The sequence below is a fragment of the Orcinus orca genome, chromosome 10 (genome assembly GCF_937001465.1).
Source record: "Orcinus orca chromosome 10, mOrcOrc1.1, whole genome shotgun sequence".
NCBI lineage: Eukaryota > Metazoa > Chordata > Mammalia > Artiodactyla > Delphinidae > Orcinus > Orcinus orca.
Genome location: NC_064568.1, coordinates 3,400,224 through 3,540,866, shown reverse-complemented (window position 1 = coordinate 3,540,866; position 140,643 = coordinate 3,400,224). Strand labels below are relative to the sequence as shown.

Here is a 140,643-nt window from a genome sequence, read left to right as displayed (position 1 = left end):
GGAGAAAGACAGTCTATTCAGCAAGTGGTACTGGGAAAGTCGGACAGCTGCATGTAAATCGATCGATCAATGACATTAGAACACTCCCTTATGCCATGCACAAAAATAAACTCAGATTGGCTTAAATATGAGACACGACACTACGGAACTCCTAGAAGAGAACATAGGCAAAATATTGTCTGACATACAACATAACAATGTTTTCATAGGCCAGTCTCCCAAAGCAATAGAAATAAAAGGAGGAGCAAAGAAATAGGACCTAAACAAAACTTGAAAGCATTTGTGCAGCAAAGGAAAACATACACAAAACGAAAAGACAACCTGAGATGGGGAGAAAATATTTGGAAGTGATCTCATGACAAAGGCTTAATTTCCAAAATACACAAACAGCTTATAAAAAACAACAACAACCAAAAAAACCAATAAAAAATAGGAAGAATAAACATTTCATAAAGAACACGTACAGATGGTCCACAGACACGAGAAAAGATGCTCAACATCACTAGTTATTAGAGAAATGCAAGTCAAAACTACAAGGAACTACCACTTCACTGCAGTCACAATGGCCATCATCAAAGAGTCCACAAATACTAAATGCTGCAGACGGTGTGGAGAAATAAGAATCCTCCTAAACTGTTCGTGGGGATGTACATTGGTAACAGCCACTATAAAGGGCAGTATCGAAATTACTATAAAACTAAAAAGAGAGCTACCCTACGTTCCAGCAGTCCCACATGGGGGTGTATTTCTGGAGAAATCCATGATTGAAGAAGACACATGTACCCCACTGTTGATTGCAGCACTATTTACAATAGCCCAGACACAAAAACAGCCAAAATACCCACATATAGATGAATGGATAAAGAAGATATGGTACCTGTGTACAATGGACTCTTAGCCATAAACAAGAACTAAATAATGCCAAAGGAAGAAACATGGATGGAACAAGGATGATCATAGACTAAGTGAAGTCAGTCAGAGAAAGACAAATAGCATATGATATCACTTATAGCTGGAACCTAAAAAAATGATACAAATGAACTTATTTACACAACAGATTCACAGATTTAGAAAACAAACTTAGGATTCCCAAACAGGAAAGCTCGGGCAGAAATAAATAAGGACATTTAGATTAATATATACACAATAATATACAAAAAATAATGAACAAGGACTTACTGTACAGCAAAAGGAAGTCTACTCAACGTTCTGCAAAAACCTATATGGAAAACAAAACAAAAAAGGATATAACTATACATATAAATGAATCAGGTTACTGTACACCTACAACAAACACCACATTGTAAATCAACTGTATACCAATATACCATAAATATTAAATTAAAAAAGAAAAGAAAAGAAATGCCTACTACATTCCCCTCCGGCCAGGGTGATCTAGGCTGGTATCATATACCCTAAGCATGAGGAGCCTTCGGACCCAAAGCTGGACTGAAGTGGAGGTGGGAGAGCAGGAGAGGATGTGCCCACAAAGGAGAATCCCAAAGAGCTGTACTTCCTGTCACTTCTCCATGGAACCACAATCACCAGCTGCAGGTGGGCCCTCCGACAGGTAAACGAAGCTGAGTGAAGCCAAACCATGGGGGACCGTCGGGGATGCAGGAGCTTCAAAAAGTGACCGAGCCTCCACGGCTGCTGGTGGTGGGGTTCCCACATCCAGCCTCCTTGCCAGGAGTCACCCCACCTACACACCGCAGCACCCGCAGCAGGGTGGTTTAGCCAGGGTTCGGAATTTTCGGGGGCGTGAAGCTTAACGGAGAAGAGGTAGAGACACACAAGTCCTTGGGTGTTGCCTCTGGCACCTTCCCCTCTAATTCATAGCCCAGTAAGATGACTCTTCCTAAAGCTTTTGGTTGCCAACGAACTAGAGTTGGCCACGAAGAAATGCTGCCACCTTGTGGACGATTCCCGGAACAACAACTTTACAACCTGTGCTTCAGGGCACCTCATATTCACGAAGCCTATGAGGCTTTTAATGACGCGTGTCCTCAAAAATGACCTGGGGTAGGTAACCGAAAAAGGATTCGAAACACACAGACTTTCACGAACCCAAATTTCAAGAGGGAAACTTTACACACACTTAAAAAAAATACACACCACAACAATATGCAGAACATCGCTCATTATTGGAGAAATAAAAATCCAAAGTGTAACGACGCATCGCCTCCCAGCAGGCAAAATTGCCAGTATCAAAAAGTCTACAATCGATGGGGCTGTGAGTGTGGAGAAGAGGGAACCTTCCCACTCGGTGAGTGGAAATGTACATTGGTAACCGCCACTAGAAAGCACTGTATCCCAGTGGCTAGAAAACTACGGAGAATGAAACCCTATATTTCTCCTGTCCCACTCCTGTGTTACCCGAGAAAATCCATAATTCAACAAGACACATGCATCCCAACGTTCATTGCGCCACTATTTACAATCGCCAAGACATAAAAACAAACAAATAGTCCAGCGAGTAATGAATACATAAAGAGGTGCTACGTGTATACAAGGGACTGCTACTCAGTCAGGAAAAAGAATGAAATAATGCCATTAGAAGAAACATGGGTGGACCTGCGATGCCCAAACACTGAGTGAAGTCAGCCAGATAGAGGAGGACCCATAGTATATAATATCACTTATAGTAGGAATGGAAACATACATACAACTGAACTAGTTTACAAAACAGAAACAGACTCACTGACTATCAAAATAAACCTAGGGTTACCAAAAAGTAAGTGGGGTAGGAGATAGAAGTTAGGCAGTTCACATGAACACATACACAGTAAAATACCTATAAACATAAATATAAAACACGCACTCGACAAGGACTACTGTACAACACCAGGACCTCTACTCAATGTTCTGCAATAACCTATAAAGAAAAAGGAATCCGAAAAACAGTAGCTATGTTACATGTGTAACTGAATCAGCTTGCTGTACACCTACACCAAACCCCACACTGTAAATTACGCCTAATGCAACATACCATAAGAATTAAACTGAAAATGAACGCAAAAGGACAGAAATGGGTACACTTTTCGACTCCTGCCTCGGTGATATGCGCTGGTGACACATCCCCGCAGCCTGAGCAGCCTGGGGTCCCAAGGGTGCACTGAGGTGGAGCGGAGAGACCTGAGGACGATGTGCCTGCAAATGCAGCTCCTTAAAGCTGTCGTGTCTCTTCCTTTCTGGGTGGAACCAAAACTTCAGAATCTAGGTGGGCCTTCCCAGAACTAAAAGGAAGCCAAGTGCACCCCAACCATGAGGGACCATCTAGGCTGCAGGAGATTCAAAAAGTGACCAAGCCTCCACGGCTGCTGGTTGGTGGGGTCCCCACATCCAGCCTCCTTGCCAGCAGTCACCCCACCTACACACCCCAGCACCACCAGCAGGTTGGTTTGGCAAGGGTTCGGAATATTCGGGGGCCTGAATCTGAACGGGGGAAGAAGTAGTGATACTCAAGCCCTTGGGTGTTGCCTCTGGCACCTTGCCCTCTAATTCACAGCCCAGGAAGATGACTCTTTCTAAAGCTTTTGTTTGCCTAGGAACCAGAGATGGGCACGAAGAACTGCTGCCGCCTTGTGGACTCTTCCAGTAACAACAACCTTACAACCGGTGCTGCAGGCCACCTAATATTCACAAAGCCTGTGCGGCTTTTAAAAACAGGTGTCCCCAGAAATGACCTGGGTTAGGTAACCGAAAAAAAATTCGGAACACTCAGACATTCAAGAAGTCAAATTTCAAAAGGGAAAGCTTACTCACACTGTTTAAAAAAAAAAAACCCGACCACGACAGGAAGCAGAAAATCCCTGATTATTCTAGAAATGCAAATCAAAAGTATAAAGACGCATCACCCCGCAGCAGACAGTATGGCCAGCATCAGAAAGTCTACAAACAATCTATGGGGAATGAGTGTGGATAAACGGGAACTTTCCCACTCTGTGAGTGGAACTGTACGTTGGTAACCGCCACTAGAAAAGAGCACTGTATCACAGTTCATGGAAAACTAAAGAGAGAGTGAACCTATACTTCGGCAGTCCCACATCTAGGCGTGATTCGGAAAAATCCATAATATAAAAAGACACAAGCACCCAACGTTCATTGCTGCACTATTTACAATCGCCAAGAAACAAAATAAATAGTCCAGCAAGTGATGAATACATAAAGAGGAGGTTCTATGCGTATAGAAGGGACTGTTCCTCAGCCAGGAAAAAGAATGAAATTATGCCATTAGAAGCAACATGGATGGACCTGGGATGCTCAAACACTGAGTGAAGTCAGTCAGAGGAGGACCCATAACATATAATATCACTTACAGGAGGAATGGAAACATACACACAACTGAACAAGTTTACAAAACAGAAAGTGACTCACCGAATTTCAAAATAAACCTAGGGTTCCCGAAACGTAAGTGGAGTAGGATATATATGTTAGGCGGTTCACATGAACACATACACAGTAAAATACCTATAAACATATATATAAAACACGCACTCGACAAGGACTACTGTACAACACCAGGACCTCTACTCAACGTTCTGCAATAACCTATATGGAAAAGGAATCCGAAAAACACTAGATACATTATATGTGTAATTGAATCAGCTTGCTGTACACCTACACCAAACCCCACTTTGGAAATAACTCTAGTGCAACATACCATCAGAATTAAGCTGAAAAAGAAAGTAAAAGGAAAGAAATGGGTTTGCTTTTCACCTCCGGCCTCGGTGATATGTGCTGGTGTCCCATCCCTGCAGCCTCAGCAGCCTGGCGTCCCAAGGGTGCACTGAGGTGGAGCAGAGAGACCTGAGGACGATGTGCCTACAAATGCAGCCCCTTAAAGCTGTAGTGTCGCTTCCTTTCTGGGTGGAACCAAAATTTTAGAATCTAGGTGGGCCTTCCTAGAGCTAAAAGGAAGCCAAGGGCAACCAAACCACGGGGGATCATCTGGGCTGCAGGAGATTCAAAAAGTGACCGAGCCTCCACGGCTGCTGGTGGTGAGGTTCCCACATCCAGCCTCCTTGCCAGGAGTCACTCCACCTACACACCGCAGCACCCGCAGCAGGGTGGTTTAGCCAGGATTCGGAATTTTCCGGGCGGGGTGAGAAGCTTAACGGGGGAAGACGTACTGACACACAAGCCCTTGGGTGTTCCCTCTGGCACCTTCCCCTCTAATTCACACCCAGTAAGATGACTCTACCTAAAGCTTTTGTTTGCAGAGGAGAAAGAGTTGGGCACCAAGAAATGCTGCCGCCTTGTGGACGTTTTCCGTAACAACAACTTTACACCCGGTGCTTCAGGGCACCTCATATTCACAACGCCTGTGGGGCTTTTAATGACACGTGTTCTCAAAAGTGATCTGACGTAGGTAACAGAAAAATAATTCCAAAAATACAGACTATCAAGAAGCCAAATTTCAAGAGGGAAAGTTTACTAACACTGTTTAAAAGAAAAATTCACACCACGGCACGATGCAGAACATCGCTCAATATTGGAGAAATGCAACCCCGACGTATAGCGAGGCATAGCCTCGCGGCATGCAAAATGGCCAGCACGAAAAAGTCTCCAAGCAATCGATGCGGGAGTGAGTGTGGAGAAGAGGGTACCTTCCCATTCGGTGAGTGGAAATGTACATTGATAACCGCCACTAGAAAGCACTGTATCCAAGTTCCTAGAAAACTAAAGAGACAGTGAACCTATACTTCTGCAGTCCTACTTCCGGGCGTTATTCGGCAAAATCCATAATTCAACAAGACACATGCACCCCAACGTTCATTGCTGAAAATGTACACTCGCCAAGACAGAGAAACCAATAGTCCAGCAACTGATGAATACATAAAGAGGAGGTTCTACGTGTATAGAAGGGACTGTTACTCAGCCAGGAAAGGAATGAAACAATGCCATTAGAAGCAACATGGATGGACCTGGGATGCCCAGACACTGAGCAAAGTCAGTCAGACAGAGGAGGACCCATAGCATATACTATCACTTACAGGAGAAATGCAAGCATACATACAACTGAACTAGTTTACAAAAGAGAAACAGACTCACCGACTTTCAAAATAAACCTAGAGTTACCAAAAAATAAGTGGGGTAGGAGATATAAGTTAGGCGGTTCACATGAACACATACACAGTAAAATACCTATAAACATATATATAAAACACGCACTCGACAAGAACTAGTGTAAAACACGAGGACCTCTAGTCAACGTTCTGCAATAATCTATATGGAAAAGGAATCCAAAAAACAGTAGCTATGTTACATGTGTAACTGAATCAGCTTGCTGTTCACCTACACCAAACCCCACACTGTAAATTACCCCTAATGCAACATACCATAAGAATTAAACTAAAAATGAACGCAAAAGGACAGAAATGGGTACACTTTTCGCGTATTGCCTCGGTGATATGCACTGGTGTCACATCCCCGCAGCCTGAGCAGCCTAGGGTCCCAAGGGTGCACTGAGGTGGAGCAGAGAGACCTGAGGAGGATGTGCCTGCAAATGCAGCCCCTTAAAGCTGTCGTGTCCCTTCCTTTCTGGGTGTAACCAAAATTTCAGAATCTAGGTGCGCCTTCATACAGATAAAAAGAAGACAAGTGCACCAAAACCATGGGGGATCATCTGCGCTTCAGGAGATTCAAAAAGTGACCGAGCCTCCACGGCTGCTGGTGGTGAGGTTCCCACATCCAGCCTCCTTGCCAGGAGTCACTCCACCTACACACCACAGCACCCCCAGCAGGGTTGTTTAGCCAGGGTTCGGAATTTTCCGGGGCGAGAATCTTAACGGGGAAGGGGTAGTGACACACACGCCCTTGGCTGTTCCCTCTGGCACCTTCCCCTCTAATTCACACCCAGTGAGATGACTCTACCTAAAGCTTTTGGTTGCCCAGGAAAAAGAGTTGGGCACGAGGAAATGCTGCCGCCTTGTGGACGTTTTCCGTAACAACAACTTTACACCCGGTGCTTCAGGGCACCTCATATTCACAAAGCCTGTGGGGATTTTAATGACACGTGTTCTCAAAAGTGAGCTGAGTTAGGTAACCGAAAAAAAATTCCAACAACACAGACTTTCAAGAAACCAAATTTCAAAAGGGAAAGCTTACTCACGGTGTTAAAAAAAAAAAAAAACCCGACCACGACAGGAAGCGGAAAATCGCTGATTATTCTAGAAATGCATATCAAAAGTATAAAGCGGCATCATCTCGCAGCAGGTAGTATGGCCAGCATCAAAAAGTCTTCCAACAATCGATAGGGACTGATTGTGGAGAAAAGGTAACCTTCCCAATCGGTGAGTGGAACTGTACATTGGTAACTGCACTGGAATAAAGCACTGTATCCCAATTCCTGAAAAACTAAATAGAGAGTGAACCTATACTTCTGCAGTCCCCCTTCCGGGCGTTATTTGGGAAAATCCATAATTCAAAAACACACAAGCACCCCAACGTAAATTGCTGCACTATTTACAATCGCCAAGACAGAAAAACAAATATTCCAGCAAGTGATGAATACATAAAGAGAAGGTCCTACGTGTATAGAAGGGACTATTTCTCAGCCAGGAAAAAGAATGAAATAATGCCATTAGAAGCAAAATGGATGGACCTGGGATGCCCAAATACTGAGTGAAGTCAGTCAGACAGAGGAGGACCCATAGCATGTGATATCACATATAGGAGGAATGCAAGCATACATACAACTGAACTAGTTTACAAAACAGAAACAGACCCACCGACTTTCAAAATAAACCTAGGGTTACTAAAAAACATAGGTGGCGAGGAGGTATAAGTTAGCCGGTTCACATGAACACATACACAATAAAATACCTATAAACATATATACAAAACACGCACTCGACAAGGAGTACTGTACAGTACCAGAACCTCTACTGAACGTTCTGCAATAACCTATATGGAAAAGGAATCCAAAAAACAGTAGCTATATTACATGTGTAAGTGAATCAGCTTGCTGTACACCTGCACCAAACTGCACTTTGGAAATCAACTCTAGGGCAACATACCATCAGAATTAAGCTGAAAAAGAAAGTAAAAGGAAAGAAACGGGTACGCTTTTCGCCTCCAGCCTCGGTGATATGCGCTGGTGTCACATCCCTGCAGCCCGAGCAGCCTGGGGTCCCAAGGGTGCACTGAGGTGGAGCAGAGAGACTTGAGGAGGATGTGCCTGCAAATGCACCCTCTTAAAGCTGTAGTGTCTCTTCCTTTATGGGTGGAACCAGAACTTCAGAACCTACGTGGGCCTTCCTAGAGCTAAAGGGAAGCCAAGTGCAACCAAACCACGGGGATCATCTGGGCTGCAGGAGATTGAAAAAGTAACCGAGCCTGCACGACTGCTGGTGGTGAGGTTCCCGCATCCAGCCTCCTTGCCAGGAGTCACCCCACCTACACACCGCAGCACCCCCAGCAGAGTGGTTTAGCCAGGGTTCGGAATTTTCCGGGGCGTGAAGCTTAACAGGGAAGAGGTAGTGACACACACGCCCTTGGGTGTTCCCTCTGGCACCTTCCCCTCTAATTCACAGCCCAGTAAGATGACTCTTCCTAAAGCTTTTGGTTGCCGGGGAACCAGTTTTGGGCACGAAGAAATGCTGCCGCCTTGTGGACTTGTCCCGTAACAACAACCTTACAACCGGTGCTGCAGGCCACCTAATATTCACAAAGCCTGTGGGGCTTTTAAAAACACGTGTCCGGGCTTCCCTGGTGGCGCAGTGGTTGAGAGTCCGCCTGTCGATGCAGGGCACACGGGTTCGGGCCTTGGTCCGAGAGGATCCCACATGCCGCGGAGCGGCTGGGCCCGTGAGCCATGGCTGCTGAGCCTGTGCTCCACAACGGGAGAGGCCCATGTACGCAAAAAGGAAAAAAAAAAAAAAAAAAAACACGTGTCCTCAGAAATGACCTGGGTTAGGTAACCGAAAAAAAATTCGGAACACTCAGACATTCAAAAAGCCAACTTTCAAAAGGGAAAGTTTACTCACACTGGTTAAAAAAAAATCCCCGACAACGACTGGAAGTTGAAAATCGCTGATTATTCTAGAAATACAAATCACAAGTATAAAGAGGCATCACTCCGCAGCAGACAGTATGGCCAGCATCAAATCGTGTACAAACAATCGATGGGGAATGAGTGTGGAGTAAAAGGCACCTTCCCACCCAATTTTGGTTGCCCAGGAAAGAGTTGGGCACGAAGAAATGCTGCCGCCTTGTGGACGTTTTCCGTAACAACAACTTCACACCCGGTGCTTCAGGGCACCTCATATTCACAAAGCCTGTGGGGCTTTTAAAGACACGTGTTCTCAAAAGTGATCCGAGATAGGTAACCGAAAAATAATTCCAAAAACACAGACTATCAAGAAGCCAAATTGCAAGAGGGAAAGTTTACTAACACTGTTAAAAAAAAAAATTCACACCACGACACGATGCAGAACATCGCTCCATATTGGAGAAATGCAAACCCAACGTATAGCGCGGCATCGCCTCACGGCATGCAAAATGGCCAGCACGAAAAAGTCTCCAAACAATCGATGGAGGAGTGAGTCTGGAGAAAAGGGAACCTTCCCACTCGTTGAGTGGAAATGTACATTGTTAACCGCCCCTAGAAAGCACTGTATCCGAGTTCCTAGAAAACTAAAGAGAGAGTGAACCTATCCTTCTGCAGTCTCAATTCCGGGCGTTACTCGGGAAAATCCATAATTCTAAAAGACACAAGCACCCCAACTTTCATTGCGGCACTATTTACAATCGCCAAGACACAAAAACAAAGAGTCCAGCGAGTGATGAATAGAGAAGGAGGAGGTCCTACGTGTATACAAGGGACTGTTACTCAGCCAGGAAAAAGAAAGAAATAATGCCACTGGAAAGAACATGGATGGGCCTGGGATTCCAAAACACTGAGTGAACACAGTCAGACAGAGGAGGCCCCATAGCATATATATCACTTATAGGAGGAATGGAAACATACATACAACTGAACTAGTTTACAAAACAGAAACAGACTCACCGACTTTCAAAATAAACCTAGGGTTACTAAAAAACATAGGTGGCGAGGAGATATGTTAGGCGTTTCCCATGAACACATACACAGTAAAATACCTATAAACATATATATACAACACACACTCGACAAGGACTACTGTACAACACCAGGACCTCTACTCAACGTTCTGCAATAACCTATATGGAAAAGGAATCCAAAAAACCCTAGATACATTATATGTTTAAATGAATCAGATTGCGGTACACATACACCAATCACCACACTGTAAATTACCCCTAATCAACATAGCATAAGAATTAAACTAAAAATGAATACAAAAGGCCAGAAATGGGTACACTTTTCACCTCCGGCCTCGGTGATATGCGCTGGTGTCACATCCCCGCAGCCTCAGCAGCCTGGGGTCCCAAGGGTGCACTGAGGTGGAGCGGAGACGCCTGAGGAGGATGTGCCTACAAATGCAGCCCCTTAAAGCTGTCGTGTCCCTTCCTTTCTAGGTGCAACGAAAATTTCAGAATCTAGGTGGGCCTTCCTAAAGCTAAAAGGAAGCCACGTGCTCCCAAACCCTGGTGGCCTGTCTGGGCCGCAAGAGGTTCAAAAAGTGACCGAGACTCCACGGCTGCTGGTGATGGGATTCCCATATCCATCCTCCTTGCCAGGAGTCACCCCACCTATGCACCGCAGCACCCCCAGCAGGGTGGTTTAGCCAGGGTTCGGAATTTTCCGGGGCGTGAAGCTTAACAGGGAAGAGGTTGTGACACACACGCCCTTGGGTGTTCCCTCTGGCACCTTCCCCTCTAATTCACAGCCCAGTAAGATGACTCTTCCTAAAGCGTTTGGTTGCCGAGGAACCAGTTGTGGGCACGAAGAAATGCTGCCGCCTTGTGGACTTGTCCCGTAACAACAACCTTACAACCGGTGCTGCAGGCCACCTAATATTCACAAAGCCTGTGGGGCTTTTAATGACACGTGTCCTCAGAAATGACCTGGGTTAGGTAACCGAAAAAAAATTCGGAACACTCAGACATTCAAAAAGCCAAATTTCAAAAGGGAAAGTTTACTCACACTGTTTAAAAAAAAAACCCCGACAACGACTGGAAGTGGAAAATCGCTGATTATTCTAGAAATACAAATCAGAAGTATAAAGAGGCATCACCCCGCAGCAGACAGTATGGCCAGCATCAAAACGTGTACAAACATTCGATGGGGAATGAGTGTGGAGTAAAAGGCACCTTCCCACTCGGTGAGTCGAAATGTACATTGGTAACCACCACTAGAAAGCACTGTATCCCAGTTCCTAGAAAACTAAGGAGAGAGCGACCCTATACTACTGCAGGCCCACTCCTGGGCATTACTCGGGAAAATCCATAATTCAAAAAGACACAAGCACCCCAGCTTTCATTTGTGGCACTATTTAGAATCGCCAAGACACAAAAACAAATAGTCCAGCGAGTGATGAATAGAGAAAGAGGAGGCCCTATGTGTATAGAAGGGGCTGTTACTCAGCCAGGAAAAAGAATGAAATAATGCCATTGGAAACAACATGGATGGACCTGGGATGCCCAAACACTGAGTGAACACAGTCAGACAGAGGAGGACCCATAGCATATAATATCACTTATAGGAGGAATGGAAACATACATACAACTGAACTAGTTTACAAAACAGAAACAGAATCACCGACTTTCAAAATAAGCCTAGGGTTACTAAAACACATAGGTGGCGAGGAGATATAAGTTAGGCGGTTCACATGAACACATACACAGTAAAATACCTATAAACATATGCATAAAACTCGCACTCGACAAGGACTACTATACAACACCAGGACCTCTAGTCAACGTTCTGCAATAACCTATATGGAAAAGGAATCCGAGAAACCCTAGATATATTATATGTTTAAATGAATCAGATTGCAGTACACCTACACCAATACCACACTGTAAATTACCCCTAATGCAACATAGCATAAGAATTAAAGTAAAAATGAATACAAAAGGCCAGAAATGGGTACACTTTTCACCTCCGGCCTCGGTGATATGCGCTGGTGTCACATCCCTGCAGCCCGAGCAGCCTGGGGTCCCAAGGGTGCACCGAGGTGGAGCAGAGAGACCTGAGAACCATGTGCCTGCAAATGCAGCCCCTTAGAGCTGTCGTGTCTCTTCCTTTATGGGTGGAACCAAAACTTCAGAAGCTGGGTGGCCCTTCCTAGACCTAAAAGGAAGCCAAGTGCACCCGAACCATGGGGGATCATCTGGGCTGCAGGAGATTCAAAAAGTGACCGAGCCTCCAAGGCTGCTGGTGGTGGGGTTCCCACATCCAGCCTCCTTGCCAGGAGTCACCCCACCTACACAGCGCAGCAGCCCCAGCAGGGTGCTATAGCCAGGCTTCGGAATTTTCCGGGGCGTGAAGCTCAACGGGGGAAGAGGTAGTGACACACACGTCCTTGGGTGTTCCCTCTGGCACCTTCCCCTCTAATTCACACCCAGGAAGTTTACTCTACCTGAAGCTGTTGGTTGCCGAGGAAAGAGTTGGGCACGAGGAAATGCTGCCGCCTTGTGGACGTTTTCCGTAACAACAACTTTACAACCGGTGCTTCAGGGCACCTCATATTCACAAAGCCTGTGGGGCTTTTAATGACACGTGTTCTCAAAAGTGAGCTGATTTAGGTAACCGAAAAATAATTCCAAAAACACAGACTTTCAGGAAGCCAAATTTCAAGAGGGAAAGTTTACTCACACTGTTTAAAAAAATAATTCACACCACGACACGATGCAGAACATCGCTCAATATTGAAGAAATGCAAACCCACCGTATAGCGAGGCATCGCCTCGCGGCATGCAAAATGACCAGCACGAAAAAGTCTCCAAACAAGCGATGGGGGAGTGAGTGTGGAGAAAAGGGAACCTTCCCACTCGTTGAGTGGAAATGTACATTGATAACCGCCACTAGAAAGCACTGTATACCAGTTGCTAGAAAACAAAGGAGAATACAACCATATATTTCTGCTGTCCCACTCTTGTGCGTTACCCGGGAAAATCCTGAATTCAACAAGACACATGCACCCCAACGTTCATTGCCGCAGTATTTGCAATCGCAAAGGCACAAAAACTACAAAATAGTCCAGCGAGTGATGAATACATAAACAGGAGGTCCTACGTGTATACAAGGGACTGTTACTCAGCCAGGAAAAAGAATGAAATAATGCCATTAGAAGGGACATGGGTTGACCTGGGATGCCCAAACACTGAGTGAAGCCAGCCAGATAGAGGAGGACCCATAGTATATACTATCACTCATAGGAGGAATGGAAACGTACATACAACTGAACTAGTTTACAAAAGAGAAACAGACTCACTGACTTTCAAAATAAACCTAGGGTTACCAAAAAGAAAGTGGGGTAGGAGATATAAGTTAGGCGGTTCACATGAACACATACACAGTAAAATTCCTATAAACATATATATAAAACACGCACTCGACAAGGACTACTGTACAACACCAGGACCTCTACTCAACGTTCTGCAATAACCTATATGGAAAAGGAATCCGGAAAAGAGCAGCTATATTACATGTGTAACTGAATCAGCTTGCTGTACACCTACACCAAACACCACACTGTAATTTACCCCTAACGCAACATACCATAAGAATTAAACTAAAAATGAACGCCGAAGGACAGAAGTGAGTACACTTTTCGCCTCCTGCCTCGGTGATATGCGCTGGTGTCACATCCCCGCAGCCTCAGCAGCCTGGGGTCCCAAGGGTGCACTGAGGTGGAGCGGAGACACCTGAGGAGGGTGTGCCTGCAAATGCAGCCCCTTAAAGCTGTCGTGTCCCTTCCTTTCTGGGTGGAACTAAAATTTCAGAATCTAGGTGGGCCTTCATACAGCTAAAAGGAAGCCAAGGGCACCCAAACCCTGGTGGACCGTCTGGGCTGCAGGAGCTTCAAAAAGTGACCGAGCCTCCACGGCTGCTGGTTGGTGGGGTCCCCACATCCAGCCTCCTTGCCAGCAGTCACCCCACCTACACACCCCAGCACCACCAGCAGGTTGGTTTGGCAAGGGTTCGGAATATTCGGGGGCCTGAATCTGAACGGGGGAAGAGGTAGTGACACACAAGCCCTTGGGTGTTGCCCCTGGCACCTTGCCCTCTAATTCACAGCCCAGTAAGATGACTCTTCCTAAAGCTTTTAGTTGCCCAGGAAGCAGAGTTGGGCACGAAGAAATGCTGCCGCCTTGTGGACGTTTAACGTAACAACAACTTTACAACTTTACAACCGGTGCTTCAGGGCACCTAATATTCACAAAGCCTGTGGGGATTTTAATGACACGTGTCCTCAGAAATGACCTGGGATAGGTAACCGAAAAAAAAATCGAAACACACAGAGTTTCAAGAAGCCAAATTTCAAAAGGGAAAGTTTACTCACACTGTAATAATACAAACGTATATGAAATGCTGCTCAATATTAGTAATTATTACAGAAATGCAAATGAAAACTACATTGAGATAACTTTGCACTCGTCAGAATGTGTATCATCAAAATGAGTACAAAGTATAAATTTTGGAGAGGATATGGATAAAGTGGGAACCTCTTCGGCCGCTGGTTGTAATGCACACTGGGAACAGCCAGTATGGAGAAAAGTATGTAGGATTTTTAAAAATCCAAAACATGCGCTACCTAGGGATCCAGAAATCTTAGTCCTGGGCATGTATCTGGAGAAAACCATAGTTCGAAAAGACACATGCACCCCAGCGTTCATAGGAACGCTATTTAAAATAGCCAGGACATGGAAGCAACCTAAGTGTCTAGTGAGAGACAAATTGCACAGAAGATGTGGCATGTGTGTGTATATATATACACATACACACAAAATAGAATACTCAACCATCAAAAAGAATAAAATAATGCCATTTTTGGCAAGATGGATAGACCTAGTGATATTCATACTAAGTGAAAGACGTCAGAGAAAAGAAATATTTATAATATCACCTACATGTGGAATTTAGAAGAATGATACTCATGAACTTATTTACAAAACAGAAATAGACAAGAAACTTACGGTTACCAAAGGAGACATGTGTGGGGGAAGGATAAATAGGAGGTTGGGTTTAAGGGATCCAGACTGCTATACACATAATGCATAATCAACAGTGTCCTAGTATACACACCGGGAATTAGATTCAATATCTTCTAATTACCTATAATGGAAACGAATCTGAAAAAGAATATATATTTAAATTTAGTTTATTTTTAATTTTTTAAATTTTTTAAAATTTGTCTATTTATTTTTGGCTGCGTTGGGTCTTCGTTGCTGCGTGCGGGCTTTCTCTAGTTGCGGCGAGCGGGGGCTAGTCTTCGTTGTGGTGCACGGGCTTCTCATTGCAGTGGCTTCTCTTGCTGCGGAGCACAGGCTGTAGGCGCACGGGCTTCAGTAGTTGTGGCTCACGGGGTCTAGAGTGCAGGCTCAGCAGTTGTAGCTCCTGGGCTTAGTTGCTCCACGGCATGTGGGATCTTCTGGGACCAGGGCTCAAACCCGTGTCCCCTGCACTGGCAGGTGCATTCTTAACCACTGTGCCACCAAGGAAGCCCTATATTTAAATTTATATATACATATATATCTGAATCACTCCGGGGTATTTCAGAACCTAACAGTATTTTAAATGAACTATTCGTCAATTTAAAATAAAGAAGAAAATCAGAGGTTGGCAAGAGTCATCTTTCTTCTGGATCTTGTCACATCTCACCTGCTTTTGATTAATGCATTAATTCAAAAAGCACTAATATAGTATGCATCATTCTACCGCCTTGGCAAACTTCATGAACAAGACAGATGAGGACCTGTCTGCATACAGGAGTGCTATATTCTTGTGCAAGACAGTGAAACAGTGAGTGAGTCATAAGGAATTATTCTAAGAGGTAGACAGTGCAGCGGAGAGAACCAGAGAGTCATGGGACAGAGTGACCGGGGGCTTTAGTTCAGGGGTCGGGGTGACATTTGTGCTGATATCTAGAGGTAGAGTGTCCCAGGCAGAGGGCACAGCAAGTGCAAGGGCCCTGAGGTGGAATGAGGTTGGTGGGCTCAGGAAGAGAAAGGAGGCCAGGAAGGGGTGTGGGGCTCGAGGTTGCAGGGCCCAGGCGTGAGGCTTGAGTGGGGACTACGGATTTTGTTCTGTGTGCAGGGGAAGCCACTGAGGCAGGTGAGAGCTGGGTCTGCTGTATGGAGTCCCTTTAGCTTGGGTCGGGGCCCAGCGATGACGCTGAGTCTCCAAATGGGCTCCAGGGCAGGATGAGCCCAGAGCGCAGGGCTGGGTCTGGCTGGAAGAACCACAGCTCTGTGAGCAGAGGAAGAGCCTCTCGCCATCAGTTATGCAGGAGGGAGTGAGCACCTTGTCTTGGAGGGTGTGCAGGCAGGCTCCAGGTCACACCGGGTGCATTTATGTGGCTGGGCCAGAGTCGCTGGGGGCCAGAGCTGTGCACAGGGCACTGCTGCTCTCCCTAGCGCTGGGAGGGGGACAGGCTTGGGGCTCTTCTGCAACAGGACGGAGGTGTGGGCCAGGCCAGGCAAGACAGAGAGGCGGCACTGGTCCTACAGCCTGGCTGCAGGCCAAGCACTGTTCTGAGTGCTTTGCAAGAATTCCCTGTAACAAACAGAAAGATATACTGTGTTCTTGGATTGGAAGACTCAATACTGTTAAGATGACCATACTGTTCAATGCAATCTACAGATTTAATGCAATCCCTCTCAAGTTACCAATGGCATTTTTCAGAGCACTAGAACAAAATTTTTAAAAATCTGTATGGAAACACAAAAGACTCCAAATAGCCAAAACTATCTTGAGAGAGAACAGTGCTGGAGGAATCAGGCTCCCTGACTTCAGACTATACTACAAAGCTACATAGTGGGCTTCCCTGGTGGCAAATTGGTTAAGAATCCCCCTGCCAATGCAGGGGACATGGGTTCAATCACTGGTCCAGGAAGATCTCACATGCCACAGAGCAACTAAGCCTGTGCGCCACAACTACTGAGTCTGCGCTCTAGAGCCCGCGAGCCACAACTACTGAAGCCCACGCTCCACAACAGGAGAAGCCACCGCGATGAGAAGCCTGTGCACCGCAACGAAGAGGAGCCTCTGCTCGTTGCAACTAGAGAAAGCCCGCATGCAGCAACGAAGACCCAATGCAGCCAAAAATAAATTTATTAAAAACAATATGGTACTGGCACAGAAAACAGACATAATGATCAATGGAACAGGATAGAAAGCCCAGAAATAAACCCACACACTTATGATCAATTAATCTATGACAAAGGAGGCAAGGATATACAATGGAGAAAAGACAGTCTGTTCAATAAGTGGTGCTGGGAAAACTGGACAGCTCCATGTAAAAGAATGAAATTAGAACACGCCCTAACACCATACACAAAAATAAACTCAAAATGGATTAGAGACCTAAATGTAAGACCAGATACTATAAAGCTCCTAGAGGAAAACATCGGCAGAACACTCTTTGACATGAATCGCAGCAATATTTTTTTGGGTCTGTCTCCTAGAGTAGTGGAAATAAAAAGAAAAATAAACAAATGGGACCTAATTAAACTTAAAAGCTTTTGCACAGCAAAGGAAACAATAAACAAACAAACAAAAGACAACCTACGGATTGGGAGAAAATATTTGCAAACGATGTGACTGACAAAGAATTAATTTCTAAAATATACAAACGGCTCATACAGCTTAATATTGAAAAACAATCCAATCACAAAATGGGCAGAAGACCTAAATAGTCATTTCTCCAAAGAAGATATACAGATGGCCAACAGGCACATGAAAAGATGCTCAACATTGCTAATTACTAGAGAAATGAAAATCAAAACTACAATGAGGTATCACCTCACACCAGTCAGAATGGCCATCATCAAAAAATCTACAAACAATAAATGCTGGAGAGGGTGTGGAGAAAAGGGAACCCTCCTACACTGTTGGTGGGAATGTAAATTGATGCAACCACTTTGGAGAACAGTATGGAGGTTCCTTAAAAAACTAAAAACAGAGTTACCATATGATCCAGCAATCCCACTCCTGGGCATATATCCAGAGAAAACCATAATTCAAAAAGACACATGCACCCCAATGTTCACAGCATTACCATTTACAATAGCCAAGACATGGAAGCAACCTAAGTGTCCACTGACAGATGAATGGATAAAGAAGATGTGGTACATATATTTAATGGACTATTACTCAGCTTTAGAAAGAATAAAATAAAGCAGTTGGCAGCAACATGGATGGACCTAGAGATTACCATACTAAGCGAAGTAAATCAGGGAACGACAAATACCATATGACACCACTTATTTGTGGAGTATAGAAAAATGATACAAATGAACTTATTTACAAAACAGAAATCAACCCACAGACATAGAAAACAAACTTATAATTACAAAAAGGGATGGAGGGGATAAATTAGCAGTTTGGGATTAACATACACACTACGTAAAATAGATAAACAACAAGGACCTACTGTATAGCAGAGGGAACTCTACTCAATATCTTATAATAACCTATAATGGAAAATAATCTGAAAAAGTATATATGTGTGTACAACTGAATCACATTGCTGTACACTTGAAACTAACACAACTTTGCAAATTAACTATACTTCAATAAAAAAAGCAATCCCCTTATAGATCCTCCCCAACAGCCTCGGAGGGAGCTGTATTATGATCTCAACATCAGAGAGGAGTGAAGGAGGCAAGAGGTTAAGTACTTTACACAGGTAGTCAGGGATGGAACCAGGATGTGAACACAGGCCAGGTGACCAAGACACTCAGGGAAGAAGGGAGGGAGGGAGACAGACAGAAAGAGTGGGGAGGGAGATTTCACTCTAGCATTGTCTATGTAGAATGAGTTACCGAGAAAGGTTTTTTGGTCTGGGGATTTGGGGAAAAGACCCTGCAAATCCCCCTGACCTCGCACACTCACAAAGGTGGCTGGGCCAGCGGGCCCAAAGGCTGCCTCAAACGTGGACCTGCTCTGTGAACCCAGGCAAGCCAGGCCCCTCTCCCAGCCTCCGTTTCCCCATTTGTAACAGCGGGCTGGGCTCATGACTCCCAAGGCCAACCACGTCTGTGCCAACCACTGACCTCTGGGGTCCTGACTGCCCTCGCTTCTGAGGTCCCAGTGTCCGCGGCACCATCCTCCAGGGCTGGTCACTTACCAGCCCCCCAGCAGCCTGCGCTCTCCTGGCCGGAAGGTCAGAGCCCTGGTTTGGGTGTAAGTGATACCACCTGGTGCTGGTGCGTGGTGAGCACCGCCTCCAATCAGCATGAAGGGGGCGGTGCTTCACTCCAGATGACAGCCGCGGGCTCAGGTGATGAGACCTCCCAGTCGCAGGACATCAGTAGAAGCAGCTGGAGCGGAGCCGGAATCTGGGGAGATTCCCCACTCTTTCAGGGACTCATGCGCCCTGAGGCAAACTGTCCCCTCCTGAACCTCTACCTCAATGTCTCCAACCTCAGAGAATAACACCCCGCTCTGAGGAATGTCCCGGGGCAGAAATGAAAGCCCTTTGTAAACAGTAAAGTGCTTGCCAAATGTAAAGAGAAACAGCTGTATCAGAACAGAACCCACACGTTTTGGATTTTAAAAAGGAAATGTTTATTTTCATGTTATAAGGTGATTACAAACTCCTCTAAAAAAAAAAAAAGCAAAGATGAATTTAAAATATAGGTATACATATTTATCTAAAAAGCCAAAGAAGAAAAGAAAACCCCTGCAAAATACAGGAATTCATATCAGAAAACATTTATACATAAAAGCTTGTATACTGCAAGACTGAGTTACACACCAAGGATTTTATTCAAATACAAATGCTCCTCCTCAGAAGAGTCTCTTGTTGGTTGATTTTTTTTTTTTTTTACAAAAGTTTAAAATATCTTAAAAATATTTTGAAGTTTCAAAAAAAGTTCTGGTGAGCCAGACATATTTCTGGAAGGAAGCAAGACCCACATTCTCGGCATTCTCTTGTGCTAAATACAGTCACAGTTGCTAGGGATTCGAAAATTAATTGGGTTTAAAAAAAAAAAGTTAAGCCAACATCTCGATTTGAAGCCAAGTATATAACAAGATGCTCCAATCCCTCAGGGAACACGGCGGAATAGCCTGTAGTGACACCCGTAAGAGAACAATGAAACCCAGCTTCCGAGCTGCAGTCTGAAAGCCTGGCACTGAGAGGGGGCACAGAGGAGGGGGGAATGCTATTTCCTGGCCTCTGGGTACCTACACCCCTCTCCAAGTTTTGATGTCTGAGCTTTGTTGTTCTGTGGGTTTGTGCTTGCTGGAGTTTTGCACAGTGATATTCATAGCATCCACGTGGACAGCCTTGCCTGGCCCACCTGACCTTGGGTTTGAGGGCTGGATGGGACCTCTAGCCCCCTTGAGGGGGTTTCTCTTGGGTCCTTTCCCAGACTGTGTCTGAGGCTTGGTGTGGAAGGGAGGCACGCCTGCCAGAGCACTGGCTGCCCCAGCTGGAGGGGTAGTGCTGGGAGACGTTGGCTGGGGCCCTGACCGCCGTGTGCTGGCACCTGGGGACACAAGAACACTCTGGGCTAGGCTGAGGGGGGCTCCCTCTCCCCTCTGTCTCCCCACTGTCTTGGGGTGTGCTGGGGATCTGGGGTGAGAATGTGGCACTGGAGCTACAGAGAGGAAGCTGTGTATGGCCCAGAAATCATCCAAGGCCACTTCCGGCCACCTGGGAATTTCCCACGTGACCTCAGGCTAAATCCTGTCTGAGGGGCTCTGTCTGGACCCCTCAGTTTCCTGTGGTGCAACAGACGTCTCAGTGCCTCACTTCCAGACGGCTGCTGAGGGGAGGGTGCCGGGTGGACCAGCTCCCATCCCACTAAGCCATAGCTTGGGATCCAGCTGGCCCATGAACATGGTCACAGGGTGGGTTGCAGTTCACCGCGTCCCTGAACTCTGGGGACGGAGCATGTCCTTTTTCATAAAGGCTGGTCTTTGGTCTTCAGGGAGAACATGCCCCTTTGACAACGAGGGTGCTGACCGGGGGGCCCAGGAAGCCTCTCTATCAGTGACCGTACGGTTCCACCATAGGGACTAACCGGGCCCAGGCCCAGCTGGACAGAGCATCTCCCCAGGTGAGATTATCCTGGGGCCATTACCCATTTGTGCATGCTAAAAACATCCTTTAAACCTCTCTCTTGCATCCCTTCCAGATCTGGCTGCAAGTATCAGAATTTCCAACCCATCCCAGGCAGAGCATGGATGGCGGACTGCCCAGAGACAGGCGGACCAGAGTCGTGAGCTCCAATGACAAGTTTCCTTTATGTGGAGACATAGAAGTCACACACCATTACACATTGTACTCACAGAGCAGAGTTCTGCTGATACACAAGAGCTAGGGTATCAGACAGGAGGGTCACAAGTGGAGACAGGTGCTCGGGAGATGGGCGAGGGTCAGGCTTGGGAAAGTGGCTGACCTTCCTTCCAGGCAGGGCCTGGGGACTTGGTCTGCATGTGTCTTTGGTCTAGAATTTGGTCTGAGAATCTTATAAGAAGAGGCCTTTTTCGGGCTATTTCCAGAATGTTGCAATTTGCCTACGAACCCGAAACACTGTGGCCCTCCTCGCCCCCGCACGTAACCTGTCCCCAGTCATCGACAGTGGTTAGTTTACTAATGTTCCATAAGACAAAGGAGAACAGGTCACATTCCTACTTGATAAAATCAGGAAAAAACCCCAAAACAATACAATCAATCAGATACAGTAGCAACCATAAATGCATCGTAAAACAGGCACACAGACTTGCTGACGGTTTGGAATAGGATTGGGTGCTGTTTAGCAGGGTGTATGTTTTGGAGACAGCGGACTGTGAATGCTTGCTAAAGACGAGAGGTTCAGAATCGTCTCTGCCCCTTGGGAGGGGGACACCCGAGACTCCTCCCCTGCCCGGATTTGGGGAGGGGGTCCCAGGATTCAGAGAGCCCCTGCTCTGAACGCCAGAGCCGGATCCTGCTCTCCACACCCCCGAGGCAGTCACTGCCGTTTCCGCGTGACAACGTTTCCGTTTACTTTACACCCTGAACTTGGAAGTTTCTGTTTAAATGGCACAGTTTAGATCCAAATGCGGGCTGGGTGGAGGGGTGTCCGTACTTGGGATTTTAAAGGTGGAGTGCCTTCCGTCCTGGTTCAGGGAGGAATGCCAGTTCTGGGGTGCCTGCCCCCGAACAACCCTGACTCACCTCCTGACCTCGATCCCCACATAGTGCGTACCCGACCCCAGCTTTTGCGGTGAAGGGGGAATAAAGAGTTTCCTTATCTCCCAGGTTACCAGCGTGGGTTGTACTTGTGCCTGAATTTGCAGGAAAGTTTGGGGATCACCTCACCCCAATGAAAGCTCGCTCCTGGCACTCCCTGCTAGGCGCCAGGGCGGCCCCGGGCTGGGGTCTTCAACAAGAGCCTCTGAGATGAATACAGAGCTGAGGGTGGAGAGCTGAGGGTGGAGAGCTGAGGAAAGAAGAGCACCGCCCCCTCCCCGGGGTCCCGGGCGCCTGGGGCCACGTCCTTTGGTCCACTTGCTCACCCCTCGCCCCTCACCAAATACGTACACCACGCTTCCCCTACAAGCAGCTGCGAGAGATGTCGGCTGGGGGAACAACCAGAAGCTGATCGGAATCCCCATCCAGGCCACAGCCCCATCTGCGTGAGGTCTGCAGCCCTGAGACCCCCGCTCCTGCTGGGTAGCCTCCACTCCCTCCCTGGGACGTGCCAGGAAGGACGCCGCTCCCTCGCACACGGATGGTTCTGACAGCCCTTCTGACTATCCCCGCCTCAGTCTCGAAATAAAAGGGACTCTGCTCTTGATGCAATGGTTCCCAGTGCTCTCAGCATCACACTTTTCCTGTTGGGCCTCATCTGTGGGCTTTGAGTCCCTTTATATTTGAGAGGTTGGTTCATTATTTTGGCATCTCTCTTGTTGGCTAAGACAAGTGTCGTGAGGCGTCTCCCAACAGCCTTCCTTTCTCCAGCCCCTCGGGGTCTGGCCCGATAGCTGTTTGCTTCACTTGAACAAGGCTGGTAAGGTACTACACCTTTAAAATGGGTCTGCTGTCCCAGGAAAATTCTACCCTGCGTTTTGGGGGCAGAACTTTCTGCCAGCTACACAGCACCGAAGAATTGCTTTTGAAAACAAGATCTATTGCTGGCAAGATCAATTCAAGTGGTAAAAGTGTAGGACAATCTCTACGTGTATACACAGTTATATGTTAAAAAAAAATACAAAGAAAAATTGACCAAGTTCCCATAAAATACATCTAATTCCATACGAAAGCTCTGCCTCAGCCCGGGCAGCTGCCCGTGGGTATTCTTTTTGTACAAAATATCCCCAAATCAAAACAAAATACACATACACACAACACCACACACACACACACACACACACACACACACACGCACACGCACACGCACACACAAACATTTTCTGTGACAATTAAAAAAAAATCCTAGTGCAAATATAAAGCTCTGTAAACCTGGTCCTATAAGAATCTAATGTTAGTAAACAGCAGGAAAGCAGCCCGTCGACTGGGAGAGAGCTCACATCATGGTCTCCACTATGATGTGGGTTGGTTTCCTGAGCGTGCTGTTAACGGACATGCGGGAGCTGTAGGGCATCGCCCCCTCTCGCTCCACGGCCCAACGGTTGGGTTCCCTCGGTGTCAGCAGGTACTTGAGTCTCTGGAGGAAGAAGGGGACAGGCACGGGGAGGCAGGTCAGCGGGCCCGGTTTCCCTCTTCACCTCGGGTCCTGCCAGTGTGCTCTGTGGCCTTTGCCAAACTAGTACCCTCTCTGGACCACCCATTTCATCCACTGGCAAATAGAGGACTTGAACTAAGGTCCCTCCAGGCCCTGAATGAGGGCAGAGTGCCCGCCGGTAGTTTCCTTGGCCAAGCCCTGCTTACACACCTCAGGGACAGGAGACTCACACCTCCAAACTCTTTCCCCCTTCTCTGTCCCATGGAGCTGAAATACAGCTCCTTGTGATTCTCGTTCCCCTATTTCTCTGACTTGCAAAGCAGCTGAGTTCCTGCAATTTGTATGCCCGAGGTTGGGTAACTGTCTTGAGCCTCCCATGGCTCCCACTTTCCCCGAGGAGAACCTCCGTCTCCCACAAGCTGCATGTCCTGCCTTCTCCATTTCCCCACTGAGGGTCTGGAGACCACTGCCTGGGTCTGTGCTGCCCCTCCCAACAGAGGGGACAGAGGCTGGACCACTGCCAGGCACACAGCAGTTTGTCCTCCCCAGGTTGCCAGATGATAGGATCAGTAAGGGAAGGAGCCCTCCCCAGGGCACCCAGAAAAGCAACAGCAGAGCTGGGACTTGAACTCAGAGCTCCCGCCTCCCAGCCCACCTCCCGCCAAGCGTCCACTCAGCGGCTTAAGTAGGAAGCAGGTGCTAACAAGAAACCCTCTATCTCGGCATTTACGTTCAATTTAGGTATAGAACAATTTTCAAAAGCTGCTTGTTAAAAGCTACGATATTTCATGTGAAAATCCAGACTTCCATCTACTCTTTAAAAACCACAGGTCTGGCCACCCCAGGCCCACATCTCCTTGAAAACGGGAGCCAGAGCTGAGAGCATCACTGCATCCTGCGATGGTTCTCGACTTCCCGAGCCCCAGCTCCCCAGTCCCCCTCCCCACCTGGGTTGGCTGCCTGGGCCCTGGAGGAAACAGACCAGAGGCCCCAGGTACAGGGCGAAGGTGGAACCCAGCAGGAGGGGAGGGCCCTGCCCCCCCTTCATCGCTTTGCCTCTCCTGACATCTGTACAATGGGTGTGCGCCCCGAACTGGGGACATGAGGCAAACACCCCCGGGCAGCTACCTGGGGCCCCGTTTATGCAGGAGGTGCAGACATAATTGGAATCCTCCCGGGATGGAGCTCAGAGAGAAGTTCATGGCTGGGAGGACCCCTTGGCAACCTGTGCAGGTAGGTGGTCGAGGGGCATGTGGTGAAGACAGGTGGATGGTGGCCAGGTGCCTTCAGAGGAGGGGGCTTTGGTTAACGGTCAGGTTTGGGGGTGAGGACCGGTTGTGAATTTGGGGTGGACTCGAATCCTTCCCCCGCACCAACCCCACTCTGCCCAAACCTCTAAACTTGGGATGGAACAATATTTTAAAATTAGGCTTCAAAGAGACACAAGTCAGTGACCTGTTGGGTGTAGCTGTGGGCACTGAGTAATCAGGACAGACATCCAACACCCCCTGTTGTGCCCTCCATTAACCCTTTGGTTTCTGGGTGGTAGGGACATTCTGGAAATTCCTGGGGGAGGGGCTGGGTCTGTCCCAGGCCCAGTATTTCAGTATTTTGACACACGATAGGGCCAATCAGCATTCTGGCTGAATACTGGGGTCCTTCCCTGTGTCCTCTGAGAAAACACAATGGGTCCAGTGCTGCAGGAACACCCCAAGCGTCCTCCTGGCTCAGACAGACCCCAGCCTCATGGTTTCCTCCTGGCATACATACCCCTGCCTACTTCCTCTGTCTCGGGAAGGCTGGTCTGGTCTTCTTCTGCCCGGCCCGGCATCTTTCCCCACCAACAACACCCCCAGGTCAATCCCCTGCCCACAAGGAAACCAGCCCAGCCCAAGAGGGAGCCAGGGCCCCAGGACATCCTGGCTCCAGATTTTTAAGAGAATAACAATAAAAACAGCCCAGAACAAAACAGTGCCGTCTTGGAGCCGGCCCAAGCCCAAAGGTTAAGGGAGAGTCTAAGAAAAGGATTTCTTGGAAAGAGCCCCGACTTTTGCCAGGGCCTGGAATCTCCAGGATTGTTGGAGGAATTTCTGAGAGGATGGTGGCGGGAGGGAGGCGCAGGGAGGAGACTGGTGGGCACAGGGGCCTGGGAGCTGGAGGGTCTGTTCGGTGCACAGGTGGCTTCTGAGGGTCGGGCAGCAGATGGGGCCACATGTCTGGCGAGGGGAACACCAGCACGGGCTGGGCTCGTCTGAAACTTGGCTCCAGGGCCAGGGAAGGCCTCTGGCTGAAGCTCAGCCTTGCTCGTGAGCTCCTGTCTCCCGTCTCACCACTTGGGAAACCTGGCCCCCACTGCTCCCGGGTGAAGCCCCGGCTCTTATCTTGGAATCCAAAGCTGCCACCACCTCTCCGGCCCCCGGCCCGGCCCTTGAATGTGTCACTGTTGCCCATTTTCCCACTATACACTCTCCTGCCCACAATCTCAACCACTCCACAGGGCAGGTGAGAGGTCTGGCGCTCAGAGAGGGCAAGTGACCTGCCCAAGGTCACACAGCAAACTGACAGCTGGCTGGCCTTCAGCATCCTGCCCCCACCCCAAATCCAGACTCGGGGCCCTGTGTGCTTACCACGAGGAACGGCCCTTCCGTCTGGCAGAGGCGGATGACCATGACCAAGGGGACGCACACAATGGAGGACAGGGCCAGGCTCCAGCCCAGCCCGATGGCCCAGTTGGGGTACACGTAGACTTTGTTGTAGGTCAGGGGTACATACTTGACGAGAGAGAAGATAAAACATCCCTGTGGAGAGACGGGGGCGGTCAGGGGGCTTCTGGGACCAGGGCAGGCTCCACCCAAGAGGCTCACACCCTTCTCCCTCTGGTGCAGGAGGGCCGCCCCCAGGGTAAACCTGATCAAGCCGCCTCCTTGCTCAAAACCCTTCTGTGGTTCCCCAGGACCTTCGGGATGCAAACTCCTTGTCTGGCCGGCAATTCCCTGTCACCTACCCACTGCCTCTTTCTCTGCCACTATACTCCAGCTACCTAGAATTCCTTTCAGCTTCTCAGCCGCTTGCCCTGGGGTCTCTGGGCAGGCTGTTCCCACTCACTGGGAACCTCTCTCTTGATCACCTTCTCCTCATCCTAAATTTGCACTAATGGTCCTGCCCAGGCCCCGCCCAGGCTCAGTCAGGTGCCCACACTTCCCTTCCCAGAAAGCGCGATTTTTCAATTCTTCATGATCACAATTACTCGTTCCCCACCCAGCCTGAGTCAATGAGAGCGGAAGGTGTGTCTGTCTCATTCCCCTGTTTCCCTGACATGTGGTGTAGCTCTGGGGGCACACAGCTTCCCTTCGGCCACTGCCACCCCTCCACCTCCCTCTCTGAGCCCCAGGCCCAGCCCCCAAGGCAGGGTGTGGACCTGGGCCTTGCTGCCCTGTTGGGGGGTCCAGCTTAAGCCACGCCCAAGCCATTTATCAAAAACGTTTACTTTTTGATAAATATTGATTTATAATAATCCTAAGCATTTTTTAATCTTAAAAATAAGCATCCAAAAACTTCAAGTGAACTATATTTTAGGATCAGCTTGTCTTTATCTTGAAGGTTGGTTTTTAACCACCTTTGCACCCAGGGGTCCATTATCAGAACACAGCATAGGGCTCTGTCCCTTAAGCATGTCCACATCACTGACTGACAGACCTATTTCCAGCCAAACAGGCTCTTTCCCCTGCACTCTCAGTGTGGCCTTGCCTGCCCGGGCCTGCGATCCTCCCTAGGACTGTCTTTTCCTCTGGGAGGGTCAGACTCACCAATGATCAGTGATACTTCAAAATGGTGGTGTCAAAAGGAAAAACAGAAGTGGCTTTTAATTCTTAAGGAACATAGGGGTGGGGTGGAGTCAGCTCTGCGCCCCAAAGCCTGCACTCTAGGCTGGCTGGAGGGCTGCTTCCGGTCAGAACTACAGCCTCTCCGTGTAGAACCCAGTGAAAATGACTTAAACCTTCATTATCTAATAAGGGGGGTTTGAAGGGAAGACAAACCTATCTAAACCAGAATTGGTGAGGGGGTGGGGGGAATGCTCTTCATTAGGCACCTACTGTATGCCTGGCCCTGTTGTTGCTGTCCTACGTGTGGGGTGACGCTTAGAGGGGGAGGGTCCCAAGGGAGGGCAGCTCTGCCCTCCCAACCCAACCCGGGAAGCAGCGTGTCCGCCTGTGTCACTCTTCCCGCCACCTCAGAATGCAGCCTCTCACCTATCCAATCCCCGAGGGAGGGAGGGAGGGAGGAGGAATCCCATGGTCAGAGTGGTGAGGGGAGTTGCCCACAAATAAATCATTAAGTGAGGATGAGAACACGGGCTTTGCACCCACCTAAATTCACCACCAACAATGCACTCCCCGATCATGGTTACTGGCTGCTACAGCTTCCTTATATTGTGGGGAAAATCTGCATCTCAGATGAAAAGGCCGAGACCGTGTTCAGTAATAAAGTAACAACCTAAGACAACCTAAGACGGTCGCTGCCACTCAGCCCCGCATCAGTTGGTCTCCTTGTTTTACAAATGCAGGAACTTGGGCCCTGTGAGGAAAGGCCTGGAAACAGAGGTCACTGAGGGGAGGGCCCATTTATCTCCCGGCACCTGGTTCCTAAACACAAGGAACATTTCTGCCATCTGTGCTCCCCACGGTCTGAGCTGAGAGCAGCATAGCAGACGTCTTTCCTTGCAATTAGCTCCAAGCTCATGATAGGTTTCAAACACCGGCAAGGAAGCAGCTTTTGCTGCAGAGGACCTCCCTTTGGCCAGAGCCTCCTAGCGGAGCCTAACGGGTGCCTGGGCCCCAAGGCCGCATCCCCAGATGGCAGGTGCAGGAACCCTGGTGCGAAGGGGGACGTGCACATCACTGCCCTTGGGTCCTGGTGGCTACTAAGCTTCCTTGTTCCTGGGAGAGGCCAGGGTTCCTCTCTGCTGGGACCTCCCCTCTCCAGGCACGAGCCCCGCCCTCCATGGGAAACACTGCATTTCCAGGGTCTATGACGTCTCCATTCGACATTCCCCAAGGCCCCTCAACTTAATCAGTGACCCTGACTGTGCCCATGAACTCTGGAAGCGTTTGAGGAAAGGTCATGTACTCAGTGATGGAACCCTGCAATTTCTTGGCGCGCCCGACTCGCGCCCCTCTGCCAGCACTGCCGTTCCGGCTCCCTCCTCCTGACAAGCTCCTACTCATGCTGCACAGGGAACCCTCCGGAGCAGCCTGGCCCCTCCCCAGCACAGCTGCCACTAGGCTTGTCAGAGGCCAGCACTAAGCAGATGCTGAGTGAACGATGCGTTAGCGGGTGAAACTGTCAAGCTCCGGGGAGGAACGGCTACTGCCCGCGGCCGCGCGGAAGGACACTCACAAGACAGAGAAGCGGAGTGACCACGGCCCAGCTGTACTTCATCCAGGGCCCAGGCCGATAGCCGATCATGTCCTCAATACCGTCATAAAAGTTATCACTGCCTGCAAGAGACAGAGGCAGACAGATGTTGACCCGGTGTCCGATGCAGCATCCGCCCCGGGAACAGCACAGCAGGGGCTCAAGGGCCCTGGGGGGGGTGGCGGGGAGGGGGTGTCTCCAGGGCCTCATCCAGGTCCCTGCATCACAAATCCCAAGTGTTGGCAGACGTTTATCTGAAATGATCTAAAATTCACATGTCTCTGGGCACCCGGTATTTTTCTGGTAACTTTACGCAGACCCCCAAAACCCGGTGTGGCCATTCCAAGGTCTTGAGGAAGTCAGAATGGACCATTCCTGGACCCTAGAGTGGTTCATCAAAGACAGACCCCTGGCATGGCCGAATTCTGTGTTTGTCAAAGCATCCACTCACACCTTGCACCTTCAGCATGGGGAGAATCTTCGGTGTGGCTACGGTCATATTATTTGTGCTGGAAGGGGCGGCCTTGAGAGGAAAAGTCCAGGCAGGGAGCGACTCTGTGTCTGACTCAAAATGAAATTCCCACTAGAATTCTGTTTCTGAAGCTTCTAGATAGAGAAGCCCAAAGGAGAGACTTGAGTAAGATATGCAAACATCTCTACTCACCATATATCCAGGCAATAGCAAAACATTCAAAGAATGCAACCCACAAAAGGCATACACCGCTAGCTGCATAGTAGTCAAAGAGCTGAAACACATACATGCCACCCTGTGAAGAAAAAACCAGAGAAGGTGGGTTTGTTATTTGGCATCTCATTCCCTCAATATATAAAGAGATCTGGCCTGTCAATAAGAAATAGAAAATCCAAGGAAAAAAAAAGTGCAGAGGGTGTAAGGACCAGATACATGTCTAAACAGATGCTTAACTTCATGTTTGACAAATTTAATTAAAAAGATACACACACACAGAAAAGAAAGCAAAACATGTCTTTCTTAGCGAAAAATGATGGGTTCTCTGAAGCCTGTTTCCAAAGGAGGGGCTTAACACTCACTGTGGTCAACACAGAAGACTTCAGTGAGACCCTGTTGCTCAGTGTATGAACCTGTGGCCTGCCTTTCAGGGGGTGTTTCTTACAGACACTTCGAGAAAAGCATTTATTTTTACTTCTGGTAAGGAAAATCGGTGATGTGAAACCCCAAATTTGGGGGCAAATGCAACCCTCTGCTGGAGAGTATGGAGAGATGGGTGAGGGGCACAGGAGGGATCAGCCCGGGCCCGGGCTTAGGTTCACATGCTCACACGCCTCCCCTGCAGGCCTGAGAAGGGCCACTGCACACAGTGCGGTGGGGGGGGGTGGGGGGGGGCCGGGGGGGCGGGGACAGAGCTGTGGTTAAAATGGATTTCGGCTGAAGTACCCCTTTCTCAGTCATCTGCGGATGAGATAGGACAGAGGGCAGAGGGTGGCCACTGTGCTGCCAGGGTAACAGGGAAGTGGGGCAGGGAGTCCTGGATGGGGCAGGACTCCTGAAGTAGGGTGGCCAGGAGCTCAGCTCTCACCCAGCTGCCTCCACGCTGGGAGCGGGGAGGTGGCGTGGCCTTGAACTGGCCTTTGAAACACATTTAGAGCAACAAGGGCCCCGCCAGGGGAGGCCCCTCATGCCAGGGGAGAGAGCCACCTACCTCCGTCACCATGGTCAGCCCCAGCAGGTAGCTGACACAACATATGGAGGCGATGAAGATTTCCCGGCGGAAACCCTTCCTTAGGAAGGATGGGTGAAGGTCGACCAAGGACGTGATCTGTCCTTCCACTTCCACAAACTGGGGAGGAAAGGAGAGGGGTGAGTGGCAGAGGTCCAGCAGCCCCTCAGCTCAGAGACAAGGCCCCAGCGAGGTCGGCTGTGGGGTAGAGTCCACACCGTTGGGCTCCGTGTGGTGAGTAGTCCTGCCTGCTGAGCCAGGCCTGGCGGGCCACGCGCAGCTGTCCAAATACTCCACACCTCTGCGGCCCTGAGCGCTTCTCTGAGGTCCGTGCTGACCCTCCACCGGGCATGCCCGCTGGCACGCGTGCATCGACGCGGCAACCTCCCACTTTGGTCTGGGTCATCTTTGAAGCCAAGGGCGGTGCCCCATCATTTCTGGGCCTTGAGCGCCCGGCCGGGCCTGGCGCAAAGGGCAGCGCGGCAGCACGTGACCAATGGGTGGTAACCCAGGCAAGTCTGGGCCTTAGCTCCCCATCCAATTCACATGGTGGTTTTTAACCCTGTGGGGATCGTGGGCCCGTGGGGGGATTTTGCACACGTGCGTGCACGCCCAAAGGCCCATGTGTGTGAGCCAAATGCGGCCTGTGACCCTGGGAACCCATCCCTGGGCTCCCAAAGGTAAAACAGCTGATCGAAAACGCCAGTCCATGAGTAGCTTTCTCGGGTGACCCTCAATCTTTCTAAATCATCTCATCTTTGCACCTAATGATTTATCCCGGAGGTCATCCCACATCAGTCCATGCAGCTGCCTCGGTTCTTAAATGGTGGCATAAAACTCCGTCCTGTGGACGCTTACCATCATGGATCTAACCAGTGCCCTGCAGACGGTGTCCAGCCTCCACGGCTGCTGACCTGGGCAGGACTCTTCCCCCAAGTCTGTCTGTCTTTAGACATGTGTGCACAAGTATCTGTAGCACAGTCTAGACGTACGCTTCAGAGTTAAAGGCATGCAGATGCACTATAATTGGGGTGGCTACAGCCAAACTGCTCTGCCCACCAACACACCCTCTGAGGCCATCTGATTCCTTTAAACGTTAACAAGCTAAAACCTCGACCTGTCTGCTCTCTCATCTGGGAGAGGCTTTGGGGAAGGAGGTTTCCCCAGCCTTCCTACAAGACATGGCCAACCGCTGGCTCCTTTAAGCATCACGGGACGATCGAGGAACATACACAAGGAGCAAGTCCCTTTCATGTGCCCAAAGGGGCTGGAAATTCAGGGAAAAGATGATCAAGAGGCTCTTGAAAGGGGTCCAAAGAGAACAGGGGGCTGATGATTTGACCTCTGATTGATGTGTCAGCCAAAGGGGTTCTGAGTCTAAATTGTCACTGGATTAGAGCAGACCTGCAGCTCAAACATTAAGCTTGAAAAGCAGTTAAAAACAAAGGTTCTGGGACTTCCCTGGTGGTGCAGTGGTTAAGAATCCGCCTGCCAATGCAGGGGACACGGGTTCGATCCCTGGGCCGGGAAGATCCCACATGCCGCGGAGCAACTAAGCCCGTGCGCCACAACTACTAAGCTCTAGAGCCCTCGAGCCAGAACAACTGAGCCCGCACGCCACAACTACTGAAGCCCTCGCGCCTAGGGCCCGTGCTCTGCAACAAGAGAAGCCACCGCAATAAGAAGCCCGCGCACCACAACGAAGACTAGCCCCTGCTCGCCGCAACTAGAGAAAGCCTGCGCGCAGCAACGGAGACCCAACGCAGCCAAAAATAAAAAATAAATGAATTAATTAAAAACAGAACAAAACAAAAAAAACAAAGATTCTTTCCTTTTTTGAGATTGGAAAATTAAAGACAGGAAGATCCAGTGTCACTGAGAGTCAGGGCCAACAGCAGCACAAGCTCCTTGTTTCCAAGTTCACTGCACCTCTGGGGGACACCAACCCCAGCCCTCACCCGCTCCACCAGCCTCTCGAGACCTCCCTCACTTAATAGTGGTGTGACCCTGACTTCTCTGAGCCTCAGCTTCCTTCTCTGTAAAATGGGAGCATCTTGCGTACTCAACTGGGGTGATGAGAAAGATGGGAAATCATCAGAGTAGACTGGCAATGGGGTGATTCCTGCTAACGCACATCAGGGGCTGAATGGGTGAGCTCCTGGGCGAGAGGGAATCCAGCTCTCTTCTCCTTGTGCTGTTTGTTCACAGACTGTGTCCCCCTCGGGCGGGCCAGCTAGCGAGCATCTGCCTCCACATGGGTGACAGTCCGACTCCCTCTCCCTGGGAAACACATAGCGGTATGATGGCCCCTCAGCCAAACACAGTGCTCCCCCCAAATGCTAGGAACACCCCCTCCTCTAATGAGCGAGGCTCACGCTCCCCCTGCCTGAGACTGGCTGTGGATCCCTGCATGTCCAAAGAACAGAGTTCTTTGGGGGGAACTCAAAGGAAAGGCCAACTAGCAGGGACGAACTGGCAGGACTGGGGACAGGCAGCCATGACTCCAGTCCTTAACCCACTGGGTGCGGCCTCAGCCCAGGGCCGGTTCCCTCTGAGCCTCAGTTTTCTCGGCTCCGGGGAACAGTTGTTCCCAGGCATCGGGACACTGTGTGGATTAAGGAGCTGATGCATAAAAGCTAGGTTAGGAGGGAGGGTTCGTGTTTAGTGGGGACAGAGTTTCAGTTTGGGAACATGAGAAAGTTCTGGAGATGGATGGTGGTGACGGCCGCACAACAACGTGAGCGTACTTAACGCCCTGAGCTGGGCGCTTAAAAATGGTTACGATGGTTGATTCTGTGTTATGTGTACTTTGCCACACATGACACGTGAAGCCTGGTCTGAGTGGACAGCTCGCAGGGCAGGGCCCCTATCACTGCTGGTGCTGTACGAGGTGGTCGCTGGCATCTGCAAAACCTTCCCCCACGTCCCTGACTTCACAGAGCACACAGATGCAGGGGAGGGATGCCAGGGTTCGAATCCCACCGTGCCCTTTCCTGGCACATCAATTAGGCAGGTCGTTCAGTGCCATGAGTTCCATGCTCTGAAGCAGAAGAACACCGGCTCCCTCCGAGGCTGGCTTTGAGAGCTTTGAGATTCCCTAAGCAAACAGCCGCAGTGGGCCTGGCTCAGAGGTGCACATCCTCAACCAGGGGAAATCTAATGAATAACCCCCTCTGCCTGTTCACGAAGCAGTTCCCAATTTTGGGCCCATGGAGATGTCACGCTTTGTCATTTATTAACCTCTTTCTGTTTTTGTCTTTGGCTTTCACTGAGAGCTCTGGAAGAAGTGATAAAAGCCATTTGCTTGGGGCGTCTGAAGGCCAAACTCATTAACTAGGAATGACGGATGGAGCCCTCCTGCTGTTTACACAGCTCAAGCCCATCAACAACTGCACAAGTATTTTGTTTACAGTCTCCCAAATGTTTTCCTTCCGTCTTCTCTGATAATCCTGGTCCTCTTTCCGCCAAATCCTCCACTCTTCTCTTGACCTTGCTAGCGGACCACCTCCTCTCCGCTGCCTGACCTTCTAAGACTTTCTTCCTACCCGGTTCTGAATCCCCGGGGACCATCCGGGCACGGGCCTTGAGGCTGCTGCCCAGGGGGCAGGGGCAAAGCCCTCTCCTGAACAGGAGCAGGCCCCCACCTCTCACAGGGTGAGACCAGACCTCTGTGAGGCAGCCGGAGCCCAGCCTGCAGACGAGGCTGCCTTTCAGTGCCTGACCTCAGATGAAGGCCCATGTGGCCATGCGCACAGGGCCAGCCCGCCCTGCACACCTTAACTGTCCACCCCTGTGCACAGGTGTGTGGAGCCACACCTGTGCTCTCGAGAAGGCCTCAGAGAAAACACACCTATCTCCAGGGAAGGTGTCCCAGGGGCTCACTCTACGGTCCTCCGAGCACCACTGACTGCTCCCTACCAGGCACTGTGCCTGGCATTTCCCACAAGGCAATGTAGGTATAATCATACCCATTTACCAGATAAGGAAACTGAGGCTCAGAGTCGGGGAGGAAACGTGTTCCATGACACAGAGCAGCACGGGGGCTGGGAACAGTGTTACTCCAAAGCCAGATGCAGACCCCAGCTGGCTCTCATTGACATCCCCAGGGGGTTGGGGGGAGGCCTGAGTCCTGGAGGGATGGGACGTGGGGGTTAAGAAGCACAGGAAATGACCATGGTGTACGTGGAGTCCTGCCTGTTGTGGAGAGGGGGCAGAAAGCTGGGAAGGCCGGAGGGCAGGATGGGTGTTGGCAAGGCTCTGGAGGATCAGTTTCCCCGTGGGGGCCAAGATCACGGACCCATGTGCCCCAGGAAGCAGAGAACACAGCCGTGGTTCCAGCTGCTGTGGCCACACTTAGGACTGCCAGTGATGGCCTGGCCAGTGACCACCTCATGCCCTAGACAGAGGTGTGTTGGCCCCTTGCCCGAACGGCCTGTGTGCCATGTCCCTCCTTGGCCTGCCTGGGTGCCCCATGCTCCACGGCACACGCCACTACTTTAAGGCCTTGCCCTTCTAGTCGTACCCATGGCTCTCTGTGGACCACAGCCTGTGGCTGTCCGTTTCCCCGTGCCGAGGTCAAAGACTCGAGCTTTGGGGCAGACAACATCCTGCTGCTGCCCTGGGGCTGTTTCCACTCCTGGGGTCCCAGAGGAACCTTCGCTGGCCGAAGCTGCTGCAGGTCTGCAGAGGGGTGTGAAGGGGTGTCAGCAGCTCACTCACAGCACAAAGAGGGCTTCCAGAACCAGGTTCGGGGGGGGCGGAGGCGGTCCCACCCAGGGGCCATCCCCTCGCTCTGTACATACCTGGCTATCCAGTCCAAGCAAGAGAAGCATAATAAAAAAAAGGATGGACCAAAACGTGGGCAGCGGCATCATTGTCACAGCTTTCGGGTAGGCAATGAAGGCCAGGCCAGGACCTAACGGAAGAGAAGATGGGGAGGGGCAGAGGGGAGACATCAGCGCCCAAGCCGCCCCGAGCCCCGGAGCCACACAAGACACTCGGGTCTGAGGCGGGTCTCCCAAGCCCCAGATGCAGGGTCCCGCCTGGGGGAAGAGGCCAGGCCTGTCTCACTGTGGGGTGGGACGCGCCGGGGCTCAGGCGGGGCCCCGTTTTAGCATCTGTCTCCTATGCAGCAGCACAGGTGGCCTCCTCACACGCCAGGTTCCGAGCGGACACCGGTTATGGGGTAGGAAATAGGACCAATCCTGGGACTCGGTCTGCCGGCTTGGGAAAGGAGGACCTCCCCCCAAACCAGAGAATCACACCAACGTTTGCTGGAAGGAAGCAAAAACAGGGAGCGTCCTGACTACTAGAGTTATCTGACTACTAACGCCCTGTTTGCAAAGAAAAGCTTTCTACTGAAACACTAAATGAGGGGCCAGAAAAAAGAACACAGAACCACGCCCCGCGGGGCCGATGTCTCTTGCGGGTGCATCTGTGCACCCACTGGAGCACCGTCACAGCCAAGGCCCAAAGCTGGAGGGAGGCGAGTGCAGGGCAAGACCCCAGGCGGAGAGCCCCCCAGGCTGCAGTCCAGTCCTCGGCCCACCACCTCCGCATCACGTCACCATACGCCCTCTCGGGGCCTCAGGCTCCCCACAGAAGTGAGGGGCAGGTTCCCATACGTGAACCCCAACGAGGCTTCTCCTGCTCAGATTCTTGGGTGCTGGTGCCATTTCCCTGGTAAAGGGCTCTGGTCTCTAGGGAGGGCCGTGACTATTTGGAGGCAGGAGCCCCACCGGCTCTGGGGGTGCCTCCAACTGGAAACGTCCCCTCTCGCCTCCAGTCGGCCTGAGAGAAGACACCGGGGGAAAGACGGAGTTGTAACCGAGACCTGTGGGTCCACCAGACGGTCGGGAGCCGCCAAAGAAAGGAGACAGGGAGGGCCTGGGCTGAAAAAAAATAGAGCAAAATCCACAACTCAAAAACAATTAAAAAAAGGCAAGAAATGTGAAACAAGGAGGGCTGGAGGGCAGGATATTTGAAACAGGTATCAGGAACCAAATGAATGGTCTGAGAATGAAAAAAAAAACTTTGATATAAATTGGAGCCAGAAACCACATCGTACGGCGTTGACCACACGCGTGGTGGCGAGGGCGAGACCCTATACAGCCAGAGTCCCCCAACGTAAGGAAAGCCCAACGGTGACTGTGACCATGTCCTCGGAGGCGATGGTGGAAAACCCCCGGAAGAGGTGGAAGGGTGCTCGTCCCAACCCCAAAGCCCCAGCTGGAGTAGTACCCGCATTTCCACCTGGCTGGGGCCCCCTGGGCCCCCCAGGTCAGCTCCGGCCCGACTGGTAGGCGGCACCGGGAGGAATCAATCCAGCCGCTGCGAGACAGATGTAAAATGGGGCCCTCACCCCACCTCTCCCCCGCCCGCCCGCTGGGCCCTGAAGCTTCTCAACGGCTGTTTCTGTATTTCAGTTTTGCCTTTTTCAAGCCAGCCTCCGGGGGAGGGTCTGAGCATCCTTCTCTGAAAGCACGGGAACTAGAGAGAGAAGTCGGGGAGACACGGCAGCCGCTGGAGCCCCTGGGGCAGCAGAGATGCCCCGCTCTACGCTTCATTTGCAATTTGCACTCCGTTCGGCTAAATAATTATCTTGTTCCAATGCACTTCGCTCAATATGGTGCTTGTTAAAAGCTTATTAGCGAAATAATCACCCTTGATGTGTCGGCTGTTCAGACATCACCGTGGGGAATAAATGACAAGGTCTTTGAAGTGGACGGGAATAAGAAACAACTTATCTTGACGATGAATATGTATATAAAAGTATCTAGCTGTCCACAGAGAAAGATCTATTTCATATACTGACAGATCTATTGAAAGATCTATTTCACATATTTCATAATCTCCCACTGCCAAATTCCCTCCATGCTCCTGGCGATTCCCCATCAATCAGAATTGGTTTGCATGCCCTCAACCGGAAAAAAAAGCCATTTGCAAAGGAGATGTCAACTGTCTCCCCTTCGTCACTCTGCCAAAGTCCCACACGCATGTGGTTATTTCACTTCTGGAAATACTTTGTGTCCTCAGTCTCTGGCCTGCCTCTGGGGGCTCTCAGGGAAGGAAAACTATGTCTGAAGGTCCGATCTGGGAGCGGGGACAGTGGAGACAGCTGTGGGGCTGAGGCGTGGGCTTGTCAGGCCTGTCTTGCAGCACTGGGCGTGGGAGGAGGGGGCAGGGCAGTGAGCATCTTCACCGAGTAAGGGGGGAAGCGGGGCCTGCGGCTCCGAGAGGCCGGAGGAGCCCAGAGGTCGCAGGTGTGCATGGTGGGATGGGGAGGCTGCAGGGGGATATCCTTGTGTCAGAGGGACCTGTCCAGGAGACCCCAGCTCTGACCCTGACCAGCCCAAGCAAGGCCCTAGGTGTCAAGCTGTTGACCTCATCTGCCGTGGTGACATCTGAATTCATGATGCTGGGGCACCCAACCCCCCAACACTAGGGTCCCTGGCTGGGGAACCAGGACACCAGCCCTTGTTTCCAACAAGGGCAAGGGTAGCGCCATGTGGGGACTCCAGCTGTGCCTGACCCTGGTCTGTGATCCCTGGAATTAGGACCTCACGCTCTCCTCTGGGCCTGGGAGGGGCCTCAGCCTAGGGCCCTCACCTGCTTCCAAGTGGCCCCTGAGAGGTTGTGGGAAGTCAGGTGGTCAGGCTGTGAAACGGCAACAACCACCCTCCAAGTGACCTGGGCAGGATGAGCGGAGGCCGCAGAGGCCGGAAAGGCGGACCTTGGGGACCCTGGGAATAAGGTTCTCACTCCCACCTCGAAGCCCCCGCAGCCACAGAGCTGGGGTCCAGGACTGGGAGCGCCCACGGGCACGTCTCAGAACTGGGACACCTGTGCTTCTGACGCTCTAGGATTCTAGCAGCTGAAGCCCTCGCAATTCTCGGGTTCCAGAACCATCTCGCTGGAACCCCAGGATCCCAGCCTAAGACCCCAGGCTTTGAAGACTCTGATTCTAAGACTGTCTCTCCACTGGCAGGTGTCTTGCAGGAAGTGCCCCACCAATGGGGCCCACACCCCAGGGGGGTGATGGTGTCCCCAACAACCTTCCCCCAAACTGGACCTGTCACCGTCCCAGAGGGTGGCCTGCCACACACCCTGTCCCTCCCCCACCTGGGCCTACGGTGGTGCCTGACACAGGGCAGAGACTCAGCAAATCAAGAAACAGCGGTGGAATGAATGAATGGGTTCGCTTAGAGGGGGCGTGCTGGGAGCAAAGTGCAAAATACAGAAACCAAAGCTGAGAAGGTGGTGATGGAATGCCGATTGGTGGCTGCCTTGGGCCTGAGTTAGGAAGTGGTTTCTGTTGCTGAAACCAGGAGTTTGCTGGAGAAGGACAGGGAGGGGGAAAGACCACATGAGAATAGCTGAATATTCCCCAACTTAACCAACCCCAATGTTTCTGCCGCCCCTTGGGCAAAATTGCAATTGGAAGTGTCTAAAATTTAGCTTTTATACTCTTTGATACTTGGGGGACGTCTTGGTGGGGGGGGTCCATTTCAGAAACCAGGCTCATCCCCCCCACAAAGCCCCCTGGGGGGTCTGGCTTCATGCCTGCAGTACTCGGCTTACACACTAGGTGGCAGTGCCCACCACCACTGCCACCGATACCACCATACCTGACTCAGCCACATCAGCAATGTCCACCCCTTGCTCTTGTGCCATGAAGCCCAGGATGGAAAAAATTGCGAAGCCAGACACAAAACTGGTACCACTGTTCAGGCATCCCAGCAGCATACAGTCCCTATGTTACACATATGTCAGGGAGCAAGTTAATTCACAACACAAGGAAGCCACGCTCCCTACTTCTTCTCTTTTTTCTTTAAACATCATCATCATTTCTAAGGCCCACCAGGCCCGCTGGTGCGACACTTGCCTGTACGAGTTGTACTTGTACTTGTTGTAGCTCCCCAGCGAGGTCATGGCCCCCAGGCAGATGGCGTAGGAAAAGAATATTTGGGTCCCAGCATCGATCCATACCTGGGAAGGGTGCGGGGGGAGGGTGGCAAGGAGAGAGAAAAGGAGACTTTAGAGCCGGCTGCCTGGAGGAGGTGGCGCGGGTCCCTGGCCACCGGGCCCCGAGGACAGCGCCTTGAAGTATGCAGGTTCTTGATGCAATTAGAGCGTTTGCGCTGGAATCCAAGCTGCAAGGAATCCTAGAAGTCTAAGAAGCCCCCCAGTCACTCAGCATCAGGGTTAAGAGGCTGGCTTTTGAAGCAGAGGGACCTGGATTCCAACTGTGGAATGATGTAAATATGACTCCTGGAGCCTCAGTTTTCACATCTGTAAAATGGGCTCCACTGCCCTGCCCCACAGCGCTATTTTGCAGGTTCAAAGAGTTAAGATCTAGCCCAGTGTCAGACACATGGTAAGCCTGTAAGTCAAGGCTGCTACCATTATCGTACTTGTTATTTTCTGGGGCCCCCGAGTTGGAAGGGGGAGGAATTCCTGAATGGATTATGCAGGCAAAGCTGTTCTCCAGAACCTTCATCAAGTGGCTCCTGACGGCCAGGAGCGCTGCCTCCCCAGCTGTCCTCTGACGATGGCCAAGCCCTTCCCACCTACCTCCTGCCCAGGGCGAGAGGACAGTGGGGAAGAGACCCGAAGCATCACAGGCCCTTGGAGGCAACCTAAAGGCTGAGGACCCTGCGGACAGAAGGTCCCCAGAACCCCAGATGGGCCAATAAACTCTTCAACTGCCTGCGGTCATGTGGCTGAGTGCCTGGAGGTGGACGTTTAGTATTTGCCCCCCCGGCCCGACCTTCTAAGTGGTCACCAACTCTGAATTCCATCCTCAGACAAGGAAGCCCAACTCTCCCACCCCCACGATGCAGCCCTCAAGGCCGCTGTGGCAGAGGAGAACAGCTCATAGCGACTTCTCTCCCTTACCTGGCGCAATACCTAAAGAAACTTTATAATGGGCCCGCCTCCGGAGTCCTCGATGTGAAAAGATACACGCAGCCGGAATGGCCCACGAGCACCGTGAACAGCCCCCCACAGCCCAGTGGAAAAGTACCAGGGCTGACGGCCCGGCTAGATCTGTGTGCCCAGAACCACAGACTGCTTCAGCTTCCTTTCCCCACACCGGCCCTGGGTAGGAGGGGGGCCAGGCTGCCCTGCAGTACCTGTGGGTCCTCCAGGCGGCTGATGTCGGGGTACAGATAGAACTTGATGCCTGCACCTGCACCGGGCAGCGTCAGTCCCCGGACCAGCAGCACGAGGAGCATAGCGAACGGGAAAGTGGCGGTGAAGTAGACGACCTGCAAGGGACGAGAGCGATGAGGGGGCCTGCTGCTATTAAATTCGAACATCCTCTCCGAGGCAGGCATTCTGGAGTGGAGCTTGATATTTCCCTTGCTGGGTGACTCTGGGCATGCTGCCTACCTTCTCTGGGCCTCACGTGCCTCACCTGTAACCTGGGTATAATACAAGTACCTACCTCATAGATGTACTGAGATTCAATGAAAAAAAATCTATAAATATTTACTAGGCCCGGGAAATACAGGGAACCAATCCCTGCCCTCATGGAACTGACATTCTAGCAGGTGAAGAAGGAAAATGCACAATACGACAGTAAACTATTACGTGTGTATGCCCAGTGGTTGGCCCACAGAACGTAGCACAGATCAGCTAACATTACAACCATTAGTATGACTCATGGTTCAGAACCAGGTGAGTGTAGGTTCAAATCCCCGCTCTGTCCCCTCACATGCTGTGTGAACTTGGGCATGATGCTTAACCTCTCTGGGCCTGTGGCCTCACGTGTAAAACGGAGGTAAGAGTAATAGAAGGCCCTCATTAAGGGACTAGGCAAGGATTCAATGGAACGAGGCTCACAACGTGGTCAAAACAGTGCATGGCACCTAGGTGGCCGCTTAGGTGCTTGAGCAAGAAATGGGGCCTGTCGTTGGCCATGTGATTGTGCAGGAAGCAAACAGGAACTTCTGGAGAGGGGAAACGAGGATGGGGAAGGCCTCCACTTCCTTGGGGGTGCAGGAGGCCACAGCCTTCCCTGGGTCACGCAGCACGTCCCAGGCAGGCCTAGGTCAATCAAGGTGGGGACCAGAGATGACCCGGGCCAGGCCTTTCCATCTCCAAGGGCCCCGCCCTACTTTCTCTACTCCTCTTGTCCCGAAAGTACCAGCCTTCATACCTCCTGTAGCCTCAGTTCGTGGATGGATTTTCCCAACTTCTTCTTCAACACAAGAAGTTCCCAGGCAGGGTTTACACCTGAGAGGAGCTCGAAGATGCCTGGCTGAATGGACAGTGAAATCCTGCTATTTCAGCAGGGCACCGGCTGAGCCAGGCCTCCCCAGCACCAGCCCACTTCATGCTCACCACACCCCCAAATCGGTACGTTGGCTAACCTGCTGCTGGAGAAGGAACTGAGACTGGGCAGGCCTCCCAGACTTCTTCAAGCCACCACTGTGCTCAAGGCCTGCACCCAGCAGGCAGAGGGTCAGCCCCGAGCCAAGGCATGAGGCATCTTACTGCACGGTGCAGGACATGCAAAAGTCCGTGGTGACCAGTGGAAATGCTAAGACTAGCTCACAGAGCCCCTGACCCCCTCTGAGGGCCTTGAGGCCAGGGGCCCGGGGAGGGACCACTGCATGGCCAATGCACCCATTTTACAGGTGAGGAAACTGAGACCGAGAACAGGATGAAAGGCCCGTGGCGTTGGGGGAGGGGGCAGTGCCAGAACACTGCCAGGCACTTCTGGACTCAGGCAGGTAACAGACACCGACGGGGGGGTGATAGAGCCCTGAACCTCGCCTAGCTGCCATAATGGAGCCCAGTTCTCAGACAGCTGCCATCCCTTTGAGTAGAAACAACTAGCAGGGGGCTTTGGAAAAAGGAAAGAAGGAAGCTTTCAGGGCCTGTCGGGCTCAGCTGCCTTCAGTCAATATCACCAGCCAGCATTTATTGAGTGCTTACTGTGTACCTAGTGCTAATCCAAGTGCAGTGACTTCTACACTCACCTGGTCCTGCCCTAACCCCATCTTGAAAGCAAGGGAACTGAGGCCCAGAGAGTCTGTCCCTTGCCCACAGGTCACACAGCATTTAAGCAGCAGAACGGGGGCAGCCTAGAACCTCCTCCAGTGACAACAGCACGGCAGTAAAAAGCCCTTCAACTGGCAGTTCATTCAATCCTCCCAAAGACCAGAGGGAAGCTGGACTCCCCAAGGGCTCTACGGCTCAGGTCAGAATTCAGGCTCAGTGACAAGCTTGCTGTGAGACCTTGGGCAAGTTACTGCCCCTCTCTGGGCTCCATTTCCCCACCTGTCAAGTTGGGGGGCTCAAACCAGCTGGGCTCTAAGGTTTCCTCCAGCTCTGCCAGCGGGAGGGGTGGAGTGGCTGAGAGGGTCAGCTGGGGTTGCACAGACTGGGGTCCGTATGCACCTCTGCACCCTCCCAGCGGGTGGCTTCCCCACTCACCCTAGCAGCAGGTCCTCCTGAGGATCCCAGGCTGAAAGGGCCACCCTCCTTCCACCTCTGCCACACCCTCCCTGGACGCCCCTCTCCCCCGGGCCTCAGTTTCCCCAGCCACCTTACTGTCTTCTCCCGAGGCAGAGAGCCCTCCATTTCCCAGGGACCGGAAGGCAGACGTGGAGGGTGGAGGCAGGTCAGGAAGCCACGGAAGGGGTGAGAGAAGAAAGAAGACCAGCCCGCAGGCCGTTCCTCCCTTCCTGCCGACAGGCTCACGGCCCCTAGCTCAGGGCCCGGAGAACAATGGCTGCTGACAGCGGCGGGGCGGAGGGCAGCTGCTTCAAAGCCTGAGGGCCCCCTGGGCTGGGCGGGTGTGCGGGCTGTGGCCAGAGGGCTTTGTGTCAGGGACACAGGACACCTCCCGGGGTGGGGGTGGCTTCCCTTGTTTCCACGTATTTAATTCGTTTCACAAGCACTTATATAGCGCTTGCTGTGTGCCGGGCGCTATGCCAGAGCTTTATGCGTGTTAACTCACAACTGGAAGAAGTAGGACTATTATCACCTGCATTTTCTAGATGAGGACACGGAGGCCCAGTGAGGTCACGTCAGCTGCTCGGGGGCCCAGGGCCAGTAGGTGGCAGAGGTGGGATGTGGTCCAGGCCAGCTGGCTTGTGTGTGTGTGTGTGCGTGTCCGCTGTCTTCCCCAAACCCAGAACACAACAGCCCACCTGGTTATGCCACCCAGCCGCCTCTTTGGAAAGACACCCTTATTTTGCAGAATTTGTTGCTGAGGACAAGCCCCTGGGAGCCATTCTCTCAACTTCTCCGTGACTCTCCAGGGATGCTCGTGGGAGATGCTGGTGCCAGCCACCACCAATGGGCCTCTGGGTGGGGCCCAGCAGGCCTTGCCACGGGATGTGGTACTTTTCCACTCTTGCTGGCAAACCTCCGTGGCTCCTCTGAGCCCTCGACCCAAAAGCCCTGTGGCCCAACTGCCCTGGAAACTTACAAGGACAACGCTTCCTCATTCCTTAGGGACGGTCGGGAGAGGGTGGCTGGCCAGGCAGGGGGGAGATGGGCTTGTTTCCTGCTGCCCTGAGCTTCCTTTGAGAAGAAGGCCTGGGCAGCGTGGGTCACTCATCCCAGAGACCTGAGGCCGAGGGTCTGGAACCAGCGCCTGGGCAGGTCCTGAGGGTCCTCACAGCACTCCTGTTGGGGGGTGGGTACCGCTACTCATTTCACACAAGGGGAAACCGAGACTCAGAGGGGGAAAAGGACTGGCCCCCAGTCATGTAGGCTATAGGGGCAGAGCTGAAACCCCAAACCAGGTCTGGCTCTGCCGGCCGCCCCTGCTTGTTTCTAAGCTCTGGACAGAAGAGCTGCCTTGGAGGCTGGTGATGGAGAGGCCAGCGCCTGTGCTCATGTCTGGGACCAAACTGCCATTTGGGTCCACAGAGTTGCACTTCCTGTGTGAGGATCTGGGCCTCTGTGTCACCTCCCTGGACCTTACGTGCTGGGACTCGCATCAGACACGACCGTCAGGCTAGCATAGGGCTGAGGGCGGAGAGCAGGCGACAGGCACTGAGGCTAGGAGCTGGGCTGCCCGAGTTCAAATCCCACCTGTGTGGCCACGACAACCTGTGTGGCCTTGGGCAAGTTCATTAACCTCTCTGCACCTCTGTTTCCGCATCTGTAAAATGGTCGTAAGAACCACACATACCTCAGGCGTCAGGAGATTAAATGAACTAGTAAGTAATAATCAGCACTGAGAACAGTGCCTGGCACACACGTGCCACAGAGCATTTGCCGCCATTATCTCCATTTCTTGAATGAATGAAGCAGCAGCAAATTCGGGGCCAAGTGTCAGACCCTCAGAAGGCTGAATATTACAAAAAAGGGAGCTGAGACCCAGAAAGGCGAAGTGATTGAACTCAGGTCCTGAGCCTCCCAGGACCCGGCGCTCCCTCCTTCCACCCCCTGCCACACCAGGGTCAGCCCCTGGAGCGAGGCCCTGGCCAGGATGAGGCCGTCCTGCTGCCCGTGGGCCCAGCCCCCCTGGCGGCTGCGAGCCTGGTCTGTGGCCAGGGCTGGAAGTCCCGGCTGGCGATGGGCGGATAGGCAGGCGGAGGGGCTTGAGGAAGTCCACTGAGCCTCACTGTGTTTGTCTTGGCTTCTCCCGGCTGGCCCAGGCCCTGCTATTGTTCTGGGAACCACACCCGCCCCTGGGGGCCTGGAGCCTCGTCTCTGGGGGCGGGCAGGGGGACCTCTAGCAAGTCACGTCCCTCAGCCCGCCCCGATGCAGCCCTACACCCGCTTTGACTCTACTCTCCGGCCCCAGCAAGTGTCTCAAGCACTGCTCACCGTTCCTAGGGGACATCAGCTCCTCCATCAGACTGGGGGCTCCCCGAGGGTCTGGTCATTCACACCTCCGGGCCTCTGCACGGCTCACCCTCACTTCCTTCAGATCCTTGCCTCGAAGTGCCCTTCTCGGAGAGCCTTGTCTGGCCAACCCCCTTGAAACTGCACCTGACACTCCTGTTTTCCTCCATAGCTCTTGTGGCCAACTGACTCCTGTATGGTTTACACCTTCCCCTTGTTGCAACCAACAAGTCTGTCAGTTCCTGGACAGTAGGGATTTTTGTCTGTTCTGTGCACCCCGGGCCCCATGCCCACGGCAGCGCCCGGCAGATGGCAGAGGCTCTAAGCACACGTGCGTAAGTGTGTCCGCAGTACTGCTCAGGACCAGGGTCCACAGAGCTTCCTGATGGGCTCGCCTCCACGTGGGGAGCAGGGACTGGCGCCTACTGCACAGTCTGTGCCGAGCACTGTGCCGGGTGCTGACACAGCTTGCTTTAACCCTCACCCATCTCTGGATGAGGAAACTGAAGCTCAGAGGGAGGGGCGACCTTGGACAAGTCATTAAGGAATCCCAGCCCAGTTCCCTCACTGTTTAAAGAGAGGTGGTAAGGAAACCGCTCGCACACAAGACGGTGGAGGACATGGAACAAGACTGGAGGACGTGCGTCCCAAGGAGCGGCGGGAATACGCCACGTCCCCTCTTCCTGCCTCTCGGGGTGGGTGATGTCAGCGGGGGTGTGCCCGTGCAGATTTCTGAAGCCTGGCCCGCTTCCTTTCCAGATTGGGTTTTAGGGTCGCACGCAGGTGGCTCTATTCAGAGAAACAGGTGGAGGGCGTGGGCGCGCAGGCCTCCATGCTCATTCTGCCTCCACCACCGGGGACCCACCTCTTACCCGGCGTGTCCCAGAGTACTGTTGGGGTCTCTTCAGATCCATGACTTTGCCTAAGGGCCTCTTTGTCTGGGGTGAATGTGTACAGCAAAGGCCCCTTCTCCAAATGACTTCACCCACTGCCCATCGATGTCCCTCAAATGCCACCTTAACTTACTCTTTTGACCTTTGAGGGCTTTTTGATCTTAAAGAGATTTTCCCCCTATCGAGATGCAAATGACAGGGGTCGGGGCATGATAGACGGGGGGCACGTAGGGCAGATCAGCCAACACCTTTGCTGTGGCTTAGTTAGTGCCCTGGGTTCACACCTGTGATCCCAACAGAACCCTCTGCACGAATTTCTGTCATCAGAAAAACTATGGTGTCATATCAGCCAGTGTCTTGGTTATCAGGTAATTGCTGTGCTCTGCTAACAGGTAACATTTTTGTTACAGGCTAACATTTTCATATTGACAATATACCGCTACACCTAAAACCTGAATTATAAGGTAACATTTTAATTATCAGCTACCACCTTTGCTAATAGCTAACATCTTGGTCATCATGTAATATATTAAACAGCAGCAGATACTTCAGTTACAACTAACACTTTGGTTATGAGCGAACGACTTAATCATCAGTGAAAGCTTTCCTTAATAACTAACATCTTAGCTACCAGCTGAAATGCAAATCGTAAGATAATTCAGTTAATCTGATTTAGCAGCAAAAATCCCAGTTGGTGCTTCTCAAACCTCAGTGTGCATTTGGATTATCTGGGGAAAGTGTTCAAAGGCAGCTTCTGATTCTGTTGGCCTGGGGTCAGCCCACAGGTCTGCATTTCTAACGAGCCCCCAGGGGATGTGGAGGCTACAAGGGTGCATGGGGTCGTAGAGAAGCTGGTAATTAACAATGCAGTTACCAGCTACCTTATCAGTGGCATCTCCAAGGTTTGCTATCTGCTAACATTCACACTGCAGCCCACTCCCTGATGGGGAACCAGGGGTGTGTGGGAGCCTGTGCAGGCTCAGGAGAGCTGACAGCTCAATTGCAGGAACTTTTTTAGCTGGTCGTTGAACCATCAATAACTTCTAATTGGACCTGGTGGGGATATTTACATCATGAGATGGGCAAATGCCGCACACCAGGGCTCTGTATTTGCTGGGAGGACTGGTTGATCAGGACCAGTTTCGAGCAGGAAGACCTGGGGGCGCAGGAGATGGGGGCCGGTCTCCATGAGGCAGGGGAGGGACAGGAGCACAACTCACTTTGCCCGTGGACTTGACGCCCTTCCAGATGCAGAAGAAACAGACCAGCCAGACGAGGAGAAGGCAGAGAGCAAGGTCCCACTTCAGAGCGCCCAGTTCGTCAATTCCAGAAGACAAGCTCAGCACATTGCGCCTTCAAGCAAACAGAGCCACAAGTCAGACGGGGCCGGTCAGGGGCCGAGAGAGCTGACGCCTGGATTCCAACAGGCTGGGGCTCAAATCCTGCCTCCGAGCTGTGGAATCCCATTGGTCTAGGGAAATAGTTAACACCTGTGTCACAGAGTCGTGGGAGAGGCCAACAAGGGTATAGCTTTGGACTCCTGAGTCAGGCGAACCTGGGTTCTACCCAGCCAGGCCTCGGGCAAGTTAAGTTAAACCCCTAAGCCTCAGTTTCCTCATCTGTGAATCGAGTGCTGATTCACGTGTGATTGATTCTCGCAGACCCTTCCTCAGTGCCCACTGTGGGCCAAACACTGGGTTCCCACGGGGCTCCACCATGCAACCACTTGACTTGGGGCTAGTTATCCAACTGCCCGACCTCAGTCTCCTCATCTCTAAAATGGGAACAACTACCCTCCCCCAACATTCTCTGTCCTGTCCCTCTTTTATTGTACTCGCCCCTGTTTCTTACCTGGATCTCTCACTAAAAGGTAAGCCTCAAGGGGGCAGAGTGTTTGTTCTATCTGTGGCTGTAGGCCACTCACACACCTTTTTACAGGGTTAGGAAAAAGCCCACTCGAAGTATCAGATACTGGCCTGGGATGCAGCCAGCAGTCGGTAAACCTCAGCGGTTGTTACTGTCGTGGCGCAGAGACCCCAGTGCAGCTCCAGACACCTACCTAAGCAGTGCCGTTTCCTCCCCTGCTCCCTGCCAGGGTTATGAAGGGCTCAGGAGGAGGTGAGTGGACGGTCTGAAGGATAAGCAGCACGAGGCAGCCACCAACCCCGACCAGCATCACATGGCAGAGCCTGCCTCTTCGGAGTCCAAGAAATTTGCTGACCGAGGCAGACGCACGCAACACCTACTCAGACACACCCCCGAGGGGCAGGAGCCTTCTGAAGCTGGGTTGGGATGACGCAGGACGCTGGCAGCCGAGAGACCACGAGACCTAATGCCCAGAAAGTGTCCCCACGGTCCCAGAGCTCCGACTGCTGTGGCAGTGACCAAGGGCAGCCACGCCGAGCACAGGGACGTCGGTCCACAAGGGCCACTGCCACCGAAGTCACAGGAGTCACAGGAGATGGGGGCTCGTGCTCCCTGGGGAGAAGCTGGGTTCCCTCTAACGAGTCAGCTCCCGGTTCGAGGGCCACAGTCTCAGGGACGAGAGGCAGGAGGGGCGTGCGACCTTGCCCTCAGTTTCCTCTTTTGTAAAACACGAATACTAGCTCCTGCCCCCAGACCATCCCCAGCTCTCAGTTAGTCTGTGGGATGATCCCCACGGTCAGGGCTCGGAAGGCCCACTGGCCCAGGACACGTTCTCATTGCCTTTTCCTTTTTTCCCAAAGAAGCTTCAACACGAGGACCTTGAATAAATCCAAGATTCCCACCTCAGCTGGCATTCAAGTGAGGCCTTTCTTCTGGTCACACCGACATCGAGGGGCTCCATCAACGAGCTTTTCTAATTTATCTCATCTGGTCCAAGGACTAGAAGTCACTTGCCCCATTTTACAGATGGGGAAAACTGAGGTTTGGAGAACCAATCATCCACGGACACACAGCCACCAGGTGGCAGAACTGCCACCCTACACCCGGGCTGTCTTGATTCCCAACGCCAGTGTTCTCTGGACTCCACTACCTTGCCCCTCTGGTTAATAGAGAAAACAGAGCCTAAGCTTTGAAAAGAATCTCTCCAGGCCTTGCTTCAACAGGGGTCACTGGAGCCTCAGGGCAGGGGGCATCCTCACAAGGCAGGCTGTGGGCCAACCGTGTCCCGGCTGGGGCCCTGCCAAGCACGTGGGTTTGGCGTCTACAGCAGCTTTAGAACAAAAAGCCCTTCCCTGTGCAGCCTCCAGAGCTCGGCGCCTTCAATGAAAGCCCAGGGCCTGCTGGGCAGCAGCCAAGGACTCCTTGTGAATGGGCTGCGTCGGGTAGGCACCGCTCCACCGCCAGGCACACCATCCCCGTGCTTCCAGGGAGGCTTCCCATGATGCTCCGGACGACCAGCGTCCTTCTGTCTCCCAGGCCGCCCTCTCACACTGGACGTCGCCCTCAGGTGAGAGTCTGTCTTGCCTACCAGACTCTAGACACACCACGGCAGGCACACAGCAGGGGCTCAGCCAATGCCGAGGGGGTGCCCAGTCACAAGACGGCCTTTCCTTTTCTCCTTTAGGGCAAGTTGGCCAAGAGCTTGAAACCCCAGAGCCCCAATTCTGACCACACCCAGCCCGCGCCAGGTCACTGGTGCCCTTCTGCGTTCTCTCACCACCGTGCTGGGCAAACCTGTGGTGCCCACTATGGACGGGAGGCTGCCACACGGCCTTGCTCTGGGCAGCTGACCAGCCACTGAGGCCACAAGAGGGAAACTGAGTCACGCACTTGCTTCTCCACTGCTGGTGGCAGTCCCCTTTGCGGTGCCCTCCTGCGACAGTTTAAGGCACGTTTTCTGTGACCCAGGGGTTCTATCCTAAGACTCTCCTACAGTTACATCTGCAGGTGTGGCCAACGACAGGGTCCACCCCCAGCGATTCATCTCCACTCTGTCGGAGGGAGCAAATGACTGGAAACCATCCAGATGGCCATGGGTCGGGGCCCAGCAGGCACTGAGCAGGCTCCTGGCGAAATGTTGCGCAGCCCTTAAGACCTCGGGACTCTCCCTGTACGCTGATAAGGGGTGACGTCCCAGGGGCGAGATAAGTGAACAGAGAACAGTGCTGAGGCTGCCTCACTGTGCGGAAGGCGTGCACACGTGCTCAGATTCGCAGACTCTGGCGGACACACAAGACAATGGTGCAGTCGCTGCCCCGGGGGATGCAGGGGCGGGGGTGGTGCGGGGACTCACTTGGCAGTGAATATGTTTTTTAAACTATTTGAATGTTTTCAACGTGCTCATATCACCTTTATAAAAATTACTTTAAATTCTTAAAAATGCTTGCATGGGGCCATGCAGACATTCTAGGAATGGAGTGAACTTGTCTCATCAAACAGCAGTTGTCGTAACAGAGCCCACTGTAGGCTCGGGGCCAAAGTAACCGACATCCTTTCCAAAGTCATCTCAGGGATAGCCGAGGAGGCCGGAGACTGTGTGAGTCCATCTGAACCCTTTCTTGAAGGGACCCAGTTTGAAGGACCCTTCCCTGTCGGGCCTGCACAGGCTCAGCCACGAGGCACAGACCAGGATCTGTTGACCCTTCTCCCTCTGGTGCGTGGGAGTGCTCAGTACTCTGTAGAGTACTGTGCCCCAGAGGGACTGCCATGGTGCACTGCCCCTCACCAATGCCTCCTAACCTCGCCTGGAGGCTGCACAAGTTACCCCAAATCTGGCCACATCGCCCCAACATTGCCACCACCCCTGTCCAGGCCCCATTGCTCCCCAGGGCTGTTTCAGCAGCCTCCTCACTGGTCTTCCTGCCCCCACTCTCACCCCCAGTCTGTTCTGATTAAGACAGAATCTGGCAATACCCAAGTCAGGTGACACCCCACTTCTGCTCCACAACCCCCATGGCTCCCACCTACCTGCCCCATTCCTTTTTGCCTCCCTGAATAAGGTGACCAAATACTCTATCATTCAGACCCAGACATCTTAAAGAGCGAGGGTGGTGCCTATTAATAAGAGGCTGGGACCATAGGCATAAATGGGACCTGTCCAGGACAAGCTCCGTGTGTAGCGGTCCCATTTCAATGCTCATCCTCGTGGCCCCTTCCCCTCCTCCTTTAGCCACACTGGCTTCTGGAATGTTTCCTGAACAGGTCCAGCACGCTCCTGCCTCAGGACCTTTGAACTGGCTGTTCCCTTGGCCACTCATTACATGACATGCCACCCCACCACCTTCAGGTCTCTGTTCAAATGCCACTTCACCAGGGCAGCCTTTCCTGGCCACCCACTGTAAAAAGCATCCCTGGTCACTCTCCTTCCCCAGCCCTGGCTTTATTTTACATCACTTATCATCGCTTGTATATTACAATTTTACTTGTATCATCTGTTTAATGTCTGTCTGTCCTACTAGAATGTCATCTCCATGGAGGCAGGACCTGTGTCTCTCTTGACCACTGCTGGATTCAGAACAGTGCCTGGCACACAGTGAATGCTCAATAGACATTAGTTGAGTAAATTAATTATACCCATTTGGTTGATGGGGAAACTGAGGCTCAGAGAGGTGCAGTAATTCATCTGAAATTACCCAGATTAAAAAAAAAAAAAAATCAACCCTAGGCCTGGTTCCTTTTTCTGATCCCACCCTGGGGAGCAGCCACCCATGCACTGGGTACCATGCTTCCCTTCGAGAGGGGCCCCAGCATCCCAGGCTTCCCTGCATCTCTCATACAGAGAGGAGGAGACCTAGAGGTGAGCTGCATTCTTGTCCAAGAATAGTAATGATTCATTCCAGGGTGGGATCCAAAAAAGAATCGCCTGGACGTCTGTTTTGAGTCGGCCGCCCCGCTGCCGTCCAGCCGGCACTCAGAGATGTAAATACGTCCTCCGAGTGGGCCAAATCGTTTCCTTTTGACTGCCGGCCAGCCATTTATTGGCGATGGCTCTTCCCTGGAGACTGGCGGAGGCAACAATTATAAAAGAGCCCATCCGCCCCAAGCATGGGGCCGCACAGGGCTCTCTCCGCCGTCTCTCCCTTCCGATAGCTGCAGGGGAAGATTGGCTGAGCAGGGCTTGTTTGCAAATATGACTCATTTCTTTGATTCTAATAAAGTCTAATGATATGTGCTGAGCTCCCAGGGGGCTCTGGAGGAACCGGGGAGGAAGGCATGGCTCCAGGATGATGGAGGGCATTTAGCCAGATCTGGCCCCACCCGTCTTCCAGGGCTGAGGGCGAAGCAGGACCCTCGGGACTGAGGTGACCTCAGAGCAGGGGCGAGCAAGGATGAGGCTGACTGGGGGCAGAAGCTCTGCTTCCCCCTCACAGAGCGATTCAGAGTTAAATTATAAAGCCAGTGTGAAATGACTGTCTCAGGGGCCCGGGTGGCTTTCAAGGGAGAAGGGCATCTCACCAGCTCCCGCTGATAGTGCTTTAGTGCTGCAGACGGGGTAGGCGTGGGGACCCAGGCCAAGAGAAGACCCCATGCGTAACCTGACAGTGGGGTCACACACACATGGCACAATGTTACCTGTGACCGTGGACTTGCCCTGGACTTATGGCCGGTGGGGACACAGACCCTGGAGGTGGCGTCCAGTACTGGAGACCAGGGCTGAGCTCTCTGCTATGTGTAGCTGCCTGTGTAACCTTGGGTAAGTCACTTAACCATTCTGGTCCTCAGCGTTCCACCTAATAAGCCACGCCCAGAGGCTCCATCGTCAGCATACCGCTTGTTCTAGCTCTTTAACACTGAGCCAGGCTGTGAGGTGTTAGGACCACGCTACCTCTGAGCTCTGGAGAGGTGGTGACTGCACGGAGGCCAAGCAGCAGGGACCCCGGGCCAGAGTCACTGTCCCTGCTCTGGGAGACAGGAGCATGGCCCGTGGCTCTCCAGCAGCTCCTCTTGTAAAACCAGAGCGGGCAGAGGGGCTGGTAGGGATGGTCGACCAGGGCCTTTCCTGTCCAGAGCCAGGAGGAAGGCTTAGCTCTGTGGTGTCTTGTTATCTGGAACCCCAGGTAGCTCCCGAGCACTGTCAGGCCTCTTTTGCCGAAAGAAGGGCCAGCTCAGGGGCCCGCGTGTCTGGTGCAGATGAGAGAGGTGAAGCCAGTGATGGCCGGGGCTGGGCTTTGGCTCGAGGGGCCCGGAGACCAGCCTGGAGAGGATGCTTACTGCTCAGCAGCCCAGTGGGTACCGGCCAGCGACACCTCAGTCAATTCCCAGCAATTCTCCCTCAGTGGAGATCCCAGAGTTAGTCACTGCTGGGCTGGTGGCTATTTTCAGGGGAACTCATATAAGCTAAGTGTCACCTTAAAGGGAACCCACATACTGAGGGCTGAGCCCTCTGAGGCTCTGTATACAGTAGGCACTTAATATATGTCCCAGCCTCTCTCTCACCAGTGTGTTCCTTGAGTAAGTCTAGAAAACACAAATTCAATCCCATGACTCCCCTTCCCTCCTCCTTAGCTTCCGTGGCTCCCTCTCTTAGAGAACAAAGCCCAAATTTATCTGCCTAACATCCAAGGCCTCCATCCTTCTCCCTGGCCCCATGTGTCCTATCCTCCGGCCAAACCAATGACTCACTGCTACTCATGTGTTTTACGAACGCTGAGCCTCAGCATGGCTGTTCCTTCTGTCCAGGATGTCTTTCCCTCTCTCTTTTCCAGCCTAGTGACCTCCTACTCATCCCCCAAAGCCCAGCGCACATGGCCCCTCCATTTGCAGATTGGGAAATGAGGCCAGAAGGGTAGTGACTTGTTGCTCCAAGCTACACAGCCAGGTGGATGCAAACATGGAATGAATAAGAATCAGCACTCAGTGAGCACTTACTCAGTGCTGAAACACTCACTTAATCCTCCCTGGCTGGGCAAGATGATGATCATGGAAAAAGCCACGAGAGGGTTCTAAGCCGAGAAATGACGTGTTTGGATTCACAGCTGACTGCAGAGATGCAAAGGTAAGGTGGAGAGAGCAATAAGAGGCCATGCTGGGTCCGGGAGAGGGATGAGGGGGTCCTGTGGGGGAAGGGCAGCAGTGCAAGTGGGGAGGGGGGCTAGGCTCTGGATATGCTTTAAACAGAGAGCCAAGAGGACCGGCGAATTGGATGTGGGGTTTGAGGCAGAAAGGAGTTTGGGATGATTCTTAGATATGTTCCCTACTTAAAGGGCCTCTGCAAAGATGGGACGAAATGACAGGGGCAAGTCCCTGGGACGATGCTCACGGGAGTCAGTTATTCCACACGAGTTCTCGTTCCCTCCCCCTCTTTCATGCCCAAGAGAAGGGAAGGCCCTTGAAGGCAGGTGGCCTCAGCCTCTCCACTCTCACGGGTGGCAGGAAGGTCCTCTCCTCTCCTCTGTGGACCCCAGTCCTCCCTAGGCTTCTAAAGAGGGAAGGTTATGCGTGAATGTTCAGGTGGGCTCACAGAACCCTGCCGGGGCCCAGGGGAGGGTGCGAAGGCTAGAGCGGGAGGGGCGGCCAGGCGGGCGGCCGACATTCTCTGGACTGGGCGAGTCTATGTGGACCATGTGAGGATTGGGAAGGTGACTGCAGGACCAGGATGTTTCCAAAGATAAATCCTGTCAATGTCTTCTGGCTCAGGAAAGGGAGCTCGGGCACTCAGAACGGGGGTTCTGGAAGGCAGGAGGCCTAGAACCCCCCAGGAGGGCCCAGGCTGGGGGACAGGCAGGAGAGGAGGCACAGGTATGGACCTCCCGGCTCACGTGAGCTCCTTCCCAAGAGCCCTCGGGCCTGAGATACAGGGCACAGCCCCTTTGTAATAGCGGGACCATACGGGCACCTGAGAATGGGCCATTCTTAGTCCCTCTGAAGTTGAGTTTCAAATGTCCCCAGGGGGCAGTTTTATCCACAATGAGGACACTAAATTAGGAGTAATGGCCCACATTTATCAAGCAGGCTCTCAGGGCTGGCCATACATGAACTTGTTCCATTAGGGCGGCCCTACAACCCTAGGAGGGCAGGGTTATGATCTCCCCAAGTATAGCTGAGGACCCTGAGGCCCAGAGAGGAAAAGGCACCTGCCTGAGTTAGAAATGGCAGAACAAGGGTTTCAACCCAGGTAGCCAAACCATGCCTGAGGCAACGAGGCCCCGGTGGGCACCTGAGTAGCCGGGTGAGTGCCAGGGCCCTAGGTGGTCAGGCTGTGCCAGGCACGGCAAAGAACGGACAGGGCTGTGGTCTCGGGCCCCATTCAAGTGAGAAGAATGAAGTACCTGCATTTCTTTGTCTATAAACTCAGCTGTCCAGAGGGTGGGGAGCAAGGGGGGGGGATGTGTCTGTAATGGTTTTTGTCTGCAAGAGGGAAATATGTCCATGGAAAAGAGCCCCAGTTCCAGGAGCCCGGGTACTCGTGAGCACATACTGAAGGCCCGCGTGTCAGGAGACGGACGTGGACCACCTGGGTGAGGCCGACTGGACCTTTCTGGCCTAAGATTCCCCAGCCCTGGTCCTAACGCTTGGCTGGGACCAGCCAGCAGTGAACTCCCTCTTCTGTGGGCCTGCTCCTGGGCCAGGTTCTAAGAGGGGGAGAGACACCTTGAAGCAGCAAATCCACACACAAAAGAGAGGGAGTCTCATCTTGCGATCATGAGGGGCCGCCCCCTTCCTTAACACCGTCCCCTGCCCCTGGCTCTCAACCCCACGCAAGGCCTCACCTGTTATTTCCAGGATCGAAGGGACTACTGAGCAGTCAATTTAATAGCTCATGGAGAGCAGGAAAAGCAATGCACTAATACATTTTTGATTCATCTCCAAGCACTGTGTTAGAAGGACTTCCCGGTATGTCAGCTAAGAGCTACCCAAACTTCAGGCCTCCATGTTCTGCCTTTCTGATGTTTGGTCTATGTGTATACTTCAGCAGTTACTGACTCTATTGTGGAAAACTGCAAAAATGCCCATAATTCTCCATTCCTCTCATAAAGAGACAGAGCCTATTTCCCCACCTCTTGAGTCTGAGTCTTGTGGTTGTTTTTGGCCAAGGAGACATTAACAAAAATGGTGCAAACAGAGGCTTGAAAAGTGCTCCTGCGCTGGGACTTCCCCATCTGTTGTTTTTGGAATGCTGAGCCACGTAGGAACAAGCCCAGGCTAGCCTGCAGGGTAATGAGACCATAGGGACCAGTTGCCTGTGGCACCCCAGCCAATAGCCAGCCAACTTCCGGAAGAGCTACCCTGGTGCCCTACAGCTGACCTACTATCGAGGAAACCCAGCAAAGACCAGAACTGCCCAGCCAAGCTCAGCCCAAACTGCCAAACAGCAGAGCCGTGAGCCAAGTAAAATAAATGGCTGCTTGAATGTGGGGATGGGTGTTACCCGGCAAATGCTAACTGAACATATTTTTCACGCTAGCTACTCACCTCTTGACTTGAGTAACTACTTCAGCTTCATATATGCATTTTTCTCTGTGCAAAAACAGGTTTGATGTGCTAACTATATTTTTTCTAAAATACATTAAGAAAACTATATCATTTTCAGACAACATAAGAACATATACCTGCCTTTGGGAAACAATCCTCACAGAGATCCCATGGGTGTAGGAACGATTCATTCCCCTCATTTGACAGTTAAAGAAACTGAGGCTCAGAAAGGGGCAGTGACTTGCTGGAGGTCAAACAGCCAGTAAAATGGCAGAACTGAGGTTCGAGTCCAGGCCTGTCTGAGACCAAAGGCATGGATTTATCTCCAGATCTGTACCCCTCCTTCCGCCCACCCCGCCCCAAGAGAGTGGCTCCCGTATCCCTGGGGAGAAGACGAGGGAGTGGGCTGTCCACTGCCTCCTCCCCTGCCCCCTCCGTCCTCCGCGAGGCCAGCCTTACTCCCAGAACTCGGTGACGGGGGAGGTGAAGTTGGTGGTGCTGAGGGAGATCCACAGGCTCTTGTTCCTGCGCAAGGTGTCTTCCAAGCACTGGGGCGTGTTCCAGCTGTGGTTGCAGTTTGCCCAGGGGAGCTCCGACTGGAAGGACTGGAACAGGTAGTACGTGGCCCAGGCCAGGATGATGATGTAGTATATGTTCAGGAGGGACACAATCACAATGGAGGCATAGCCGATGCCTGCAAGTGTGGATAAGCGAGACGAGCATCAGAGGGAGGCCAGACCCACCACAGCCACACCCCCAACCAGAAAACCCTGGAATCTGCAGGCCTGGGGCCAGAAGGGGCCCTTCAACAGTGACCAGCAAATATCTGTAGGATGAATGGATGACTGGATGGATGGATAGGTGAAGGAATGGGTGCTTAGATAAATCAGATAGTTGGATGAATCGAAGGATATATGAAAGAGGGATAGATTGATGGATAGATGGATGGATGGATGTTGGAATGATGGATATTCACTCTGTTGGATGGATGTATGGATGGTGGTTGAAGGGAAGGTTAGGTAGGTGAACGGACGGATGAATGAGTGGATGGGTAGATGGAGGATGGTTGGATGGATAGATGGATTGCCTAACTATTGACTAGTTTAATGAAAGAAAGGTTTAATGGATAGATGGATGGGTAGATTTACACGGATGACTGAGTGAACAGACTCACACATTCTCCCACCCCTGCCAATTATAATCATGACAGTATTATCTTATGAGGGCATACTAGGAACTAGGCACAGGACTAAATGTTATAATAATAATAAAGCTACCACTGGTTTGAGGCTTACTATGTGTACAAAGCACTTTTACATGGCTATGTCGTTTTGTCTTCATAGCAATCCTTGAAGTAAGCATGTTATTTCCATGTTACAGTTGTGGAAACTGAGGCACAAAGAGATTAAGTGACTTTCCCAAAGTCACGAGAATTAGCAAAACGAGGAATTGGGACTTGAAGCCAGACAGAACGGTTCCTGAAAGGCTTCTCTTCTACCCTCTGCTGCTTAGAAGCTACTGGCTCCCTTATCCTTTAACAACCCAGAGAGGCGGGAACAGCTGTGTGGAACGAGCAGCAGCATCACGTGTACAAGGTGCTGGCGTGACCTGCGTCAGGCACGGTGCCACGCGGCCTGCATGAGGCTCCATTGTACCTGGCAAACAGTAGGTGTTCAATAAAAATTTGCTGAACCGATGAACACCAGGCCCCAGGTGACCTTTGTCCCACACTCACCGGCAAACAAGGGGCAGATCTTTTCCCAGCAGGTGATGCCCCCTTCAGAGGTGTACTGGCCTATGATTACCTCCAGGAAAAACACAGGCAGGCCGCCCCCAAACAGGAAAATGAAATATGGTATGAGAAATGCACCTGCAGAGAGAGAAGAGTGGGGTGAGGCGCGGCGGCTGTCACGGGGCCGAGGCTGTAGGTCTCCTTCCCAAGCCCTCCCGGCCAATGGAATCAGAGGGCATGGGTGAGGGACATGAGGGTAAAGGCCAAACTCCTGGACCTGGCTGAAACCTCTCCGGGTCCTGCCCACCTGTCCAGCCGGCATCACCCTTCCTGGGTGCCCTCTTGCCTTCTGCAAATCTACCAGGTTCTTGAAGTCCCTGAGCCTTTGTTTAAGCTGCGGTGCCTGCCCACCTGCCTGCCTTCCCCACATCCGTCCACCCGAAGAAGGAATGCTCAGCCCTTAACACCCGTTTCAAACGGGCCTCGTTGACGCCTTCAGCTAGCCTTCCCCGGCCCCCAGGGCAGGAAGCTGAGAAGAACTTGTTAGGAAGGGTGATGGGAAGCGAGAGGTGGGCCTCTCCAGCCGGGGGTGGGAGCCAGGGGACGAGGGAGGGGCAAAGAATTGGGCAAGGGTTCCTACCTGGTGTCCACTAATGGCTTCAGCGGGTCCATAAACCCTTTGAAACTGTGGGCAACTTGGGTCTATGTGTATGTACTTTGTTCTGGGGAGCGTGTAGGGTACTCATCAGAGTCCCAGAGGCACCTGAGACCTACAAAAGGTTAAGTAATCAGGCTCGAAGGCAGAATTTCCCGAAAGGTGGTTCTCCTGACGGGAGCAGCTCGCGCATGCCCGGCTCTGCCGGAGCGCCAGCCCTTGGCCATGGGCCGCCACGAGGAGCTGGGAGTGAGTTCTTACTACCAGTTCTTACTGTGTCAGCAAGAAAGTCTCCATCGTGTCTGACCAACTTGAACTTCTCCAACAGGAGAGGATTCTAGCTCAGAGCCTTCAACAGGTAAAAAAACAAAACCCAAAAAACTCAGACCAACCAACTAACCAGCTGACCAAACAGAGACTGTACACTTAAAAAACACCTTCACCTAAGTGAAGGGGTCTAAAGGGACAAACTTCCAGTTATAAGATAAATTGGTCCTGGGCGTGTCATGTATAGCATCGTGACTCCAGTAACAACATATTGGACTGTGCATTTGAAAGTTGCTAAGGGACTTCCTGGCGGTCCAGTGGTTGAGACTCCATACTCCCAACGCAGGGGGCACGGGTTTGATCCCTGGTCAGGGAACTAAGATTCCGCATGCCGCACGGCGTGGCCAGAAAAAAACAAAACAAAAAATGGAAGCTGCTAAGACAGCAAAATCTTAACAGTTCTCATCACAAGAAAAAAAAAATCTGTAACTATGTGAGGTGATGGATGTTAACTAGACTTACTGTGGTGATCATTTCTCAATATAGACATAAATCATATTGTATCCCTTAAATTAAAACAGGGTTTTATGTCAATTCTATCTCAATAAAACTGGAAAAAAGTGAAAATTAAAAATTTTAAAAATCTTCACTGTATTTTTTTTTCCTGGATACCACCTTTCCATTACGGCAAATGATACTGGCTTTTTACATTTAAGGTGGGAAACCAAGCTTGCTTTTGAACTACATTTGGTTTAAGTTAGAAAAGCAAAGGTTAAAAAAGTTATAAAGGAAGGAAGAGTGGGGAGGTGCAGAGCTGTGAGGGAATTTACAAAGGGGGCGTGTGAATATCTGAGGCTTGGGAGACTCCGGCCTGGCCTCATGGCACTCTTCAGAGATGGTAAACTGGAGGATCAGAGAGGGTGAGGGATCTGCTCAAGGTAACACAGTAAGACCCTGACAGAACACCACCTGATTCCTAGTCATGCTCATCTCCTGCTTCTGAGGAGTGGGCTGGGGGCTAAGCAGGCTGACCCGGGGGAGGTGAAGGTGGGAGCCTGGAAAGCCAGGCATGGGGAGGCCACCCACGCTCTGGCTCAACCCTTCTCCTCCAATGCCACTCTCTGCCCAGCCCAGGCTCACCTCCACCATTTTTGTAGCAGAGGTACGGGAAGCGCCAGACGTTGCCCAAGCCGACGAAGCCGCCAGCCACGGACAGCACAAAGTCAATCTTGCTGGCCCACTTCTCCCTCTGCGGGGGCTTCCCCTCAGCCTCATCCTCAGGCCGTGTGCCTGGGCTCTTCCCTGGGGATGGCTTCAGGATATCCTTGTGGAAGTCTTTGAGACACTGCAGCTTCTCCTTGGTGGCCATGTTCTCCTCGCTTTCTGTGGGGGACAGAACAGAGTGCAACGTGCGTCGGTAAGGGACACCCTGTGTGTCTTAACACAACCCGGCTGGCCGGCTCTGGCCTGCTGCCGCCTCGTCTGTCCACTCCTCTGACCTCCTAGGTGATTGGGGGACCTAGTGATCCAGGGACTGACAGGTGCCATTCCCAACAGAAGTAGCGGGGCCCACGCCCGGCATCCCCGAATGTCACACCGCACCCTCCACCTGCAGGGAGATAAGCATGAAGCCACCCAGCCCTGGCAGCATCTCTGCAGAATACAGCACCCTCCAGGCAGGTCTAGGGCAGCTTCCGAATAACAGCCTGCCTGCATTTTCTAGAAATGATCTCCAAATTTCAGATTTGCACAGAGAGCGACGCCTCCCATTTCACTCACAGCTCAGCACAGGACCTGGCCCACAGGAGGTGCTCGTTCCTCACTGTTTAAAGAATGGATAAACACAGACAAGTGAGGAATGGGGTTTCAGGCTGGAATGGAAACGATATTTGAAAACAGAGTTTCCATCACATACAGAAAATGGATGCTTATAAAATAGATTTGCAACTTATTAACCAGTCACATCTCTGCGGCATAAGAAATAAGGGATTTGCACTGGTCAGGATTATGGAAGAATGCGGGTTAATCCCCACGTGTCCAGCCCTCTCTCTCCATGCTCTGGCCTGCTCTGACCCCTGTATCATCCAGGGCCCTGGCCCTCTGACTACCCTGTGGGTTTCGCGAGGGGAGGCCCCAGGGGATATCAAATCTCTAAGCCCCCAGGAGCCGTTCACAGTCACCCTCAGCCCACCCCTGCTGGGACCCCATTTTGGAGGAGGTCGGCCACTGGCCAGCGCAGCGCCCCTGCTCTCTGTACTTCTTCAGGTCCCCGAGTCCTCGCCGGCCTGGCAGCTCGACCTTGAGGGCAAGAGCATCCCAAGTCCCAGCGCAGTGGGAGAGGGTGCTTTCTACCCCCACGTGGCAGAGGACCACGAGGACAGATGAGCCTTAGTTTCCCCACCTGCAGAATGAAAAGGATGATGGCAGAGGTGACCGACTCATAGCTAAGCAGCTCTGAACACAACCTGCTTGTTTTCGTGATCCAAATCAGTGGCCAACACTGAAATACCAGATTCCAGAGAAAAGGCGAGATTTCTAGGTTTTCTTACAAAATTGGAAGGTGGGCCACGTTGGGTTCACGATCCCTACAGTGACCTCCAGCTGGACCAGAGGCGGCCATCACCCCGGCTCACTGGACCTGTCCAGGGGCGTCTGAGTCCTCCCGTCACAGTGGCACTAGCTGAAAATCCCTTCCTTGCTTCCTTGTTAGCGGTCTCCTCCACAACTAGAACAGAGGCTCCGTGGCACAGGGACCTGCCTTGTCCACGGCTCGGTGCCCCGAGCTGGCGCACAGTAGGTCGTCAGGCAAGGACTGCTGGGTAGATGGTTCCCAGAGTGTGTCTGCAAGCAGCTGGGGCCAAGTACCAGCCCCAGCTCTGCCGCTTCCCAGCCCCATGACACTGGCAGGTCCTCGGCGTGTGGCCCAGAGGCACTGGGGCAGGGCAGGGCGAGGGCTGCCGAGGGGACGCGCTGGCCTGACCCCAGCAGTGGGCCCTCCAGGGCCGTGCTCTGAGGAGAAGAGGCACGCAGCACAACAGAACCCCTGTTCCCCCACGCCTCCTTCCTCTCCTGGCTGGGGGTGGGGGACCCCGATTGTTTCGCTATCTGGCGGTGAGCAGACCAAGAAAAGGCTTCCTGGAGCCGCCGGGCGGCTCACTGGGCCTTCCTCTGTCTCCCGGCGACGGCATCCGCAGGCCTTTCTTTGCCCGCTCCCTCGGGGCGACGCGGGGTTCTGCCGAGCGCACGGCTGCTGTAAAAATAGCCCGGGCGGCCAGCATTGTTCCAGCGCTGATCCGTGCAGCCCCCGATAGTTATCTGAGCAGCCCATTGTGGGCCGGCTGGATGGGAGCATAATTGGAGGATGTGGGACTCCACTCCCTCCTAGTGGGGATGTTTTCCAGGGAATGACCCCTGAGCCTCCTCCAAGAAGGGCTGGTGCCGCCCTTCAGGGCCCTCCTTGGATCGCGGGGCCGGAAGGCACTTCACCAGGTCAGCCAGACGGAGGGGGGAGGTGTCCGGCTTCTGCTCACATGGGCTGGGGGCACTGGCGAAAGCTACCCTGAGTCCTGGCTCTGCCCTCTGGGCCCCAGGCCCACTTGCCACTCTGGCCCTCAGAGAACCCTCTAGAAACATGAGGCAGGGAGCAGCAACAAGCTCCCTAAGACCCTTGGCTCCAGGTTCTGGTTCCATATAAGATGAGACCTCCGGCCCCCTTTTCCGCACTCAGGACCCCATCTTCCCGACGCCTGTACCTGAACCAGGATCGGGGGTGAGGCCTGTCATGTCCTGGTGTTGTAGTGGTCTCCTCACTCCTCACTGCCAAGGTGTACCTGCAGATGTGTTCCTGCATCACTGACACCTGTCCCACCTGTGGCTGCTGCCATCACAGGCTCACCTGGCCATTGAGAACACATAGCCTAGGGATGTCCATGGACTCGCCCAAGACTCACGTCTGGATGTGGTCTGACCCAGGTGCAGACACCCCAACTCCCTGTCAGGGGGGCTCCTTCCAAGCTCCTCTGGGGTGTCCGAGGAAGCCCCAGCAGCAAGATCCGCGGATTCCGCCTCCTGTACATTCCTGGCATCCACCCACTTCTCCATCACCATGGCAACTACCGGCTCCAGGCTTGACAGCCCTCCATGGGCATCCCCTGCAGCCTCCTCCTGGGTCTCCCTGCTGCTACTCTGCCCATCCCACCCCTACAATCTGTTCTCAAAACAGCAGCTGAAGGCAACTTACGAAGCAGACTCAGATCATAATGCCCTCCCACCGCAACCCTCCGTCACTCCCGGAAGAAAACACACGCGCCTCACCACAGCTACTGGGTCTCAGCACAGGCCCCTTCTCCTTGGGACACTGGTCCCACATTACCGCTTTGGTTCAGCCCACCCCTCAGGCTCGGGCTTCCCGCATGGCTGCTCTAGGCCCCCTGGTGGCAGCCTGGCCCCTGCAGGAATCAAAGGGTGAGCCCCGGCCTAGAAGCTGAGAGCCACTTCCTGGCTGAGGGACCTCAGGCAAGTTACTCCACCCTCTGGCCCTCAGTGTTCTCCTGTGTAAAGAGGGATAACTGTGGCCGCCTCATAGGGATGTTACAAGGACTGAACGAGGGGGTGCCCATGGCAAGTGCTCCTGAACTAGTATCTGCCAGTACTACTCTGTTATTGCTCTAATTATTCTGGGGTCCACACTGGCCATGCGGTATGGAAGGCCTTAGTCCTACTCAGAGTGAGATCAGCAAGACCCAGAGAGGCCAAGTGACACTGCTGAGGTCACGAAGCTGGGAGTGACAGCGACCATGACGTTCTGGAACCCCCAGCTCCGCCTCACTGTCCCTTGGCCAGTCCAGCCCGTCCAACTCTGCAGACCCCCAAGAGACTCACTAACTCTCTCTCGCCTGTCACACAGCAACATCGCGCCCCCAGTGCAGCCAGCACTTGGGAACGAGCCCCCTCCGAGGTGTCCCAGACGCTCGCTGCCTTGCAGGCCGCCGCTGAGCGCTGTTTTCCTTGGCGCCAGGCCCAGGGCTATTTTCTAGCAACCGTGATACATTATTCCCCATTTTAAGAGCTTCCTATTTGCTTATTACAGCTACAAGTGATTAGAATCGGCTCCAATACAGAGGTTCCACGACGAAGGCTCCCTTCTTGTCCAGCTGAAACTCCTACTCTGTTCCTGGGGTGGACATCACAGCCAGGGCCTGGTTCCGGTGCCTGAAGACCAACGTGCAGATCACCGGGTTGGCTTGTGACACGTACTCAGACAGAGTCAACCTAGTGCCAGAGATGCCGTGGGTTGACAAGATGTTCCTTTGCTTCCTCCCAATGTAAAACTACCAAATTTTTGAGTACTTTAATTCTGTGCTGAGCTGTCTATACACAATTTTCTATGCACTCTTCAAACACCCTCAACACTGCAGACGGGATTTTTAGGACCGTTTTACGGATGGGGGGAGTTGAGGCTCAAGCAGGGAAGAGAGTGGCCTGGCTGAGGATACACAGGTGGGAAGGAGACTAGAGGCAGAATTCCCAGCTGGTCTGCCCAACGCTGAAAGCACCGGAGCGAAGGTTAGAGAGCAGCCTCTGCAGGGTTTGCAGATGGGGACACTGAGTTCAGAGGGAAAGGACTGCAGAGGTACAGAGCCAGCAGCAGGGCAGTGCTGGGGACCCCGGGGGCCCACGCACCAGCCATCTGGGTCTTGAAATTGAGATGCTACTGAGGCCCCTCCCCCACACCTGCCACCTCAGCCCAAGGCTTTGGGGGAACCAAGCCCAGAAGCCGGGGGGCTCTCTGCCTTGCCCTCCCCTGCAGAACTTGAACTTTCTCAAGTAAACAGTTTCCCATGTGGCTCTCTCCTGTCAAGAACAATGACTCAAGTCCCCTGTTGTCACTCAGGAGTCCCTACAGGGTTTTTAAATAAGAGGGCAGGTACTTCTGTTTCCTTTTTGGAATACTTTCCCCACCCCAAAAGGGCATAGCCCACAGCTGGGCTATAGGATCAATCTCTGGGCCTGACATCTGGGGTTTGGCAAGCGACTCCCAGAATCCCCAAACTGGGGCAGGACAGCTGGACGACAGATCCATTCATTTCACAGGTAGGGAGCCCGCAGCCCGCTGGGCCTGCTATGGAATCAAGCAAGCAGCTGGACCCCTTGTCTGCCCTTTCCAGAGCAGGGTCCCTCCTCCTCTCTCCGTTCCTTGTCCCCCGTCTCCACTCCAGACCCAGTGTTCTGGGCTCACAGAGGCCACAACTAAGCTGAGTGACCTGTCCAAGCGACAACCCTCTCTGTGCCTCAGTTTCCTCACTGGTTAAAAAAATGGGGGTAAAAATAAAACTCGCCTTATAGGGATCAAATAGGATGATGCCTGTAAAATACTGAGCACAGTGCCTGGTACATACAAGTGATTAATAAATTTTAGCTGTTATTGAAGAAAACATCTGATCACACTGGGATTTTACTACATTATGTGGCAGGCATCGTATCCTGAGCGTATCCTGAGAAAGCAAGCTGCATTTGTTGGGCACTGGCTGCACGCACACTTATTCAGCAGCGTGCTAAGCACTTTGCAAGCATTTTCTCAATTAACCCTGTCCATGGGTGGCCATTACCATCTGCCTGTTGCTGGCAAGGCACAGAGTGGTGAAGTTACTTGCCCAGGGTCACAAAGCAAGCAAAAGGCCGCTGAAGCTTCGAAGGGCTCCCAGGTCTATTTCGGCCTCTCAATTCCATGTTCTCAACCACTCGGCTGTTTTGGATCACTTGCTCTAGATATGTCACAGAGTGACATCAGGTCTGGCGCCTTTATGCCAGCTTCAAGCTACTGGGCTATGCTGAAAAATTAGGGAAGTAGGTGAAGGCAAACAGGGAAGTGAGGGGCCACATGACAGAGACAGACAGGGCAGGGCCTGGGGACCCGTGCGGCAGTCAGCGCCCAGGGCCACAGGGGTGGGCTGAGCAGGCCGATGGAACGCACTGACTGGGGCAGGACGGATGGAGCCATGGACCCGAGGCTTCCTCTAGCAAACAGGAAGAGTTTCTCCCAAACTTCTCTGATAGCCCTGGAGGGGCTCCTTCGAGCACTGTCCCCACAGACTGCAGGTGGGGGACAGGCTCAGTAAGGAGGAGGGCCAGGATCAATTAGTAATGTCTGCCCCAGGCACGCTGCTTACATACAATCCTGGCCCTAGAGAGTATTTAACAGTTAAGCACCAAAGGGAAAAAAAAAACGTGTATTAAGAGCACTATTTTACTTCCTAGGGTAGCTGACTTTGAAAAGAAAGCAGGAATTAATTTTAAAAAAGGGTTTTTTATTCTTTTTCATGAAAAGGTACACCTTTAAAAGATTTGATCATTTGATTGAATCATTTGATCATTTGATTGACCTTCAATCAGAAGGTCTGTATCCTTCTGTCTTGGTTATCTATTCCTAACTCAGGCTAACTCAAGCATGACAAGCTCAAAGGCCTCCAGGGACCTGGCAGGCAAAGAATGGAGGCCAGTGGGGAAGGGCCTGCAGAATATGCCACGGGCAGCTCTCCTCAGCTCCAGCTACTGTGGTTGCCTTTGGGATCGAGGCCACTGAGGCCAGATCCTCCAATTTCTGGAGAGGTGTTGAAATCTGAGACGTATGTGCACATACAACTTCCAATTTCTACAACATCGTGTGGGCCAAACACCCAGTTTGTCCTCTTTGGTCAGACCATTGTCTCAGGTCACCCAAGGCAGTCGCAGCAAAGGGCAGGACAGGCTTGGCTGGAGATGCTGACCAGCCCAGCCTCCAAGGTCCGATGGCTCGCCCCAGTGAGGTCATCCAGGAAGCCCGGCATTGTTTTGCCAGGAACAAAGTCGAAACAATGAGCGACAATTCTGTGGTCCTAGTGAAAGTGAGTTCTGTTTGGGGAATTGTTTTCAGCAAGGCAGCTCTGGGGACAGGGTCTGTTATCTCCTGGGCTCAGCGTCTGTGGGCAAGGCCCTCCCCTCCCCCCACGAAGGCTCATGTCTACCCCCATTCTGCTGCGAGCACCCTGCCTGGCTCAGGCTCCGCCTTCAACCTACAGGAGCGTTGACTTCGCCCCAAGCCTCACGGAGCCTTCCTTTTCACAGATCAGGAAGCTGAGGCTCAAAGAAGGGGAGGGTCTGGCCCAGGTCACACAGCCACCAGGCGAGGCCAAGATTTGCACCTAGATCCTGACTCCACGTGGTTGGTGACACCCCAGGGTAAGGTGGCCTCTGTACAGGGACCTAATAGAGCAGATCGTACTTCTTGATCTATGGTTCGCAGAGGAAAAAGTGGGTGAAGGTGGGCAGGTTTTCCAAAGAACTGGCCTCTAGGACAACGCCGGGCCGGGGGGCAGGATGTGGGCCCAATGTACAGCCTTCTCCTCTCTCCGGCACCAAACCTGCAGGCGGGCGGGGGGAGGAAGGCGCGAGCAGGCTGCTCTGTGGCCGGGTGGCCCGGGGATGGGCGGGCAGCAGGTGCAGGAAGGCCGGCGCTGCCCTCGAGGGGAACGCAAGCTGGGCACACAACACACCCAAAACAGAGGTGCCCCAGGCACTGGCCCAGTAGGCCACCGAGTCAGGGGACAGGGCAGTAGGTGAAGAGTCAGAAAACTGGGTCTGGTTCCAGTTCCAGTCCTGCAGGCCAAGCACTTCCCCTGTGCCTCTTGGATATTTGGGGATAAGACGGAGAGAGGGCAGCTCCGGCGAGCAATGAGTACCGAATAAATATTTACTGAGAGCATCCTCTACTAGGTGCCAGGCCCTGCGGTAGGGACTGGGGACTCGGAGGTGAGCCCTGGAGCTGACATTCCAGAAGGGAAGACAGACACTAAATACATACATGAATAAATATTTACGACTGGGACCGGTGAGCAGAAGACAACCAAGCAAGACGAGGGCACAGGGAGCCAGAGGACCCCCTGAAGAGGTGACGTTTCATAGTGGAGACGCTCACTAAAGACTGGTTCTGGGCAGGCCCTGTGCTAAGCCCTTGCAGGTACCAATTCATCTATTCCTCTCACTAGCCTGGATGAAGGAATGAGGCCCAGAGAGGTGAAGTCGCTTGCCCAAAGTCACACAGCAATCAATGGGCTTCAGGGTCTGTGCTTTCAACCACCTTGAAGCTGGGATCTGCATGGCAAACATCTGGGGGAACGGTGTTCTCAGAGCAGGGACAGCGTGTGTGAAGAAGGCCACACTGGGCACGGCAAAGGAACAGAGGGAAGGCCGGTGTGGGACAGAGCAAGGGGGACAGGGCATGTGGCGACCCGGAGAGGAAGCCAGGCCTGGAGGCCAGGTCAGAACCTGGATTTATCTAGCGGGTGGTGAGGGACCCTGGAGAGCTTTGTGCTGCCCCAAGGAGTGCTCAACTCAGGCTGTCCCTGACCACCTGGCTCCCTCCCACCCTGAAGGGATTCGAGGGCCCATGCTGGGCTTTCCTCTGTAAGCTGTTGCCAGTAGGGACTTTCTACTGGGGCCTGCAGAGCCCAAGTCCTGAACCCCGACACCTCAGAGCCGCCGGCCTCCTCACTGTGGGCCGAGCACCTGTGGGACAGGCTGAAGTGACCGCTATCTTTTGCAAAGAGGGACCCGCCAAGGATCGCGGCCAGAACTGCTGTCCCTCGGCCAAGGACCATAACATGGGTGACCGAGAGAAGAAAATGTCCTTGTGAGTCTAGACCCCTGGCCCCTCCGTGGATAAAACCCATGGGTTTTGGAAAGAACAGGGTCAGTCTTTGACGCTACATGATCTGGGACACGTCACTTCCCTCGGACTGGTTCCAGGAGAAGCCCCACCTGCCCTACCTGGACCGAGCACCTACCGCCTTCCTGCCCTCAGGGTGCTAATACCCGGGGGGTGGGGGCTCATTTTCTCACAATATCACAAAAATGGTTCTCAGTTCAGGAGGAGGACAGGAGTCACGCGTCTGGTTGGAGTGAGGCTTCAAGGAGCAGGTCCCGTGACACCCCCTGGGCTGGGCCCGCGGCCAGGCTGGACCTGGTCCCTGAGGGAAGGCGGAGGTCCAGGAACAGTCAGGCTGCACGAATCCGTTTGAGGGGGCTTGGACCCCAAATGCCACTGAGATTGCCAGCACGCGCTATAACCACCAATCAGGTGAAAGAGAGGAAGCAGGGAGCCGGGAGGGCGCCGTGGCTGCGGGGGACTCAGGGGGCCTGTTTTCACGCACAGGGTGGTGAGTCAGCAGGCAACGGTCTCCTGCCACTGACTCACCAGCCGCAAGCCTGTCACTCTTCTCCCCGCCTGCTTCCCCACCGCCCGGGCCCCAGCCGGGCTCTGCCGGAAGTGTGGGTAGAGTAGGTCAACCAGGACCCTGAGACAGGCTCTGCAGAGCCCAGGATTATTTCTGGAGGCCACAAAAAAAAGAGACATGAGAAAAAAGAAAGGCTCAGTTTCTGTTTCCTCAAACTTCCCCTTTCAAGCTGTAAGAACCCTAACCTCCTCACTCCTCTCTAGCTGGCTGTAAAAAGCAAACAGAGGGCAGGCCCCTCCCTCCCTCTACAGAAACTGGAGAGAGAAAGGCCCTGGGGGCAAGGCCAGCTAAGGGCAAGCGTGGCCCAGTGCTCGCTCACAGCCGGCCATCCCCCACTCTGTCACCAGGGCTCTGCTGGAAGTTACAGCTCCAGGGAAACCAGCCAGGGCAGCTTTTGCAGTAGGGCCTTGAGCAAGTCACTGCTCTCAGCCTCGGTGTCACCCTCCGTAAAATGGGCATCACATCCTGTCTACACTGTGACAACTCGTAGCTCATTAGTGTTTGTAAACAAGCTCCCCGTTCTCACTGTTCCTCTTTTAATCATGTTTCTTCTCAAAGAGGAAGGACTTTCTTTTTCCTGCCCAGCTCCACGCTTACCTCTCCCTCACTTAGAAATTTAGCTCAAGGAGAGTTTGGTGCCTGTGGAGTGAAACAGCCTGGGATTCATTCAGCAAGGAAGAGGGGGTGATCCACTGGCACGGGCTGCCGCTGCGCCCACCGCAGAGCAAAGGGGCTCGTTGCCTGGGCTTTTACTCCATTTGTCTGGAAGTCAAGTTTCAAGCATCCTCCACCATCCAGACCCACACAGCCCGTGCTTTCCCACGCCTCCCTCCACACCTCGGCTCCTGCTGTTGCCTTAGCCCAGCACGCTGCTCCCCGAGTAACTCACAGGCAACCCCCCAGGATGGTGGCCCCGAGGACCCCCTAGTGCCTCCCCTGGGCTCCGCAGGCCACACCACCTCCACCTCTGCCCCATACTCCCCGGGCCTGCTTCCCAACACCCAGTACAAGGCCTGGCACTATGAGTATTTGTCAGAGGGAACATTTAGGGCTCAGGACTCTGGGGACACTCAGTGCAGGAGCAAGTCTCTTCCACTTTGCAGCTGTGAGGCCCCTCGATGAGGGTGATGGAGCAAAGAGCTATAGATGTAACTCTATTACATGTATCCCTGGCATCTGAGCATAGTTCCCCCCAAAGGGTCAAAACTCCACAAAGCTTTGCCTTTTATTGAGAGATGAGCCCCAAATCTTTAGGAAATCAATTTTCATTAAATGTGTTCCCCGAGCATCTTCCAAAAATGAGTTTGAAGTGAATTCTCTCTGGTTCCCTAAAGGTTTGCCCAGTGCTGGAGATCCCAGTGGATCCTGCACAAACGTTGAAAGCTCCAGCTGGGGCCTTAGGGTCTTGGCATGTGTGAACGCAAGCCCACTTTCTAGATAGAAAAACCGAGGCCCTGGACCCACGGCGGATCAACAAAGAGGATCAGCCTCTTTCACAGACAGACCGTCAGAGCTGGAGGGGAAACTGAGGCTGGAAGGAGCTGATGGAGGGTGGGGATGCTCCCGACACCCCCCACCCAGTGGAGCACAGTGGGTGCCAGAGGCGGAAAGTAAAGGTCTTATTCCAAACCTGAGTGGACCGGATTCATATCTAACTCCGTCAGGTTGGTGAATGTTGGTGCAGCAGCAGTGGCGACTTCCAGGGCTACAAGATGGTGCCTAACAGCAGCTACTGCTTGGCTAGAAGAAAAACTCATCATTAAAATCCACCCCAGGGGTGCAGGGCGGGCTGCAGGGATGGCTGACATTCCTCAACTGTGGTCTTCCTACACGTGCAGACCACCTCCCAGGCAGCCCCACATAGCCTCCATGACCCCTAACCTTTCACTGTGATCCACTTATGCCTCCGTGGTGCCTGCCAAGAGCACGGTGTGGGGGATTTGCCACTCACGCAGCGCCGCAAGACGAGGCCGACCCAGCCACTGGAAACTCCCCAGAGGCGCGCCCTGAACTCTGCTCCCACCAGCTTAGCCAAGCTTGTTTCTGGCAGACCCCACTGCCTGCCATGTCGCCCTTAGCTCAAGAACTATCAGTGGAACTATCCCAGCTGCTTGGAGACTAATCATCTCAATTTCCCCACCTGGAAACCAAGGCTCACTCTACATGTCTGGCCCTGTCCGCAGTCCCTGCCGCCTTATTTCTCCTCTTGTCCTGCATGAATCCTGGGCCCTCCTCATTCTCCCCAGCATTATCCCCTTCCGCCCTGTGCTTCGCTTGTGGGCTCCCTTATATTTAGGTGGATCCCACCCACCTTGAAGACCTGGCCCAAGTGTCGCCTCCTCCAGGAAGCCCTTCATGCCCACCCCACTCTTTCCCTCACCTCCTCTGGCCAGTGTCACTCTCCCACCCGCATCTCCCAGGTGCTGGGCTCTTGTTCAGAACTGTGCAACTTTGGACAAAGTTCAAAGTTCTTTTTGGGAAACCTCAGTTTTTCCTCCTGTAAAATGGGCCTCCTAATCTATAAAGCCATCCCTGGCTGAAGTCTCTGGGCTCTCGGGCAGAGCTAGTAGATGCCCAAGACCCTCACACAGGCCTCAACACCAGCATCACCTGGGGCTCTGGCTGAACGTGCGGACGGCTCCCCCCAACACCCACCTCTCCTGACTGAATCTTCAAAGCTGTTAAATGAGCCCCCAAGCGACTCTCAGCATCAGGTGAGGCCAGGGACAGTGGTGCCAATGGACTGGGAGACTCTTGGTAAAATGCAAAAGAAAACCAACCAATGAAAAGGACTCTTGTTGGTGATGACAGTGCACCTGAGCACGTGAGTGTGTGTGTGTGAGCGCACGTGCGTGGTCTCCTCCGCCAGATTGTGAGCAGCTGGAGGCTGGGCCGGCTGGGGTTCACCTCTGCCAGCCCTGGTGGGCCCAGGGCCACCCCACACTTGATCTTCCCTGTTGCCGCTGCTCTTTGCAGCACCCCGGGGCACGGGCACTTTTGCCCCGTTCTATAGATAAGGAAACTGAGGCTCTGAGAGGAGACAGGACCTGGCCCAAGGTTACCCAGTGAGTGAGTGACAGCCAGTACTGAACCCAGGACAAGGCCAGCGCGCCTTTATATCCACTTACTAAAGTGAAAAGGGGGCTGAGAACTGAAGGTGAGGGCTGGCGGATGCATTACCTGGGGCCTCTGGGGCAGGGAGTTGAGTGGGTATATGTGATCCTGGAGGGACAAGCATCAGAGAGAGCCCCCTACCCTGGGAGTGGGACACACAAAGGAAGCCAGGACCTGGTTTTGAAGCCTGGTAAAGGGCAGAGTCCAGCTGAGCAGACCTCAGGCAGCTTCTCCAAGGACAGGGACGAGGTGCACGGCACACCGCCTGGGACTCAGGGACCCCTTGGTTATCACCCTGGCAGTCACTTTTTTCTAAGGTGGAGGCAGCAGGTGGGGTCTTCCCAAAAGAAACCCCTGTCCTTTAAATGCCAGCCACCCAAGCACAAGGCCCTGGTGGGGTCAGCTCTGCCAGTGACAGCTGCTTGACCAAGGCAAGGCCTGCCCTCTCTGGGCTATGGCTTAGACCCTCCAACCAGGAGACCCCAGGCCTGGAGGTGCAGTGTCCTGTCCCTCCCCACACACGTGTACACACAGCCCTCTCTCCCTCAGCGAAGGCAGTCTCCCCAGCAGAAGAAAACGTACGTCACCAATAAACCCTGTGTGCCTCAGTTTCCTCAAATGTAGAATGGGGACAGTAATAGTGAATGGGGACCTGCCTCTTAGGGCTGCTGAGATTAGATAAGCGAGTATGTACAGACCACTTAGAACAGCACCCGGACAACGTGTGTGCTCTCAGCATCAGGATGGCGAACAAACTCACGCATGTTCTCCCTGAGACCAGCGGCAGCCTGGACGCACAGCCAAGGCCCTACTGGGCATCTCCTGTGTGCCAGGCCTACTGGGAACCTGACAGATACCCCGCAGAGCCAGGACCAGGGTCAACCAGCTATGAGACTCGGGGCGCCACCCTAACACCCCTGCCCCCTCTTATTCCAACTTCCTGTCCTCTTCCACAGTGGGTGGGACTGGTGGACCCTGGGGTCCCCTGGGTTGGTACTCCCTGGGGACCTGAGCTTGGATATGGAAACCTTCCTCACCTCCCTGGCCTAGTCTTGGGGTGGGATTAGAGAGCACTTCAGGCAGCTCCCCATACAAGGTGCTGGTACCCTTTGGGCCCCTGGGTGGTGGCACCTGCCAAGCAGGGAGGTGGAAGTTACAGGGGCTGGACCTGAACTTGAGAGCAGACAAAGGCTTTGCTGCTGGGAAATGGGGCTACAGAGTGGCCGTGACAACCCATGGCGTGAACTACAGACCAGCTAATCGAAGAGTGGCCAAGCAGCCTCCCTCCATCCCCCTGGTCACAGCCAGAGACCCTGGGCGGCAGTCAAGAAAACCTTCATGAGGGGAAGGTGGTCTCGCTGGTGTCCCCCAGGATGGCTGAAGCTGCAGAAATCAGATTCTGTGACCCCTCAACTCCTGGCAGCCTCGAAAGCCCAAGGATCCTAGCTGGAGGTCCCTGGGTATGTGAGACCCCTCTCCTGGCCATCACGGAGTGACAGATCAACCCAGGAGCCCAATGCCCAGAGTTTACAGATGAGGAAACTGAGGCCTGAAAGGGAAGGGGGCTTGCCAGGAGGCTCAGGGTGACCCTGCTTCCTGAGCTGTAAGTCACGGCCAAGAGCAGCCTCGACCTCCCAGGGTGGAAGGACCCCCGTGTGAGCTGATGCAGGCGGGCTGCTCCGCATGGGGCGGGCACACAGACAGGTGATATCACCATGTCCTGCGTGAGGACGAGCGTCTGTTCACACTGAGGCTGGTCTTGGGGAAGGGCCGAGCAGCAGGAAGGCGAGTCACAGCGAGGGCTGGGGTGGTTCTCAGAGCTTCTACTCCGAGCTGCCCAACACCAGGCGGGGCCAACTGGGCTGAAACCTCCTCCAGCCCATGGTGCAGTGAGAGGCTAAGCCTGGAGGCTGCCAGGGCTCTTTCTTAGACACATGTGCCCCCACCTTCTGAAACTGCAGCCTTCCTATTTGGAGGGGAGGTTAAAATTGTCTTTCTTTCACAGCATCGGAGTGAGACCAGATGGTCACTTTTATAGAACTGCTGTGAAGGGGTAAAATGACAGGTGTACGGCCCGAGGGTGGGCCACTCCGCTCCTCAACCCCAATATGATTTTTGAACAGGCACTAGTTCATGAAATTCAGCACCATCATCTGGCCTAATCTGCCCATTTTACAGGTGGGAAAACTGAGGCCCAGGTGCATGAGCTTCAGTCTCCAAGGTTTCAGCTCTGAGCTCTCCACAGCCAGTGCCCCTTCCCGCCAGCTGCTGCTGTTTGGATGCCTTGGACCAGATCGACTCCTTACTTATTTGAGGACCCTTTCCCAGGCTTAGGAAATCCAGAGCCCCAAGTGCCATGGAGGCCCCTGACCCCAAGGGAATGCCGTGTCTCTTCACCCGGCGACCTACTTGCAGTCAGCTCAGGGGCTGAGAGGCTCCATCACGCAAGCATTTGGGCTGAGGAGGTGGGTAAACAGAGGGTCCCACTGCTGGTCTGGGTGGGGGACCTGGTGGAGCAGTTCCAGCCAGGGGAGCCATGGCCAGCTCCGAGCTGGATGCCTCTGAGGAAGACCTTCCTCCCACCAGGCCCCCAGCGGGACCACTGGGTCAGAACTTGTAAGCACTGAAGGGCTCCCATATTTGTCTCCTGCTCCCACTTTGGGGCAGTCTCCCTGAACACCATCTCCTAGGCGACTGCAGCTGTCGGAGACCTCACAAGCTTGAATCATAGAAGACAGCCCAGGGTGGTTCTCTAAGGGGACAGGGGCTCTGTGTGCAAACAGAGACACAGGTGGACAAGCAAATGTGACTTACCCCAGGCACTGGGAAATGGGACGCCATCGGAGGCCAGAGAGAGTACGGAAGATGCCCAGCACCTCGGCTCTGGGTCTCAGAATATTTGCTCATGAGGTCACAATGCCCCTTCTAACACAGCCCAGGTGCCCAGAGACTTCGTTCTCCAGAAAAATGCCACCAATTAGGAACATCCCTTAGCAGAACTAAAGCCAGAGAGAGGGTTCCTTGATCACAGAGCTTACCGTCACTACACACCATTGCCTTCAAGACCCTAGCCTGTCACAGCCTGGTGCATTTTACAGGCCATTCCAGGCCCTGGAATGCACATCTCCACTCTTCTCCATCCTCGAATGCCACCTCCTCCAGGAAGACTTCCCTGACCATCCCCCCCACCCGCCCATCTCCCAGCGGAACGAGGTGCTCATTCCTCAGCTGTAATCCTCGTGTCTTCTTCCTCCCCTGGTCTGGGGGCTCTAGTGCAAGGGTCCCAGCTTCCTCCCAGGCGGCAATGAATGAGGAGCCTGGTCTACCACTGTCATAGCAACCCTTTGTTCTAATTCCAGCTGTTCTTACATCCTGGAAACAATAATAATTGCGGCTGACATTATGTACCTGGCACTGTGTTGGCCACTTGATATGATTCTAGCTAATAGTAACTTTTTAAAAATATGCTAAATATTTTTATTTCCTTAAATCACTTTGCACTGATTATGGCTGTTCACTTTTTTCCTATAACCAGTCCAAAGGTAATGAGACTTATAGCATTTTCAGAGAGTCTGATAGGAGAAAAAGCACACTTGAAATGCCTTAAATGTATGGAAAAATCCTCCAGCTGCACAGTCAGTTCCAGAGAGGAATACCAGCTCCCCAGGCTGAGCGCCCAAGTGTGTCTGGGGCACCACCTGGCACCTGGGTTCCCTATTTTACCCAGTCCTTTCCAGCCACCCTATGAGATGACGGATTTTACCCATCTGTGGCTCAGAGAGACCAATCGACTTAACCAGGGTTGCACAGCCAGGAAGAGGCAAGACTCGAGGGTCCTGGGTCTTCGACCACAGGGTTCTGGAGCATCTCCTGGCTATGACCTTGGATACCAGGAGGTCCCCCTCTTCACCTGACACAGGAGGAAACTGAGGCCAGCAGGAGGTAGGGGTGTCATTTGGAAAATTCACAAGCTAGGATTAGAATCTCCTGAGCGGGACCACATCACACATATCTTCATGGACTAGGACCCAGCGGCCTCAACCACGGAACAGCAGCAACGAAAAGAATCCACCTCACTGAGGCTGTGTGCTCTACAGGACCTTCCCATTTAAGTCTGTACACCTGCTGGGATGGCTAAATACTGGCCCCTTAGGCCAGCAAGAGCTTTTAACCCTTTAAATTCAGCCTGCCCAGAGCTAATGTCCAGGGATGCGGCTAATCTCAGTGAACTGATGAAAGGAAGGGAGGGGTGTGGGGTCTGATAGCCTGCACCGCTTTTGGAAATGGTGTACCTGCCTGTCTGCACCCTCTCAGCCCCAGAAGCATCCCCCCACCCCTACCTCCTCTGACCTTTCTCACCCTGACCCCCCTCAAAGTGTCCCATCCACTGCAGCCTGGGACTTAATCAGCTTATTCACCCTGTGCAGAGCCTGGGCCATCTGAAAAAGTCTCCTTTTACTCCTTGGGGGCACGGATACCTGAGATCTAGGCCACAACTATAAATAGTCGAGAAATCCGTTGTCCTTTTTAACTGACTCATCTCTTTCTTTGGTCAGTCAGTTACGGCTGACCCCCAGATGGCTGAGTTGTACAAAATTCCCTCCCCCGCATAATGTCAGTGGAGAGGAAAGACCCTCCTCGCCTCTCCAGCTCTGTTCTCTGAATTCCCCAAGAGTGAGCCTCCCACTCCCAACCCCGCCAGTGAGACTCTGTTCCCCAAATACCCTTTGCCTGGTTCCGCTTTTGCCTGTTCTGCGTCACCATCAGAGATTTTAGTTGGAACCTAACTCTGCCACTTCTCAGCGGCAAATAGTAACCTCAGGCATGTCTCTTCCCCTTGGGGCCTCAGTTGCACCATCTGTAAAATGGGCCACCTCACATTACACAAGGGAAGGTAAAAGGGAGGGCCTCAATACAAGCCTGGCTTTGCTCTCAGGAGAAACAGTTTGCCCCTGAACCAGAGAGATCAGCCACCTTGCATTTCATGCAGATAAATCAACAAACACGGACTCCACCCGTTGTTAGCATCATCCAGCTAAGTGCTGGGAGAGGCAGAAGCAAACACCCAGGGCTGATCTGTCAAGCAGGGAAAATACCAAATAAACAGTTTCTCCATCCGGCATTCTGTGTCAAACCAGCAGCCAAGTCCGCTGGCACCGCCATCCCCTCCCAAGGCACTTCGTGTGCTCCCCAAACCACGTGAATCAGCAAAACTAGGTTAGACATCTCATTAGAGTGGGTTTCCTCTTGGGACCTCTGGCCGCGCCTGTGATTCTCCTACAAGCGGTCTCCGTGGTGAGGGCTGGGCTTGTTTGTTTTTCTTCCTGAGCAGAAGCCAGTTGTCAGAACAACTAAACAGTTACTACCTTTAAGGGACACCTGGAAGCATTAAATAAGGACTCTGATTCCAGGCTGGTTCCCCAAAGTGAATCAAGACCAAGCACTCAGCAGGGCACTGGGGGTCACCAGGCTACACCAACACCCATCCGGCTCCTCCTCCCACCCCAGAACACAGCCCCCTAGCACTCCAGGCTCCTTCGGCCCCGGGGTCCTCGCTCCACTCTTTCACGCTCTGCCAGCCCTTCCACAGGCTGCTTCCTCACCAGTAATGCCCTTCCCCTTTTGTGCCCAGCTGGCATGCTTTGTCATTCAAGGCCTCTGGGAAAGTTCTTTGAACTTTGGGTGCCCAAGCATCTTCAAGAGACCCCGCCAATGGACGCCCGATTTGCAGGCCAGGCAGTTCCCAGGCTGGACAGGGTGAGGCTCATCTCTGGGTCCCCAGGGCCCAGCGGGGGCCTGAGCCACAGGACAAGTCCATAACTCCCTGATGACTGAATGAGCAGACTTTCAATTCTCGGTTTTCAGATGCTTACAGGTTTTCCCCAAACTTCCCCTGACATTAAATGTTCTTGCCTGGGCCTTTCCCCCACTCAGCAGAGCTGGAAAGGGTTTGAAAACATGCGAATTTCTCAATGGACTGGAAAGGCCCAAGGGAAGTCAAAGGTCTGGCCCCATGACCTTAAGTTGGGGGCTGTTGTATCTACACAAGGTGATGGACGTTAACAGAACCTACTGTGGTAATCCTTTTCACAATATATGCAAATCAAGCCATCACGCTGTACTTCTGAAATTCATACAGTGATGTATGTCATTTATTCTCAATAAAACTGGAAAAGAAATCACCAAAATTTAACGTAATTTACACTTTCACACAGTCTCACCTACTAGACTGTAAAATTCTAAAAAACTGACAATATCTTGCTTATATTTGTATCACCAGCACCTGTCATAATATTTATGAATATGAAATAAAATTAATTTAATAAAGTTAGGGGGGACCCTTCTCCCCAGAAGCACTTCAAGCCAGGTGCCCAGCCGTGGCACTCTCAGGCCTGGCCACATGGGGATCAGCTAGCCCAGGGGTCCGAGGTGTCAGGAATCACTGCCCAGAAGCACAGCCACCTGCCACCTTCCAAGCTTTTCTAGTTTTGTCTCTTTTAGGGCGAGAGACTTCACTCAATGTCTAGTCTGTTTAGTGTGACTAACCCTTCCCTGAAAGCACTTTATTACAGCTATTATTCATAAGCCACATATATAAGAAATCAGCTCATCAACTTTTCAATACACCAAGCTGCTTTCTCCTACGTGCGCCAGTTCACCCGCTGGGCATCTTGATCTCGGTCCTCATTTAACAGACGGGGCAACTGAGGCCCAGGCAGTGGATGGGACTCACCTGAGGTCACACAGCCAGGAAGCAGCAGAGGAGAGGTGCCCAACGTCAAGGTGCTGTGTGACCTTGGGCAGGTCGCTGCACCTCTCAGGTGCACCTGCATTTTATCTGGCAACCTCATCCAGAGGGTCTTGATGTGTTCTCACCCCACCATCCCACATCTAGCAAAAATATGAGACCCAGAAAATAAGAGGAATCAAATACTCTGGGTGCCTAGTCCGAAAACCTCCACCTAAATATGAATTAAGTAACTTAGGATTTGAGGGTCACCCTATCTCATAGTCGTGTCCCTTTCTTTCTTCCCACCCAGAAGAAGACTCTTGCCTGGTGGCTGCACAGAACTTTCACAGTCCTCTCAGCTCCTCCTTTTTTCCAAAGCAGGTGTCTGCTACCAAGGGGGTCGTGTACCACCCACAGGCCACCTTCTCCTATCCCGCGCCCCCAACAGACATTGCTAATCGATCATGGCATCCTTCCCACCGATCATCAGGACTCAGCCTTAGATTCCTCATCAGAACCCCGTCTCTCTGGACCTCAGGAACTTAACGGACAAGAGAATGCGCTCACATGAGGGAGATGGTCAGGGGCAGGCAGGATGCCCAGAAAAGACTAGGGGGGCAGCAAGACAAGCAGAAGCTCCCAGCACTGGACCCCCAAAACAGAAAGAAAAGCCACGTCCCCCTCACTGTGGCAGGAGGGAGGGAGGGAGGTGTGGGCCCTCGTGGACCCACAGAGCAGGAGCTCGGGGAGGAGAGGAGTGAGGAGGGGGACTCGGGGGTGAGGAGGGTGGGAATGAGGGGCAGGAGGGCAGGCCAATCCCAAACTCCCTCTGGGGGGAAGAGCAGTGAGGGGATGCCAGGGGTCCCCGTGTAAGGCCCCACGGAGGGTGTGCCAGCAGCGGCCAGGCTGTGGTGGGGGCGGCCTCTTTCCTAAGCCTGCAGACCCCGGTGGGGCACATGCCCTTTCGCCCCTTTTACAGAGAACACCCAGCTCAGAAAGGGAGACCCCTTACGCTAGGGCACCTGACTCTGAAATGGCAGAGCTGACATTCGTAGCCAAAGCTCGGCACTGCCACGCCAGCAGCCACCCCAGGGAGATGATTCCAGACCCTTGTTTTACACGTGGGGAAGCCCTAGGGCCCAGAAGGGAAGTGACTTGTCCAAGTCCCCCAGCAAATGGGTAAATAATGGAGGTGCTAGAGGGAACTGCCCCAGGGAGCCAGGCCCTCCGAGGCCAGAGGCCAACTGCAGCCCCAGGGGTTGGGAGGTGCCTGCTTTGCTCTAGGAGCCCAGGTTTCTGGACTTGCTGTCTGGTGGCTGAGCACAGGCTAACAGTTAGCAGTATCCTTCAGAAACCCCTCAGGCTTCACCACTGTGGGATGCTCTTCTTTTTGAAAGGCCCTGTCAGTTTCAAAAACTGGGTGGGGGGGGGGACTGTGATATTGTGATTTATGATAAAAAAGATAAAGTTGGTCTTCATCCGCGTTTCCAGCACAGAATTCCTAAAACCCTTGGAATTTCCTAAGTGGCGAGAGGGATCAAGGTGTCTTTTGTTATGTTAATGAGGCGACTTAGGAGGGAGCTAAGGAAGGAGACTGGTTGCCAGGAGAACCCACCAGTGATTAGAGGGCTGGAACTTTCAGTCCCACTACCCCCCAGCCCTGCGGAGGGGAGAGGGGCTGGAGGTTGAATGGATCACGCCTAGGTAATGAAGCCTCCGTAAAATCCCAAAAGAACAGGGTTTGGGGAGGTTCCAGTGGGTGAACACGTGGAGATTCAGGGACAAGGGCGCCTGAAGAGGGCATGAAAGCTCCTCGCTTTCCCCACACCTGGCCCTGTGTGTCTCTGCCATCTGGTTCCTGAGTTATATCGTTCCGTCATAAACCGGTGATCTAGTAAGTAAAATGTTTCTCTGAGTTCTGTGAGCTGCTCTAGCAAATTAATCCAACCCGAGGAGCGGGTCGTGGGATCCTCCGATTCACAGCCATTCGGGCTAAAGTCGGGGGTGGGGGCAGTCTTGTGGGACTGAGCCCTTCACCTGGGGAACCTGAGACTACCTCCACACCAACAGCGTCATTATTGTCAATACTGACTTAAGTCGTAGGATGCCCAGCTGGTGCTGGAGGATTGCTTGGTGGTGTGGGGAAAGAACCACACACATTAAAATAATAATCTCTCTCCTTGAAGAAATCCCTGTGTGACCCCCGTTGGGGTAAGAGCCAAGACAGGAAGATACAGCCAAGGAATCTTCTCTCCACCTGAGGCCCAAGCTTTCCCGCCACAGGTTAGGCCAGAAGACGCGGCTCCTGCTTGGCCTGGTGGTCCAGAGGCCCCGTCTCCCAGCACCTTTGACTTCAAGACTAAGAAGCCAAAGACGTGGCTCACCCCAGGTCCCGACCTGAAACACGGCTGACCTCAAGCTGGCCACTGCCTTCCTGAGCCTCACATCTCTCACCTGTTATGTGGCGACAGTAATAACTACGCTATACGATAATGCAAGTATGAAAGATGGGAGACCTTTTTGAGAATTGCAAAGAGCTGCGCACGCTATTATTGTCCATATGTTCAGCCTACCCTGATAGAGGTATCAAAAGTATTAACAGTAACAGTAGCAATAGGAAGACCAATTACAGTGATAAGTACCACTTTCAGTAATTGCTATGGGCTAGTCACTGTACTGAGAAGGTTCATAGTTTTTCTTCCCTGATCCTCACCACAACCACAGAAGGGAGATTCTACATCATGTTTATTTTGACAGAAGACCCTGGGGCCCAGAGAGGTTAAGTGACATGCTCTGGGTCACACAGCAAGGTAGAGGCCAAAAGACATTTACACCCAGACTCATGGTGAGATTAGGTCTTAAACACACCTCTCCTCCCTCTAAAGGGTGTATTTATCAGCCTCGGAGGAGGCCTAGGATTCATAGCATTTTATATTTCCTGAGTTTTTATGTTCTTCCCAAAAAAGGAAGGCTGGCAGACTGGGAGCAGCTCCTCTAGGATGGATTGTTTTAAATTTTCTGCCCCCTAAGACCCTGAAAGCACATTCACCAGGAACGTGCCACCTCTCTCTCTCAAGGACTGAGGGCTGTCAATGATGACATTAGAGCAATTTCTGGAGGGTCAATAATTTGGCAACAAGTGCGAGCATCTTAAAAATGCACGCTCCCTTCATGCTAGCGATTCCAGTTTCCTGACCAGACCAATGTGTAATTTACTGCACACGGTTTTGCAAGATGAAAAAGTTCTGGAGATGGACTGCACAACAATGTGAAGACACTTAACACCACTAAACTGTAGACTTAAAAATGGTTAGGACAGCAAATTTTATGTTATGTGTATTTTACCATAATTAAAAATAGAAAAAAAAAATGTTCACAGCAGAGTGGTTTTCAAAAAAGAGAAACTATACACAGCCAATCTCTCCTCACTAGGGGATTACTTAAATAAATGATGGTTTACCCAAACAAATCAAAACAAACTAGAACAGGGGGTCAGCAAACTGTGGCCCCTGGGCTAGGTTCAGCACTGTTTTTGTAACTAAAGTTTTATTGGCCCATAGCTCCATCCATCATTTGCCTATTGTCTTGGACTGGGTTCTAGCTGCAATAGCAGAGGTGAGAGCCCATGGCCCACAAGCCCAAAATACATACTATCCAACCCTTTAAGAAGTTTGCCAAACCTGGACTTGGAAGACCCAAGACCCCAAAACGCTATCAGAAACAGGTTGGAGGGTGTGCTGGGAGAAATTGGCTCCCAAAGAGCCATGCTACGAGTTCAATTTGGAAAGGAAAATTTTAAATAAGGTATATCACCCAAACGTGTATAAATGTACCATTAGGTGCTTATCTCTGGATGGTAGGAATAGAGATGAATTTTATTTTCTTGTTTTGACTTTTCTGTGCTCTCCAAATTTTCTGTATGAAAAACATATTACTTCTCAACACTAGAAGAAATCATTAAGTGACTGGATGGCGGTGTTAACTAATGCTACGGTGACACTCATACCGCAATAGCAATGGACCAAATCAACACACTGTACACCTTAAATGTACATCAACGTTGTATGCCAACCCTATCTCAATTTTTGAAAAATTGTATGACTTTTATAATCAGGGTAAACAAACAATAAATACCATTTTCTCACTGTCTTGGCCCTTCTAGGCAGCGAGTGCTTTGGTGGATGGTCAGAGGTCGTACCGACACCCCCTCCCTTGCCAGAGTTTACAAGCTGCGGAGGGAGGGCGGTGAGGTCGGGGGAGGCACAGGTGGAGAAGGCCCCACTGGAATTCTCACGACAAGCCCCTCCCTAAAATTCCTGGGCACCCAAGAGGGTGGATCTGATTTTCAGGTGGGGGGGAGTTGCTCAGGGGATCCCACATGGGAGATGAGATAAGAAATGCTACTGGGGGGACTTCCCTGGTGGCACAGTGGTTAAGAATGCGCCTGCCAGTGCAGGGGATACGGGTTCGATCCCTGGTCTGGGAAGATCCCACATGCCGCGGAGCAACTAAGCCTGTGCGCCACAACTACTGAGCCCGCACGCCACAACTACTGAGCCCGTGCACCACAACTACTGAGCCCGCAAGCCACAACTACTGAGCCCGTGCGCCACAACTACTGAGCCCGCAAGCCACAACTACTGAGCCCGCAAGCCACAACTACTGAAGCCTGTGCACCTAGAGCCCGTGCTCTGCAGCAAGAGAAGCCACCGCAATGAGAAGCCCACACACTGCAACAAAGAGTAGCCCCCTCTCACCACAATTAGAAAAAGCCCGCATGCAGCAATGAAGACCCAATGCAGCCAAAAATAAATAAATAAAATAAATAAATTTATAAAAAAATAAATAAGTAAAAGAAAGGCTATTGGGTGCGGGGCACTGACTTTGTTAGGCCCCTTGCGCGCTTCTAAACCCCACTGTGATGACTGATCGTTACCCCTGATCCCATACTCACTTTCTGCTCCTCCCGGGGCTGTTACTGTTCCATTGCACAGGTGGGGAAGAGGAGGTTCCGAGAGGCTCTGACTGCCCTCTCAAGGTTGTACAGCTGGCCAGGGATGGAGCCAGGATTTGAACCTGCGCTGTCTGACTCTCCAGCTCCAAGGACTTTCTACTACCCGGGTTGCCCCCAGCTCAGGAATACTATTTTTGGCGGGTTCATTAATACCCCAGGGTCTGCTGAACACCCAACGGACATGCACACATCTGTCATCTCTTTGACCCTGCGGGGGCTCCAGAGCGATCACCATCCCCTTTCGCAGGTGGGAAGTGAAGGCCGCACACCCAGCAGGGCTCAGACTTCAGAGATGACAACTGTTCTCTAAAGACACCTCCTTTCCAAATCCCACTGCCTGCCATGTCAGGCGGCAGTGAGCACTTCTGGCAAGACTAAACCAAAAGGGCTGCTTGGAGGAGGCGTCACACAGGCCTCTCAGCCTCAGCGGCCTCTCTTGTAAAATGGGCTCCCACCAAGTATGGACGGATCAGCAAGCCTCAGGGAGAGGAACCGTGGCCGGCCTCTGTTTATTGCCTCTAAAGGCCAAGCCCCTTGCACAAGATTCTCTTTATCTGGAAGCAGAACTCACATTCCAGCTTCACAGCAGCAGGCACCTGGCTTCCTGGCTGCCCTGGGCTACTCATTAACCAGTGAGAGGCCTCAGGAAGGGGCTGGACCAGAGTCTGCTCCAGCCTGGGGGAGGGGGAGGGGAGGGCCATGCTGGATGGTGTTGGCACCAGGGTCAGATCAACCAGGTTCAAATCCTGTGTGACCTGGGGGTGAGGGGGCGGGCAGGTCACCACCTCTGAGCCTCAGTATCCCCATCTGTACAATGGGGACCACCATTGTACAGTGCCCACCTGACAGGGCTACTGTGAGGACTGCAGGCGACTAAGGTGCTAGCACTGCCTAAGGCAGAGCAAGCGCTCAATAAATGGTGGAACCACAGCGCCCATCACAGGACGGGTGCAGGATAAGATCTCCTGCTGTCATTAAACCCTCGGCAGCATGGTGAACGTTGTTAAAGAGTTCCGTAAATGTTCGCGATTATTCCTCTTGCTATTTATGACAGTGGTGACTCTGGAGGCTGACCCGGAGCGGGGCATCTCCTGACCACCAGGGATACGCCAGCCTGATTCTCCGCATCTGATGTCACAGCATGAAGAGCAGGTCTTGGGTGGTGCCGGAGGCCTGCAGCTGCCGGTGACAGAGACCCAGGGCTGGGAGCTTGATGACTGGGGTGGAATCGGGTCCACCACCAGCAGCAGGAGGCCAAGGGTCTCCAGGCTTTTCTCCCAGTCCTGGCTTCCTAGGGGACCCCGATCAACCAAACCCGGCCCCGGACCTGTGGGAGCTGGATCCCGAGAAGTTTCTGCCCAGGAAGCCAGGTTTTTCAAATTCCAGAGCAGGGTGTACTAGTGGGTCCTGCAATCTATCGACTTAGAGGGTCAGGGCTATCGTTTTTATAAAAGAGAACAGAACAGAACAGAGAGCCCTGCAGACGGTGAGGCTACGAGTTTTATTTCGTGAAACTTTCGTTTCAGTTTCACGCGTGTGTTAAGTACACGCGGCATCCTGCTGTAAAGTATACTTCTTACTCAATGTCACGAGTCAAAGACTTCTTTGAAAGCCCCTACAGTGAGGATGTTTAAATCAAGGTGTAGAAGGCAGCTGCAGAAAAGTGACTGAGTCAGGTTCCTGCCCCATTAAACCCCTTTTAAAAATGCTACTGTGATCCTGAACTGGGGTGGAGGTGCGGGAGGTTCTATAAATACTAGACAATCAGCAAAACGTCATTAAGTTCTTAGATTAGATAACAGAATTGTGTCAATGTTAAATGTTCCGGGGCTGATCATTGTGTACTTATATAAGAGAATGAATGGCCTTGCTCTTACAAAATGCATGCTGAAGGATTAGAGGTAGAGGGGCAGCGTGCCTGAAACTCCCCAGCGGTCCAGGATATCAATGTGACTGTTTTCATAGCATATATTAAAGCAAGGAAGCAAAGGAGGCAAATGTTAACAATGGGAAAATCTAAGTGAAGGACTTAGAGGAGTTCATTGTAACATTCGTGCAACTTTCTTGAAGGTTTTCAATTTTTTAAAAATAAAACGTTCAATAAAGAGATAGTTGGGACAGCAGCCCGATTCCTAGAGCATCCTGTCTGCTGGGAGCCAAGCAGCTCACCCTTTCACACGCTTCTGACCCCGAACCTTAGAATCAAGTCCACGAAGGCCTCCTCACCGCCTGGTGCAGAGCCAGGCTGGGGTCCAGGCCAGGACTCCGAAATCAGTGCTCAGCCCATTTGCAGGGCTACCTCCCTGCCACCGATGTGCACAGGTGGCCAAGCCGGGCCGTGGACCCGCCACCCAGAGGTGACCTGTGGACAAGGTCCTGGGGCCTCGGGGCTTCTGTCTCTTCCTCTGGGATCCTGAGCGCCCACCGTGGGTCACTGCCACCCGTGGCGAGACACCGAGACCAGGGGGAGGTCAAATGCCACTTACGTTTTGGAGGCTCCTCACAAAGCGCTGTCGCTCTGGACCTATTGCAAGGACAGAAGGCAGAGAAGGAAAGAAGAGATCTGGTCAGGGTGTGATGTACTCAGGACCCAGCACACACAACTGGGAGGGGCCCCATCCACACCCAGTGGGGCTGGGGCGGGGGAAAGCCAGGCGTCCGGGTGCTCCTGCACACACTCACACATGCATGCACACACACACACACCACGTGTTCACACACAGGCACACGCTCACACACCTCTCGCCAGCATCCCTGAAATTGTCAGTGGCAAGAACCAGAGCTGGGAGGGGTGGGTGGCCCAGCCTGCACTCAGGAGGGGAAAGGCTCTTCTTGCTGGCTGAGAACAGGTAAGCAGCTCCCCAGCCCTAACCCAAAAGTCTGCGCTCCCCCAAGCCCCCCACGAGCTCAGCCACTTGCCCAGGTCTGTGAGTGACCGTCCCCTGTGAGCACAGGGATGCGCCGAAGCCAGATGGAGAACCTGATACTCATCACCTGGTTAGAGGTTGAGCATCACTGCACCAAGGAAGCCTGCTGAACTGTGCTGAGCCAAGCACTCCCCAAGTGTGACTGACCCCTGAAGCTTTTTTTTTTTTTTTTAAATAGACCACCTCTGTTCTTTTGGACTTGGTTGGGAAACAACGCAAGTGGGGGCAGATCACCTCTGCCTCATTCCACCGGCAGAGCTGTGCTGGAAGGCTCTCCTGGTTTCCTGGAATAAAAAATGCAGAAAACCAGGAAATGCTTCCTTATCAAGGAAGAGCTTACACTTCAATGAACAAGTTAAACAGATTAGCAGGGAAGGAAGTGGGTTGTGGTGGAAGAGCAGAGAGGCCTCCAGGGCTGCTCACTTCTTTCCTCTTTGTACCTGCAGCCCTGCCCTTGGAGCCTCTTCCCCAGACTCAGAACTGGGGTCCAGCAGTCTACAGAGCCCCCTGTCCCCCAAATTAGACAACCTCATTGCCGTGTTTGGGCTTCCACGTTCACCAGGCTCACACGGGCACCCACTGTGTCTGAGGCACTGCGTGTAGGAATGCTGAGTCAATTATTTATTGAGCATCTACTATATGCCAGGTACTGTTCTAGGCACTGGAACCCGGCAGTGAACAAAACAGCTGAGGCTGCCACTCTCCTGGAGCCTGGAATCACATAGGGGCTGACACGGATGCCATCGAGGCTTCATTCTCTGGGTGGAGGCACGGCTCTGTGAAGTCTGGGTGGATTAGTAATGTCTGCAGCAGGTGTGGGTGGTGGAAGTGGCAATGTGTTCCTGGTTATCCAGGACCATACCAAGGGAAGAGGGACAAAGGGGAAATGAAGGTAGCATGTTCCAATGCACAATTACAGGCACAATGTTAAAGGAACCAGAGGAACGAGAGTATAATTTTATCTGAGGTGAGACATTAGCAGTTGCATGAGTCCAACTCAGAGGAGAATAAAAGTGGCACCAAGTCCCTGTATCTCTAGCTACTGTGCTGGCACCTGGACCCTTTTTTCTGGGGACAGCCTGCATCTATTCCCGCTGGAGACCCCCACATGCCACTCTCAGCCCATGGGGTTCTGGGTGGGCTGAGCCCACCTCCTATTTCCAGGGTTGGGTGTATGAGCCAGGCTGAGCCAATCAGAGGGCTGTCATGATTGGCTCCAGGACAGGCACATGACCAAGACTGGACACTGAGACTGACAACAGGGACTTGGGCTGAAAATATTGGGAAAAAAGAAAGCTCTTTCTAGGCTGGGATGGCTTTGCTGGGGGTGCGGGTGGGCAACACCCTGTGCAGCTGGGGGCACCCCAAGGAGAATGGGGCCAACAGAGGAGGGACATGGAGCCAGAAAGGGAGAGAAAGAAACTGAGCCCCAGTGACAGCTCTCAGCATCTGGATCTAGCCATACCTGAAGTACGACTCTGGGCTTTTCTGTTAAAGGAGTCAGTAAATGTTTGAACTGATTATTGCCACTTGCAACCCTAAGAACCCAGACCCAAGTCTGCCTTGAATTTGCGGTGTAAGTTTATGCATGTCTCTTTATCTCTCTGACACTCAGGCCATCAGAAAAGGGAGGCACAGATGAAATGACATCTGCGGTCCTCCTGCAGCCCTGGCACTCTAGCCAATTGCAAAGGTTAGGATTGATCTTCCCCTACCCCTGGGCATTTGGCTGGAGATGGAGAAATCAGCCCTTCTCAAAGTTAAGCCTGGAGGGTTTGTTAAAACACAGAAGACTGGGTACTACCCCAGGGTCTGAGCCAGCAGGGCTGGGGTAGGGACAGAGATACTGCATTCTAACAAACTCCCAGTGATGCTGAGACTGCTCGTCCAGTGACCACATTTTGAGGACCCAGACTCTAAACGTATTCTACTCTTCCCAGTTGCTTGGGCCAGGTGTCTAGTGTAAAAATGAAGGCCCAGCCAGGAAGACCACAGCCCCTCAGTCCCCATAGCAGACCGCCAATTAAGGGAAAGTGCCCATGTGATTCCAAGGATGAGCCAGCCTTTAAACAACTAAAGTACAGGTCCCAGCTTCTGCCTGTCCCATGCTGACCCTTCCAGCCAGCCCTGCATCCTGGGAGTTATCTAAATAATGGGGAGGCAGTAAGTGTGACTTGGTGCCTCTGGGCTCCAGGCAGGTCCCACGCCGGTCGTACAGGAGCTGTGAGCATCCCCCAGCTGCTCCCCCAACCAGGCCGCGCGCCAGCACCAAATCCCGCAGCGGGCCTGGTCCTGACACACTGCCTTGGGCCACCCTGCTGTCAGCGCGGCCTGGCTGGCCCCTGGCTCTCCTTGATTTACATCCGACTTGGCTGCCTTGAAAAGCCTCCTGTGGCTTTTGGACCACGGACACCATTCAGCGAAAAGGGCTTCCCCACCAGCAGCCTTTCCAAGGTGGCACTGGCCCAGAGAGCTTGGCCTGGCTCAGCTGCCTCCCAGCTGTGTGACCTCGGGTGAGTTACCTGCTCTCTCTGGGGCCTCAGCTTTTCACATGCAAAATGGGAACGATGGTACCTTTTGTGATGGTTAGGAAGATGATGCTTATAAGGCACAGGGCCTGGCTTACAAAGTGTGGCAAAAGCTATGATTAACCTCCTTTACTCAATGTGTGCCCTACCCGCACAGACCGTCATCACAGCACCTGAGAGCTGGTTAGAAATGCAGAATCTCAGCCCCACCTTAGCCCTCCTGCCGGGGAAGGGGCATTTTAACAAGATCGCGAGTGAGGCCTACCTCTTCCAAGTCTGAGGAGTGCTGGTATACATTATAATTACTACTGTCATTCTTGCAACATCCCAGGGCAGAGCCAAGATGCACCCACAACCCCTAGGCCTGGGGGAATGGCAGGCAGGGGTCAAAGGTAATGAAATGTTGAGAGAGGGAAGAAAAATTCTCCAGCTTCCCCGGCCTCCCAACTAACGACAAGCCCCCCCGGACGGCTCAGGAGAGGGGAGGGGACACAGGGCTTAGCGAGTAGGTGAGAACCATCGGACTTAACTCACGGCTCAGCCACGGCAACAAAATACACCGAAAAAATGACAGATCTCAGATGTGCGGGTTTTGGCAGAGACCGGCTGCCTGGTCTGCTCTCCAGAAGGCTGAACGCTCTACATTCAAGGAGGCAAATCACCCTCTCCGCCTGCAGCGCCACCCGGAACTCCCAGCAGAGGTTGGCAGAGGGGGCTGCCCTGGGAGGTGCGTGCTGCAGCCAGGCCACCCCCCCCAGCCCCCCACAGAGCAGTGTGCAGGTAGGGGTGGCTGGATTTCTCCTGCTCCAGCCCTGAAATGCCCCTTGAAAGCACTACGGGTCCCCTGAAAGGGGTAGGAATCCCTCTTCCCTACGCTGCACCATCAGTCCTGCTGAAGGAACACAGCAGGAAGGCTCCCACCTGCCCAGGATCCACAGGCAGCATGTCCCTGCCTCAAGGCAGCCGGGTCCCAAGCAACGGAGGGCCGCTCGGAGAAACCAAATGGCCAGAGGCAGATGCAAAAAAAAAAAAAAAAACCCACATTGAAAAAACACTGTCTCGATTTTATAAAACTCTGAGTGGACAACACAAACCATACAGGAGGCCTGGAGCTGCCCGTGGGGGAAGATTTTGCAGCGACGAGTACTGTTGTCTCAGGCCTGGGATGCAATCCTTTGCAAACAGCCCACACCTTGCATTGGTGAGAAGTGGAAGCAGAAACAGATTCTGCTCAGTCCCGGCAACAGAGGCTGGCAGGGTGGGTCTTTTTTTTTTTTTTTTTAAAGGTCTATTCTGATCTATACTCTTCTACCAATGATGGACTAAAACCTCACTTTCTGGGACTTCCCTGGTGGCGCAGTGCTCAAGACTCCACGCTCCCAATGCAGGGGACACGGGTTCCATCCCTGGTCCGGGAACTAGATCCCACGTGCATGCCACAACAAAGAGTTCACCTGTTGCAGCTAAGGAGCTCACGTGCCGCAACTAAGGAGCCTGCCTGCCGCAACTAAGACCCAGCACAACCAAATAAATAAATAAATAAATATTTTTAAAAGAAACCCCACTTTCTTCTCCAAGGAAGTGTTTTCCACTAAAATCCTGTCGCTACAGCTCTGCTCAGAGCATCTCTGAACTCCAGTCCCCAAATCGGGTACCCGCTTTCAGAGCGAGGGCTAAAACATCCTGAAAACCAATGGGACTACAATCAAATCCCACAGGACCATCACCCATGTAGTGACATGTGCTCCCCAACAGAGAGAAACAAGGGTCTTTCCCCCCTTCACCCAGCAGGTATTTCCCTCAAACATGAAGCTTCCTTACAGGTTAGGACAGAGCAGGGAAAGGACTTTCCTAGGTCACACAGCAAGTCAGTGGCCAAGGACATCCAAATCCTGGTGTCACAGTGTTCCTGTAACAATTCACTTAACTCCTGTGGTCAGCTCCCTGACGGCATGAGTTGGTCCATCCTGTTCACCTGCCACATCCCCAGGGACTACGACAGGGTCTAGAAAAAACATTCGTTGGAAGGATAGATAGTGATGGGTGGATATAATTTCCAAGCTTGGACCCACTCAGATGTTCAAATCATAGGCTCTCATTTCAGGAAAGAGGGAATCAGACGGCCTCTATTTCTGTGCTGGGCACCTACTGTGTGCCAGGCCCCGTGCTGGCTGGCTGCTGGGGCAACTGTCACTCCCCTGATATGCCTCTGGTCAGGTGGCTGGAAAAAAGGTAAGACCACACAGGTCTGGGTTCCAGCCAGAAGGTCCACAGGGCTCAGAGCAGGGTGAGGTTAAGTCTACTTTGACTCAGAGGATCTTTGCTGGGTGCTTACGATGTGCCACGCACCATTAAGGGGTTCCAGGAAGCCTTCATGAAGCAGGTGGCCTCAAGCTGGCCCTCGAAGAGTGGGAATCAGGAGGGAAGGGAGGAAGAGCCTTTCGGGCTGAGGTCTGGGCAGGGCTGAGAGCCTGAGGCTGGAACTAAGGGCAGAAGCCAGCCAGATCACAGGGAACAGAGAGAAGTGGTGGCAGATGACAATAAACATTGGCCAGGAGCCAGATCATGAAGGGCGCTGAATGCCAGGCTAAGGAGTTTGGACTTGATTTCACAAAGCACTAGGGAGCTACAGAAGGCTTGGGAGCAGGAGAGTGACATGCTGAGAGCTGGCCCCCGACGCTACAGAGCCCAGGAGGCATGGAGGCTGGTGAGGAGGTTGCTGTCTTGAGCTGTGGTGGCATCTGCCCAGAGAGGAGACACCAGGTGCCATCTGGTGATAGAATGAATGTTCTTAAAATCATGGCCTGAGTCCGCCATCAGGGCTGACTGTCTCCAGGTGCCAAATGGCCATGGGGCAAAAGGGCAGAGCCTTGAGGACCGCCCCATTCTGAAGCCCCTCCCCCAGGAAGCAAGACTCTGCTGAAACCCAAGGCCAACCACACCCCTCCACCGCCACCAGGTGACAGCAACCTGGCTGTGTTAAGGACTTTCTGCAGGAAAGTGGATGGTAGAATTCCCTCATCGTGTGCAAAGCAGAGCGGTGGGAAGGAAAAAACTCTCAGAATGTCCACACTAGGGACCCCACAGAGATGTGGTCCCAGCCTCCGCTCAGTGGAGGAGGGCGGGGGCAAAGCTGGGGGCCGGTGTCTGTCCAGTGAGGACCCAAGGTGAGCGGAACCAGAAGGCAGCTGCCCCGCCCTCCAACAGGGACACTTGCCAGCCCTCTCACAACTGCCTCCATTCTGTCCCACACAGTGGCCAGAGCTGCCCACCAGAGCCAGGCTCCCCGCTCCTCCCTGAGCAGGTGGTCCCGCTGCCCAGGAAGCCCTGTTCCAGATGCTGCAGGTGTCTCCTGCACAGCCAAGCCCAAGGAATCGTTCGGATCAGTATGGCTTAGCCCTTCCATCCCCCTTCCCACTGCTGTGACACAATCAGGATCGGAGAGCTGTGAAGAGTCATCGAAAGTGTGAGACAGAAGTAAAAACACTGTCCGTAACTTCATCAGCACTGAATGGCAGGTGGGCCGGAGTGGGGGGGGGGGCGGGGGGAGAACCTTAATTCTGTGAATAATGGCCCTCTTGTTGATCTAGGCCTCATTCAGACCTCAGTCTCCTCATCCATTAAGTGGGTGGGCAGGGAGGCTTAACTCCATGACCCCAAAGTCCCCACACTCCTAGCCAGTGGACCGCGCACCCTCCCTGACACCTTGCCTGGGTTGCCTGCCCTTGGCATAATCCGCTGGGATTGTTCATTAACCTCTTCCTGATACAGATCTTCTCCCCTCCTGTGAGACTGTGAGTTACTTGAGCCCAGGGGCTGTTCTGTCTCTTTATCCCTCCCTCTGGCTTTGGCCCTATGCCAGACACCTTGTAGGTGCTCAGTAAAAAGCATGTGCAGTGGAACGAGGATGGGCAGGGGTTCTGGTTCTCCTTCCCAGGTCCCAGCTGTGTGAGGGGTGGTAAGTCACTTTTCTGAGACTGGATGAACTCTTCCAGAAGATGGAGATAAGAACCCCCAAGTCAGGCACAGGGCTTAAATGCAGGAAGGGAGATAGGACCTGGTGGTGCTGAAAAAGTATTGGTTCCTTCCCATCTCAGAATACTGAGCTGCCTTGGGCTGCTTCTCTGCCCACCTTCAGAGTAAGTTCAAAGCCATCGGGTGGAAGCGTTTCATTCACTAAGGTGGCAGTACTCGGGGTGATTAAGACAAGCCAGACTCGGTCAGTGATTCCCACATGCAGACTAGCTGTTCAGAATGGCCTGGAGATCTGTATGTTCTGACAAGCGACCGTTCCACAATGGTCTGTTGTTTGAATAGTGTTAAGTGGCAGAACCAAGAACAGTATGATGTCATTTTCGTCAACAACAAAACAGAACTACAGCTAGCTTGCTGAACAGATGATCCTAAATAACCCTGGGTCAAAGAGGAAATCAAAACTGAAATGAAAACTGATCTAAAAAGAATAAAAAGGAATATATATGTCCATCTAGATATCTGAGGGGTACAGTCAAAGCTGTATGCAGAGGAAAATGTATAATCTTAAAGGCTTTTATTGTTATTATAGGAAGATAGAGATGATGGACAGATGACTGAAGACTAGATTGCACTTTAAAAAAAAATGATCTTTAAGAATCACCTTTTGTTTGTACAGTGCTGTACTGCTTGAGATCTACTGTTTTCGTAATTAAAAGAGACTCTTTTGGCAGTTTCTCATAAAGTTAACAAACATCTACCCTACGCCCCAGCACTTCCACTCCTAGAAAAATGAAAATATACGCCCACAAAGAGACTTGTACACGAAGGCTCACAGAAGCTTCGTTCATCATCACCCCAAACTGGAGACAAGCCACATGTCCATCCACAGGAGAGTGGATAAACACACTGTGAGGCATCCATATGATGGTTTACTCCTCAGCAATAAGAGGACTGAACTACTGATATACTCAACAGCATGAATGCATCTTAAAATCATCAAGCAGAAAGAAGCCAGACACAAAAGGGTATATACCATACAAATCCATCCAGTTCTAGGCTTGGCAAAACTAATGGTGATAGAAATCAGAAACTGGTTGCCTCTGGGAGGGGAAGGGCACAAGTCAACTTTCCAGGGGAGCTGGAAATTTTCTATATCTTGATCTGGATGGTGGTTACGCGGGTGTATCAAGACTCAACAAACTGTAACAGAATCTTTGCATTTCACTGAATGCAAATTATATCTCAATTTTCATATTCATATTTCTAACAGTCACAGTTGAAAACTTAAACATATAGATTCCTAGCCTCCACCCACTGGGGATTCAGATTCCATATGTCCAGGCCTGGGAACCTGAATCTGTACAAAGTCACTCAGGTAATTCTGATGCCTGACTAGAGTTAAGGCGACCTGCCCCTCCCCCCCCCACCCCCTCCCCCTTTGATTGTGTTGGGTGATTTGTTGTTTCTATGTTGGTTTTTAGAAACAGAAGAGCAATTTCCATTCTCTCTGCCCTCTCCCCACCACCCCTAATCCCTGCCCCTCAGCTTAGGTTTCCAAAAGGAGCCTCTGAGCAGGTGAGGTGGGCAGGGAAACCCCAAAAGAAGCCTTGTCCAGGACAGACGTAATTCACCCAAGGCCCCAGGGCGGTGTGCTCCGGGGAGGTCAGAGGCACAGTTAATGGCCTGTGTACTTGTTAGACAGCATGTCCGGGCCTTCACCCCATGTTTACAAAAAGAGCTCAGGGCAAGATTCGCTGGCATGGAAAATGCTTTGTGCCCTGACTAGCAGTGGCCTGGCCACCTTCGGTCCTGGACCTCAGCCTAATTCCTCACTCACCATGAGGGTCTCCCGGACTCCCGGGTTTAACTGGCTTCGACACTGCTGTCCCCAAACCCAGCCTGATGCTATTTCTATCTCTGCTGCCTTCAGAATAAAGCCTAACCCCATTTACCCAGCGCTCAAGGCCCGCCACACCTGGCTCATTCCTCTCTCCAGCTGGGTCCCTGCGAGGCTTGTTCTACAAACACGCTTGGCTGTTTCATGCCCTGTCCCTTTGTACCTGTTATGCCCCCATCCCGGAATGCCAGCCCACCCTGCTCCTCTGCCCACAGAAGCTGCCAGCTCCAGCATCACCTCCTCTAAGAAGCTGAAATGCCTTCTGCCTGCGACCCCGCCATCTAGGCACACTCGGCACCGGCACCCACGCGCAGCATGGTCACAGCAGCTGCCGTGCTGCCCGTCTCCCTCTGGGCTATGAGATCCTCGAAAGCCAATATTCTACCCCCAATCCAGTGCCTGGCCAGAACTGACAACAGCAAAGAAACAAGGCATGTTATAAAAGAGCTCCCGTTCACACTTGAAGGCCACCCTGGGCATTTCCACACCCAGGGCTCCTCCCCAGAACCCGTAAATTCAAACAAACACTTTGGCCAAGATAAGTTAGCCAACATGGAGATTGGAGACAGGATTGCAACATGGGATTGCATTCTTCGGAGATGTAGCCCCGAAGAATCCGACCCTCACTTATGACCTTCGGCAGAAGTTCGGGGCGGTGGGGGGGGGCGGTGGTCAGCCCACACCTGGCGGGTGGCCCTGGGCTTCCAAGGCCAGCCCGAATTCCCACCCAGACCCCTTCCAGCTGTGAGCAGGCTGCATCCCAGGTGTTCCTTGTAATTTATTTTTCACCTCTTTCCTATACACAGGAATGTGTTGAATGACTCACAAGTGTCTTATCATTTCGGGACCTTTGGAAAGACTTCCAGATGAAGTCTCACAAGCTCCCAAATCCTTTGACAAGCTGATAGGCTGATAGGTGATAGAAAACACCATCCCCAGAGCCCACACTGCCTCGTGGGGGGCTGACACTTGAGTAGGAAGAGTGGCAGGGCTCCCTGAGAGGCACAGAGAAGGGAGAATGAGTAACCAGGGGTAGAATCCAGGTGCCAATGGGGCCCACGCCCTCACCCTCCAACCCTGAAGACCTGGAGCCTTTGTCCCTTGTTCTCCCCAGGTTCTGGTCCAATTTCAACTCCCCAGGACATCAGTGACTAAAGCCCCACAGAGCCCAAACTCGCGGCTGGCCCAGGGAAAGCCTTTGAAGCCCAATCCTGCTGCTGTGCAATAAAGGCAAAGTCCTCTGGGCGGCTCTCAGTTTGCCCATCTGTAAAAGGGGCACTGCCCGCTCGCCAGGGCCTCCCGACTCCACAAAGCGGATGGGACCGCATGTCCACAGGATGAGCTGGGAGGGAAGGGGCAGGGGAGGTGACTGTGGCTGCGCCACAGGTCAGTACAAGGACATCCCCGAAGGACAAGAGCTCGAGAGTGAGCCTTGGCCCTTGCCACATACCACAGTGACCTAGGACCTCGTGACACCCTCTAATCGGCAGCTCCGAAGCCGAGCCCGGCTTTACAGCTTACCACAGGCTTATTCAGCCTCATCTCCCTCAATCCCCTCAAGGACGCAGTGAGGCCGGCTTTGGCGTCCTTGCTGCCCAGACAGCGAAGCTGAGGTTCAAAGTGGCTGAGGGAATCACCCAAGGTCGCCTGCCGACTAAGACAGAGGCACAGTACTTGGACTCAGCTCCCTGGGGAAGAGCTCCTGCCTTTCGTTCTCAGCTTACCCCATAACCACTTTACTCCACCCATTTTACAGATGAGGAAACAGAGGACAAAAAAAGTTTGCCCAAGGTCAACAGGGGGCTGAGCCAGGCCCAAGACCTCTAGCCAGTCCCCCACTCCTATGCTATGATGGGTTCTCAGCCAGTGCCCTCGGGCCCCGTCCAAACGCCCCCAAAACCATCCTGATGAAATTCCTCCCCCCACTCCGCCCCCACACCTCACCTCCCTTGTGCCCACCCCACACTCCCCGGATGACTCCCTGGTCGAGAGGGAGGCAGGCGGTTGCTAAGCGCTCACCCGCTCTTTCCCATAAAAATAAACTCCTTCTGGCTGGGAGACTCTGGATGAGATCCCCTCCTTTCCAGCCAAGAAAAAATTAAAAAGAAATTTAAAAAAGATCTCCCCCATGACATTTATTTGAACATCAGCGGTGCCAAAGCATGGGCCAATTCACCCAAGTCCAAATGGAGCCACGTGCCTCTTAACCTCAGCCCCGAGACCCTCTGTTCAAGTGTCCGGGGGGTTACTGAGCTGATTTATTTCTCCAGGCAGGAAATGGGGGTCCAGGCTGCCTCCCAAGCTTTTGGGGCTGGTCTTGGGGGAGGCCAGGATCTGGCAGAGGCTGGGCAGTGACCAAAATAGCCAGGCCGGTGGCCCTGCCCAGCACACACCTCCCTCTGAGTGCCAGGGAGGGTAGCCCAGAGGTCCCCCTCCGGTCCAGGACGAAACCTCAGCGGCTGGAGGATGAAATCTCTGAGATCCTCTCTCTGGCTTTCCTAGTGGGAGGGGGACCAGAACCTCCAGCTCAAAAGAGGAACCCCCAGAAGGAAGGGAAAGGTCTAGAGATGGATGTGTCCTGCTCTCCCTGCCCGCTGTCCACTTGGCTCCCAGCTGTCCCTCGGGGCCTGGATCCTGCCACTGAAGGCTGCTGGACGTTGGCACTGCCACCTGCACGCTGCACACAGGCAGCACCCTTGGAGCCATGCCGCCCTGTCACCTCTACCCACTCAGCGCCTGCCCTGGAGAACCAGCTCTGGCTGTGTGGCCCTCTAGGCACCGGGGACACTCCCTCGGGTACAGTCGAGAGCACATGAGTGTCCGAAACCAGGGACCCAGAGACAGAGCCACACTCTGGGACACACACGTGCACAGCCACGTACTCGGAGATACAGTCACACACACACAGGTTGACACAGACACACTCCGGGACACACAAGAGCAAACATCTGAAGACACAGCCACACAGGTATCACAGACACACACTAGAACACACACATGTACAGCTCAGGTCACAGAACAGCAGGCACACATTGGGACACACAAGTGCATGCTGCTGGGAACATGGAGAAACAGCCACCCTCAGAAACACACAGACACACACGGAGATACATGCAGACCCCCAGTGAGATCGAGACACCAAAAGAGACACACACAAACACACACACCTGGCTCCTGCACGAGAAGCCCGAGCCTCTTCGCCCGGGAAACAATAACAGCCCCGCAGGGGGACTGAGCGGGCGACCCTCCGTCCCTCCCTGGGTGGTGAAAGGGGCGCCGGAACGGGGTCCCTGGGCGGGGAGGAGGTCGGGGCTAGCTGGGGCGCGGGGATGGGGAGGGGGCTCCGCGCGCCCGGCTCCCTCTCCCTCGGTACCTGGGGCGGCCGCGTCGCTGCACTCGTCTGCGCTCGGTTCCGCTCACCGAGGGCTGCCAGCCGGCTCGATCTCTGGCCCGCGGGGTCCGCGCTCGGCGCTCCCTGTAGGCTGGGCTCGGCCTCTGAGCTCGTGGTCCTCGGGACTCGGCGCCGGCCAGCGAGCGGTGCTGCAGCCAGGACCCGAAGCTCGGCGCTGGCGGCGGCGCGGAGGAAGCGGTAATTTATAAGCGGCTTCTTCCTGACCTCGCGTGTCTGTTGTCTGAGCAGGCAGCTCTCAGCATCACCCATCCTGCTGGGTGGAAAAATACCAGCTTGGCCGGGGCGGGGGCGGGGCGGGGGCGGGGCCGGGCGCCAGCCCCGCCCCACACGCGGACACACACATACACACACACACACACACGCACACACACGCACGCACACACACCGCACACGCACGCGCGCTCGGGCTCGGACACAAAGAGCCCGGGCTCGCCGAGCGCGCGTGCACACACCCTCATGCGGCGGGCGAGCACTCGGTCCCCTGCCTACCCCCTTAAGAGCGCTCTTTCTGAGGAAACCGTTTACTCCAAACCCTGGAGCCAAGGAGTGAGTGCAGCGGGTCCTCAGCCCCCTCCTGTCTTCCGATTAGGAACGAGAGAGCCCACGACGCCTACTCGCTCCCTCCCAACACGAGCCACCAAGCTCACCACTCGCCACCCACCTGGCTCATGGGGTGGGGCCAGGGCTCCTTGAGTGGTGAGGTCTGAAGCACTCCACTGCGTCTTCCTGGGCGGCATCCAGGTTCTCTGAGCCTCTGTATGCACCCCCCAACCCCCCCTCCCCCCGCAAAACCAGGCACAGCCACTCCACCCTCCCGCCTCACCCAGGCCGGAGGGTGGCCTGAGAAAGTGATGTGAAACCACCCCGGCTTCTTGGCTTTGCCCTGGCTGGCTGACCTTGGGGGACTACTCAGGCTCTCTTCCTTACCTCAGTTTCCTCATCTGTAAAATGGAAATATGAATAATGGAATTTATCTTCTCTGGCTTCTATGAAGACCCAAGGTTAACAGTGCAAAGAGCTCAGAAGAGCTCCCGGCACAGAAGTGCCAAGTGAGTGTCTATTTTTAAATGAAAATGGGGAATGTGGGACTTCCCTGGTGGCACAGTGCTTAAGAATCCGCCTGCCAATGCAGGGGCCATGGGTTCGAGCCCTGGTCCGGGAAGATCCCACATACCACGGAGCAACTGAGCCCGTGCATCACAACTACTGAGCCTATGCTCTGGAGCCCGCGAGCCACAGCTACGGAGCCCAAGTGCCACAACTACTAAAGCCCGCATGCCTAGAGCCGGTGCTCCGCAACAAGAGAAGCCACCACAGTGAAAAGCCCGTGCACCGCGATGAAGTGTAGCCCCCGCTCGTCGCAACTAAAGAAAGCCAGCGCGCAGCAAGGAAGACCCAACACAGCCAAAAATAAATAAAAATTTTTAAAAATGGGGAAAGTGCCATTATTCTTGTCCTTATTTGCATGAGCAGGTCCTCAGAGACCACGTTCCACATCCACGCCCTGGCCAGACCTGAGGGAAGTGCTTTGTGACTTCCAGCATGCCCTTCCCCTCTCTGAGCCCAGTGCTGGTCTCTCACTTTCTCTCACTCCGTCTCTGCACCTGGGAGGCTGTGTGCAGAGAACCTTTTAGATAGAGGTTGAAAGAAGAAATACCAAACAGGCCCCATAGAGTGCCATCCCATTGCCAGACCTGGCCCCGCCTGTATCCACCTCCTGAAAGCGCTGTGTAACCCCCTCTTTGGAGCGGCCCCAGAAGCGGCACACAGGGATGCGAGGAGCAGGATTTCGGGGGTGACCCTTCATCTCTCCCTGGTTTCCTCACTGAGGCTCCTGCTCTCTGGCTCCATCTTGACTTTCTAGAGGCTGCCCCCATGGCAGCTCCAGCCAAGCCAGACACTGGCACATACCCTCCTGCACCTTTCTCCAGAGACTTCCCTGCCCTTCTCTGCTGGCCCGGGTGCCCCTTCCTCCAGGAAGCACCGAGGGACCGGCAGTGCCTCTAGCACCCCAGCCACCCCGGGTGGCATCTACTCTGGGCACTCAGCTCTCTCCTTTGAGTTCAGAGTACCCGCCCCCCCTTTTATAGGTGAGGAAAGCAAAGCTGGAGATCGAGCGACTGAGTCCCCACACCTGTCCCCTTCTCCTGATGTGTGTGAGGCTCCCCCGTGAGCTGAAGGAGCAGATGGCAAGCAAAAACTCCCCAGACCCCCTGTGTGTCACTGCACACAGCGCAAAGCGGCAGGTCACAGTGCAGGGAAGTGACCCTGGCGTTGAGGTTTGAACCACGAGGAGGCTGTGACTAAGCCAGAGGGTTGAGGGGAAGGGAGAGGGGGCGTGTTCCAGGCAGAGGAATCTGCTGTGCGTAGGCCTGCTGGCAGGAGTGGGGGGCCCTAAGCAAAGGAAACGTGGGCCTGAGGGCCACAGGGAGTGAGCAAGGGCAGTGGAGGCCACTGGACCTGTGATGGGGAGCGGCATGTCCACGGCTGCCATTTGGAAAGGCCTGTTGAATCGGCTGACCTCCAGGTGGGCCGGTGCAGTGCAGACGCTATCGGTGCAGGACCACGGATGAGGCCCTTTCAACCATCTGCCTTCTTCCTCTAGACCATCACCTCCACGAGGGACAGGACCTTGTCCTTTGTGCCTCCATGGAGACCTGGGCCTGGCACACAGCAGGTGCTCAGCAAATGTTCGTTGCATTTATTTTAACGAACACTTGTACGGCACTTAGCTACATGCCGGGCGCTGTACAATGCATTTAACTACCTTAACCTGCCGAATCCTTGCAACCACCCTGTGAGGTTGGTACTATTAATCTCCCCCATTTTACAGAAAGGAAAACTGAGCCACAGAGAAATTAAGTAACTTGCCCAAGGTCACTCAGCAGGCCATCTAGTTCCAGAGGCCACACTCTTAACTGAAGGGATTCTGGGGCCTTTAGTGGTTGCCAGACCGCAACCCAACCCCAGAGGGCAGGAGAGGGAGAGAGAGAGGAGGAGGAGGAAAGGCACCAGGAAATGCTCCAACCTCCACCCCAAGGCGAAGCAGCAAGAGGCAGAGAAGGGCCGCGCGAGGTGGGGAGAGCCAGCATGGAGGCCAGAAACCCCCAGGTTCCAGCCCCCTTCTGCTGGGACTTGGGCCTGCAGGCCCGCTCTCTGGGCCTCAGTTTCCTCACCCATAATAGGAGATCTAGTCCGGCATCACTGAGCCATTGTGACAAGAGGTCTCAAACTTGCCGGGGCTGGTGCTTCTGCACTGAGTCCAGCTCCCAGATGTACTTCCTTGGCCTCCACTGCGCTTTAAAATATTTTGAGTTAATTGCCGTGAATGAAAGTTTGGAAGAGTTGACATTTTACAAACTTGAATGTCTGCTTTCTCTGGAAAAGGTGGCAAGATGAAGCCACCTCAGGGCACTTACCTACTGTCACTTGGAGCCGAGAGGCATCAACCACCCCCTCCCATGGGGCTGCGGCTCCCCAGGGGCCAGCCCCCACCCGGCCAGTTCCCTGCGAAGGGCTGAGTGTGAGACCCGGGTGTCCTTTGTGCACGTCCCTGTCCCCCTGCCAGAGTTGGGTGTCGGAAGCTCCAGGACAAGGCTGTGAGCACCAAGGAAGTGAACATGTTGGCAGGAGGAGGGACCTTCAAGGAAACCCAGGCAGAGGTTTACTTCAGAAGCCACATCCTGGCCTGAAATTCCTTGGGGACTAAACTCCTCCCATTCCAAGAACCGAAATCGATTGCGGGGAGAGCTCACGGAAGGCCCTGGACTCAAAGGCAGTGAATGAGATTTTGAAAAAGCTGCTCGATGATGCTTTTCTCAGCAGCTGGCAATAATAACGTAAAATCGATCCAGGGCTTTGAACGAAACCCTTCGTCCCTTGCCAGGGAATAGTCCGTCTCATCCGTCTATCAGGCGATCAACAAGAGTTGCTGAAATACTGCTAGGGTCCAGCCATGCTGGGCCATCCGGCCAGTGCAGGGAGGCCCTGGCACCAGCCCTGCCGAGGGTCGTCTGGCGCCTCCATGCCTCTCAGAACCTCATTCCCTGAAGAGAGGAAGGGATGGTGATGGAGTGGCCGAGTGGTCCCCATCCTGGTCACTTTCTCCCGGGCACGGCCGTGTCCACATCTCTGGATGTGGACGGACAGACGGTGGCACCATAGAGGCCTTATTGGCACATCTAACCTCAGCAATCTGCTTCCCCCCCCTCCTCCTATCTGCTGCCAAATCCCGGCTTCATCTCTCAGGGGCTGTGGGACCCAGAGGGAATCGTGTAACCCTGTGCCTCAGTTTCCCCATTTGTAAAACCGGACTGGTCACAACCCCTATGCCATGTTGCTGTGAGGAGTAAGTGAGGCTCACACAGAGCGCTGCACACAGTCTAGCCTTTGGTTAACCAGGCGCTTGCCTACCCTCCCGCCTGCGTGTCTTGGGCTTTTCTACCTCCCGGCCTTCACCCACACCTTTCCCTCCCCCCTGCTGTTCCTTCCCCCAAAGCGCTTTGCCCATTGCCCTCCAGCAGCCTGGATCTCAGCCCGACTGGGAGCACCCAGTAGGCAGGGGTCCCTGGCAGTGCCCAGCACAAGGCCGGAGCACAGAGGATCCCAGGAAGCCCTTGCCTGGATGCGGTCTGTGGGTGGCAGGCCTCCAGGGTGCCCTTCCCCCTCTCCCTTGGTGGGAACAGCAAATCTGCCCCAGGGAAGGGGACAGTGTCAGTGCAGGAGACAAACCTGTGGGGAGGGAACACGTGCGCCTGTGTATTCACTCACCACGCAGCTCAGCTGTCCAGGTTCTCAGCTCCCCAGGCCAGGCCACCCTCATCTCCCTCTGGTGACTGCAGGCCTCCTCCCTGTGTCCCCTCCCACCCGGCCCATCTCCACTCGGCAGCTGGAGGGATCCAGGACTCTCCTCCATGGCTGGTGAGGCAGGAATGGCACAGAGACTGCAGAAAACAGTTCAGCAATTTCTCATAAGGTTAAAAATCCACTTAAACGATCTGCCAGCAATTCTATGCCTCGGCATTGACCGAAGAGAAATGAAAACAGACGCCCGCGCAGGACTGTACAAGCATGTGAATGGCAGCACTATTCGCAAGGGCCTAAAGACGGAACATCCATAGGAGGGCTGTGCAAAATAGACAAACAGATGGACTCCTGAGAGGCCCCAGAGCAGGGGCGACCGCCGAGACACCAGGCACCACACACCACCGTTTAAATGGCCACTCTAAATCAGGAGCGCGAAGCTACGGTCTTGGAAATAGGAGCAGTGGTTGCCCCTGGGGCGGCAGAGGGGCTGCTGGAAGGACCACCTCCTGCGTTGGAATGGTGCCACCTGCTGATCTGGTGACGCCCCCTCAGGTGTGCACATCTGCAAACACCCACACACGTTAGATCTGAACGCGCCACTCAATGCGATGAATACCTCAGGAAAAATCAAATGGAAGAGCCCCAGAGCCCCCGGGTATTTCCTGCTTTGAGCCAGCCCACGCCCTGCCCGCTGGCCCCATGCCCACACTCCTCACAGCCTCTGAGACCCGCCCCCAGCTCTGCCACTCACCTCTTCCTCCCCTCCAGCCACACACACAGCCCTTCAGGCCTCCCTCAAACCCCAGACTCCTTCGCTCAGGGTCTTTGCTGGCTGCTCCCCTCCCGGAATACTTTCCCCCCAGCCCTTCCCGGGCTGGCCCCTTCCCCTCATTTAGGCCAATGTCTCCTCCCTGGTTATATTTTCACCCTGACTCAGAGAACCATGTCAATGTACCTTGATCGCTTTTATGTCCACCTGTTCATATCTGCTTCCACATCTGGGCTGCCTGCTTCGCACGGCAGGGCTGAGTTAGCTGGGTCCCAGGGCCTAGAGCAGTGCCTGGCCCTTGGTAGGTGCCCCCAGACCTCTGCTGAACAAATGAATGGGACCGTAGCCGCCTACAGATGCCTCGCCACCCCTGTGCCGGGTACCCCCTCCTACACACTTAGGTCCACAAACTAACCGTTTGTGTAGCTGGGGTTAAAGCCCCTCCCTCCCCCATCTTCAAGGCTGTGCATTCAACCCCACATGGAAGCCCCTCCCCGGAGAGAGCTGGATCAAAGCACCAGCGGTCTTTAATGGCTCTGTAGCCCTGAGGGCCTCTGCTTCTCAGTGCCTTGGTCTCCCCATCTGTGGCATGAATGGCTAGCCAAGGCGACCTAGGTCGGACCCTCAACTGTGAAGTGCATACAGTCTCCTGGGCACGGGTTCACAGGCAGATTCGACGGCACCGTCCTGCATGGGGTCTGACGTTCTGAATTTCTGATGTGCTCAGATGCCCCTGCTCCCCAGACCACGCTTTGAATCGTGAGAGTACAGAGGGGAGGCTCTCAAAGTGTGGCCCCCAGACCAGCAGCAGTGCCTGGGAACCTGTGAGGAAAGCCCAGTCCCAGGCCACGCCCCGCCCTCCCGAATCTGGAATTCTGGGTCAGGGCCAGCAATTGTGTCTCCCCAGCCGTCTGCCGGGCACTGCCGAGAGCAGAACTGGTTCTCAATCTCGGTGCCCAACCCCATCACCCGGGAAGCTTAAAAAATCTTTCTATCCGGGTCCCACCCTCCCTCCAAAATCCTAATTTAATAGGAAATGAGGCTTTTTTTTTTTTAATGACGTTCTCCAGGCAATCTGAATGTCTCGTCAGAGTGGAGGATCCTTGATCCAGAGGGTGCTGGGCCTCTGGGAGCATCACCGTCTCCCAGACATACCCAGGCAGGCCTAATTCCTCTGCATTCCTGCCTAGGCCTCTCACTGGCTGCCTTCTTATATTTGGTTATTTTTCCCTCCCTCCCCAAACACAACAATTCAAAATATTCCCAGCTCCCAGACAATAAACAAAGCTGAGGAGGCAAGCTCCCTGACTGTTTTGTTCCCACTTATGGCCTGATCCAAGACTGGCTTGATTGGGCCCTCAGGACTGGTCATCTGAGCCAGACAGGGTGGGCCCCTGGCATGCCAGCCGCCCCAGCTCCACTCCTGGAATCCCAGAATCCGTCAGCTCTAGGTGACCCCAGGCGCCCTCCGTGGCCACTTCTCCGGGGAAATGGAGGCTCAGAAAGGACAAGTGATTTGTCCCAGGACACACAGCAGTGCCGAGAAGGCCCCTCTTCTCTGTGATTTCTGGCTGTAGGGCAGATGTGTGGGCTCTAGGGGTCAGAGAGACGTGTGTTCGGTTCTAGGCTCTGCCCCTTACCAGCTGTGACCTTAGGCAAGGGACCAGTCCCTAACTGAACCTCAGTTTGTCCATCTGTAAAATGAGGATGGCACTAGAGCCCCTTCCAGGGCTACTGTGAAGGTCAGGGCTTGTACAAGGTGAGTCCTTATAATGATTTCATCATTCTGATTCTTTTTGCCAAGTTGGCAAAGCCAGCTGGCATGAGCAAGTGAGAAGCCCATGTGGAGGACGGTGGGAAAGGGAGATATAGGAGATTATCTGTCAGATCTCAGATGCCTGACCTGGGGTAAGAGGCTCGTTTTAGAGGACGGGAAGGGAAGAGACAGGTCTAGGTCTAGATTGCCAAGGGGGATCCTAGTCAGGCCCTGGGGTAGGAGAGAAGCCAATGCCCTTCTTGTGCAAGGGGGGGAACCGAGGCAGTGAGGGCGGAGGTGGCTGCCACATGGGCCCTGAACCTGGTCTCCAGGGGTGTTATCATCGCTTGTGCTTAGACGCTATTTGCTATTTTTAAGCCTGGTCTTCTCCACTTGTGTATAGAAAGCCTTGGGCCCAGAACATTCCTTAATTTGACAAATGCATTGTCCTCTATGGGTCGGCAGTTGAGAAAACAGAGATGACACCAGGCCATTCCTCACACTGGTGGGGCTGCCCCCAGGCTTCAAAGAGACCCACATGTATCTGTCTTGATATTGACAAATTACACATCAAGCTACTGCGCTCTTAACTAGAAGCTATCCTGCTCTCTCACCTTGGCAGGTGTATTTTCATGGCGACCCAGGGGCCAGGTTTGAATGAAAATTTCTCAGTCTCCTTGGAGTTCTATACCTCAAGTGGGGGCAGGGGAGAACCCATCCTCCGCCTGTGGCCATGGCTGGTGGCCCCCCTCACCCCTCTCCTGCCACCCCTGGCTCTGCCCTCACCCTTGAGCAGCTTGGCACACTCACCTATATGGACAACCCGGACTCCCATTCCACCTCAGCCACACCCGCACTCCCTCGCGGAGCCCCGCTTGTCCACCCTCGGGCCTGGTGCACACCGTGGACCTCTCCACCCTCAACTGGATGGATGGGGGAGGGGCTGACACTGGAGCACTCGGGGCTGGGGTACTGTAGCGTGCCGGCTCCGTATGTACACCTCCCTTTGACCCTGCAGAACCCTCATTCTGGGGGAAGGTGTGCAGCAGGGGAGGGTCCCAGAGAGGTCCTCTGAGGTGTGTGCCCCTCTGTCTGGGGCAGTAACAGTATGGCCTGCACACAGTTGATGGGAAGATGAAATGGGTTAATGCAGGAACAGGACTCGCTCATGAAGAGGCACAATTAGCATTATGGCTGGTGATGTTGAAAACTCCCATGGCAGTTGAGGTTTGGCAGAGAAACCAGGAGCTTGCAGCCTGGCAGATGGAGAAAATCAGTGTTTATTGAGCTTCTGCCATGTGCCAGGCACTGAGTCAAATGCTCACAGACATGACCTCAGAGGAAGGGACCCATTTCACAGATGAGGAAACTGAGGCTCAGAGATAATGAGCCGCCCACCCAAGGCCACACAGTGGAGCTGGGATTTGAACTCAAGTATATCAGATTCTACGTTCTAAGCCTTGCTCCTTCACAGGGGCCATAGCAGGCAATGGAAGCTAAGAGATGAAGAGAGAGAAGCAGAGGGAGAGGGAAGAGGGTGGCCACCTGGTCAGACGAGGGGGAAAGAGATGCCTGGTTTGGGGATGGGCCCCATGACCTCCATTGTTTAGCATGTGACTATATGTAACAGGACAAGGACGGCTGCCTGCATCGACCCTGATTTTCAATACGGACAGTCTAATGAAGCAAGAAGTAAAAAAATCTTGTGATCATCACGTGAATTATAACCCTCGGTGTGAGCCAAGTTTTGCTCAGGTCCAACTGCCTTGAAGCATAGTAATAATTCTGCATGGCCTTCACTTGGCTACAACTGCTATGGGATTAGGACACACAGGCTGAGTCTGTTTGCTTGGCCTTCAGAGCTTATTGCCCCTACTCTGCGTCCCTGTGCTTGGTCCATGGCCACCCGAGTATGACCCAGGACTGCTGGATGGGACCAAGAAGTCTCTCACATGTAATTTCCTGGAAAGCACATAGGAGTTCGGTTCAAATCCAACCTTGGCCACCAGCACTGTGTGACCTTGGACAAATCACTGAAGCTCTCTGGGCCTCAGTTTCCTCAAACATAAGAGGAGGATGGGCTTGGTGGGGGATGGCCACCCCTGAAATTCTAATCATTGGACACATCTCAGGATGAGACATTTTCGGGTAATAAGGGAGTTTTCTCTCTTCAATTCTCATTTCCTCCCTCTGATACATGGAGACGTCTCTGCTGGGGGCTTGTGTGTCTTCAATGCCCTTTGTCAACTGTTCGTTTTCTTTTCCAACAAAGACATCCCCAGATCAGAGCCGTCAGGCAACTTCCTCCAGCTAGATTAGCCAGTTTTCATTGTCTTTACTTTTAAAGCACCTACTATTTATGGAAAGGATCATGGTCTTCCATTTCTAGCAGCGATGGGAGATTTACTTTTCAGCAAAATGTGTGCTTTTTAGCAAAATGTGTTGTTTAAAAACGAGTCTGTTTGAAGGAAAAAAATTAAATGAGTAATGCTTTAGGAGGTATATTAGTTTCCTAAGGTTGCCGTAACAAAGTACCACAAACTGGATGGCTTAAAAACCACTAAAATGTTTTCTTTCACCTTTCTGGAGGCCAGAAGTCTGAGATCAAGGTGTCAGCAGGGCTGTGCTCCCTCTGAGGCTCTGGGCAGAAACCTTCCTTGCCACTTCCTAGCTTCTGGTTGCTCCTATCAATCTTTGCTGTTTCTTGGTTTGCTGCTGTATTTCTCCCATCTCTGCTTCGGGGGTCACCTGGCCTTCTTCGCATGTGTCTCTGAGTTCACATGGCCACCCTCCTCTGCAGCCAAATATCCCTCTTCTTCTTCCTCTTTTTTTTTTTTTTTTGAATGTATTTATTTAGCCTGCACCGGGTCTTAGTTGCAGCATGCAGGCTTCTTAGTTGTGGCGTGCGGGACCTTTAGTTGTGGCATGCGTGTGGGACCTAGTTCCTTGACCAGGTATGGAACTGGGCCCCCTGCATTGGGAGTGTGGAGTCTTACCCACTGGACCACCAGGGAAGTCCCCAAATTTCCCTCTTCTTATAAGGACCCTGGTCACATTGGATAAAGGCCACCCTAATGTCCTCATCTTAAACTTGATGACATCTGCACAGACTCTACTTCTGAATAAGGTACTGGGGGTTAGGATTTCAACATATCTTTTCTGGGGACACAGTTCAACCCATAAGTGAGTTGTAGCAAAAGAAAAACTTGTACAGGGAGACCTACTTGACAAAGATTTGGGGAACTCTGCCCAGGACATAGGAGCACAGGAAAGGGAGCCAGGGGGCCAGGGTCCTGCCCCAGCCCTGCCCTCGTGACTGGGGGCACCTTGGGCAATCCCATCATACCTCTCTGAGCCTCGGTTCCCTGGGGTTTTCAAACTGGGTTCCTCAGAGTCTCAAGGGGACCTGGGGAGGGTTGGTGGCAAAGGTCAAAGGGGGCAGGACCCCAGATCCCCTACATCACCATCACTTGCCTCCAACCATTACAGGGACAGTGGCAAAATATTCTGTTTGACAAAAAGCCACCAAAATAACTTAAAAACACTTAAAACCCATTGGGTTATCGGATTGTGGGACGCCTCCCAGCCCGACACATGCTGATTTGATTTGATTTGATTTTTTATAAATTTATTTATTTACTTATTTTTGGCTGCATTGGGTCTTCGTCGCTGCGCGCGGGCTTTCTCTAGTTGCGGAGAGCGGGGGCTACTCTTTGTTGCAGTGAGCGGGCTTCTCATTGTGGTGGCTTCTCTTGTTGCGGAGCACAGGCTCTAGGCACGTGGGCTTCAGTAGTTGTGGCACATGGGCTCACTAGTTGCGGCTCATGGGCTCTAGGGTGCAGGCTCAGTAGTTGTGGTGCACGGGCTTAGTTGCTCTGCGGCATGTGGGATCTTCCCGGACCAGGACTCGAACCCGTGTCCCCTGCGTTGGCAGGCGGATTCTTAACCACTGTGCCACCAGGGAAGTCCCCACGTGTTGATTTTAATTTATTCCCCTCCCTTGGCCTTGCTGCTCCCTTTTCTCTGGGAAGAAAGAGCCTCTTTGCACAGATTTCGCCCTCAGGAAGGTCCCGGTCTCAAATCTACCCCCTGAACCCCACCAAAGAAGAACCCAAGGAGGCAGCTAGCCCTTGCTCCAGCCCACCCGGGACCTTTCCGTTCCCTTAACTTGCCGTTGAGTGTCTTCCTGCCTTGAGGAGTTGGTGCCCACTGTCCCCTCTGCTGGGAACCTTCTTCCTCCCCTTTCTTACCCAGTCAGTTTGCTCAAGCTTGGTCCCGCCCTCGGAGAAGTATTCCCTGACCCTCCTAAACCAGCGAAGCCCCTTCCCTGTTTTATAATCTCTAGAATATGGTTCATCCCTGCCTATGCATCAGACTCACCTTGGAAGCGTTTTTTAAATGCTGTTCCTGGGGACCCACTTCCTGAAACTTGATTCCTTTGGTCTGGTGTCAGGTGCGAGAATCTGCATTTTAACCTGCTCCCCACCTCATTCTAACATGCAGCCAGGACTGAGAACTGCTGAGGAATAATTACGATGATCCGAAGGACCCCTTATCTGTGCTTCTCACAGCCATCAATTTGTTGAAAAATGAAATTGAGAAAAAAAAAAACCTGATTTAGTGGGAAAACTTGAAATTCTATGAAGCTGTCTGGAAACTTGAGCCCAGGTGCCTTGAATAGTCAAGCTCCACCGTAGAAAAATCAGTCTGATGGATGCGGGCTGCTCCAGCCCCGAGGGGTGACGTGTACTATGTGGTATAGGCATCACATCGCTTTTCTAATCCCCAGTCACATTGGGGCTCGGGCCTTGGAGAGAGGACTGAGGGCCCTAGGCTATAGCTGGTGACGGCTACCATTTCTGGACAATGTTGCATCTGCCCAGCCCAGAGTGAAGCACTTTATGTGCTTGTCTTCCTGAATCTTTGTCACCTTCCTGTGAGGAAAGCATCATCTTCAATCCCATTTTACAGAGGAGGAAACCGAGGCCCAGAGAAAGCAGTAGCTTGCCCAAGGCCTGACCCTTACTGGGAAGCAGGAAGGCTGGGCTCTACACAGGCAGACTCCAAAGCCTCATTTTTCTCAGGCTTGGCCCTTAGGACACCCACAGGGGAAACACCAAGGGCTCTTGTCAGTGGCACCTGTGTGCCCTGCTAGTCTGGGCAGGAACCATTGCCGGTCATCAGATGCCTGGGCCTGGCACATGCTGGCTACTCAGATTCCCAGTGGGCTGGGCCAGCAAGGCTGGAGCCAGGCAGTCGGGTGGGGAGGCCACTGTGCTCCCCTCCCTTGGAGGGAGGCCTGCACTTGGAGCGGTGCCCTGCTGCTTTGGCCACCCTTCAAACCTCAGGACGGATTTAGTGTCCTTAATCCTCCTCTTGAGTCAAGCGCCTGCTTGTCACCGGCCTGCCTGGGACCCCTCTGAACAGCCTCTTTGGTGAGGCCTGCCTTTCCGAGCTCAAAGGCCCACAGGTCTGTGTCTTTGGGAGGGTCAGTGGGCTGGAGTCCACCCGGCTGTTTTGTCACTACGAGCCTCCTTTGTAAAATGAAGACTGTCTCCGCAGCAGATTGGCAGATGACCTTGATGCTGTGTAGTCCTCCCCATTAAGAGGTGGGGTCTGCTGCTACCGCCATGATTCGGGGCTGCCCTGTGACTTGCTCAGGCTAATAGAATGCAGCGGGAGTGACGATGTGCCGGTTTCAAGTCTGGGCCATGAGAGGCCTTACAGCTTCTGCTCTTGCTGTCTCAGAACCTTTCCCCTGCCACTTGAAAAAGCCCAGCTAGCCCACTGGCAGATGAGAGACCATGTGGAGAAGCCCACCAGCTTACCATAGACTCAGGCCAACAGAGAACCACCCAGCTGAGCCAAGCCCAAATTGCTAACCCATGAAATTGTGAGCCAAATAAGTCGCTACTATTTTAAGCCACTTAGTTTCCAGATGTTTGTTACGCAGCTAGAGCTAACTAATACCTCCTCTTCCAATCCTCTTTGGCTGGGGAGGAGTAAGGAACACTTTGGACAGTGCCTACCACAGAGAGGATGCCCACTAAGTGCTGGTCTTCTCCTGCTCCTGCGTCAACGGTGAAAGAAAGAAGGTGAGGCCTCTTGTGGGGTTGGTGATTTTTACCACCAATTTTATCTCACCTGAGATTAGTTCCCTTCTCCATGTCTTAGTTATAGAGGGTCTCCTGTTGGTGGCTTGGGGTTAGGTACCCTTCATGCCCTCCTTGACTAGTGTTTTAGATCCCAGGGAATCCATGGGAACACCCAAGAGAGAGCATGTTGAGAGAGAAGGGAACCCCAGCCTTGAAGGAGTGGACCTCAGAAGAGGAGCTCATAAAGGGGCCTGAAGACGAGTGGGGGCGATTGAGGGAAGAGGGCATGTCCTGGGAGCCCAGGGAAGAGCATGGGAATCATGAAGGAGGAGGAGGGGTTAACCGAGTCAGTGGAAGAGGATTGACAGTGACAACTGGATGTGTCCACCTGGAGGCCAGCCATCAATGGCCCTGGAGATGGGATTCTGTGGAGTGTAGGGGATGGAAGTCTGAGCACAGTGGCTCAGGGAGTGAGCTGGTGAGCAAGGGAAGGCATGCAGTGTGGACGTATTATGTTCCCCAATATTCTCTTATGTATGCATTTCTTCAGTTCTATTAGGAGCACCTCCTATGCCCCGACGGTCTGGGGGATACAGAAGTAAACAGTACAGTCTACATCTTCAAGAAACGTGAGATCCATGAAGAGACACAGAGACCATGGACAAATGAATAAATGAACCAATGAATGAGTGAAATCTTCTTGGGTAAATGCCCCCAAGGGCTAGCCTTTCGCCCCAGCATAGCACTGGGGCCCAGCACACAGGCTCTGGGGTAGGACAGCCCCAGCTCTCATACGTCCAAGCTGTGTGACCTTGGGCAAATGACCTCACCTCTCTGGGCTATGGCCTCTTCCCCTGTGCAGTGGAGCTGTGGTAGCTTCAGACTCTTTGGGCAGAAGGAGCAGGGGGACCTCGAGGAGGGAGGGCTCAGTGATCAGCATGTGGGTGGGAGAGGCTCCCCTTGGCTGGCGGATCCCCCAGGGAGCTGTAAGTTTGATCTTTTTGTTTTCGTGAAACACACCTGACCAGGTGAATACCTGTTTTTTTTGTTTTCTGTTTTTTTTTAAGAAGGGGAAAAGAAAATGGGGGAAGAGTTGTCTGTGGAGTGGAGGAAGGAAGGTGAGGGGCACGAGGGACACAGGACAGGGTAACGGTGGCGGGAAGGCCCCTGAGCCCTGCCCGAGTGCAGCTCCTATTCTCAGCTCTCCGATGGACCGCGTTAGTTCATTTAATCCTCACGGAAGCCCAGCGAGGCAGGTGCTGTGATCATCTGCACTTTGCCAACAGGGAAATGAAGCAATCCGCCCTGTGTGACAGAACCTGGGAGGACTGGAATTCCAGGACTGGAATCCTGGCGGCCTGATTCCAGAGCGGTGGGGGCAGGGGGTGGCTGTCTGAGCAGACAGAGCCTGGGTTGAGGAGCTCGCAGCCTTGGGTTGGGGCCCGGAACTGCCACAGACTTGCTGCGGGACCCTGGCCCTCTTCGGACCTTGGTTACCCTACCTGTGCCAGAAAGGGGCTAAGCCCAGCCATCTTGAACTCCTAGAGGGTCCCCTCTCTTGGCCTCTTCCTGATCCTCACTGGGGCTTAAATGCCCCATCAGTCCCTGTCCCCAGGCCATGGGGATGCAATGCCCAAGGCCTGTCCCTGACTCAGGCCCTGCCTCCTGCCCGGCCTCTGTCAGAACCCTCCTCACTGGCTCACTTCCACTTGAGCTCCCGGGGAAAAGCCAACTCACATGTCACTCTCTTGCTAAAGAACCTTCAGTGGCTCCCTATTGCCCTTCGAATGATCAAATCCCTCAGCCCAGCCCTCAAGTTCTCATAAGCCTACCTCTCCACCGGGACTGCCAGCTGCCTCCCCTAAACTCTTCTGACCGGCCACATGAAAGGATTCTCCTTCCTTTAGGCTTTTCCCACTGTTATGCCTCTGCTTCAGCAGCCCCTCTGTGGGTCCACCCCCCTATTCCCCAGGCCAAGCAGAGGGCTCCTCCTGAATTAGGGGACAGAGCTTGGTAATTTGTCTCACCATTGTGCATTTTGTGCAATTACTCCTGTGCTCCTTGAGGCTGGGGGCAGAGTCTGGCCCTCTTTGTACCCCCTGCACCCCTGCACCCCCTCCCCAGGCTCACGGGGAGGATGGAACAGTGGTGGGCTCTCAGCCCAAGAAGCCACAGGAGACAAGCCTCAGTGGAGTCCCAGTGTCCTAACAGGGGACTATCAGGCAGCAGAGACTTAGCATCTAGGCCTAAGGGGCCTCCAAACCTAAGCGAACCTCAGAAGCTGGCAACCCCCCCATCCTGCACCCAAAGCATCTCAGAAGACACCAGCCAGAGGCTTACCTGAGGCCGTTGTTGCCAACGGTGGTTCTGCTGCGAACAGCTGTACCCTGTGCCAATTTCCATGACTGATAGAGCTGCATCAGTCAGCAGTGGAAGGAAATCCTCAGCTCACTGCCGACTCCAGGTACTTCTTCCAAGTGGGAGGTTTCCTTGAGACCAAAATTGGTGTGCCCTGGGGTTGGCAGGAGGCGCCTGGCACCGAGCCTGTCTTCTTGGCCTCCAGGAAGCTCAGATCCCTCTGCCTGGCTAGAGGGAAGAGGCACTCTTAGAAGGGAGCTGGGGCTGGGAGATGAGGCTGGGACAGAGACAGGGATGGGGGACCCGAGAGGTGGCCCAGAGGTGGGCTGGAGGTGGGTGAGGTCATCAGAGGCCACTGCAGGTCCCTTGAGCTGGGCTGGCCTGACTCAGCCGGGCTTCAGGCACGCGGTCACATGACAGCTGGGGCAAAGGCCCCGATTTCCAGGACACCGCGGCCAGGCCCCTTCCCTAGCTGTGTGTGGTGGAGGAGGCTTTTCAAATAACGCGACCCTCACAGGGGGCTGCAGGAATTCAGTGCGACGAGAAGCAAGTGCAGTTCTCAGTACAGGGCCCAGGCAGGGGAGGCCCCCATGAGCAGGCGCTGTTAGAACTTCAGTCCTCGTGAGAGCCCCACGAGGCGGGGGCACTGCAGATGCCACTTCACAGATGAGGCCCAATCCCCCGGAAGTCGAGACTTTCTCCCCAAAGCAGTGGCCCCCGACTGTCCTCTCCACGTGCGCAGCTCTGTGTCAGCCTCTGCCACAGTCTCCTAGCCTCCATCTCACCCCTCCAGTCCTCCTCTCTCAGCTCGCTCTGCAAGGCTCGGCCCCCAGAACCTTCGGTGGCTCCCCGCTACCTGCAGAACAGAGAACAGCCCCTCCTTTGGTGCTCCAGGAGGCCTTGACATCTGGCCACACCCTCCTTCCAGCTCTCCCCCTCCTTGGTGCCCAGATGTGCCCTCTGCTCTGCCCCTCCTTGCCCTGGTCACTCTGTTCTCTTCATCTGACACTTTGTCCAGTCCCTGCTGAACACCCTCCATTCTCCAGGCACCATCGAGGGCCACCCCCTCCGGGAAGCCTGCTGCATTTCCCAGTCCCAAGGAACCCCCAGCTCCTGGACGTCCGTGACATTTTTCCCACCCTGCCCTTGCAGCTTCTGTACTTACAGGGGATTTGGAGTTGGACCAGCCAAGACTCAGTAAGTCATTCTGCCTCTCTGATCCTCCATTTGCCCATCTGTAAAATGGGACTTGAGACTACCAGCTGCTCCCTTGGCCTGTTGGAAGAATGAAAAGAAGGCACAGATGCAAAATGAGCTTTGTCATCTCCAAGTTCCAGACACGTGGGAGAACCACCCCGGCGTGGTCTCCCCGGTAGCCACCCCCTGTGGCCAAGAGGACTCTGCTTTAGGGGGAGGGAGCACAAGCCTCCCCATTGCCCATGGCCAGTGACAGGTCTGGGGTGGGTGTGCCACCAGGTTCTGGCCAATGAAACGTAAGAGAGAGTCTGCTGAGGGGCTTTTGGGAAAGGTTTTCCTCATGGGGAGAAGAGAAGGACACCTCACTGTTCAGGGGAGGAAGTTGTTGCCCCGTCTCTCCCAGCTGAGGGCACTTGGTAACCAGAGCTGGAGCCGTCATCTGTGTCCATGAGGGAAGGTGTCTCTGACATGCTGAGGAAGGTGTCATCGCTGAGGGTGGGAAGTCAGAAAGTGCTGGGGTCCCTGGGACAGCACTGAGCTACTGAGTCCCCCTGGGATCAGAGCTGAGACCTGAGTGACAAGAGCCAGCCGTGTGGTAATTGAGGGGAAGGGTGTTGCAGGCACAGGGAACAGCCAGTGCAAAGGCCCAGGCAGGAGGGAGCTTGGTGTATTCTGGACCAGTGTGTGTGCGTGTGTGCGTGTGTGCATGTGTGCGCATGTGTGTACATATGTGCGCACGTGCGTGCGTGTGCATATGTGCGCATGTGTGTACATATGTGTGCGCGTGCGTGTGTGTGTGCGTGTGTGGCTGGAGCAGGGAGAGTGAGGGGGAGAGTGACAGGGGATGACATCAGGGATGGCAGGGGCAGGATGACACAGGACCACACAGGCCACAGCCAGACCTTTAGATTTTATTCATTGTACCCCAACTTTTATTATAAAAATGTCCTAAAATTTGAAAAATTTGAAAGAATATAGAATAAACACTCATATATTCCACCTAGTTTCAACCACTAGGTTGTTTGGTTTTTTTATATTTATTTATTTTGGCTGCACTGGGTCTTAGTCGCAGCATGCAAACGCTTAGTTGAGGCTTACATGCGGGATCTAGTTCCCCGACCAGGGATAGAAACCTGGGCTCCCTGCACTTGGGAGCACAGAGCCTTACCCACTGGACCACCAGGGAAATCCCACAACCACTGTTAATGTCTTGGCATATTTGCCTTATCTTCACATAGGTGTGCTTTTTTCTTTCTTTTGTTTTTGGCTTGCAGGGTCTTAGTTGTCCAAACAGGGACTGAACCCAGGCCACAGCAGTGAATGCCGGGAATTCTAACCACTAGGCCACTGGGGAACTCGCTCCCCTGCCACCCGCCTGCCGCCCGCCACACACACACACACACACACACTTTCATTTTCCCCTTAGAATTTTTTTTTTTTTTTTTTGCGGTACGCGGGCCTCTCACTGTTGTGGCCTCTCCCGTTGCGGAGCACAGGCTCCGGACGCGCAGGCTCAGCGGCCATGGCTCACGGGCCCAGCCGCTCCGCAGCATGTGGGATCTTCCCGGACCGGGGCACAAACCCATGTCCCCTGTGTCGGCAGGCGGACTCTCAACCACTGCGCCACCAGGGAAGCCCTCCCCTTAGCATCTGAAGAAAACTTGAGAACTTTATGCCTTCTGACTCCTAAATACTTGATCATATGTCTCCTAAGAGCGAGGACGTTCCTCTGCATAAGTACATTACCATTATTACTAGAGAAAATTAAAATGATTCCCTAATTCTCAATCCATTCTCAAGTTGACCCTGAATGTCTCATGTGGCTGGGTCTTCCCTCCTTCCTTCTTTTCTTTCCTGGACCCAGGATCTAATGAAGGATTACATGTCGCACTTGACGACTATGTCAAATTCTTTTAAGCTAGAACAGTCTCCCACCTGTTTCCCCTGACACAGACTTTGTAAAAAGTTTATTCATTCAATTGCCTTATTAAATTGAGGTTTGTCGCACATTCAGTGAACAGATTTTCAGGATGCAGCTTGGTGAATCTTTACACATACAATCACCACCCAGGTCAAGATAGAGAACATTCCCACCCACCCAGAAGGTTCCCTTCACTCTCCCAGGCGATCCCCACCCCGCCCAAGGCAGCCAAGGATCCATCCATCGCCGCAGGCTGGTTCAGGTGTCCTGGAGCTCTGTGGACACGGGGCCAGACAGCGTTCTCGGGCAGGGCTGCTTCTGCTCAGCCTGACACCCGCAGGAAGCGCCAGGATGCAGGAGCCTCAGCTCCGGGCGGAACACACTTTACACAGTTTCCTGTTGTCCTGTCGGGGGGCGTTTGGGGTGTGTCTGGGGACACTGAGTATGGGGTCCAGGACAGCTGTAGTGTCTACTGGTTTCCTTGTGGTGTCACCTAATGTGTCCTGATGTCGTATGAAGCAAAACGCATCGAATTCACCAAGTCAAGATTTTGCAGGTAGGGCTGTGCCTCACGTATCACATCCCACCCAGAGATGCCCAGGATGGCAGGTGGTCCCACCGTCTGTGATCTCAGGTGGGTCAGGCAGTGGCCCCAGAGCTTTCCACCGTTAAGGTAAGTTTTCGTTTTTCTGTCAGGGTCAGTGGAGGGTTTTGAGCAGGAGAGTGACAGGGTCTGATTTACGTTTGTAAAGACCACTTTGAGTTCCATTTGGAAGAGAACAGACTGCAGGGGGCAAGGACAGAGCATGGAGACCAGTGAGGGGGCTACTGCAACAGTCCAGGCGAGTGGGCAGTGCTACAGCGGTGGCAGTGGAGGGGACGATTGTGCCTGCAGCCCCTGCGTGGACTGGGCCCTCCTTCAACATCGGCTGGTCCGGGCTGAGCTTCCAGAGGGCAGAGACTCACGCACCTCTGCATGACCAGCACCCATTGCCCAGTTTGGGGCCTGGCAGAGAGGACATCCTAGTCATACCTGGGTGTGACTGAATTTGGGGAAACTGTGGCTTTTGTTTTTAAGATTTTTTTTGATGTGGACTATTTTTTTTAATTTATTTATTGGCTTGTTGGGTCTTCGTTTCTGTGGGAGGGTTTTCTCTAGTTGCAGCAAGCGGGGGCCACTCTTCATTGCAGTGCGCGGGCCTCCCACTATCGTGGCCTCTCTTGTTGCGGAGCACGGGCTCCAGACGCGCACTCTCAGTAGTTGTGGCTCACGGGCCTAGTTGCTCCGTGGCATGTGGGATCCTCCCAGACCAGGGCCCGAACCCGTGTCCCTTGCATTGGCAGGCAGATTCTCAACCACTGCGCCACCAGGGAAGCCCAATGTGGACTATTTTTAAAGTCTAATATTGTTTCTGTTTCATGTTTTGGTTTTTTGGCTGTGAGGTATGTGGGATCCTAGCTCCCCGACCAGGGATCCGACCCGCACCCCGTGCATTGGAAGGCAAAGTCTTAACCACTGGACTGTCAGGGAAGTCCCGACTTTTGGGGTTTGATGCTGCAAAAAAACCAAAACCAAAACCAAAACCAAAAACCCCAAAAGACAGAACAAGAGTCTGACTTGGTTACCCAGCAGGCCTTGCAGCAGTTCTGATTAATAAGACTCTCAGTCCTCCGCCCCGGACACCAGGGAGGCCTCTCTGCTTTTGAGGAGCTCCATTCACATTGCCCCAGAGGGACAAACAGTGTTGACAACAGTCAGATCTGCCTCCTGGCGACAGAAAGTTCCCAGCTGAGGCCTGGGACAGAGAGCTCTCCCGGCCTCCTCAGGCCTCAGGCTCATGCCTCCCCACCGTGGTCCAGGGTGGGAGGGTCAGGCCCCTGCCTGTCATCTGTACCTGGCAAGTCGTCTCCCGGTGCCCCGGGGGTGGCTCCTGCATGAATCCTTCTGACCCAAGGTTGCCTGTGTCAGTTACCCATCACTGTGTAACACGTTACCCCGAACAACAACAAACATTGCTTACAGCTTGTGTTTTCTGTGGGCCAGGAATTTGGAAGTGCCTTAGCTGGGTGCTCTGGTCTAGGGGGGTGTCTCTCATGAGATCGCTGTCCTCAGAAGGCTTGACTGGGCCTGGAGGGCCTGCTTTCCCAGTGGCCGGCTCACAGGGCCAGCTGTCGGTGCTGCCTGCTGGTGGGAGGCCTCAGGACCTCTGCAACGGCTGCTGCCCTCATGGCAGCTGCCTCCCCGCGAGTAGGACGGAAGCTGCAACGCTGTGTGACTCAACCACGGAAGTCACACACCATCCTTTCTGCAATATCCTATGGGTTACACAGCCCTGCTTGGTGGGAGGGGCTGCACAAGGGTGTGACTATCAGGAGAGAATCTCTGGGACTCACCTTGGAGGCACACGGGCAGTTGAGGGCAAGGAACAGGGAAGAACTTCTGTCTATTTGCCCACCCTCCAGTCATCCGGTGTGCCAGGCCCTGTGCAAGGCCTTGGTGTGCAGGGGTGAGGTAAGCAGAGAAAGAACTCCATCCATTCAGAGAGTTCATTAGGTGGGCAAGCCCTGTGGGCCACGCAGGATGAACAAGCTGCCCAACCTGGACAGAGCCTCCTTAGCCAGGGCCTCGCACACCAGCCAAGGCCTCACATACACGGCTGATGTGTCAGGAGTACTGGGACAAAGGGCAAAAGGACCTAGGAGAGAGAGAAAGCTCCCGGCCCTGCAATCAGGGGAGGCCGCAGGAGGAGGTGGTGTTTGAGCTGGTGTGGACGTCCAGGAGAACTAGGCAGGTGGGGGACAGTGTCACACAGGGATCAGGGCAGATGTGGGGGCTCAAGCCCATGCCTCCTGAGACACACTCTCCAACTCCTACTTGACACAAAGCAATTGTTCACGCACTGTGTTGTGTGCCATGGCCTGAGCTGGCCACTGGGATCCAGCAGTGGATGAAACAGCCCTCACAGTGCTTCAAAGTATGGTCCTGTGTCAGGGACAGGGTCTGGAGATGCCCTTGAGATCATTACTAGTACTAAAAGTAGCTCTATTCCGGTCAAGCAATGTCCATCCATCATCTGATTGCAGTGGGCACAATCATATCCCCATTTGACAGATGAGGAAACCAAGGTTCAGGGCTGGAAGGCCTGGCCAAGGCCTACTCCCAGGCCTTGTAAGTGCGTGCCCGGGGCCCAGACAGATGCGGGTGCAGCAGCCCTTGGCCTGGCTTTCTGGGGTGCACTGGGCTGCAGGTGCTGCCCCTCTGTCACCACCAGCAGGAGATCCCTGCAGGTCCAGGGCTTCACGACGTGGGAGGAGGGCGTGTGGAGTCGTGTGGCTCAGCCTCTGTGCTCAAGGTCAACCTTATGACCAATTAGTGGGGCCCGAGAGTCACACGGGGAGGGATTTTGGGGGACTGCAGTGGAGCAAAATGTCCCTGGGCGTGACCTCCTTCCACAGGGAGAGCTGCAGAGGCCCTGGGCTACTGGGGGGCTCCTGGGGGTCTGCCCCAGCTTCAGAGCCCCAAGTTCCAGAGCCTCGCACAGATTCTCCCCTCTTCCACCCCCCCACACTTGCACAGACCACAGTGGTTAAGGCCATCACGGCTGAATGAGCACCTTGGCGAGGCAGGCATCATGCTGAATGCCATACGGGCATTACTGCACTGAGCCCCCACGGCCCTCCATGCAGGTGTGTCCGCATTTCACAGACAAGGGGACTGAGCTCAGTAAGGTCAAGTCAGTTGCCCAAAGGCACAGGCAACCCAGAGGCAATGCCTGTCAAAATATACCTGCAAAACACCCGCTCTCTCCGTCCTTGCCACCATGCTGTTTCCATCTTCTTGCATCACTCGCCTGGATGAGGCACAGGTGGGACAAAGGATGCTGAGACATCTGGGTACATTGTACAAGTTGAACACACACCTCTGGGCTCCTCTCAGTCTTTGCAAAGGTAACTAAGTCTTGAACTTGGTGTTTCTCGTTCAAATGTATTTTTATTCTTTTACTATTAATACTTATGTATGTATCTACAAATAACATGTACCAAAGGTCGTGTGTGTCTTTAATCTTTCTATAAAGAGGACCACACGAACACTCTCTTCTGGAACTTGCCTTTTCTCCCTCCGCAGTGTATTTCTGAGGTTCAGCAAGTTGGTACATGTAGCTGCAGGACATTGATTCTTCACCGATGTATAGTGGTCCACGGAAAGGCTCTTACTTAAACTGCTGCTCCTGTTTCACTCCCAATGGTTCAGGCAGGTGTGATTCTGGTTCTCATATTACAGATGAGAAAGTAGGCTCAGAGAGATCAAGGAGTTTTTCTGGGATTAGCCAGCTTCTGAGGGGCAGAAACCCCCCTACTGCGTCCCAAATGATGTGGCTCACAGCCTCCTTTATATTAAGATCTGCAAACAGAAGGGGAAGAGACCACGCAGCCGGGCTAGCACTGAGGCCGTCTCAGCCCCTGGGGGGCAGCCAGGAGGGGGCCTTGACATGATGTCCCCTGGGAAGGTAGTCCAGGGACACAACACACAAGTCACAGGGGGACTGCCTGGCTCCATAAGACACCTCCTGCCCGGGTTGCTGAAGAAGCCGGTCCTGAGCCAGACTCCACTCGAAGCCTCAGTTTCCTCAACTGTAATTTGGGGATAATCATGGTACCTGCTCAGAGGGAGGCTTGAACATTGTTTAGAGCATCTGATATTTAATGATCCTGAGGTGCGTCTACTCCAGTTTTGTCCAGATTGATTGACTGATTCATTCATTCATTCAACGAGCATGTGCTAGGCCCCTGCCCTGGGCCAGGTGCTCAGTGCGGCCCTGACGGCCCAGTGTCTATGAGAATGAGGGGTCAGGAGGGCACAGCCGCAAGCCACAGCAGACGGAGCTTTAGCCACGGACCGTGCGCTGGCTGTACGACCCTGGGCCACCCGGCTCTCTCGGCTCCTGTGGGAGAAGATGTGGGAGGTGCCCTGACCTGCATCTCCCCTCCCCGGTGTGGGCAGAGCACAGCCGGCAAGGGCACCAGGGAGCAGCCTGGAGCCCAGGGCCGCTGGCTGCTGGCGCTGTCCCCACACTGGGAGGGCCCTGGGGCGTAGCACGGACACAGCCGGCGGTCAGCTCACGCACCAGACACGGGGTCACGTCGCCCCAAGGATGGGGCTGAGGAAAACCCCTCCCCTGCCCGTCTCCTCCGCCCTCCGCCTCCCCAGGAGAGGTAGCTGCTTCTCGCAGGGTTTCCACAGCCCGCACCCCACACCCACCCACCAAAACCTTCAGCCCTTGGTGCCTGGCACAGGCCCCGCCCACCCTGCCAGGGGCGGCCGCTGTCAGGGGAGCCTGCCCACCCCCACGTCGTCGCTCGGGCAAGAGACACCGGCTTGACACAAGCACAAACCGGGCACAAGAGCCAATTCAGGTCACCCTCAGAGACAGCTCAGGGCTCAGACCACAGCAGGCCCTGCTGGAAATCTTATCTGGGGTGTCACCAAGTGCCAAGGGCCCTGTTGGTCCCTTCCACCCTACCCTGTTGCTTTATCTATTTCAACCTCCATCTTTCTCTGCCTCCCATGTCCCCAGCGGCTTCAGAGTGACCCATCGTGAGGCGATTCAAGGGGCCCACCCTCGAGGGGGATATGGCAGGCTGATGCAAGAGCTTGGTAATTGGGTCAGACAGCCTGGGTCTGATCTTGGCACTGCTACTCTCGGACCAGCATGGTGGTCTGCCCAACAATTCACATTAAATAGGTGGGCTGAGCTTTCTGCCAAAAGTTCCCAGATTTGATTCATGTCAGAGCTGGAAGAAGCCTTGGGGTGAAATCATGTCCCAGATGGGGAAACTGAGGCACAGGGTGAGTCAGGGATTGCCTGTGGTCACCCGGCAGAGCTGGGGCGAGTGTCCAGGCCTCCTGCTCTCTGGGTGGCCCTGTTAGCAAGATCGCAGCATCAGCCATTTCTCCAGAGCAGACACACACGTAATCAGCATCTTCTCTGTCTTGCCCTGCCACTGGTCGGGTGGGTACAGGGATTATAACAGCACCAACAGGGGGAGGAGGAGGGCCATGGCCTCTGCTCTGTGCGGCACTGTTCTAGGCACTTCTACCTTGAACTCACTCGATTTCACAGCAGCTCTAGGAAGCAGATGCCACTCTCCCCATTTTACAGATCAGAAAAGTGAGGCACACGGAGACTAATGCCAGGAACTTGGCACCTGGTTGTCCCCAGAGCCCTGCTCAGGAGGGGGATTAGCTCCACTCCTACGAGGAGGGGGCTTGCCTCGCCCAGGGCCACATAGCTAGAACTCCATGCTCCTGGGCCTCAGGCCTTGGGTTTGAGCCGGACAGAAGAGCGGGATGTGTGGTGCCTCTGAGGGTGCAGGCCAGAGAGGGGCTGGGTCGTGGACGTCCCAACCAGGCCCCAGCCTTGGCCTCCAAGGATGGGCGGGGTCACGGAGGCCGAGAGATGGAGGCCCACATGTGGCACCGCCCCTGACCTCCTCCCCTGGAGGCCTGCGTGTTCTCTTGCCCGAAGACTTCAAGGAGCCTGTTCTTCACCAAGCAGAGCCCTAGGCCCTCGGCGACCAGCCCCTCCTGCAAGCCTTGGGTTTGACTGCTGTTTCAAGGTTCTGCTGCTCTTTCTGGGTTTAGCTGCTGTGGGAGCTGGAGAGAAGGAGAGGGGGTCCCAGACTCCAGAAGCCCCGTGGATGGCCCACCCCTGAGTCAGTGGCAGTGGGAGGCACTCCTTACCCGCTCGCACCTGCTGAGTGATCTCGGGCTGGACTCAGAGGCCTCAGTTGTCCCGGCTGTTGGACAAGGTGGTCTCTGAGATGTTTCCAGCTGCCTATTTTCTGTATTTGGGATGCTTGAATGTCTGGGAGGGAAAGAGCCATTGATGTATGCCTCATTTATCTCAGAGACAGAGAGAGAGGGGGGCAGACACAGCCGGGACAAAAGTAGAACAGAGGAGGCACACAGGTAGAGGCGTGGAGTTGGGGGTGAGAGAAATCAGAGTTTGGAGAGGGGGGCACAAGTGAACCCGGCCAGGCCTGCCGGCCGTGAATGCCGGTGAATGGGTGAATGCCCGGTGAATGGGTGAATGCCCTCCCCGAGAGCAGACACAGGGCCCCTAACCCAGGGGCAGCTGGAGGCAGCCCGGCCTGCCAGGCCCTCTTCCCTGCCCACCACATCCGGCTTGGGCCTGGCAAGGCCTTGGGGTGGGAGAAAGGGAATAGAGGGTCAGTGTCAGCTGCGAACCACCCCATTTCCCCCAGATCTGCCTGGGGAGTCAGAATTCAGCAACTGCTCCCTTCTGCGTGTCAGCACAGGATCACCTACTCACTGGCCTTGCTGCCCACATTCTCTGCCCTTAGCGGAATCCACTGTCCGAAAGCTGCGTCCCATCTCTGGACCAACGTAAGGATGGTTTTCACTGCCTAGAATGCTTTGAACCCCTGTTCCTCCTTATGTCAGATACTGTCATGGTTCATTTTATGTGTCAATTTGGCTGGGCCACAGTGCCCAAATATATGGTCAAACGTTATACTAGATGTTTCTGTGAGAGTGTTTTTGGATGAGATTCACATTTAAATTGATGGACCCTGAGTAAAGCAGATTTTCCTGCATAATGTGGGTGGGCCTCATCCAATCAGTTGAAGACCTGAATAGAACAGAAAGACTGACCTCCCCTGAGCAAGAGGGAATTCTGCAGCAGATAGCTTTCGGACTTGAACTGTAACACTAGCTCTTCCTGGGACTCCAGCCTGCTGGCCCACTCTGTAGATTTAGGACGTGCCAGCTTCCATATCACATGAGCCAATTCCTTAAAATAAATCTTTCTCTCTATATATACTTTCTATTGGTTCTGTTTCTCTAGAGAACCCTGGCTAATACAGATGCTCTTCAAAGGACACCTCCTCCAGGAACTCTTCCTTGATCCCTAAGCAGAGTCTTCCCCTTTGCTGGTGTATCGTAGCCCTTCCTGCTGCCTCAGTTACATAGCATTTGTCACACCATATCCCACTGAATTGTAGGTCCCCGTCTCCCTTACCGGAGGGTGAGTCCTGGATATTAGGGACTGGAGACAATTCACCCAGGTTCTCAGCACAGCCCAGCACCGGGTCTAGCACAGAAGAGATGCTAGCTGGATGGATGGAAAGATGAATGGATGAATGCATGATGGAAGGAAAGTAGGAAAGGAAGGAAAAATGGATGAATAGATGGAAAGACAGGTGGGCGGGTGGATAAAAGGTGGAGTGTGGGTAGGTGGATGGATGTGTGCATGGATGGAAAGATGGAAGGAAGGATGGGTGATGGGTGGATAGATAGGTAGATAGGTCTGTGGATGGATGGACGGATGGATGGATGGGTGGATGGATGGGGTACGTGTGTGGATGGGTGGAAGGATGAGTGGGTAGGTAGGTGGATGGGTGAATGAGGTCAAGTCCCTGTAGTCAAGGAGCTCCCAGGTGGGTAGGAGGGCTACACTTGCTCACAGCTCACTTCCACCCCAAGCAGAAAGGGGGCCTTGAGAAAAGCCTGCAGATTCCCCAGGAAGTGATCTCCCCTTAGTCAGTGGGAGTCCCATTCAATCCCTTCTACAGAGACTCTATTAGGTGGTGGCCTTGTGGGTGTAGGGTTTGGAGTGTTCCATCCTTGGACTCAGTTCTGCTTTGTCCCCGCTGTGTGGACCTGGGCAAGTCACTCTTGCTCTCTGGTCTCCTCAGAGATCATATCACCCAGTGGCCAAGTGCATGAGTTCTGAAGCCTGACTGCCCGGCTCTGTCACTCCACCTTCCCCTGCCTCGATCTCCCCATAAGTAAGCGGGGATAATGCCAGTCCCTTGCCTATGGCATTGTTTTGAGGAGTAAATGAGTGAATACACATAACGTGCTTGGAACAGTGCTTGGCACACAGTTGTTACCTACGTCACAGTGCAGCTGGGAAGGGAAAATGAGATCATGTGGGTGAAATGCTTGGCCGGGTGCCTGGAGTATGGGAACCACACCATAAATTATGTTTCCTTGATCTCTAACATGATCCTGTTTTCCGGGTAGGGAAACCGAGGCTGTGAGAGGACCAGCAGCTTGGCCAAGACCAGGCAGCACATCAGGGGTAGAAGCCAGGATCCAGACCAGGCCCGGCCGCCCCCCGCCCCCCGCTCCCTGGTCTGTCCAGAAAGCCCGAGGCTGTGAAGTAGGAGAAAGATCTCAGCGGGTGACGGGCTGGGGCTATAGTGCAAGAGGCCTCCAGGCTGGAGGCCCAGCCAGGAAGGCAGGAGGCATATCTGGGGATCCACACGTCACAGGGCCTGGCCAGGGGACCAGGGGACCAGGGGGGCAGCGGGAGGGAGTTGGGAGGGGCGAGGGCAGGGGAGGAGCTGCTCAGAGGTGGGGTCTGGAAGCCATGCTCCAGGGCTCTGGCCTCGGTGGAGGTGGGATGGCGGGGTGCGGCTCTCAGGCTGTGGAGATGGGCACGTGGTGGTGGGCAGGTGAGAGGCACCGGGACACCCTGCCAAGGTAGATGTGTGCGGAGAGCGAGAGATGAGGTGAATTTTTCCATACGTGCTAAGACTGAATACAGTGCCAGAAACGACATGCAAAAGGCAGGATTGTCTCCCGTTTCATTCTCAAACAGATGATGATGCCAGTAATACAGTCATGGGGGCATGAGGGTGCACCAGGCCTGTGGCTCAGGGCACCACCAGGATAACCCCGTGAGGAAGCAACGGTTACTGTTCCCACTTTGTAGATGCAGAGACCGAGGCACGCAGAGTCGAATGAGTGGGTAGCCCAGGTCTGGCCTGCCTCTGCTAGCCTTCCTTGCCCCAGTCGACATGCCAGGTAGCAGGTAATGCCCTTGGTTCCATACTGTGGGATGTCAGAGGGGTGGGAAAGATGGGTGGACAGGAAATAGTGGGAGGGTATTCCGGGTGAGGGTCCCGGCTGAGGAAAAGGATGAGCGTCGGGGGAGTGAGCAGAAGAGCGTGCAGGGCACGGTGGAATCTTCTGGGGCCCTGCTGTCAAGCGTTTGAGCCATTTCTCAGCACAGCGTGATGCCCATTTCCGGGATGAGAGCTAGGTATCTTGCCCACCTCACAGATGAGGGAACTGAGGCATGGGTGAGGGTCAGAGGGAACCCGGGGTTTTGGAGTCAGGGTGGGGGGCCGCGCTGGTGGGAGGGTGGTGGGAGGACAGTGAAGGGCCAGAGAACTTCTCCAAGTAACAGGACAAAGCCTGGGAAACCTGATCGCTTGTTTACCAGCCTGGAGATTAAAACTGATTCTGCCAGGGAGCTTACCAGGGAGGCGGGCAGGTAGCAGCAGGCCTGCCGGAGTGGGGCAGGCTGGCGTTTTCCAGGCCGCTCATGATGGCTGCAGTCACTAGCCCCAAGCGTGCTCTATGTCAACTTACTTCTTAAACTGTCTTCACAGAAAGAGGTAACCCTGACCGTGCCCTGGGCCCGGCCCTGGGCACTGCATACACATCAACCATCATAACAGCCCTCAGGCCAGACAGGGGTCCTGGGGTTATCCTCGTGCTGTACAGGCGGGGCAACTGAGGCGAGAGCTGCCTGAAAGCCCAGGGCAACGGAGGAGCAGAGCTGGGATTCGAACCAGAACCACCTGGCCCCAGGGTCCCTGAGCTCAACCCCTCTGCTGCCCGACACTATTGCTTAGGCCAGCATATTTAGAAAGGAAAAGCCACGTCACATCTGAGAAACGGCTGCTATGAACAGAAGGTACCAGAAACACAAATAAAATCAAGACAGAATAAGGCTTTGTAATAATTTTTTCTAGACTCTGTTACCTGGGGGAGCTCAGAGCCAGAGACCTGCTTACGGTTTGCTAAAGGACAGAATGGCCAGTGGCAGAGAGGCATCCAGGACACCCCGCCCCACGCTGAGCCCTCAACTTGGTCAGAAGGACTGAAGGCATTAGCTTAGCAAAGGGAAGGGCTCTCACACAGTGAGATGCTTCTTGAGGGCCATGCCCAGCTCTGAATCCATAGCTCTTTTAATCTTTGAGACAGCCCTGAACATCTGCACTTAACGGGTGACAAAACGGAGGCTCAGAGTTGTTGGTCACTTGCTTGAGGTTGCCCGGCCAGGGTGGGGTGAGCAGGGGCTGCCCAACCTGCCTGGATTTCTGCTCAGACTCCCACAGGCTGGCACCTCGTCAGGACCTGTCCTTTCCGCAGGTGCCTGTGGGGTGACCGTCCCTTGCTCAGTGCAGGGGGCTAGGCCAGTGCAGTCTAACCCTAACCCTAACCCTAACCCTGTGTGTGAGGCAGGGCCGGCCTGCTGCCGGGAAGCCAGCGAGGCAGGGAGGGTTCTGGGGAGCCCATGGCCAGAAGAGGGGACACAGAAACCCACTGAGCATGGACCCTTCAGAACCACACACACACCATCTCCAGGATCTCGGGGAACCAGGCTTCCATGTGGGCCTGCCTGAGAGGCAACGAGGACTGCCTGCTTGTGACAGATGAGGAAACTGAGGTTCGCGGAGGGGAAGTTTGCCTAGTTAGGACAGAGCAGAGCCAGATTTAGATCCTGATCTGTGTGGCTCCTGATTCTTGGCCTTTTTCTCAGCATCATCCTATCCCTTCAGGCGGACAGTGTCGAAGATCTCTTCCTTCCAAGACTAGAGCCTTCGGTGGCCTCCACTCCTTTCCTTCCTTCCTACCTTCCTTCCTTCATTCCTTTCTCCCTCCCTCCCTTCCTTCATTCATCAAGGACTCCCTGTGCCTACATGGCTGGCACTCCATGGTGCCAGGGACATAGCACAGGTCAGACATAGCCCTTGCCCTCCAAGAGCTGTCTGGCAGAGAGATGAACCCCCAACTCCATCTTCTTATGAGGGAAGGCCATGAGTTGGCCCAGGGAGGTAACTAACTCAGCCTGAGTCAAGGAAGGCTTCTTGGAGGAGGTGGGGCCGACTTAAGTGTGAAAGGAGGAGGGAGAGCAGGCTTGGTACCAAAAGGCTGGAGCTTTGCACACCAGGGAGAGAGCGTGGACCTCAGCCTGCGGGGGAGTGGGAGGATGCGCGTGGGGAAACGAAAAAGCCAGCAAGACCCAATCCCCCCTTCTCAGAAAACAAGCACCCCTCCAAGGGACTGGGAGCCCAGAGGTCCCGAGCCCCCTCCAAATCTGATATCAAGTCCTCACCAAGCACGTGGCCCTGGGCTGGGCCGACAGCAGGTGCCCATAAAAAGTCTAGTCACAGAGTCGCAGAGCTGGGAGGACCTTCGTGTATGTCGGCATGTGAACAAAGGGGAGATGGAGGTCCAGAGAGGGCACTGGACTTGCCCAAGGTCACACAGCAAGATGGTGACTGACATGGGCTCATACCCTTCAGGCCCCAGCCCCCACTACCACCTCAAGGAGGTTGGCTGTCACTGTGTTTCTCCACAGAATTACTGGGCACCTGCTCAGGTCCACATGGATCTTGAGGACTCAGGGATGAATAATGATGATGATGATGATGAAATACTAATAATACTAATAGTAATAGTACTACTATCGCCCTCCTGGGCACCTACCGTGCTAAATGTTTCACATGTATACTACCCACCATACTCACAAACTTTTTGAGGTGGATACTATCACTCTTCCCTCTTCACCTGGAAAGAGGCCCAGAGAGGTAAAGTAACTGCCCCGAGGCCCCACAGCAGGTAAGTGGCCGAGCCAGGATCTGAGCTCAGGCTGTCTGGCTCTGGAGCCCCCCATGGAATCATGACTCTCTTTGTCCTCCTAAGCCACAGTACCCTCTTAGAGACCCCACAGTACATCAGGACAGACAGACGCATCTACTCTCTAATTATGTGGAAGATGCCCCATTGGAGAAGAGAGTGGCTCAGGTGATGACGGCCAGCCCCACCTCCTGGAGCTTGGCATCACCTCCAGGAGCTTGGCATCACCTCCAGGTATTGACGGTGCCGTGTCCTCAGTTTTACCTTTTCCTTAATAATTCTTGGCCCTGAACTTGTAGATGTGTCAGAGGAGAGAAGAGACTGACAACCTTGGCCAGGCAGGGCCAGCCCCCAGCCAGCGCCCGGCTCTCAACGTCGTAGCATGCACCCCTCCAAACTCCCCGCCTGGTGATGGCTTGGGTGTTGGCAGGCAGGGCTCTCAGCCTGCAGGTGTGCTCTGCCCACACCTTTCTCTACCAGCCTGTCGGAATGTAGACCCTGGCAGGGCCAAGAGGCCCAGGTGTGGTGGGTGAGGCCTGGGCAGGGTGGGGAGGGAGGTGTCCAGTGGGGAGCTGGGGGTGGCACTGGAATACATGACCGCTGTGTTTGAACCCTGGTGCTAAACTTCCTAACTAGGAAATTCTGGACCAGTGTCCATACCTCTCAGAGCCTCAGTTTCCTCATCTGTGAAATGGGGTTGCTGATGCCAACCACACAGTGTGTGTCGTGAGTACTGAAACGAGAGAATGTGAAAAACAAGCAGCATATGTCAATTAGATCTCAATAAAGGTGGAACTTAATTACTTAACTAATTTGAAAATTATAACAAATAAAGAGAAAAGCAACTAGCTAGTGCCAGGCATGTGGTAGATGTCCCAAAATAATGGTTTCCATCCCTGTGTGAACCTAGACTGCTTTCCAACCTTATTCAGTATTCAATCTTGATTAGTGGGAATAATGGCTTGTAGGTTTGGGTTAAGGAGGAGTTTGAGGACCAATCTGGGATCAAGGGGGAAAAGGTCTCAGTTAATGATGTCTGTCATGGACCCAGGAGGGAACAGAGGTGTGTGTGCCATGGATTTTCCATTCTCTTTTCCCCCTCCCCTCCCCTCTTCATGCCTCTCTTCTCTCTCTCTCTCTCGTTTCTGTTGGCTCCACTTCCAAAACACATCCAGAAACCCATCACTTCTTGCCACATCTACTGCTGCCACCTGCTCCAGCCACCATAATCTCTCTCGCTTCCTCCCTTGTTCCTTCCTCGACCTTTCAGCCTCTTCTCACAGAGCCCAAAGGGATATTGTTAAAGTCAGCCCTCATCCTTCCTCTGTTCGGCCGCCCCCCGCATGGCTCCCACCTCATCTGGGATAACAGCCAAAGTCCTCATAGTGGCCCACAAAGCCTGTGCAGTCTGAGCCCTGTTACCTCCAAGACCTCACCTTCCACCATGCTCCCCTGGGCTCTCTGTTCCAGCTGCACTGGCTCCTGGTTATTCCTCCCAAGTGCAGGGACACCCCTGCCTCAGGACTTTTGCATTTGCTTCCCCCAGCCTGGAATGCCCTTTCCCCAAATACTCACATGACTCTCACTTCCTTGGCTCTGTTCAGCCCAGGCTTCCCCCTTTTAAAAATGGCACCCCCATCCCTACCCCCTACACACTCTCAGTCTGTTTCCTGATTATTTTTCTCTGTAGCACTTACCAAATCCTAACATGCCATATATTTTATTTATCCATTTCTCTTACTATTTATCCCCCTCTAGCTCCACCTCTGTGCTGAAACGCTACCTTCCAGAAGCCCTTCTTCTCCCTGGACCCTGGGCCCTCACATATGCTGCTCCATCTATCAGGAAAGCAACCCTTCCCGCCTCCCATCTGGATGGTTCTCCATCTTTCGGGTCTCCCCTTAGACCTCACGTTCTGTTTCTGGAACAGTCCAGATAGTGAGCCCTCAAGGGCGGGGGCCACATACATCATGTGCATCATTGTGTCCATGGTGCTTCCTGGGCCCTGGTATACAGGTGGTGCTCAGTAAATGCTCAGTGAAAGTTTCACTCACACTTGGAATCAAAAGAGCTCCTAAATCCCTCCTTTGTCTGTCTGCACCCTTGCTCTCATCTTGGGATGGAGCTCCATTATTATTAACCATGAGCGCTAACCGTACAGCCTGTCAGAGTTTCTTCATGAAGCACTTTTGTCTGGTGATTCCCTAACTGCTCCGTGAGACCAGCAGCTCAGGGTGCTATTGGGAGTGGCTCAGAGAGGTGAGGGAACATGATTCAAGTCACACAGCTTCACCTTTCCTGGCCAAGGAGACAGAGCAGGTGTCAATGCTGGAGGTCCAGGGAGACCCACATGGCACAGCCGAACGCTTAAGGGTGAGGGAGTCCCACAGCTGTAACAGCCAAAATAGGGTGTCACCGGCTAAACCATGGGGTCTGAAGATTCCTCACGTTCTGGAAATCTGAATTATCTGGGCCCAACTGGCAAAAGGAAAGAGGAAGCAGAACCCAGGGTGAAAGAGAAGAGAGAAAATCTGGGTTGGTTCTGCTCACACCAGCACCCTCAGCCCCATCTTACAATTTCCTTCTGTAACCTCTGCATGGAGTGTGTGCATGCCAGAACCAATTGGACATCCCCCAGAATATTCCAGGCCTTTCCTGTGGTTGGAAAGATAGATGCCAGATAGATCCTTTTCTCCCAACAACCCTCAGAGGACGTGACCCTTAGCGGGCCAGGTGTACTTGGAAAATTTCCCATCTCTCCTGCCCCAGACCTCTTTGAAATCACTTGTGGCCCATCTTACTCTTTCAGCCACACAGGGGAATTTTCAAGATCACTAACATTTAGAGCTTTAAATTGTAAATGTTTCCAATATACACAGAAATCTTCCCATGACACCTCATGCGCTTTGCAGACGAGACTAACATTGCTAAACTTTCCTGACTGAGTCAGAGCCATACCACCTGCCGAAGCACTAGCTGTAGGTCAGTGAGGTCATGGACACCAGACCCCGCACTGGGGGCCCCAGCTGTGTGCTGAGTTCTTACATTTTCCTTCCCCCTCTTTTTGTTTTCTGTTTTCCAAGAATAGCCACAGCATCTTCCATTGCGCGGGCTCTTCTTATGATATGGCCCTGACACTCCTCTCTTTGGGGGGTAAGGTCCACATGTTCTCTTCCCTTGGGTCTGGGTGGCCTGTGGCAAAGACAGAGTGATGCTGAATGGCTTCCAGTGCTAGGTCATAAAGGCAAGGCACCATCCATCCGGTCGTCTTCCTGACAGCCACCATGCTGTCAGGAAGCCCAAGTCATCTGTGGAGACCCACATAGGGAAGATCGAAGCCTCCAGCCACTTGTGCTGAAGGATGAACTGGAGTTGACCAGCAGAGGGGATGGGGAAAGGGCATTCCAGCAGGAAAAGGGAACAGCATGTGCAAAGGCTCAGACTCAGAGGCAAGAGAGAGCTTGGCACACCTGGGCAGCACCAAGAGGTGCAGGGTGGGTGGAGCATATGGTAGAAACCAGAGGTGATGAAGAGTCTGTGGCCAGGTCACAAGAGGACTCCGGAGGCTGGCTGAGATGGAGGGACTGGGGAGCCATGGAGGATGGTAACAGATGATCACAGTGCTTTATAACGATCTACCTGGCTTTGGCTGGGTGGAGAATCCACTGAAGGGGCTGAGCCCGGAGACAGGGTGGGAGGGAGGAAATGAGCACCACTGGGGGCCTGGACTACGGTGGTGGCAGTGGGCGTGGAGCGAGAGAGCTTTAGAGGGGGGTGTGAGGGGCAGTGGCACCCAGTGGCTCTCTTGGCCAGGGCCAGGCTCATTGTGTTAATTACTAAAGCTGGTGTGGTGGCCTGGGGGGAGGGGAAGGGAGTGCATCAGTGGGTGTGCTGGCCTCTGACCCATAGGATGGCCACCTGGAGTCAGTCTCTGGCAGCAGGACAATGACTCAGCGTCAGAGCTGTGGACCACGTGGAGTATGAATCCCAGAGGCCTGCAGTCTAGGCTGCTTGCTGTCCCTCCCCTATCACAATCAGGCTGACAACAAGTGTCGTTATTGAGTGCCTCCTGCATGTTAGGCACTGGCAAAGGGTGTTACACTGTTCTCTCTTGCAATCTTGGCGCCCTTTCTATGAATATGAGGTAGGTGCCCATTTTACAGATGAGGAAACTGAGACTCACAGAAGTTAAGCGACCATCCCAAGGCCTCTCAGTTTGGAAATGGTAGAACCAGGATTGGAAGCCAGCATCTTACAGGGGCTGTGTAATCCGCCAGCCTCGGGGAAGGTGGATGAGCAACCAGGACCTGCGTTTGTGGATTTGGGAAGAGCTTTTGGTGGGAGGATGCAGGCTCAGAGACATTTCATTGTAATGTCAACAGGAATGGGCCTGAGTCAAAGTCTGGACAAGCCAAATTCCCCAAATTTTGTTTGAAGAAATGATCCCACTGCTGAAACAGGAATAAAAGGTCGGAGAGCCAGGCCTGTGCTGAGCTGTGAGCTGGGGAGGGGCCCAGGCCAGATCAGGGGGATGCAGCCAAGCCTCCAGCCCAAGAGCGGCTCCTGGAAGAAGTTCTGCCCCAGCACCTGCTGCCTCCTTGCTGACTCCTGGTGGAGTTGCAGCTTTTGGGAAGCTCTCTGCCTGGGGTCTGGTCTCGAATGATTACATTGTTCCTGTGGGGCTAAGGGGAGCTGCGGGGGCAAGGGTTAGAGCTGCATGGGTTGCATCTCTCCCGTCAGATGCATCTCCCCTGGGTATGAGCCCCCATCCCCTGTACCTGTCCTGCCAACCTGGCTGCCTGGCAGATCTCCTGGGGAACTTCTTTTTTTTTTTTTAAATAATTTTTTTTTTTGGCTGCGTTGGGTCTTTGTTGCTGCGTGCGGGCTTTCTCTAGTTGCGGCGAGCAGGGGCTACTCTTCATTGTGGTGCACGGGCTTCTCATTGCGGTGGCTTCTCTTGTTGTGGAGCTCGGGCTCTAGGCGTGCGGGCTTCAGTAGTTGTGGCTCATGGGCTCTAGAGCACAGGCTCAGTAGTTGTGGCGCACGGGCTTATTTGCTCCGCGGCATGTGGGATCTTCCCAGACCAGGGCTCGAACCCGTGTCCCCTGCATTGGCAGGCGGATTCTTAACCACTGCGCCACCAGGGAAGTCCCTCCTCATTTGATTCTGACGTGTGGCCAGCACTAAGAACTGGTGTTAAGAGCACTGCCTTTGGAGTCAGATACGTGTAGGCTCAACTCCTGACCCTGCTTCCGTGCTGAGTGATCTTGGGCTTGTTTGGCAACCTCTCTGAGCCTTTGTCTCCCCTTTCTATCAGGAATGACACTCCATTATGGGGCTGAAGGGATTAATCATATAATTTGGGCACATCACCTAGTACTTAGAGCTCAAAAAAAACAGCAGCTAGGGACTTCCCTGGTGGCCCACTGGGTAAGACTCTGCGCTCCCAAGGCAGGGGGCCTGGGTTCAATTCCTGGTTGGGAACTAGATCCCACATGCCTGCCACAACTAAGAGTTTGCACGCCGCAACGAAGATCCCGTGTGCCGCAACTGAGCCCCGACGCAGCCTAAGTAAATAAATATTTTTTTAAAAAGGCAAGTAAAATAATCATGCTCATAGTAACATCGACCTTGCTGAGTAGAAGGGAACAGTTTGGGATTTAAAAGGAGCATGTTAAAAAGGCACTTCTGGAGCAGAGCTCAGAGGCTGAAACCATTAAGTTGAAGTCCCATCACAGCAAGACGTGCTTCATATTTTCCTCCTCCTTGAAGTTTCTGAAATGAATGCCATTATTGCTGACGTGGGCGGTTAATTTGATGTCTATGTGGGGTTTCTGTCTGGAGGAGCAGGAGATCCTGCAGTGTTTGACCCACCGATGTTTCCGCAGAGACAGGCTGAGGCTTTGACTGCTAATCAGAGCCCCCTCTGGCCCAGCTGTGTCCCTGCAGCACCCCTCCTGGGTCACAGGATGAAGGAGAGGGGGTGGGAGAGCAGGACCCTCGCCTGTCAGGCACATACCATGTGTCAGGCGTGTCATGAACAACCACATGTAACAAGCCCGTGTCTGGCACTCACTACTCTCCACATTCTGTTGTAAACATGTTACATGCATTTCCTCATTTGATCCTCAGAATAACCTTGCGAGGCGAGCATTGTTATTCCCCATTTTGCAGATGGGGAAACTGAGGCACAGAGCAGTCAAGCATGTTGTCCAAACTCACGCATGTTAAGTGGCAGAGGCAAGATTTGAGCCCAGGCCTGCTGGCTTCATGGAGCACGTGCTCAAGCGCTCCTCTGGGCTGTCTGTCATCAGTGTGTTCCCAAACTTGCTCATCAGGCTGCACACCGAGGACGACTGCCCACACTCCATGGAGGAGCAAGCCAAGGTTTGGGGGCTGAAGCCCCAGGGCCACTGGCCTGCAAGATGCAGAGCTGCGATTTGTCCAGGCCTGTCTGACTTCAAAACCTGTCTTTGATTAGTTATCTATTTTATACACAGTAGTGTGTATATGTCAATCCCAGTCTCCCAATTTCCCCCCCCACCCCGCCCCGCTTTCCCCCCTGGTAACCATAAGTTTGTTTTCTACATCTGTGACTCTATTTCTGTTTTGTAAATAAGTTCATTTGTACCATATTTTTAGATTCCACATAAGGACCTACTGTATAGCACAGGGAACTTGTCTCAGTACTCTGTAATGACCTATATGGGAAAAGAATCTAAAAAAGAGTGGATATATGTATATGTATAGCTGAATCACTTTGCTGTATACCTGAAACTAACAGAACATTGTAAATCAACTATACTTCAATAAAAAATAAAAGAAAAAAAAACCAACCTGTCTTTGACCATCTGTGCTCCTGAGTGTATGTGTTATTCTTTCATTCACTCACTTGTTTGTTCATTCATCTCTCTCTAATAGACAGTTATTGAGTATCTACTGTATACTGGCCTTGGTCTGGGTGCTGGGAAGACAGAGATGAGATAGGCCCTCTGCCCCCAAGGCCCTCCCAGGCAGTGGGACAGACAAACTTCCCAGAGTTTGTCTGTCCCAAGAAAGAGACTGATTCTGTTTGCAGCAGTCTGAGAGGGCAACCTTAAGGAGGTGGGCATCAAGGGATGAATAGGAGTTCACCAGGGCCTGGCTAGGGGGAGTGAATCACCTCGCAAATCACGGCCACAGGTGGCAAAGGTGGTGAACTTTGCTAAGGGGGATGCAGTAGAGACAGACAGCACTGTACTTGGATCTATGGTGCTGGCTCCATCACTCCCTAGAGGAGTGACCATGGGCAAGTCACTTCCTTCTAAGCCTCAGTTTTCTTTTCTGTATAATGGGGGCCCTAATGTCCACATCTCAGGCCCACAACCAGCTGATCACCTGGCCCTGCCTTTCTTGTTTGGAAGTGCTTGTCTGGTCTCTTCCTCTGTACCATGCTTGGGCTGGGCTCTCAGTCTGCTTCCCTCCCCAATCTCCCAGCTTCCATGCTCTCACATGTCCAATCCATTGGGAGCTTTCTGGGACACATTTCTGACCATGAACTCCCCTGCTCAACTTCTGGGGCTCCCCATCACTCTAAGATAAAACACAGGTCCTTAGTGCTCTGGGCCTTGGAAAGCTGGCCAAACCTGCCTATCTGTCTCCTCACCCATGCAGCAGGAGGCTCGTGCTTCAGCCACAGAGCACATGTGCCCTTCTCTGAGGAGGCCACACTGTTGTCATGCCTCTGGGCTACAGCACATGCTGTTCCCTTGCCCAAGATGCTTGTCCTTGTTGTGTCTGATGAAACACCAACCACCCAGGTTAACAGCTATGGAGATGAGATCTGAGCGGAGGGACCACGGAGTCTGGAAGGATGGGGAAAAAGGAAAGGCAGTGAATATTGCCAACACCTTTTGCCACAAGCAAGGTTCTCATATAATCTGGCAGCCAGACCCCAGGCCTCAGGGGTGGGCACTAGGTCACCAGGAGGAAGCGAGGTGACTGGGCAGGACCCACAGTAGTTTCCCAAGCTGCCAGAAATCTGCAACGGGCAGTTCCGTCCTGTCTTGTCTGCGGTCGGCAAGATATTCAGCCAAAAACAAACACTCTCATTCCTGATTAAGGGCGACGTCAAGGACCCTCTAACCCAAAGAGAGGGCCTCGCCCGGAGGGTTGAGCCTGGCCACATGCCTCCTCCAGGAGGCCCACCTGGACCATGCTGTGTGATGCCCCATCGGTCACTCCTCTTCTCTGCGCTACTGCGTCTGTTGCCTCCTGCTCAAGGGAGACAGGACCCCACAGAGAGTTCTCCTCACGCTAAGGACCTTTCCTTCAGGTTCTATTCAGGGATGTTTTCAAGGCGCTGGAGACGTCTGAAGAGGGAAACACTCTGGAAGCAAATGGATCCCTCGGGTGGGAGTAGCCTCTTCCTGGAGCTTCATTTGATGTCATCCCTCAGTTGCCAGCAGCCAGGAAGGGCTTTTCCCAGGAGACGTGGGGGCTCCTGAGAGCTCAGATGAGCAGATTTGGGAGGAATCTGATCCAGGACTGCCTTTTCCTGCCTCCCTGTCCATCCTCTGCCTACGTACATCCTGGGATGGGATGCTCGCTTCCTGGCCAGGAAGCCCACAATTCATGTGGAACCGGCTTCCCCATAATTCCCCCCTTCCCTGCCTCCATGCGTCTTGGGCTTCCTCACCCTGGAAACGGCTCTGCAGAGGCTTGAGGTTGGCAGCCGGCTCCCTGCCGCTGCCCTGCCCTTGGGCGAGCGGTTTCCTCTCTTCTCCCTCTTCCTGGAGATCCTGGTGGTTTTCCACCCTGGCCCGAGCAACTTCATGCCTTGGTACCCGGGCTGAGCTGAACTAGGAAGCCGGGAGAGTTGGGAGCGGTGAAGCATGGGTTCTGATTCCCGGCTGTGTGTCTTAAACTCCCTGAGCCTCCACTTACTCATCCATCAGATGGGAACAATGAAGCATCTCGCTCACAGGGTCACTGTGAGGATTAAAGAAGACAAGCTGTGGGAGACCTTTCGGTGCCTCCCACTGAAGAGGCTTCTGGGCCTCTTGGCCAGCCCACCTCAACCTCCTCCCCAGCCCAGCCCTCTACCGGCACTCAGCCCGAGGGGACGATCATTTCCTCCCAACATGCTCTGCTCTTTCCAGCCCCCATGCTGTTTCCTCTGCCTGGTGCACTCCTCCCCCTTCTCGGTCTGCCGACCCCCACTCATACTTAAAGGAGGGCACCAGTTCCAGAGCCTTCCTTTCCTCTCTCTCAGGCAGAGCAAGTCTCCCTCTGTGCTGCTCACCCACAGTTTCCACACTGGAGAGGTTTCCAGGCAGGATAACTGGGATGTGAGACTTGAAGACTGTCCTATGTCCAGATCACATGACTCTGCACGAGACGCTTCTGCCCCCGAAGCTTGTCTGGCCTCATCTGAGAAATGGGGTCGAGAACCAAGTTCTTGTTCTGTGCTCTTGCACGTCCTGTGAGCCACAGAGGTGACCCCGGTGTGCAGATGCAGCTGTGCAATAGTGAATTTCCTGGAAAAGAAAAGCAATTTGGGCCTAACCCTCAGGGCCTGAGCAGTGGGGTTACGTAAGTTCCAAAACTTATTTTTCCCTGTAATT

At 53.3% G+C, this 140,643-nt stretch overlaps 1 protein-coding gene and 1 long non-coding RNA gene across 3 annotated transcripts; both read right to left on the bottom strand.

Moving 5' to 3' along the window:
* Positions 1 to 19,639: 19,639 nt before the first annotated feature.
* On the bottom strand, positions 19,640 to 99,705 carry SLC6A6 (solute carrier family 6 member 6). 2 transcript variants are annotated; one of them, XM_012538464.3, is made up of 15 exons: positions 99,416 to 99,705; positions 87,202 to 87,239; positions 60,727 to 60,969; positions 58,668 to 58,802; positions 57,392 to 57,626; positions 47,815 to 47,947; positions 41,021 to 41,155; positions 39,772 to 39,875; positions 39,515 to 39,639; positions 35,690 to 35,802; positions 30,870 to 31,007; positions 29,855 to 29,957; positions 29,173 to 29,273; positions 26,403 to 26,573; positions 19,640 to 23,757 (listed from the first exon to the last, which is right to left on the bottom strand). In XM_012538464.3, the coding sequence occupies exons 3-15, from the start codon at positions 60,953 to 60,955 to the stop codon at positions 23,617 to 23,619; spliced, it is 1,863 nt and encodes a 620-aa protein (XP_012393918.1). In that variant the 5' UTR covers positions 60,956 to 60,969; positions 87,202 to 87,239; positions 99,416 to 99,705; the 3' UTR covers positions 19,640 to 23,616. The 2 variants fall into 2 exon arrangements, with proteins under 2 accessions (XP_012393918.1, XP_049571986.1); XM_049716029.1 differs by having other exon boundaries at positions 60,727 to 60,965.
* A 10,613-nt stretch (positions 99,706 to 110,318) lies between these two features.
* On the bottom strand, positions 110,319 to 120,536 carry LOC117198291 (uncharacterized). The gene is made up of 4 exons (XR_007479723.1): positions 120,378 to 120,536; positions 116,404 to 116,513; positions 115,221 to 116,094; positions 110,319 to 111,346 (listed from the first exon to the last, which is right to left on the bottom strand). It is a non-coding gene; the product is annotated as an uncharacterized LOC117198291 (long non-coding RNA).
* Positions 120,537 to 140,643: the final 20,107 nt, after the last annotated feature.

Coding starts and splice junctions, on each gene's coding strand:
- SLC6A6 (XM_012538464.3), bottom strand. CDS start 60,955: ATGGCCACCAAGGAGAAGCTGCAGTGTCTCAAAGACTTCCACAAGGAT. Junction 26,574..29,172: donor TCACTCCGCTTCTCTGTCTT/GTGAGTGTCCTT, acceptor GTCTCTCCACAG/GGATGTTTTATCTTCTCTCT. Junction 23,758..26,402: donor CGGAAGGGCCGTTCCTCGTG/GTAAGCACACAG, acceptor TTCTTCCTCCAG/AGACTCAAGTACCTGCTGAC.